Genomic DNA, 132,963 nt, shown 5'->3' on the forward strand with positions numbered 1-132,963 from the left:
ATCAAGACATTTTCAAGGCAGGGAGCACAAAAATTTACCTTAAATTATTAAGAAAAAACAACATACAAAATACCTTATACGATCAAAGAGCTAAAAGTATAGCCATAAGAAAAAACAACATACAAAATACCTTATACGATCAAAGAGCTAAAAGTATAGCCATAATTCTACAACAAAATGACCATAATTTTCAGCAACAATACACCAAAAACGACAAAATTCTGCACTGTTTCAGCACCATATACAATGTTTTAGTGAAAACGAGTTGTCCAATAACCAAAGATGCTAAAAAAAGACTAAAATTTTGAGGGACATTAGATCACTTTATAGGAGTTTGGGGGAAAACCATCTGTCAAGGGTCAACTAATAAGTTGTGGAACACTGAATTGGTAATTAATTGGATTGTGGCTTTTTGTCAAGGGTCTTGGGTTAAAAAGGTTGGGGCCTAGACCTTTAAAAAATCAATGCATTGGGTTTTGTTTTTGAGAGTGGGCCGTTCCCCAACCTGGCACCCTGCTATTACTCTACATCCGCTGCTTATATATACAGTATCTTAATATAAAGCAAATCTAATTTTGTTTCAATTTTAAATTTCAATATCCAACAATTCATCAAACGCCATTACCTCAATAATCTACACTACTCGCCGCCGCCGTCATCACCACTAATCGCCACCGCCACACCGTTGCCGCTATTGCCTCCCACCACCACCACCATATTGCGCATTCTAGTTTATAAAAACCACAGGATGTCATGCTTAATTATTATTATCTAATTTTACTAAAACATTTAACGTCTTCGACATAAATTCATAAATTTTCGATTTTGCGTTGAGCGAAGAAACTTTAATCTTCCGTAATATAAGGCTAAAGACGTACAATATAATCAGCACATAACATTCCCTACAACTAGAATAATTGCATAAGGTTAAGTTTATTTTCTTGCTTTACTTCTTCCTGTATAGAGCTTAACATATTAGACTACAAAAGTTAAGATTGTAAATGAAGTGTTTGATTATGATTTAAACAAAAAAAAAAAAAAAACCTTTAATTGTTGATTATCTTTTTGAAAAAGATAAATGAAAGAGCAGGGACAATATTAGGATACAAATATGATGAGCATATAAATAATTTTGAGTGTGATAGGACAACTGCTCATTAAGAAGACCTCCTTCCCACTCTCCGTTCACACAATTCCCAGAACAGAGGAGGAAGGGTATCATTTTAAAATTTTGCTTGTTATCTTTGATTTATTTCACATGATTTGCATTTTCAAAATATATCAACGTTTTTATTGAGAATATAAAGCATCACCAGGACATGTAAACACAACCAGGGTCCAGGGTGGGGAATGGGTCACAAGTCATACATACATAATGCATTCAAATGAATAAAACCGGAAGCATCGTGGATAAAATTCAGTTTATTATTGAAAAAAACAGATTTTTTATAATCATATCAAGACGTTAAACTTTTTAAAGAGTCACAAAAATGACTTTAAGTGTCTTTTCATGTTGGTCGAATACATCCAATACGTTCCAACCCATAACAAACTATTACTTGTTTTGACCCATTAACACGCCAATATTACACCCTGTAATGACTAAGCACCTAACCCGTTGATCTCGAACCTGGAACAAAAGATTGAATGTTAAAACAACAAAAACAAGTTGTGAAAATTCCCTTAAATCTGCCATTCTTTTGAATTAATGACAGTGATTTAGTATAGCTCGTATAATTCTTATTCGAGCCCACAAAAAGGATATAGGGAGATTTTCACCAACTTCAATTACAGCTAAAATACTTGTTTGGTAAAATTACATAATCGTGATGGTAGCATGAAAAATATATAGTGCTTGGTTTGGAGATCAGGAAAAGTTGAGTACCTCTTGATCCATTTGAAGTCTTGCAATGAGATTGCTACACCTTTATCCGGATCACAAATGAACCTGCGCAGATCTTGTTAGAATGGAAGTGAACAAGCACAAATACATAACATGTTATAGTCTATGCTAATAAATCACCAAAAATTATGATGTTCTATGATAATCTTTGCAAACAAGTACAAGTAACAAAGCAACAAGAATCTGTCGCAAGTAGACACGAGTTAAACTGGATTCTATTAGTCGTAGTCAATAATATGTTATAGATATTTAATATCATTCACAAGCAAGCTTTCATCCTTGATTAGGCTATAACTACTTCTGTTCAAAAGAAAAAAGGCTATAACTAAATACTTCCACTGTTCCATGAAATCAGCTATTGGGTTATATAACTATTTATCACATCAAATCACAAAGCACGCAACGGAAGACAAGATCTATGCAGTTTAATTAATTAACCAAAGTATAGAATATGTACCTTATAATGAAGAGATTGAAACAAGAACAAGGTTTAAATTAACCTCTCTACGATTGCACACTCAACGTTGGAACGTATGTATGCTAGTACTTGATCACGAACTCACAAACCTGTTGTGTTCCTCAATGTAGTCGAAACCGAAACCCATAAAACCTTTGTTGCCGTCGAACAAAAGTAATTACAAATCAAAACAAATCTATTGTATTTGTAATATTATAATATATAAGTTCCTAAGATGGAACAAATATATATATTTGTGTTTTCGTATGAATGAAACAAAAGTCAAACATATGATTTTGGTATTCCTTTTGTTTCGACCGAGAGAGAGAAAGAAGAGATATTTAGGGTTTTACAAATCTAATTGTCTTGTGTAATTGTGTGTTAAAAACAATTAGACTTAGCCCTCCTTATATAGGAGTAGGAAACTTGATGACCAAGTTTAGGGTTTTAAAACCCTCCATTCGGCCGGCCCCCCTAGACAATTCTAGAGGGTTTCCTAATTGTTTCCTAATTACAACTTTCCTTATTTAACATCCGTTAATTAATACCGTTAACTATTTAACATTTAACGGACAATCGTTAGTTCTTCGTGATCAAATTAATTAATAAATTACATTTAATATATTAATTAATTTATAGTTACATTCACGTTGAGGTGTGACCCCGTAGGCTTAAATACTTTCCGGACATACGTTCATTTTACGTGATCATATTCTAACAACTCCCACTTGAGCTCGTAACAAATGAAGGTAATAACATGGGTAAGCGTCTAGCAACACGCCAATGCTCCCGAAAACATTTAAGTATAGTTTTAAACGGTTAAGGCATTTATTATCCTTTTGTTCCGATACCTTTGTTAAATATGAATATGGATCGAGATCATTTCATAATTTAACGATTATGTTTCTCATTCTATAACTAATTAATGATTACCAAATATAATCGAGAACAATCTGGATTTATTTGGGCACGACCATGCAAACATCTTTAATTAGTCCTAATGAGGGCGCCAAACGGTATCATACTTCAATTTCAAATTGAAGGAACAAATCCTATATTGACTACACGTGTCAGTCATCACATTTCACGACGCTTTCTGAAAATAGCCCTTTATGTACCCCCTTATTCAGGTGAGTTAGAACTATATCTAGTATGTGCGATTCATATATGTTGACCTACTTGTATCTCAAGTCAAAGGATCAATAAATGTAACCATTTACGAATTTCACTTAATGACAATGATCCATAAAGTGATAATTCGTTAGTGGGGTAGTCCGATATGCATCCGCTATGGATATCATGTGAGTTTGGTGGGAACCATCCATTACATATTCCAAGAATATAACCAATCACTCACATTTGTCTTCGTTTAATTATATTCCCATATAATTAATCGACAATGGACAATTTAAAATATTTAATAATATATAAAATATTAAATGAAATATTCAAGGTTTAAACATGCAAATATAGGACACAATTTAATATTGAATGAAATCAAACATATCAAGTACTTTATTTCATTATGGAAAATATAAATTGTTTAACATCCCTTATCCAAATACCGAAACAATAGATTTACATGAAATAACTAGCTAATTTAAGTCCTATGCCCTCGGCATGCCTTTCAAGCTTAGGCCTAGACAAAGCTTTTGTGAAAGGATCAGCTAAGTTAAAATCTGTGTGAACTTTGAGTAATAATGTCTGGCACCTTTCTGAACTCCGGGTTTGTTGGCAATGATTAATGCACCAGTATTAACACAGTACATATCATTGGGTAAGTCACTTGAGGGGATCACATCAAGCACTCTAATGAGCTTCCTTATCCAGACTGCTTCCATTGCGGCTTCTGAGGCGGCAATGTACTCAGACTCTGTTGTAGGTACGACAACTGTGGTTTTTAGCTCATAGCATTCCACCGTGCCTTCATTTAAACAATGAAGACGTATCCCGACTGATATTTTGAATCACATTTATCAGTCTAAAATCCAACATCACAGTATCTATTCACTTTGAATTCTGGATCAGGATTTCTTCCACACACCAAGAATAATTCTTTAGTAGCACACATGTACTTAAGAATATTCTTTACAGCAATTCAATGATCCTTTACAGGATTTTGCTGATAGTGGCTAACTATATTTTGCGCGAACGCAATATCAGGTCTAGTGCATCTTATCGCATACATAATAGATCCCACAGCCGAAACATAAGGGATTTTTCGCATACGCTGCACCTCATTAGGTGTAGAAGCACTATTCTTGCTAGATAAGTTAAGTCCTTGCATGAGTGTAAACCCACACTTAGAATGCTTCAAGATTCTTATCAATATAAGCACTTTGACTTAAACTAAACAACCGCTTTAATCTATCTCGATAGATCTTGATTCCAAAAATAAATGTTGCTTTACCTAAATCTTTCATGGCAAAACACTTTCCAAGATGGGATTTAACATCTTGCAACATTGGAATGTGTTTTCCTATGATTAATATGTCATCGACATATAAGACAAGGAAAGTAACATTACTCCCACTAGCTTTGCGATATACACATGGCTCATCGGGATTTTGAACAAAACCAAACTTTTTGATTTCTTCATCAAACCGTTTATTCCAACTTCTTGATGCTTGCTTTAGTCCATAAATGGACCTTTGAAGCTTGCATACTTTGTTGGGATGTTTTGGATCAATAAAACCTTCCGGTTGATCCATATAGACTTCTTCATCCAAGTAACCATTTAAGAAGGCAGTCTTAACATCCATTTGTCATATCTCAAAGTCATAGTACGCTGCTATGGCTAAGAGAATCCTAATAGCTCTAATGTCCGCGACTGGAGAAAAGGTTTCATCATAATCAACACCGAAATGTTGAGTATAACCTTTCGCCACGAGACGAGCTTTATAGGTGTGTACATTTCCATCCATGTCAGTCTTCTTCTTGAAGATCCACTTACACCCAACAGTTTGAGCATTTTGTGGAAGATCAACCAAGCTCCAGACTTGATTGTCTTTCATGGATTTCATTTCCACCTTCGTAGCTTCAAGCCATTTGTCAGATTCCGGATCTGATAATGCAGCTTTGAAATTCGGAGGCTCATCGAGATCTCCAACAACGTCTTCTTCTACCATCAGACATAGTCTTTCGGTAGGACGTCTAGTCCTTTCGGACCTACGAAGTGGAATCGCTTCATTATCATCGACTTGAGGTTCATCACTTTGAACATTCCCCCCCCCCCCCCCCCCTCAAGTTGATGATTGCTAGTATCTTCACACATCTTCCTCTTGAGTCTCATCAAGTTCTACAATCCTCCCACTGTTCTCTTGAACTAATTTCTTTTCAAAGAATTCAGCATATCGAGCAACACGAACAGTGTTTTTGGCGGGATCATAGAAGTCGTAACCCATCGTTTCCTTAGGGTATCCGACAAAGATGCACTTAGTAGTTCTGGGTTCAAGTTTGTCAGGCGTATCGCGTTTCACAAGTGCCTCACATCCCCAGACTCTTAAGTAAGACAAATTAGGGACATCACCATGCCATAATTCGTACGGTGTCTTGTCAACCTTCTTGGTTGGAACCATATTGAGTATGCATACAACAATCTCTAGAGCATAATCCCAAAACGAAAATGGGAGAGTTGTACGGGTCATCTTTGTTCTTACCATGTCTAACAAGGTTCGATTTCTCCTTTCAGATACTCCATTATGCTGAGGAGTATATGGAGGAGTAAGCTGTTGGACAATTCCACATGCTTTAAGATAATCCTTAAACTCTTGGCTTAAGTATTCACCACCTCGATCCGAGTGAAGAATCTTGATGGTTTTACCGAGTTGATTTTCTACTTCATTTTTAAACTAATGTTTCAAAGACTTCATGTTTATGTTTAAGCAAGTAAACATAACCATAACGACTGAAATTATTCATAGAATAATGAAGTAGCTAGCATTTTTCCTTGACATATGTCTAAAAGGGCTACATACATCGATATGTATTAGTCCAAATAGTTCCTTAATCCTCTCCGGTTTTATGCGGAAAAGATATACTTGTCATCTTTCCGAAAATACAAGATATGCATTTGTCAAATGATTCATCATTTGATTGTAAGATCCCTTCACGTTGAAGTTTTTCAATGCTTTTCTTGCTAACGGTAATTCGTAAGACACGCATTTACCAAACGATTCATCATTTGATTTGTAAGATCTCTTCACATTGAAGACTTTTAATGCGTTTCTTGCTAATGATAATGCCAAAGACACGCATTTATCAAATGATTCATCATTTGATTAGTAAGATATCTTCACATGGAAGTCTTTAAATGCGTTTCTTGACAAAATTAAACATGATGACAATGTCAAAGAGATAGAGTCCAAGTTAACTTGACTCTTTTGCTATTGAATTATCATTTGAATCTCATCAACACTTATAATTCAGTTAAGAAGATACTTGAAGAACTGGTTAAACCAACTTGCTTCTTCTCTCTTATTCAACTCAGCTAGATACTTAGGACAATTCCTCTTCCAGTGTCTCACTATGTTATAGTGATGACAAGCCTGGTCTTTAGCCGTATGCTCCATTTTGCAAAGGGTCTTTTAAGGTTTTGAGACTAAACACTTTGTTTTCTCTTACCTAAGTTCTTGCCTTTAGCTTTACGGTTGTTTTGCTTTCTAAACCATTCCCCCCTTGATCATAAGAACTTGGGGTATCTCAGATTTCTTGAAAGATTTTCTTCATACTCAATCAACTTGATATGAAGTCCAACTATGCAAATATGCAATTATCTCTTATACCAATAAGAATTGACAGAAGATACGCATATTTTAATCCTTTCCATAATGCTCAAAGTGACTCTTCATCTTGAGTACATGAGCATTTACCGGTTTCCCATACTCGTGTTCAAGTTATGGAGTGACTCAATTAGCTAAAGTAATTTAACTCCAACTTGTTTTCCGTACATAGACTTGAGTTATTTGATCATATCACACGGATTTTGCAATCCGAATTGCCTTTTGAAGCTTAGGAGACATGCTTCTAGCATCAAATAAGCAACCTCAATATGTCTATTGTACCGAGTAGTTTATCCTTCCAACTGCAAAGCAGTGGCATTCGCATCAGGAATAGTGGTATCTCAGTTTCAAATGACATCGGTTTTCTTTTCAACTCTTAGAACAATTCTCTATTGACAAAAACAGTCATTGAAATTGGTTTCAGAAAGTTTTCTCTTTCTAGCATCGACCTGAAAGCCGATTGGTGTATGTTTTGTGAAGGATTTGTTGCCTTTTACAAAACAGATTCAAGTTCAATTATCGGTATTTTCGATAATAAATCCTTAAGAAATTAATTACCCAATGTTTATAAAATAAACAATTAATTTCATTAAGGCTAGGATCCAATTGACGTGCAACCATTTCATCAGTTGATCTGCTAGAAGTAATTGCATTCAAAAGGTAAGTGACGATCAGTAATTGCATTACAAGTGCAATTCCTAGAAAGTATGGGACCTACGTAAGACACTCGATTCATCAAGTGATCTTTTGTAGTCATGTTTTGTCCCATCTTTTGCCACGGGTCAAGGTCTCACCGCTTAACTCGCTTTAAGTCGTCCAACTAAGAACGTGCAAAAATGACCACTACTGTGTACCAGTGAATGGGTCTCGCCATGCAATCGCCATTTCACCACTGTGTACCAGTGAGTAAAACAACGACCCCATGTGTCCTTGACAAATTGGATGGCAAATGACTTAAGTTTATTGGGTCATTCAATTTGATATGTGATCAAAAGTTATGTTTCGAAGATTCATGCATATCTTCTAAACATAATATTTAATAAAATCATTTTTATAGTCTTAGCAACACAAGAGAGCTCGGTAGCTCCATTTGAACGCACAAAGAAGCGCAAGGGCAAAGGTTTGCGATGAACGCAATTAAAAACCCGCCCTTTTAGAAGGCTAGCGCACTCCGGCTTATACCTCTCTTAGAGTTTGTTCAAATGGGTGAGCCGGTGTATCTCAAGGTTGTAAGACTCCAATTTTATTAAAAAAATATCTATTTCGATATTGCTTAGTCAAGTTTATATTTTCTCAAAACAATTTTACATCACAATTTATATCACAATAAATATGTAAAATCATAAACTATAACTTTTAAGCATGCAACGAGTTATGGTAGGCCACCTAAACATATCACTATGGTTTATTCATGTCTAATACGGCTCCCCCTTCAAAGAAGAGGACCACATACATCAAGTCGCCTTGATTGCGTAAGCCTTAAACATATACATCACAAACAATTATCATATAATCACATAGTTTGCTCACTGGAAATTCCAGTAGCTTCACGACCTGTTTAGACCTGTTTCTGGTCCGATTCAGATTTCGACCAGAACTACAAAGTTTTAGCCCTATGTGTTGAGCATCTACAGTTCAAAGCACAACCTCTAACTCATTACGGATTAAAAGATATGAATTTTTTAGTAAAACTGTCGCAAAACAGAAAGTTTATACGAAAAATTCACATTGTCACACAATTAATTAAACAATTATCTAGCATAATTAACCCTAATGATCAAAATTTCATATCAATATATCTAAGTAAGAATCATGAATGATTTGCATGAAAAATTCATGATTTTTACTTCTTTTTAACAATTAAAATTAAAGGTACAACACATAAACATGCAATTTATCACATAAACATGTTTAATTAATCAAAACTTGGATTAGGAACCCTAAAAAAACAATTTTTTTTTTTTTTCTGGAAAATTTCGATCCATATATATATTTAAAACTTTTTTCATATTTAAATAATGTAATTAAATTACAAAATCAATTTAACAATATATATATATATAATCGAAATTATTTAAATCAAGAACCCTAACCCCCCTTCAAGTTTTGATCTTTGGTAATCAAAAAACATACATAGTAGGCTCTGATACCACTGTTGGGTTATATAACTATTTATCACATCAAATCACAAAGCATGCAACGGAAGACAAGATCTATGCAGTTTAATTAATTAACCAAAGTATAGAATATGTGCCTTATAATGGAGAGATTGAAACAAGAACAAGGTTTAAATTAACCTCTCTACGATTGCACACTCAACGTTGGAACGTATGTATGCTAGTACTTGATCACGAACTCACAAACCCGTTGTGTTCCTCAATGTAGTCGAAACCGAAACCCATAAAACCTTTGTTGCCGTCGAACAAAAGTAATTACAAATCAAAACAAATCTATTGTATTTGTAATATTATAATATATAAGTTCCTAAGATGGAACAAATATATATATTTGTGTTTTCGTATGAATGAAACAAAAGTCAAACATATGATTTTGGTATTCCTTTTGTTTCGACCGAGAGAGAGAAAGAAGAGATATTTAGGGTTTTACAAATCTAATTGTCTTGTGTAATTGTGTGTTAAAAACAATTAGACTTAGCCCTCCTTATATAGGAGTAGGAAACTTGATGACCAAGTTTAGGGTTTTAAAACCCTCCATTCGGTCGGCCCCCCTAGACAATTCTAGAGGGTTTCCTAATTGTTTCCTAATTACAACTCTCCTTATTTAACGTCCGTTAATTAATACCGTTAACTATTTAACATTTAACGGACAATCGTTAGTTCTTCGTGATCAAATTAATTAATAAATTACATTTAATATATTAATTAATTTATAGTTACATTCACGTTGAGGTGTGACCCCGTAAGCTTAAATACTTTCCGGACATACGTTCATTTTACGTGATCATATTCTAACATCAGCAACATCCTTGTTCTCCATAATATGTAAATTTCTTTAGGAAGTTTTTTTGCTGAAATTTAGATATGTTCACATGAACATAATTACAACCAAACTGATGGTAGTGATTTGGGTTCACAATTAGTTGAAATTATTTTAGATGTGCAACAGATAGCCTACACATGTTTGTTAAGACTTGTGTAAAGTCAAATATTGCACATTTATGGGATCTGAGATAGCAATTTCATCCCATTTAAATATTTAATGATAGATGGTGTATTTTAGATTGTGTTTTGTCTCATACAACTATACAAGTCAAAGGACAAAGGGTCAAATATAAAATTTATTACAACGGGTTAAAAGGGTGAAAGGAGATCTAGTGTATGGGTGCTAAAACTAAGTTGATGTATATGTATATGTATATGCTTATGATGAGTTGCAGATTGGATGCAGGTACTACTGCTGGAAGATAACTAATAGTAAGATTGCTGTATTGATAGTTGCAATGTCGGTGCATGATGATGAAGTTGGAGTGTTGATGTTTACATGGAACCCAATTTTGAAATTTATTTGATTGCCCGATCAAATAAAATGATGCTGCTGAATGAGTTTGATGCTGGTGAAGTGTATAATGATTTAGTGGTTGTTTTATGTCAGTTGTATAGGTTGGTATTGTTTATGTTTGTGGGTTAATTGCCAGTAGGGTGAGGGAAATGTCCTCTCCTGAAAGAATATTAACTATGTAACTTTTACTTTGGTCTTTGGTATTAAAAAAACTGAGGTAACAAACCTCTTTTCATAAAAAAAAAAAGGGGGGTGAAAGTTGCTCAAAGTGTATTTATAAGGGCATACAAGGAATAACAGGTGTTCGCTGACAACCCAACATGACCAGGCATGTTGCACCCTGTACTTAAAATGACTCATTTTAACTATTTACCTAGCACGCCCGACCTGACCATCTTGCCACCTCTAAGATAGTTAGAGTGTCTCCCGATAAAAACTGTTGAAAAACCACCACCCCCATGCCTATCATAATGTAATCTACACGCAAGCCTAGAATATTAGCTATTTCAAACTTCCTGCAATTAAGCTCTTTCCTACTAATAATTGACCTCAAACCTTCCCTTCCCTTTCCATTTCATTTGTTCTAAAGCTTTTCAGTGAGAAGGTCTCAGAAAACATACATGCAGGAAGCTGGGATGTATCAGCTGAAACAGCACATATAATGCCCAATGTTGAAAGTGCCCCCTTTATAATTCCACATGGAAATTTGAGATGCATGCTAGTTGCTTGAGCTGTTTTGTTTTCAGACACGGTTGAAATATCTACTGGTGAATCCACTGACATGTGCGACAGCCACCGGAATTTATTATCCTGCAATACAAATGTACCCTGCAAAAAATCATAATAAGTCACACAATCATCCTTCGCAATAAGCATACAGTATGGCGTCTGAAACTTACTTTATGGTTAGTCTTTAGATTGTCTATTTGTTTCTTGAAGAGCTCTGACCAGAACTCTTTGCAGATAAACTTGATTGCCTCTAGGTGATCATTAAACCGTGGCCGTTCCATGGTGTACCTAACCAGAACAAAAGCTGAGCGACTTTCGATCCGCAATGCCATAGAAAGTAAACTATAAAAGTATCTAGATGTTACGTTGTTGTGAAAAGAATTGTTATATGGGTCCACATTATGACAGAACAACATGTTAGCCAAAGTCTTGTTTCCAAATACAACAAGATACAAGAAGCCAATCATCATCGTGTTTGTAGCTCAAATTCCACATCCAGTAAATACGAAGTACAAACATTTGTAAGTGTTGTTTGGTCTATATAGAGATCTAGGTGTACTAACTCCTAATATACTAAAGAGTTGCCAATGAATAGCAAATTTCACAACGATATTAAACTTAAGTTAAAATTCTCTAAAATAATAATGTTCACTTTAGAGCATCTTGTATTTCATTGGGCAATTGGAATCTAACGGGAATATTAGAGCATCTTGTATGAAACTATGAATAACAATAAACTTAATGCAAAACAATTAAAAAAAACAAAAAAAGTAACATCAATTCACTACTTACGTTTGGTTTTAGCTAACCGGTAAATGTCAAATATTGTTAGTGACACAATGTAATGAAACTACACTTTTTTTAAACAGACAACCACGAACCACCCCATGCTCCGGTTGCCAACATATGGTTTGTGACAAAGTACTTAGTAGTTATGATTGATACAACCACCAAGATCATTCCATACAAAAACAGTACAATATACATATACATAGTTTATATAATATACCTCTAAACCTTCAATGATTCTTAAAACTCAAAAACAGAAACAAAAACTCAAAAACAGAAACACAGCAATCATAAAAACAAGACTAACCTCAAAATTCAATAACCAATGACAATAAAGTACAACAATGGCATGGTTGGATGTTAAATTTAATTGGAGACAAAATGGGTAGATGGCAGAATAGTGGTGGATTGTATTGTGCATGCTGTAAAACAGTTGCCGATAGCCATGAGCATCTCTTTTTTCAGTGTAAGTATACCAAAGATGTTTGGAATGCATTAGAAAATATGACTTACAAGCTGGGTAACAAATATAAGCTGCAGGACGTGGTGAATGTGATTGCTACACAAAAAGGGAAAAATAACATCGGTGTGGTGGTTAATAAACTACTTGTGGCTGCTGCAGTTTATTTCTTGCAGCAAGAAAGAAACTTGAAAATTTTCAAGAATCAAGAAAGAAATGAAGAGACCATATGCAGGACAATAAAAGACAGTGTGAGGAACAAAATGTCAAATTGCTATCTTTGAGTTAGGAAAACTACGAATGTAGTAGACATTGCAAGCAAATGGAACCTGAAACGGATAAATAATTCCTTATATTGTTACTTGAGTAGCATAGGCTCTGTTTTAAAAATTGCAGCTTGTTTTCATGAGTTATAGCGATAAAAGGATTAGATTGAGGGCGAATTGATACTTTTATGTTGGTAATATTGAGTTTTCGGCATGTCCATGACTCAACCTTTGTAACAATTTTCAAAGTTTTGAGATAATATATTCATTCACAGTGTTTTAATAAATAAATAAATTAAAAAAAAAAGTACAACAATGGCTTAATAATATCCTAGAATGCTAATTCTCCACAATCTTAACTTAATTATAGTCAAACTACCTAAAAACTCGTAAAAAAACACCTAACTTATACAACTATATAGAATTGATCAATGATTTTAATCATTATATATATAAATCACATATGTTAATTATAAAAAAATACATATATTTATAAAATAACATCAATTCCGTTTAAATATATATATTTTGTGCATGTAACGTATGTATTATGCAAAATTATATAGACATAGATATAGATACAGAGATAGATATACCTTTCGGCGAGCTGGTAACCGACTTGATAACCGATGGCTTCGATTCTGAGACTAGCAAGTTCTGGTTTATTTGCGTAAAATCGAGTGCAATAAGACGACACGATCTCCGTAATTAAGCTGTCCATACAGCTTTCCGATACTTCTCTTACCATCGTGTCTCTGTGTGTGTGTGTTTTTACTGTGTGTGTAATTGAGTACTGTGCCGTGTTTTTGACTGTGTGTGTGTGTGAAGGAGATGATCAATTGAGGGCAGCCCACTGGATATTGTGACTTTTTAATAAGTCCATTAAGGCCCAGTAGACTCTCATTATAAAGTTGAAGTTATAGTTTTTAGCCTTTTTGATAGTCTAAACAAAACAAAATAATAATAATAATAATAATAATAATAATAATAATAATAATAATAATAATAATAATAATAATAATAATAATAATAATAAATTTATAATAATAAAATATATATAGATACACATGTTTGAAAACATACAACTCGGAACATAAACAGATTTTAGAGAATCTCATGATTGATTAAGGACATAATTGATCAAGTAGATTCACTTAGTGTTGATAATATTAAGAAAATTGATAATTGTACCATAACTTTTGATAAATCCACCATCATGACGCATTATATACTTAGACTGTGTGTTATTTCAGTTGTACAATGCGATAAATTAATAAAAATTTGTGGTATAAATATGGACTCCCTAATTTTAATGTCTGGCTAGGATAGAGTAGTCGAGATAAATCATGTCCAAACCATTTAATTCTCATGATAATCTATCGGGTCGATACACCTTTTTTCAATATATATTTATTTATTATATACTAGCTAATCAACCCGGGTTGATTATAAATGTTTTGCAAATAAACCGAATGATACCCGGATAACTTAAAATAAGTTGTCATAATAACATCGTTAAATAAGTTGAACAATTGTGATAAGTTATTATGATAAAATCGAAAGTAAACGAAAACAAAAATTGTGTACACACGTTGAAATACATAATACGCTGAAAGAGGTTTTAATAAGTTATGTAAAAACAAAAGTAAAGGGAAACAAAAGTTGTTTAGTTGTGGACACATGTTAAAACACATACAGTTGGTAAAAACAAAAAAAAAGTAAAATCGTTATCTAGAAAAACACCATAGTTTTCGGCTTAAATAATAATAACGAAAAATTACGGTGATTAAAATTTTACATAATAACATGGACATTTAATGAAAATCTATATTAATGAGATATATTTTTAAAAAAATGATATTTTGATTTTTAAATTAACAAATGATGTCATAATTAAATTAAAAAGATATGTGATAGTATTACATAAGAGAATTCTAAAAAATTTTATCATCACAATTTTTTTTTATTAATTTATTTATATAATATAATATAATAATAGATATATACTAGAGTAGCCATATGAAAATGAAGGATCATTTATATTCTCATCAATTCAAACATGATTTTGGAGGCATTTTAAATAAACACGTACACTAGTATGCAAACAGACGAAAAAGAGTAGCATAGTTGTAACGGATATGCCCGGCAACCCCATAACCAAAACCCAAGGGGGCCATATGTGGATCTCAAAAACCACATGCCAATGCTTGAGTTTCAAACTTTCATATTTTCATTTTATTATTAATTACTCGTATTATAATACGAGTAATTGTTTATTTGTTATTTCGATTGGGAGATATGAGTGTGTGTAGACCACATGCTATGTTGATTTAGCCCATGAGGTTACATTACATTATTTCTATTTCTATAATATAATACTAATAGATGTGTGTTATATGTACATGTTGACCAAAATAAGATTGAACAATTACTTTTACTCTAAGATAAATAAACCATCGGTTCATATGCAATTGTGTTATAATGTACAAAATTGTTCAAACATAAAATGGTTGATGGGATATAAGATTAGGTTTGAATTTTCATTTCATACTTTAATGATGTCTTGTCTAAGATAAAAGACAATATATAGTTTCATTCTAAAATGGTACGTGTACGCCGTGTATATGTCTCTATCTCTACATTAACGTAGTAACTTACCCTCCTATAGCCTATATTATTATTGTTTGTCATTTCCTTCTACAAATTGTACTTGTTTTGTTGTTTCTTGGCCATTGGATCAAAGGACCATTCTCGGCCATATATCCCTTTCTTCGGGGCACCTTGAACACTAGTTACATCAAGCGTCGCTCATGATCTATCAATCAAGTTACTCCATTACCTTTTCATTTATAACCAATTGTTTAATTACTAGAATTTCACTTTTTATTACTCTTCTAGTTCACTTTTTTAAAGGTGAATTCGCTTAAAACTTCGTGTCACGATTCGACAAAGAGAAGTCTAGCATACGTTGTCTTAACCAGATCCCCTCTAGAAAGCTCACTCGAAGTAGAAATGCCTAATTTAAATATTCAATGAGGGAAAACCCTCTACAAATCTCTCGAATGCACAACGATTAATAAGGGTAAACTCTGACCCCTAATACTTGAACCTAGATATACCTAAGTCAAGTCTTTATAGAAGGATTACCTAGATCTCAAAGTTGACAAAATGGGAATTCGAACTCAAGATTGATAAGTCATTAGGGAAACTCTAAACCACTACCCCAACTTATATTAATTATTTCTAAGGCCGGTTAATTCATTCAGGCAAGACATTTTAAGATACATGTCATTATCTTCATAAGTCTCCCTTTAATCATGCTTTTGTTTTTGATATATCTAGATAATTAAGTTAATTACATAAATGAAAATTTTAACAAAATAAAATAAGTAATCACTAAAATATAAGTTTAGGACTATGATCGAGCACTGGGTATATCTTAATATTTAAACTTAAAACTAGAAAAAGAAATAACAATTACAATAATGAATATTTGCCATATTGGGATAGGCCAAAAAAAGATAGTAATATATATACACCCAAGAATTAATTAGAAGGTGAGAAGGAATGATGATAATGGTTTATTGGTTGGATGAATAGGCAAAGCAACATTCTCTCTTTCTAGCTGCCGTGAGATCTCGATTTTGTAGTAACTATATAAAAATACGGCATCAGATCCGAAGCATAAATTTTACGATCTCAAAACCCCACGACCCACGTGTATCCACTTCTTCTACCTTCTTTTGTCCCCTTTTCTCTCTTCACACTTTCTCTTCAAAATAAAACTACCCGTTATCAATCCCTTTATATTGCCACGACAAATTAAGTAGAGAAGTTTTTCTTCACTAAAAATAAATTTAAAAACTATAAAGGTAAAAAAATTTAAATAAAGTTGACTAGTTGGAAAATTGAAAGCTGAAAATTTATTTGTTAAAAACAAAAAGATTAGAATAAAAAAGTAAAAAATAAAAGACGTGCGCGTGGATGAATTGAGTTGACCGAAAAGTTAAAAAAAAAAAGAAAAGAATTGGCATAGCCTATATATTGTAGAGGGGGAGTGATATCCATATAACAAGTTTTAGCTATCTACAATAAAAGTACGAAACTTCGTGCGCAGTGTACAACTGTATTATACAGAAATTGTTGTAGATGGTTAAAATTTGTTGTAGAAATATAATATACACATTGGGTTATGCATAGATTTATATATTTTGTATAGTGTATATTTTGCAAAATAATACATGATATATAAAAACCATTATCTAGGATTTATGTACGTATTACATACATTACAAAAATAATATGAGAAACATTAATTATATAAAGTGAGATATACACATCATAATAATCAATAAATCTATCATAATTACTGTGTATCATATATTTGTACAGTACGCCGTACGTGAAGCAGGTATATTATGATACATTCATCATTTTTTTGGTACATTTATTGTTTCTTTTATATAAAAGATATTTACAAAAATTATTATATTATGGAAAATGGAAAGCCATTAGGACTTCACTTAACGTGTATAAAATGCTGTATATTTTCATATTAAATGTCATTTTCTGATTTTTATGGTAAGTGTACAACTAATTAATGTACCTTAATGAAAACCTTAGCAAAACCCTTATATTATTAACCAAACTAGATCAGTAGATGAACCGTGGATAAGATTTCCAAGATTAATAACGTTTAAATATTCATTTGCTTTTTAGAAGCACTTGGAATCCTAAGAGACCAAATGAATGAGTTGCTTCCACGATAACAGTTTCTAGATCGAATTTCATTGATATCAACAATACTTGTGCATCATCCTTTTAATTTGGATACATGTGGAGTTCCAAATATTAAATAGGTTTTAGATAAAATAAAACAGCTATTAAAGTAAAATAAATAAAACAATGGATTTTTCATCATAACATCACGAAAATCATTGTACATCAATTGCTTTATAAATCTTCGTGTATCAATTTAACCATAATTTAAGGATCAAAATCTTATCTTATTTGTTTTACCTTAATACTTGTTTTACAATATTCAACCCTTATTAACTATATATATTTATTTTATATAATTAGTGTGACCGGTATGAAACCCATGTGTACGAAGTAAAAAGGTACTGGTCTGTTGTAAAACTAAAAGAGAAAGCGAAGTAATTCAAAATGCAAAAGGTGTGATCCTGGATTTACAAAAAGCCCCCTTTAATTTTCACACACCAAGTGAGCAACTCCATATATATCTTTTGAACACAAAATATATACACATGCATCCAGTAGTTCAGTTCATCTTTAAGACAAAAAAAATAAACATGCTATATGTACAACTGTCACACTTTATACATACAACAAGCATGCATTCATCTTTAAGGGAAGAACACTAAAGATGTACAACAACATGCCCAATATATGATTAAAATCCAAGGGGCTATAAATGCAAGGACACTTCTTTAAAATGGAATAATTTGTTTTCATGTGGATAGTATGATCAAGATAAGACTTACCTTATATATATGAAAGCCAACTTAAATCATTAAATGAAATCAACAAAAGCAATGCATATATTCTAGCTAGAACCATATATATGATATGATATCGACACCGCGGTCTTTTGCATAATATATTATGTTAAAATATATCATCATCAAGAAACAAAAGTTTTTTGTTTGATGTCAATATATAAATATATATACTAATTAACTTATAGTGTGAAACACTCGTCGTACATAATGAATAATTGAAATTACTCGATCTGGCATGAGACATTGGTCATGAAATATCAATATATATATATATATATATATGATTGATTTACCAGATACAGGTTTAATTAAGACAGACGGATCAGTAACAACGTGAGATTGATATGGTGGTGGTAATGTGTCACGATCACCACTACTCCATGTGCGCTCTATTAAATGAATACACCATCACATATATGGGTAAAATGTTGTTGTCGACTTAAACTTTGATAATAATTAATTTGTGACAAAGAGTTCATATAAGGAGAGGGCAAATTCAGAACATCATAACAGTAAGCTTAAATGTCACACTACTTGTTGGTTGCAATGAATATAAAGACTGTGGGTTCAAATCCCCATGTTTATTTAGCATATATATGTAATATAATAGAAAGAAAAATACAAAGATACCCCACAAAAATTACTGACACTGGTGATGCAGCAGTAGTAGTGCAGGCCAGAGAAAATGTGGGACTAAAGATACATATACATTTATATGCAAAATAGCATATATAGTGATAGTTATATATTTTTTAGCAGCAGGCAGCAGAAGCTTCTTAAAGATAGCGGCAGTAGTAGCGCACAAATCAAGGAAAGGAAATTAAATTAAATGGTGATGCATGATCGATCTTTTTTACACATACATATAGTTAGAAATTATACTAAGTTTTTGATGGATTTGCTGCCTAGCTATACACGTACAAATTAATACTACTACCACTACTACAAGATTTCCATCTTCCATAATTATATAAATTTACCTACACAGATCGACTGACTGAAATCTTTTTGAAAATTATTGACAGTAAGTAGATAAATACTTGCAATTATTACGAACTTAAGTAGTAATTACTTGGCTAACGATTGAAGATCGAAACTTCAATTCATGTGGTCACCTTGTATTAATAACGACGTTCACTCTAGCTAGCTTTGATTTTGATCTCACACATTAAGGCTTCAATCTAACCCATTGGTACCTACCTTCTGTTGGCACATCTTTTACTATATCATAATTGTACCTGTTCAACATTCACACAATGCCATCCCATTACTATATACATCAAAACTTTACAAGTATAATTACGAGTATTTGCTAATAATGTTTTATAAATTATTTAGCAAGATACTAAAAATCAAAATTTTAATGTATGATTTAACAGACAATATTCGAATAATTAAAATGTGCTTGTTTTAATTTGAATGAACTCATTTTAATTTTGGACAACCTTATGAATTATGATGAGTAAAATTACAGCGTATAGTACTTTAAATTGTACCCCGCATGTTAATTATAACTTACTTGTCCGCGAATCGTTTTTGTTCTTTCCTTTCCGCTAGCGCAAAAAACTCATCGATCTCCGCGGCCAAACAATTTTCCGACACCGTTACGGGTTTACAAGTTGCCGGTGATGCTATTGGCTTCTTTTTTAACGTCGGAGGTGACTCCATTTCATCTGAATCTAAGCAAATTTCACTTGATGCACTCGTTTCTCTACTGTAAATCACAAATCAAAATTCATGAAATTATTATTATTACTATTAGTATTATATTACAGTATATGAAAATTATGTAGAGAGTAAGGTCCTTATATATAAAAGACAATTATGGTCTAGTTAATGACGATTAATTAAGAAATTGTTTATGTGATGTATTTAATTTACTTTTGTGTTTCGGTTTCAGAATTCAAATTGATCACAATTAATAAATTAACTAGTAAAAAAAATAGTAGACATTTAATTAGCTAACACGATAGTAATTAAATTTAACCTGAAACCGCCATTGCTTGAATCTGATGTTTCACTTTCCGTTTCCGTTTCAAAACGACGTCGTTCCGCCTGTAATAAACATTTTATTCACATTAATTAAAATTAATTTCTCATCAAATCATCATCATAATTAAGAAATTAATTATTATGAAAAAAGTCACCTTAAGATCTGATATGCTGAAATCATTTTTCGGATCACAATTCTCAGATTCGGGTGAGGAAACATTAATTTCCGGCGAAATTACGTCAAGGTCAGTCAGGCGAATACTTTGAGCAGCAACATTATTATTATCATGATCGAGTTTTATTCTCTTAACGGAATCGGAAGAAGTAGTACTATCCGTATCTCTGCACCGCCGTACGCCGCCTTGTGATTGTGAGCCATTCATTAATGAAATCTCATCGTTAGTGCTTTTGCTGCTATCCATCAGTTAGTGATCACAGACACAATGTACAGCAGTGGTAGTAGTTTTTTCTCTCTCTTTCTGAATAAGACTGTTGAAGAGAGAGAATAAGAGACTAAAATCTATATCTATATATATATATATATATAGATATTATATCTATATTATTATATGATTATATCTATATGGATGTATGTATGTAAAAAAAAAGGATGGAAAGGGCCAAAGGGGGTTGGAGTTTGTTAATTTTGTTAAGAATTTGCGCAGAGTATAAACCGATATTTCTGCCACTTTCTTTAAATTCCTTTCTTTACCGTTGTTATTAGTGTAGTTTTTTTTTTATCCAATATCTTTGTACGGTAAATAAAAAATGTTTATTCTAAAAGTCGTATATTTAAATTTTAACCAATCATAAATAAATGAATTGATATATGGTGAAGTCTGAGACTGAAAAGTTTAGGGTTCAAATCCTGATGTAAGCAAAATGTTCTTAGTATATGAACAGACATGTAGTTAAGCCTAAATTTATCGTTAATAAAAATATATTAAATTTTAAAATAACAATGTGGAAGTACTTACTAAACAAGATAAATGTCTTGAAGAATACACATACACTCATTAGTAGAACTCCATCCATATCATCAACTTGCAAGAAAACAAAAAAGAAAATTAATTAATTTCATTTCATTTAAAATGTCCATTCTAAGAAAGTACATAAGTTTGAAATTTTCTTTTTATTAAATCGTACAAATAGGCAGGTTAGATTTTTACACATTAATAACTTTGTAAAAAAATGATAAGATACAAAATTAGTTACATAAATTATATAACTTGGTTATAAAGAATTAGTTACATAAATCAAAAAGAATTAGGGTGCTAAAACTATTTTGATTATTGACATTTAGGTTCATTATGTATAGAATTTTGTCAATAACAACCTTTAGATCTATCAATAATATATAAAGTGTATCTTATTATGGATTATGGATGTAGATTAACTAGCAAATAATTAAGTCTATATACATATAGAGCGAAATTAAATGATGTTAAAAAAGATAAATATATATACGAGTTGATTTTAAAATAACTAATTATAATTATATTTGACCAGAGATGTTTAAATTCTAAAAGTTGTAACAAGTTGTACACGAGCAAGCTAGTTGAACTGGAATGTTTAATATGCTTTGGCTCAAATATTCTCGGATCAAACCGGCCGGCCGGCCTCAAAGATAGAATTGCCCGCCTGGTATTCGATCGATCTCTTTAGACTCCAATAACCACGCACCGAATTAAATTACTATTGTATATGAAAGGACAGGTCCGAATTATGGGTCGATCACTTGGGTTAATTAAAGGACCCTAAAAGGGCCCACCCATTTCGATGTGGTTATCCAAATTGTTTCATGGGTACGTAATCTAGAGAAATTAAACCAAAATTTGATCATTTGCGTTAAAAACAACAAATTAAAGTTGCATCTAGCTGGTATGTTTGACAAAAGTAGTTGTAGCTTGTAATTATAGCTTTTAGTTGAAGCTGTAAGTTGTAGCTTTTAGTTGGAGCTGTAACCTGTAGTTTTTATTTTAAAGTGTTTGGTATGATAGCTGTAGTTGCAACTTTAAGAGACATTTGTGTAACTTTTAAAGAGTAAAAGCTTCATCGAAAAGCTAAAGCTCCTGAAACGGTACTTCAAATAGCATTTCATTTTGGAGTTTTTTCTTTCAAATAAAAGCTAAAGCTAGTTGCATTCAAAAAAAGCTTTTAGTATTTTAGGAGCTTTTAGTTTAAAATGAAAAGCTAAAGCTCCTTAAAAGCTCTTGAAAAGCTTATGCCAAACATAACCAATGTTTCGATTATATATATTGTATGTTTGCATTCATCTAACTAGATATGTAATAGTAACAAACAAAAATGTAACTTAAGTTATAAGTTGATTAAATTTGGACCCCCAGGTATACTCCCTCTATCTCATTTCAAATGTCATATTTTAACTTTTAAAATTTTTTTCTTTTAATTTTGACTGTAATTATTTTGATTTGTATCATATAAATAGATTGAAGTTTTAATATATTTTTCGTTGCTATAGTACAAACAAATTTATACTTGTATATGGTCAAAATGAAATAAAAATGACTTTGAAAACAAAAGTAAGATAATTAAAATAGGATGGAGAGATATATTATTAGATGCATTTTTATTTAACACTGACAGAAAAAAAAAAGAATTATAATAAAAAATGATATTTCTCACATCAATATTGTACAGAGTTAACTACAAGAGCTTTTATAGATCGATGGTTCATATGTCCCTTTCTAATTTATTCTTTACACATAAACATGCATGTGATATTAGGTTTGACCTAACAACCATTTAATATATATTTGTAGTTAACTTTATTACTCATAATATTGTAATCAGTCACGTACCTATACGTTCATGCCAATATGCCCTTAATTATTAATCAAGGAAATTTCGGGCTATAAGGATTAATGTTTTAATTGTAGGGGCCATAAAATGTCAACTTTCAAAGAACTAATAGATTTGGAGCTAAAAACGGCCGGTTCATAATTAAAAGTTCGTATATAATCAATTTTTCGGGAAAAAAAATGCTAAGTCGATCGATACATATATTTGTCAAAAACCTCCACATATCATTTTGTGTATACAATTTCGATTCTAATCACTAATAAGTGTATCGTATATAGTATAATACACATATATACAATCACATGTAATGTGTTTGTTTTGTGATAGAGAGGGAGGGGACCTATGTAGAGAAGGACCATTCTCTTTAGGAAAAGGCACAGTGTTTTTAGGTACCTTTTGGTTACAAGATTCCTCCCGTTTCATTGATGGCCCTCAAATTGTTGTTGATTCATCAAAAAGTAATATATGTAAAAAAGTTGATGTGCAAAATAGATGGCCACCTTTGCTAAGATAATGTTTTTAATGTTTTATCTATTCGATTTTTTACAAACGTTAATTTCAAAGTCACTATAATTAAAAAACTATCAAAAGTATTTCGAGTCATCTCTCTAATTAATGAAAGATGACGAAACCTAAAAAACTATCTATCGGTCTATAATTAACTGTTCTTGAAATAAGATATTTTGAATGAATTAGATATTTAATTATTTTAGAACTAGAGGGAATAAGTTGTCCAGAATAATTCTTCAACTTTTTTTTTAAGGTTTCTCAAAATAACTCACCTTACATGGTTAAACATATATAATTAATGACATTTTATTTTTAATAATATTGTAAGTTAACAAAAGTAAATAAAAGATGTTGAAAAATGATAATGTTATTATTTCTATAATATTATATATATTATATACTTTTTTATTATTGTAGTCGTCATATACATATAAGCAATATTTTTTATTAAATATCATATGATTTTAATGATGTAAAAATTAAATTTTTATAACCATTATTTAAATTATTACTTAAAAATTAGATAGTCAATATAATGTATTCCACCTTTATTACAAAACAATTATTAACACCGTTATATAAAGCAACGATCGACGAAGGCAATAGCCCCCAACATTTTAGCCACGAAATCCATTGGTAAACAATTTGAAACGTTTGACTCACATATATTACACGAATACAAATTTCAAACCTACTATACATAGTCAAAGATGAAATGTCCTATAAGAAGAATATATATATATATATATATATATATATTACAATTCAAAAATAAAATAAAAAAACATTTTTCAAGGGAAAAATATAAATAGTAAAAAAATTAACATTGAAAACTTAATATTAACCATTTTAAGTTTTTTAATATATAAGCAATATATCAAAAGATAAAATTTCCTTTATGACATTATATGTTGATTCAAAGTTGATCCAAGTGTTAAATCCGTTATATGAAACTTATATCATAAATGAAGTTATTATTATTATAAACTTAAATCAGTCACCGTTGGAATGAATATGTTTTGGAAATTTCTGAAACTTATAAATCAAAAAGGTTTCGAGACACCAAGTCAAAATCCATTATAGTTTTATTAGAAGTCAATTTGCATATTATTATATTTTTTTGAAAAGTGAATTTTGGTTGAAACTTTGTGTCGCGATTCGACAATGAGATTTTTTAACATACGTTGTCTTAACCGGGTCCGCGCTAGAGAGCTCTCTCGAAGTAGAAATACCTATTTCAAATATCCAATGGGGGAAAACCCCCTACTAATCCGCATGAAGGCACGGCGATTAATAGTGGAACCCTTCCCCCTCAGATTTGAACCTGGGTGTATCCAAACCAAGTCCTCATTAAAGGACTACCTATATCTCAAAGTTGTTGAAATGAGAATTTGAAGTTGAGACCCATAGATCATCAGAGGAATTACAAACCACTGCACCAATGCATATTATTACATGATTTGGTATAAAAGAAGGAAGAAAAAAAAAACGAGAAAATTGCATCCTATTTCCACAACGCTCATTATTATAACAATCACTAACCTACCAACTTTTTATTACTTTCTTTAATGACAAACTATTTTATTTTGATGTTTGAACTTACACTAATGCCTAAAATAAAACGTAACTTTTTACGAAAGTACTCAAAAATAAAAAATGAAAAAAATCCCCCTAAAGCAATAACCATAAAATAAATGCAAAATCACCGATGGCAAAATTTGCTCATCATTTTGTATAGAAATTATATGCCGGTAATACTATATCAATTCGATAGTATATAAAATTTTCAAACACATTTTTTTTTTCCGTTAAAATTTTTTTTTTAAATATATATATATATATATATATATGGGGGAAGGGAATATGAAGCTATTAGGCACCCAAGTTGGGTGAAAAACCCCTCACATACCTTTTTTTAAAAGGTAAAAATCATGAGGGGCCATGTATTTATTTAAAATATTAGTATGTGAGGGGTTTTCACCCAAGTTGGGTGCATAATAGCCTCATACTCACTTTTCCCTATATATATATATATATATATATTTTTTTTTTTTCTTATTATTCATTTATAATGTAAAACACACGAATTTATGAAAAGTTAAACTTAAGCATGAATCAGAATATCAGATTCTTGAAGATTAAATCTTGATGGTTCTTAGCTCATTGACAATTTTGTCTAATAATCACTTCCATATCACAACTTTTTAAAAATTAAAGGGTTTAATGCGTCAAAATGAAACAAACTATGCCCAAAAAGTTATAATGTGCACGAATTAACGTTTTTTTAAATTGTATGCATAAACTTAGTAAAAATGTTTAAATCATGCAATGTGTATACGTGGCAACCCAAATGAGCTGTCACGTGGAAAAAAATTTTTTTTTAAACAAGTCACGTGTAAGGTTTGATTGGTCGGTCATAAAAAATTATATGATTTAAACTTTTTTATTAAATTTATGCATACAATAAAATAAAAAAAGGTCAATTCGTGTACACTAAAACTTTTTGGACATAGTTAATTATATTTCTATGCACTAAATCTAAAATTAAACAATGTAAACAAACATTGCCTCAACTTGTTTGTCTAGCAAGGGAATGGGAAAATTTTGTTGGAGGGAATCTTGCATGTGGAAGTCCATGATTACCACATATATTTATGGAAAGAAATTAATGGGTACTAAAAGAGAGCATAGGATTCCTCATGATTGATGATGAGTTTAAGCTTAATTATAACCCTTTTTAATGACCAAACTACCCTCTTTTTCTTTCACTGATTCAGTAATTAATGAACCTACCCCCTAAAATCAAGGCCATCCACCTATTTTCTTGCTTAACAATGTACAAATATCTACAAAATTTGTTCACTGGTACAGTACAATTTCAAAATTTAAATAATAGTGATGATGATGCAGCTAACTCAAAAGTGCTAGTGTACTTGTACTTGTGGGCATTCAGTTAACTTGCAATGACATACACACAATGTAATGATGATATGACCCTCTTTAAGAGCAAACAACACTGCCTCTTTACAGATCAGGATATTAGCCTCTACTAGTTTCTAACCGTTACTAGCCTAAGAGTTTATGCAAGACGTCTCCGCATAATTTCCCCACTTTCCAAGTGAGCATGACTTGGATCACCATATACCATTAGGACACCCTCAAATTAGGCGTTAAACCACCCTCTTTAGTTTCAATGATTCAAAGAACTGGAGTAAAAGATGACAGTTAGACATATTTACCATACGACTTTATTCTCATCTCTCGGAGAAGTAATAGATTCAACTAAGCCAGATCAAACAAGTTGATAGTTGCCCAAAGTATATTCTCATTGACTATTAAGTTGAGTAACCTCAAAAGACATTAATGATAATATATAAAAAGAATGAGAGAAAAATGGTTTAAGTATCAAAGCAATCTGATGTATGAACAAAGAATTGCTAGTTTACCCACCCTACTTGTTTTGTCACCTCTGCAATGAATGTATGAACCTAATCCCCTAAAAAATGAAGGCCACCTATCCATTTTTCTGCTAAACAATATCCCACTAAAAAGTTTTCTATATTTGTACCAACAAGCTTTGTGTACTTATACGGTACAATCACAAGATGCAGATAGTAAGTGATGTAAGAAACTACTTGTGGGGGGGTCAGTTCTGCAATAAGATACACAGGTAAATTATCAACTGGCATTAAAAAAGAAGGTATAAGATAAGGGGATGGACCAGAAAGTACACATACGAGCCAATTAGAAGCAAGGAGACTGCTCGTGTTGTACTCGTAAACCAATTGAGGTTAAAGAAGCCAAACTTCAAGGCTCTGACAGTACCAGTACCCTATAAATCTCTCATTTTATACTAAAGATAATTTACCTTTAAATATGTCTCTTCATTATCGCCTTCCCTACACTAGTTAATGATACCAGTAATGAAAGGATACGTCACATTCGTTTTGAAAAGAATTCGGTTTTTGACTTCAAAAATCATTTATATGTTCTGGGGATTAGGTAAACTAGACTACTAGAGATGTTGCTATCAACACGTTAGAATCATGAAAATTGTCGAGGAATGGGTCAAAATTTTGTCGAAATACATTAGAACTACGAATTATGAAAATATGTGTGCATGTTTCGGAAAATAACAGCACGGTAAAAATTATAAGTAAATGTCTAAATGAGCCAAGTCGGACATGTAACTGTTCATCTATTCATCCTAACTTGTCTAGAAAAAAAATATTGTTCTAATCTAAAAATATGATTCCTATAACGTACTCATGTCATAAATTCGGGCTTCTTAGAGGGCTTTCTTCACTTCAAAGAAATTTGATCGCTCTTTATTTGCAGCCTCAACATCATCAGGTGATGCCACAGCTACCACCACACCTTTATCCTTGATGGCATCAATTGCATTTGAAAACTCCTTGAAGTCATTTAAGCTTCGGAAGAAATAAAGAACAATAAAGAAGATAAATTAGTCCACTTATGGTATAGCCTGGCACTCTAATGGCCAACAGTATACATCTATTTGAAGGTTAGAGAAAGTTTACGGATTGTACCATGTTGATAGTATCTCCTCACGTCTTATTTGTCTTTCTTCTTCTGTAATCCCTAACAAGTATCGTAATAAGCTGCAAAAACCAATATATTTCATCAACACGCATCTCTCTGGTGATCCCAACACAAAAGATAAAAAGAGCTTTTAGTTGGCCATTTCTAACAATTTATATAGAAGTTGCTCACTTCGAGTTATGTTTATCTCCAAGGAGGGCAAGTGGGTAAAGAGGGTTAAATGACATACCATATGTATTTAGTTGTATAGAACCTTCAAAACTAATAATTTGAACACTTTATGGATTGTTACTATAATTATATAGCATTACAATCTAGTTAGCACATTAACTATAAACTATATAAAACTTAAAAAAAAAAACATAAGTAGTCTTTGTGGATCAGCCTAACCCAAGACAGACCATTTTAAGTGGTACTACAAGATTACCCACTTTGACCCGCCACTCAACCTGCCCATTTTGCTTTATATTTTTCCAAGAAAGGTATATCTAATAAAAATAAACGCTGCTTGCTTACCTACTATATCCTTTGGCATCAGGTAACTGGTATGAATCTACATCACCAATTGTCCCAATGATTGCCTTTGTAAGAGTATCATCATCCATTTCCATTTGTCTTAGGAAATCACTGGTTCCATCATATACATCCAATGTCTTCAACAAATTAGGGTCCCGATAAGATAGGAATGAAAAAACTCCTGTTCAAATAAATTGGTTAAAAACATACAAAGCATGCCTGGTTAAACAAAAATAATGTGTCAACATAACAAATTGTTCGATTTTTACCTGAATGAGTGTCAAAATCGCAAAAGCCTCCATAAGCCCCGCCACTTACTCGCACACGGTCCCACAACCAAGTGTTACTTATGTGTTTAGAGATAACATATGCACTCCCCTTAAGTTGGTAACCAGTGTCATACACATTTGCAGCTTTTCCTACATAATTTACCTGAAATTATGATTGATAAAGTTGGAGTTAATAACTTACGGAAAAAAAACCACAGAGATACCAACAACCATATAACCTATAATATAACCTGAGTAGGTATCACGATTGCTTCATTTGTTGATGGAATACGTGCATTCCAAGAAGCTGGTGTAATTGGTGAAGTACTTGGAAGCAGATCAAGAAACTTCCTGACATATTTTTCTGAATTTTTAAGGTTTTTCCCATCAGATGTTAGGTTTACGAGGCAACCTTGCTTGGAGAGCAAGGTTTTGCGGATCTCTTCAAGGGACGCAGAAATTCCACTCCAGTCCTGTTCAACTTTCTCTTCAAGATCCTTCAGAAACTCCATGTAACTGCAAATTTATACAACATCAACCAAATGGCATGTTTACAGACTCGAAACAAGATCATAATGGACTTGAAATGTGAAAGTTATTCAATTGAATGCCTCCTAAAAGATATCAATACCAAAAATAAAACTCAGTTTTTAAGTGACAAACTAGAGCCTGGGCAATGGATCAAATGGGTTAGGCTGATACTCTTCATTTTTGCCCGGGTACGGTTCTGATAGGCGAAGACCTTTTTGTCCCTTGTTTAAACAAATTGTCTTCCCGACTATAATCAACTTTATGCATGACTAATGATTTTAGCTAGTGGCCGGTGATTAACAACATGCTGTTCCAGAAATTTAAAATAAATAAAATAAGTGGTGATCCATAACATGAAATCCAACCTGACACCACCCATTTGTTCAGAGACCCATCCTGCACTATTTAACTTTGCATCCATCCTTGCAGCTGCAATTCCATGACCACTGCCCCTTAATCGATTCTACATAAAGAACGGAGAAATAATGATCTTATACTACATAGTAGAAACACCCATGAAGATTAGAAATGACCATCATGACTTCAATCAATACCTCCATTCTAGCTCTGCTTTGGGAGACAAACTGCTTGAAGCGCTTTTGATCTGCAAACTGGACATCTTGGAGAATACAGTTAACCTACAATAGCAGAGTTAGCTTATTAGAGAATATCTTTATAGACAAATAATTGAATGAAGAAACATACAGTATGAAGCTATAATTAAAACTATGATTTTAGCTTCAAGTGATATTCAATCTCCAACCCATGAATATGATGTGCATACCAGGTTAAAAAGATCTTCAGTGCGTGCTGACATGGCTTTGCCTCTAACAATAATATGACTTATTGGAGCTTCTGACCCACGCTTTGATGATGTGAAAGGGAATACAGATATGCCTCCAGTCTTCCTTCCAATTAACTGATTTAGCTGCACAAAGTCCAGGTCTTTCGTACCCATTTCCAGCAATGATTGACTGTTGACCAGTGAGTAACACAAGTATTAAGGTTAACATGATTGGACTTATAAAGGAAATAAATAAAAATGTCATATCCATTTTGTTTTCTTATTTCACCATCTGATTATCTGTTTTTTTCTTCTTCCTTTGTGAATAGCTATCACAGAACCAGATCCCAATTTTTTGATAAAATACATCTGTTGCACAAAATTAACCAAATACATACTCCATTTCTCAGGAGATAATGATTGTTTAAGATACTAAATTTGTCCTTTAATTGAAGAAAATTAGAACATATAAGTTTCCAGGAGGATAGGAAAAAAAAAACCCATCCAAAACATTTGCAAGCCAAACTAGATGATGAAATAACATGTACTATAAGATAATGATGAAAGAGATGTTTAAGACAATAGTAGCGGTAACATCACATTGACATAGATGACTGGCACAAAAATGCTTTATAGCTGAGTTAAGATGACTATTCGCCTTAAATGCAATTTCAAATTTTTTAGCATTAACTTATTTCATAATGTGGCCATCTAAAATGAATAACCCCCCCCCCCCCCCCCCCCCCCCCAATCCCAAAATACCCTTCATCAAAACCACACGAATAACTTAATAGATCTAACAGTGTTATGGTCAGGGCATATGCTTGTAACATCTTTGTCAAACAGACATATCCACAAAAGTTAGGCGGTAACCGTGAGATAGTTATCGTAAATCATTATGAAAACTATTTATAAAAACAATGATACCCATGATAAATATAACAAAATCAAAAGTAGAGTTGAGAATCCTTCTGCTTACAGCAGTATCTTACCAAAAGAGTGGAACCAGGGGAATGAGTTCTTGCTTCAGTGAGCTCATATCAAATACAATTTCAGAATATAGAACATCATTTGTGAAGAGATCATGCTGCAATACTTTTACCCCATTGATATCTCCAACCTATATGTGTCGAGATGTTCATTAAAAATCATCAAGCGTGAAGGTCAACACATACATCTCTGGAAACAACGGATTACAAGATAAAGTTACCTCGATAGGGATTTGAATGGGTTTTTTAGGGATGTCTTGCAAAGAGAGGCTTGGAACAGTTTTCAGAGCTTCTGGTGGGTCAGGAGTTTCTTGCTTCAGTTTTAGCTCATGGGTTAAACGGGCCAACTCTGCAAGATCTTCCTTTGTCATACTCCCTTTAACTTTCTCTAAAATTTCTCTCTCTACTGCTTCATCTTGGGATGCTTTCTCAGGATCAGGCTGTTTAACAGTGCATGTGCTTTAATTATCTAAGAAAAGAATGTTCATAAATATAAATATACAATTAATGTACCTGCATTTCAATCGTTACACGGTGAGGATTCCTTAATATATATTTCTCTATCAATGGAGCAAATACTGCCTTTGATCCTTCTTTTTCGATTCTAGCTTTCAATGCTGCCAATGGTTCTTGGTATTTCAATGGCTCAAATGGGTCCATATCATAGATCCACTTCCCCTGCAGATTGGAAATAATAAAATCACCATTGCAGATGTGACTCGAGTTCCAACAATCAACAGAAACTACTAGAGGTAGCCCTTCCAACCCATTTACATACATATGGGTAGATTTTGGCTATGTCTTATTTCTAAAAACCCAAATGGGATTGGCTTAATAATTTGAGTAAAACACAACAGTTTATTAGTCATCCAACATGTAGTTAACTGCATAAAACCTTTTAAAAGGTAAAATTCTAAAGGTAGCCATTTCAACCCAGTTATATACAGATGGGTAAATTTTGGCTATGTTATTATATCTCACAATCTAAATTGGATTGGCTCTATAATTTGAGTAAAACACAACAGCAGTCATCCAACATGTAGTTGACCGCATAAAACCTTTTAAAAGGTATAATTCTAAAGGTTCAGATTATTACTGTAATATAGTTTTGTAATTAGCACATTGAGTGTTTGTTCTACAGAAAAAGAGCAGAAATAATGTTTAAGGGTCGACCCGACCATTCTGTTTTCACTTTTCACTCATATTAAACATTTCCCATTTGACTGATTACCTAACCTCCCTTCTTGCTAACCCCCTTTTAAACTACTCATGTGATGAAGCTCAACTTACGACAGCCCGAAGCATCAAGGCAAGGCCACGGGGAAATGATCCAGTGTTATTTTCACGGAGAGAAAACTCGATTGTGTTCATGGAAGCCTCTACAGCCTCCATGTTGAAACCTTCATTTGCCAAATTTTCAAGGGTGTCCATGACTAAAGTTTCAACTTTTTGAATATTTTCTTCAGAAACACCCTTCAATCCAATGCTAAACTGAGGTTGAAGAAGCTCGTCTTCTATTCCACCGCCAACTATGGCATCTCCCAAACCACTTTCAAGCAAGATTTTCCTTAGAGGAGACGCAGGAGTGCCCAGTAATAAATGGTCAAGAAATCCAAGAGCAAGCTCTGTTTCCAAGTCCAGAGGCTCATCAGAGAGCAACCAATTAAGGCATACCATGTGATTTTTCTTCAAATCACCACCTTCAGCTGCGGGATATTTCTCAACGACTCTAACCGGCATAGAAAACAGTTTCTGTGTTTCTACTTTTGATTCATGACGAGCTGGACTTGCATCAAACATATCTAGATATTCTGTTTGGACACGAAGTTAAACTAGGGAATGTGAGTTAATTATATTTCAAAAGTTCATATTCACAGATATAAGTAAATCAAACACAAAAGTACCAAAAAAACAATCATTCAATGAGTGAAAAAGGCGTACCACTTAAGATTCTCAGGCGTTCATTTGCATCATCATCTCCATAAAACCAGATCCTTGCATTACTTGGATGATAATACTTGCGATGAAAATCCTGCGCATTATATATTTTAGTAACAAGAGCGTAATTCAAATGATGGAAAGGGAAACAAAGAAACGCAATATGTATTTTTCAAATATATTATCAGATCAATATGCCTGAAAGTAAACAAAAAAGATCAACAAGGATACAAGCGCTTGCAACAAAAGAACGTACTTCAAATGATAGGAAGTAAAATAAAGAAAAATATATGTATTTTTCAACTATATTATCAAATGAATCTGCTTGAAAGTTAACCAAAATAATCAACCAAGATACAAGCTCTTGCCCCAACCAGGCCTTATAATATCCCTTCAAGATAAAGAGATAAGTTAGTTAACATAAAGCATCCAGAAAAAAAATATACCTTGAACTCTTCAAATGTAAGTTTGGGTATAACTTGGGGATCACCACCACTGTCAACACCATAAGCATTGTCTGGGAAAACAGCCTGCACAATTTAGAATGTAGCATCAGCATAATATATGTGATTTATTATTTAACTTAAGATATAAGGTGTAAAAGCTACTCTAATGACATTAAGAATAAACATACAGGTGCAACAATATATTCAAACTGGTGCAGCTTTGATACGGAGAAAGCTTAAAATGAAATACTCATAACACGTCAACATAGGCCTCTACAAGAGAGAATGGTTACCGATTTTATATTTATTTCTTGATCTGTTAACCTTTTTCCTTTTTTTTGAAAAAAACAAGTGGTAATTAATGAATATATATATTTACCTGTTGCGATGTTCTGCCTAATATGTTATCAGGCTGGGAATAAACACCTTTCATCTCATTGAACACAACACCTGACAATAAAATTACAAAGTCAAGACCAAAAATATGCATGTCATTACCCTTCTCAATTAAGAAGGCAGAACACTGGTAAATTACAAAAACACTCCAATGCTAAGGATTGACAACTACAGATATAGTAGGCAACATGAAGAAAATACATTAATACATCACATGACCTGATAAAATAGAGAAGGAAAATTCATATTAACCTTTATAAGTTATTTCTTCTGAAGGATCGTTCAGCTCATAATGCCAACCCTCTTGTTGGAAAGTCTGTATGTCCTCCACACATTTAGGAAAGAAAACGGCATCTAGGTATACATCAACCAGATTATAAAAATCCTACACAGCAAATAAATGACCAAATCAAATCCTTCATTCTCAGACTCTCAGAGAAACACCACCCATGTCTATTTTCAGTAATCACCATATATTTCTTCTAACCTTTGTGTTTGTGGATGCAACCGGATAGCATGTCCTATCAGGATATGTGAATGCATTTAGAAACGTATGCAAGCTCCCCTTTAGTAGTTCAACAAATGGTTCTTTTAGAGGGTACTTTCTTGAACCACATAGTACACTGTGTTCCAATATATGAGGAATTCCGGTTGAATCTTTCCTGCATTATTAATAGTTAAATGGAAGGACAGTCAGTATAGGATACTAATACACTAATACCGCCAAAATTTAGTAATCATCTGCATCTTTGCTAACTGTTCAAAAATTTCAGGATTAAAATATATTTTCCCAAATTATGATTAACAAACTGCAACAGCATATATACTTATTGTTTGCTACAAATCTGATAAAAATGAGATGTATTATATATGTAGCCCATGCTCATAAATTTCAAGTCTGATACAAATCCATATCTCTTGCAACATCCATCCAAATCCTAATGTACAACCGAGCATCAGATATAAATTTGACAATGTTACTCTGCAATCAAAGTTTTTTCCCTCACTATGTCACTCAACAAACACACACCAAACAAAAGAGGTTACATCTCCATTGAAAAAGATCCAGATTTTCTCTCATCCTCTAGTACAAGAATCACCAATAAGAAAGGTGGAAGATTTTCGCTCACCCATACTCACAATTATATAATAATCTAAAATTGCTAGGGTACATACTAACGGGCTATGGATGATACATTTTCTTCAAGGACACACATAAACTCAGACACAATAGTTCCTACATCGGGCAAAGGATACTTACGGAGGAGTACGAAAAACTACTCCAAACACCTTATTCTCATCATCATTCAACACAGACATTACTTCACAACCGGTCTTCTTGTGTTTATACAGAACAGCAGTCGACTTACACTCCTCAATAAACTGCTCGGATACCTTCTCAAATCCAAGCTTCTCGGCAACATCCTCTTGAGCTCCAATAGCATCTGCAATTAGTTAATAAACCCTAATTTTAACATCACAAGTGAAAAAACTAACCAAAACAACCTAATCCACCAAAATTCTAAATAAGTTACATCATATACCCTCCGTACCAATAACTGGAAAACCTAAAACTTACTTTTAGAACTCAAACATAATTAATTTCAAATAACAATACAAATATACAATATCACATGATAATTAGAATATCCGGTTTCTACGTAGTCACTCAATAAGTCAATGATAAAATTGATACTGTTTCCCTAACGTCACTCGAACGTCATCAATAACGACTAGACTCACAATTCTGTTCTGTTTTTGTATAAGAACTTCATAACCGAGTGACCTAAATGTTACAGTTATCAGACTTGATTATCATCTGCAACCGAAACCTAACAGCTGTAACGATATAGCCTGAATTTAATCTAATTTTAATTAACTAAAACTGTTATTAACATTAATAATAATTTATTACAACTGAAATTAAGTAACTAAAAACAACTTAATCCACTAAACTAATCAACTTAATATCACCGAATAAAATAATTTTATTACAAACAAGCTAAACATATCAACTCCGAATTCAAACATATATATATATATATAGAGAGAGAGAGGTATATAGATATAGATATATGTATATGTGATTAAAATAGATTAGTACCTGAGAACTGTGGTGAGGTTGCGATAGCTCTAGGTGAAAGATGAGAGAAGCGAGTGGAGAAAGGGATACGTGAGGGAATACCGGTGGAGATTTGACGGAGGTGGTGGCGGAGAGGAGAACGGCGGGGAGAGTTAGGGATAAGACGGTGGCGAGTGGAAGAGGAAAGACGGCGAGTGAAGGTACGGAAACAGGCGCGTGAAGTAGAAGAAGAAATAGAACGAAGAAGAAGAGCTTTCTCCATTGGTTTCAATGGAGATTGTGGATGAGGGACTGCTGTGGAAGGGAAAATGATATTGTAGCTCATATCATAATATGTGTGTTGTATCTTGGAGAAGACGTTGCAAGATTTTTCTTTCTATTCTTTTCTTTGTTTTATTTAATGTATTTTTCTTTAGAAATTTTTTATGGTTTAGGTGATTTTTAGTTTTTTGGCCACGATAACCAAAATATCATCTATCATTCTAGTGGTATATCTCTTTTGGTTACGTGTTTATATTATAGATGATGTTTTTTTGTCACATTTTTGGATATATAAATTGATGATTTTGAATTTCTAATAGAGTCGTAGCCAAATTTGTTAATGTTTTGGATGTTTGTACAACCATTATAAATGAGGCTTTAAAATAGAAATAATAGTTAAAAGATTCAATCATAACTTTTTAATATGCCCAAAGTACCCAAAGTATATATATATATATATATTGGCATATATATCATTATTCATATTTGTTTTATAAAAGTTCGACTTAATGGTAACCTTATTTACGTGTCGTACTTTCATATGTTCTTTTTTTTAAAGAAAATGATATTCTCATGACACAATAATATATCATGTATATGCATTATTAATTTTTACGATATACTGTAAAGTTTATATATTATGATAGATTCATAAAAAAAGTATAAGTTTATCACTGTCGAATTTTTGAAAGAGGCTAATATTTGTTAGCATTGCCCCACAAGGCCTGGTCCGTTTATCTGGGCTTATGAAAAGAATGAGTATGACATATATATTATGGGCTAGATTACTATGGGCTAGATTAATGAATTCGTGATGTTCATCAAAATATACTTCATCAAAAGTTAACATTCTATCATGGAGAATTGTTTCAAGTGCTTATTTTACATGAATACCCAGGAAGGTCCAAACCTGAGACATTTTACCAGAACCTCAAGACCTCAAACCAAACCTAAGTTGGTATTTTACTAAATTTAACTTAGCATAGAATGTATGGCTGCTAAGGTATTAGGCTAACCACTTGACCAGCAACATTCTATGATCATAGCTAAGCTCAAAGTTGAGCATGACTCGATATGTATCTAAAGTTTTGAGTACTTGATAACTAAACTCGATCATTTCAAACAAAATGAACAAATTATAATAAATTGCTATCATTCATAAACAATGCAGATAAAGCGAATCCAACATTATCCAACGATAATAAATCCCTTACAAATTCGATTAGATATCTATGCAGACAATCTTATCTTATATATTACATATAAGGCTCGAAAAATAAAGAGCCCAGACTGAAAGCTAGGTTATCAGATCGAGTTTGACTCGTTATTATACATTTTGAGTTTTTTATGCTTGAATTTAAACTCGGCTTGAACGAGCTCAAATCACCAGATAAAACATTTAAGCGTTTAGAGACATGCTCTCAAGTTTTATTGATGAAAGTTGAGACTCTAGTTCGCAAAGAAATAGCATTTTTGGATGAAGGATTCTTAAGAAAAAACACATGCCCCTCCCCTTTGTCTTCAGCCACCTCCAATTTCCCTTTCCATTCACAATTTTCAATCACTTTCTTGTAATTCCGATCTCTTTCTCTCATGAAATCATCCCCTGCCACACAAACCAACATCTTGGAAACACCCATACCCGCTATTCTTGGATCCAAATCCGGGTTGATCAACGGGTCATCCATCCCTGGACTACCTTCCGGTTTTACCATATCCCATATGCTATCCAAATACGAGACCATTGTAGGTTCCATCCACTCGGATTCTGTCCCAACCCGTTCTTTTCCCCAAAAGTACGGGTGGAGCAAAATAGCACCCTGGAACCGCATTGCATCCAAAGTATTTGACCCAACCCGGATAGACATGTGGTGAGCTATGTTACCTCCTGCACTATCTCCTGCAAGAAACACCTTTTCAAAATCCACATAATCATTTAACCATGGCTCTGGCCCAGTCCCATTAACATGTTTCTCGACCCACTTGATCGCTTCCCACGAGTCTTCATAAGGTATAGGAAGTTGAAATTCGGGGGCGAGCCTATACTCCACAGACACAGCAACAATATTGGCTTCCGAAACAAGAAGATTGTGGAAGTTGTGGTAAAGAGATGAAGCCGCGGATTCTATTATAAACCCTCCCCCGTGAAAGAATATTAGAAGAGGCAGTTTGCGGGTTGGGGTTGCATTTTTTGGAATGTAAAGCCTAACAAACATGTTGGTTTCAGGCGAGTACACGACATCTTTCGAGTTTACCCCGGTAGAAGGGTCTATTCCGGTTGGAACGATATCAGGAACATAAAATTTCTCGAAATGCCCATCTTTGTATACACGAACCAGGTTAGGGATATCCATAGCGATTTCTTCCGCTGAAGTATCCATATTTATTAGAACCAGTGGCGGCGGATCCAGAAAATTACCCGCGGCCTACCAAACTTTGCTGGCCACAAAAAGCTGCCCAAAACAATTAATCTGTAGTCTGTAGATATAAACATCAAAAGAAGAACTTTTAAAACATTAAAATCAAAAAGCATTAATCTAAAAAAGAAAAAAAATATATTAGGAATTAGTCAGTTATTCCTCCTATCTTTCAAAATAAAAGATTTATATAAAAAAGTGCTGAGTAATACTGTAACTTTTTTTTGAAATAAAAAATTTAATCTAAGAAAAAAGCCTATAAACAACAACTAGTAAAACATTATAAAAGTGAGTAAGAGTAATCAGTCAACAACTTAAAAAGACAAGCTCTTAATCTAAGTAATAATTAACATACTAGAGCAAGTGAGCAACCATTTTAGTTAAGTCCATATACTACAGATTAGATTAGAGGTAACAACAAACATTATTTACGGTTCGTTATAATAAGTTTAGGAAGATGAGTTACCGTCAGTAAAAAAGGGGAGTATTGCAACAAGTGGATAGAAGAATACTGAGCCCTGCCGGTCAGAATATATATATAGCCGAAAATATATTTGTTGTCAAAGTCTCAAAGAGCAGATTGTCAAACAGATAACTGTAGTGCTACTAATTTGTGGTTCTCCTGCTGTTTCGGACAAATTTTTTGGAAGATAAAGACAAACATGGTGGAAATTAAAAATATAAAAATTGTGCGTAAATAATTGTTGAGAATGGTTAACCCCCGCCGTACACACACCATATAACAAAAACTACAATTAAACTACAATTATTTATGCACATTAATAACTTAAAAGAAATTCGTTTTTGGCAAATTCGTAAATTTTGGCAAGTTCAATGGCCAATAAAAAAACGCGTCATGCGTTCATATTTATGGCAATTTTTTCTGATTAAGTATTCATATTTAACAGTCTGAAAATTACTCAAGGCCTAAAAAACTTATCCCAGCCACAAAAAGCTGCCAAAGCGCCAAAACAATTAATCTGGGAATATAAACATCAAAAGAGCATCTTAAATCTAAAAACAAGTTTATAACTAAAAAACAAATAATAAAACATTAAGAAAGTGATCACCAAGAGTAATCAGTCAACAACTTTTAAAAGAAAGCTCTTAATCTTAGTAAACTAGTAAAGACTGTAAAGTACTAAGCAACCATTAATTTTAGATGAATCCATATATTACAGATTATATTCAGAGGTAACAACAAACATTATTTAAGGTTGGCTATAAAATTTAAGAAGATGAGTTACCGTCAGTAAAATGGGAGTGTTAAGCTCGGCCACAAGTAGTGGATCGACTACAGAGTACCGAGTGTTGCCGGTTGAAAATATACATAGCCGAGAATATATAATTTGTCAAAGAGTAAAGTGTCAAACAAATAATTCTAGTACGACTACTTTATGGTAGTCCCGTTACTTCGGACACATGATAAAAACGTTGGAAATTAAGAATATAAAATTCTGCGTATCTAATTGTTGATAATTGTTAACCGCCGTATATACGCCAGATAATAATAATAAACAACAAAAACCTATATAGTATCAACTTGTATAAAGAGATTTATATATTTCATATCAAATACCACTAACTTGAGCATGACTCGATATCCTTATCTTAATTAAACTCGATCAATTAGCAAGAATATAATAATTTGTCTCCGATCATAAACAATGTAGATAAAATTGATTTAACAGTAACCAACAATAATACATTCACAAATTCGATATAACTTATATACTACATAAGGCTCAGAAAATAAGAGCCCAGAAAGCTAGTACGCAGATCGATCGAGTTTGACTCGTTATTATAAATTTTGAGTTCATTTGTTATGCTTCAATTCAAACTCAAACTCGACAAAAGCCTGGCTTGAACGAGTTCAAATCACTATATTTAAGAGTTTAGAGACGTACTTTTAAGTTTTATTGATGAAAGCAGAAACTCTAGTTCGTAAAGCAATAGCGTTTTCAGATAAAAGGTTATTGTAAAAAAATACATGCCCCTCCCCTTTGTGTTCTACCACCTCCAATTTCCCTTTCCATCCACTTTCTTCAATCAGTTTTTTGTAATTTCGATCTCTTTCCCTCATAAAATCATCCCCTGCCACACAAACCAAAATCTCGGAGACACCCATACTCACTATTCTCGGATCCATACCCGGGTTGATCAACATGTCATCCAACCCAGGACTACCTTCCGGTTTCAACACATCCCATATGTTATCCAAATACCGGATCATTGTAGGTTCCATCCATTCAGATTCTGTCCCCACCCGTTCTTTTCCCCAAAAGTACGGGTGGAGCAAAATAGCACCCTGGAACCGCATACCATCCAGACTATTGGACCCAACCCGGATTGCCATTTGGTGAGCTATGTTAGCTCCTGCACTATCCCCTGCAAGAAACACCTTTTCAAAATCCACGTATTCATTTAACCATGGCTCTGGACCAATCCCATTAACATGTCTCTCGACCCACTTGATCGCCTCCCACGAGTCACCATAAGCTATATGAAGTTGAAATTCGGGGAAGAGCCTATACTCCACGGAGACAACAGCAACATTGGCTTCCGAAACAAGGAGATTGAGGAAGTTGTGATAAAGAGATGAAGCCGCGGTTCCGATTACAAACCCTCCCCCGTGGATGAATGTTAGAAGAGGCAGTTTGCGGGTTGGGGTTGCATTTTTTGGAATGTAAAGCCTAGCAAACATGTTGGTTTCAGGCGAGTACACAACGTCTTTCGAGTTTACACCGGTAGAAGGGTCTATTCCGGGTGGAACAATATCACTACCAGGAACATGAAATTTCTCGAAATGACCATCTTTGTATATACGAATAAGGTCAGGAATATCTACGGCAATTTCTTCTGCTGAAGTTTCCATATTTAACAATGATGGATCTAGAAAATAATCAGAAGGATAAAAATTAACCTTCCCTGGCCTCAAAAAGCTGCCCAAAACAATTAAGCTGGAGTTATAAATATCACAGGAATTGAAGAACTCTAAAAAGTAAAAACATTATATATTTATACATAAAAAAATGTGCCGAGTAATAACTCTTAATCTAAACAAGTTCATAAACAACGAATAGTAAAACGTTTTAAAAAAAAAAAGGACCAAAGAGCTGAGTACTATTACGGATCACTTGATTAAATTAGAGGTAGCAACAAACATTATTTAAGGTTTGTTATACTCGTAAAATTTAGAAGATAAGTTACCGTCATTAGTATTGAGCTCGGCCACGAGTGGATAGAATACTGAGCCCTGCCTGCCTGCCAGAATATATATAGCTGAAATATATATATATATCTTTTTTTGTCACAGAACATAGTATCGAATGGATAACTCTAGTACGACTACTTTGTGGTTCTCCTGTTGTCTGGGAAAAATCTTTTGGAAAGCAATGACAAACACGTTTTTTTTATGTTTGTCTATGTTCATTGGATCAAGAAGGTATTTAAAATGTATACGTACATTAATTAAAACTTTGCATATTCACACAGTCTAGCAACTATATATTTTCCAAGTTCTGTATAAGAAGTTTGAACTAATTTGAAGTTTGAAACATCAAATAAAGAGCTTATATAGCGAACTCCAATGAACGCACATACATTATAGACGTACATTTACATATAGCTCGATGATAAAAGATGAAATGTTTTATTGGCTTGAATTCGACACATTATACATTTTAAGCTCAATTTCTATGTTTGAGCTCGAACTCAAACTTGACTTAAAACAACTTTATTTAAGCTGCCAACCTTGAGTTTTCTATAAATAATCCACTTTTAAACCCATGCTCTCCAGTTAATTTTTCTCAATGGCCAACAAACTTTATATATTAATTAACGACATGTCCGACAAAACGTTTTGAAATGTAATTAAAACCATACAACAGTTCCAATGCTCTCAAGTTTCATTATTGATGAAAGTAGAGACCCTAGTCCGCAAAGCAATAGCATTTTCAGAAAAAGGGTTCTTGAGAAAAAACACATGCCCCTCCCCTTTGTCTTCAGCCACCTCCAATTTCCCTTTCCATCCGCTTTCTTCAATCAATTTCTTGTAATTCCAATCCCTTTCCCTCATAAAATCATCCCCTGCCACACAAACCAACATCTTGGACACACCCGTACTCGCTATTCTTGGATCCATAGCCGGGTTGATCAACGGGTCATCCATCCCAAGACTACCTTCTGGTTTCACCACATCCCATATGTTATCCAAATCCACAATCATATTAGGTTCTACCCGTTCTGATTCACTTCCAATCCGTTCTTTTCCCCAAAAGAACGGGTTGAGCAAAATAGCCCCATGTAAAGACATTCCATCTAGGCGACCCAACCCAGATTGGATCGCCATATGGTGCGTTATATTACCCCCGGCACTATCCCCACCAATAAACACTTTTTCAAAATCCACGTAGTCATTTAGCCATGACTCGGGACCATTCCCATTAACATGTTTCTCAACCCACTTGATTGAATTCCACGAATCTTCATAAGCTATAGGAAGTTTAAATTCGGGTGCAAGTCTATACTCTACGGAGACAACAACAATATTGGCTTCCGAAACCACGAGGTTATGGAAATTGTTGTAAAGAGACGAAGCTGCGGATTCTACAATAAATGCACCCCCGTGAAAAAAGATTAGAAGCGGCAGTTTACGGGTTTGGGTTGCGTTTTTTGGAATGTAAAGCCTAGCAAACATGTTGGTTTCGGGTGAATACACGACCTGTTTTGAGTTAACCCCGGTAGAAGGGTCTATTCCGGGTGGAACAACATCAAAAACGTATGATCTTTCAAAATGACCATCTTTGTATATACGAATAAAATTGGTTATATCTTTGGCTATATCACTTGCTGCTGATGATGAATCCATTTCATCTACAACTCAAAGAAGCATAATCATGAGTTGGTTTAGAACAACTTTAATTTATAAAGGATGTGTTGGAGGGTATAAAATATTAAAATTTGACTGGTTGTACGTATAGTAGATACGTACATATCACAGTTTTTGTGGGATGCATGTATCACTTCCTATTTATAGATATAATGTTTGTTTAATAATGTTAAAAAGGAAGATAAAACATATAAAAAGATAATGTTTATTTGGCTGTACGTAATATTTCATGAATTTGCTGAATTTAATACACATGCTTTTGGATTATCTTGTGATCCTGGAGCATCCGAATCTAATCTTCAAGACCGGTATGTCATGGCGTTTTATTTGTAAACTTTTATTGATGATATTCCCCTAAAAGTTTTAAATTGAAATTTGAACTTCTTTTTGAGTATTTATAAATTAAATTTTAGGTTTTTTATAATCGTCTTAATTAAAATTGAATTTTTAAGTTACATTTTTCTTTTTCTTTTCTTTTCTTTTTTTGGAAATAGTAATGGGAAGCATGCATAGTGCTCTATACTAATTGTTGGGGGCAGAGTGGCTGACCATCTTAATCCATGGCGGATTCAATATGTAAGATATGTTGGAACCACGTTAGTGTGACCGTCACTGATCATGTATCATTCCTGATATGATAATTGACGATAACTGAAATCCCTATGTCTAAGTAAATATATGATTGGCGTATTTACTCTTAGAGACGTAGTATAGGGTTTCCCATTAGGTGATTGTAACTAAGAAGAATAGTGGTACACACATTAAACACCAAAAGGGTTGTATGTGTAAATACTAAAGGGTTGAATGTGTAATTACTCTCATTATAAATAGAGGGTAATTAACCATAAGTTAAGGTGAATCCCTACACACATAATGCCCTAATTTTCGTGTGTGTATTCCTCTCTAATTCGTGCATCATGTTCTAGCCGAATTTATCATCTCATTATTACTCAATCACCTTGTTATGGGAACCCGAAATTATGCTTTATGCTCTTACAGGTTCCACAGGACGATTGGGGATGTTTTATCACTCGAATCGAATCATGTTTATTCCAACAAGATATGGGCCTGGGGGTAGTAGACCCCAGTCCATATTAGCCTAGCAAACGATAAATTTGAGATACTTTCAGTTGGACCCAACTCAAAAAAATATATGGCCCCATTAGCCCATCAAAATAGGAAAAACACACTAACAAAAAAGAATTACTATTGTGAAATGTAACTTATGAAGACATGATGCTGCATGGAATCACAATCACCCACACTTATTCGATTAGACAATTATAAAGATTACATGAATTTCAATTTTACATAAACTTATATAAACTATTAGTTTTCTTTCATGAAAAATGAATATAAATGATACAAGTTAGTTCAAATTTTTAAATTTATTTTTATTGTAAATTAAAACTCGTGATCATTTTTTTCACGGTTACCTCACACAAAATGTTTACTTGCTGTTACCTAATAGGCTAATATTATTACAAATGCTGTGATGTTAAATTTTTTATTGTAAATTTGAAAATGGAGAACCTCCACAACACTAGCTGATTTTTTTGTAATTTTTGTCAAATTTTCGTTACGATGTTGTTGTGTATGATCTATAATATCACAAGAAGGATTAAATGAAGTTTAAACTATTATTTGAGATTGAATTTTCATTCAAATAGTTACTACCTACTTGTGTTATTTGTCTGTTGTTGGGCCTGTTTACAATCTGTTTATGAGGTTGCTTGATTTCAAATTCTGATGTAAATACTTGTTATGGTTTGATATTGTTGGGTTCTATTTAGGAATTAAGTTTAAAGTGTTTTCTAGGCTGTTTAATTGATGTTTGCATGTATTTTATGTTATTAGGATTGATTTGTATAGATGTTAATTATTTTGTCAATTTTCATGATTTGATTTTCGCCCCATCGACAATTTGGATTCACCGCCGATCTTAATACACGTACACATAAAGAAATATGTCAAAGGCTAAGAACAACCTACTCAAGCCTCATTTTCAAGCGCTAGTTAAGAACTTAAAAGTCAAATTATCTCCTAATTACAAAAAGTGAAAAATTGCAATTACAATCTCCTTCACAATGGTGGAACATGAGTAAACAAAACAAAACAATAAAACTAGTAAATATTTATGAAAACGAGTGAGTAGCCGCGTTCACCGAAGGCATGCCGCTAATTTGTATCACATGCGACGTAGTGGTGCTAGACAGCCGCTATTTTGACCTTATTTATTGTTTATCATTTTCCTTATTTTATATAGCCACTTGATGTTTTATATCAACGGTCACGAATCCTGTTCAGAATTAATTTACTACTTTCCTTTTATTTATAGTATTTGGATCAAGATCTATGATACATAAACTAGTCCCACAACCAAGTAGCTGTCGGTTAATCAGACATAAGTCATTCTTCAATAGATTGCCACCATTCTGTCACATCTGACGGTTGTAAATAATCCTCGTGAAAAACAATGCACACACTAGGGCAAAGCAAAAGGGCAATTTCCCAGATCCAACAACCCCTTTTCTACTTACCTTAATTACACTTGCATCCCTTTTTGTTTACTAACGTTAACATATACTATTGTTCTTTCCTTTTCACAAAATCTGAATGACAAAACAGAGGAAAACAAATCGCGTTAGGGCATCTCCAATTACTACTCGATGAAAATCCTTCTTTTTTTTTTTTTAAATAAGCTTTTAGAAAAGATTGATACCATTTGAGTGAATGACTTATTTACGGATAGGTTGATAATCTTCAACCTTTTGAGCAAAATGTTTTTTCATTGTTTGGTTTGTTAAAAAGCTTTAGAAAAACCTTTTTCATTTGAGTAAAAGCTTTTTAATAACTTAAATTTAATGGATTAAATAGGTGGCAAAATAAAAAACTTTCAAAGACTTTTTTCTTATTATCGATGCTCTTATAAGAAAGTATAGATGACTAATTGGTTTGGTCAATAACTTTGAGTATAGTTTAAAAATTATTGCCAATGAGAATTGAAAAATGTTATATCCTATTAATAAATAGCTCAATAATATTTTTGAAAATCTTAAAATATGATTAGTATAATCTACCCATTCTCTTTCAAAATCTCATCATTTAATTATACCAAATATCATGATCACATAATTAGAACGATTGTTTATGAGGATTTATCATTTTCCTTTGTCTATACAATTTTAAACGGTTAGCCACAAATTTTTCTTATATATATATTTATAATACTTTACAACGTCCATTTTGAAATTGGTAAAGATTAGAGATGTTGATCAATTTTTTTTTCACCTTTCTTTCTTAAAATCTCATTAGTTATGTGACTACAAAATATATGTGATAGATTCCTGATTGCATTGCATATTACAATTAGGAATCATAATACTTAACACAATCTAAAATAGAGCCTAAATTCGATACAAAACTAGATTGGTTATGTTATGCTTTTTTGAACCATCAACCAACTAACTTGTCACACATATTATCTTTTTGGTGAGGGTGTAAGGCCATCTCCATTCACAACCCAATCCACCAATACTATTTATTATAAAATTATTTTCTCTCTCTTATATTCATCCAACCCAACTAAAACAAATTTTCACACTCCCATTAACAATCTAACCAAAATATATTTTTAATATATTATATCATCTATAATTAATTTTTTATTATTTCATATAAAAAATAAATTTTTTTTAAAAAGAAATACTTTTTATATGACAAAAAATTAATTTATCCATCAACACATATTTAGCAAAATAGATACTTCATTTTTATAATCTTAACATAAAATAAATTAAAAGAAATTTATACGAGTAGCATAAAATGAAAAGTGTTATAAAAAAACATGAATTTTCACTACGTAATATTCCAGTATGTAATATATTATGTACATAAGGAAACAATACAAATATATATATATATATATATATATATCATCCCATAAGATACAATACAAAATTAATAAACTAAATCCTACAAATGATGTGTCATCTTGAGCATTAACCACGTTCAAAAATTTATGACACAAACAATGTTGGGTGGATAGCCCGGGGCGGTTGGCTTTGAATTTGTTTAATATTATTAATTTACTTTATGTCCGACCGAACCATAGATTAAATCATCGATGGTGATGGTCTAATGACCATTTGGGTAAATACCTATTTTTGGAAACTATCTAATATACTCCGTATATCTATATAATTATTAAAAGAGTAGTTAACCAAGCCTTTTTAGACCCTCTACAAATTTAAAGTTATGCTAAAAAACTGCCACTTGGGATTTATCTTAGGTTTCATCTTCATATTTTATCTTATTTACTTTTATACTAAATAATAAAATAATAATAATAATTGGAAAAAAGGAAAAACACGCAGACCTAAATCCCACCCGATTATTTCAGGCGACCCGTCCCTTCTTCCTCATGTTTTTTACCATGTTCTTCCATGCCCTAATATATTTATTCCCCCTTTTTCCTCCTGTTAAGCCTTTTTTCTTTCCAACATGCCCTAATCTATTCATTACGGTAATAATCATCCTTAATCACTGTAAATATCTATTTCAAATTTGATTTTTTTCCATCTCTTGAGTTAGTTTGTTTTGATTTATTTGATTTTTTTTATTTGTTTAAGCTGATATGTTCCCACTATCTTTTTCCAATTTCTATACTTACAATTTGTGTATATATATATACATATTTATCATATACGTGTTATCAATTTAGATATTTATTTAGGGTCTGAAAATAAAAACCTATAAAAATTGAATTTTAATGCTCATTGAGTTGTAAAGTTTGAAACTTTATCGGTGTTTGTTGTAATTCAATTGATAGGTTTTTTTTTAATATGGATACATTAAATCAAAAAATATGTATACAGATGTATAGATGACGCGGGTCATAAAGTCACCTACGCTCAACTAAGAGGGTCAATAATTTTGAACGCTTATTGAACTTGGATTATTTGTTTTTACTTTTTGATAGTGATTACAGATGATGAAAAGAAGCCACTCAAGATGACAACATTTAAGGTATTTTGTTTTAAACCTAATTTTGCAGTATATTTTTGTTGGTGTATAAGCATCGTTTAACTACTTTCAAGATTTCGGGTTCATTATCATTGAGTTAACGACAAAATTTTGTTAATACAGTATCTATCAAAAAACTGGCGACTAGCTAGCTAAGTTGTTTTTTCATATTGTTTATGTAACTAAAACTTTCTCTAATTTATGTTAGTATATACACTGATACGTGTGGAAAATCTATAATTTAAATGTAGGACTAAAGTTAACTGCATTTTTGCACCTAATATAGAAGAGTAACACAATTCAGTTTAGTATTTTTAGTGTTTGTATAACCTGTGAGTGAATCATATAGTATTTTACTTTAACATGAATGGTGTCTTAATTACAAAGTGCAATGAAATTTGGAAAAATGTGAAGAAAAAAACATGTACTTATTTTCCAATAACAACTATCTTCAAGGTGACACAATTTTATAACTGTTATTTGCAGAGTTTAATATGTATTCCTTATATATGTAATTAAATGAGTGACCTGTTATAACGACGTTTTCCAACTTAACTGTATTTGTTATTTGGATAGGATTAGTTTGTAGGAATGCTGATTTTGTGCGAGAAAAGAAGGAACAGAAGTTGCTTAGCAACCATCTTGGAGTTTCCACTTGATATGATACAGATTTTTGTTTACGGGATTAGAGTTTATAACATGCACCCTTATTAGTTTTTGGAGACTAAAGGTGTGTGGTCTAATATTTTTTCCTTTTGATTTGCGTGTTTCAGTTTTTATGATAGATTTGTATCAAAACGTGGGATAATGAGAACTTAAAGTAAATAGCTGGCTTAATTTTATAACTGTTATTTGCAGAGTTTAATATGCATTCCTTATATATGTAAATGAGTGACCTGTTATAACGGCATTTTTCAACTTAACTGTATTTGTTATTTGGATAGGATTAGTTTATAGGAATGCTGATTTTGTGCAAGAAAAGAAGGAACAGAAGTTGCTTAGCAACCATCTTGGAGTTTCCACTTGATATGATACAGATTTTTGTTTACGGGATTAGAGTTTATAACCTGCACCCTTATTAGTTTTTGGAGACTAAAGGTGTGTGGTCTAATATTTTTTCCTTTTGATTTGTGTGTTTCAGTTTTTATGATAGATTTGTATCAAAATGTGGGATAATGAGAACTTAAAGTAAATAGTTGGCTTTTCTAAATATTTGATTACTCTCTTTATTTCCCAAAGATTTATATACTAGATTTATGTTTGATTGTTCATTGTTTACTTCTTTTCATATTAGTGAACTATGAGTGCATGACAGTTAAAATACTTCACAGGGACCAAGTTTTTTGGCAATAACAAGTGTTAGTACTCATGTGTTATCTGGTGTATGGGGAATTCTCAAACAACAATGTGAGGGTCTGATCTCTTTTCCGCTTGGTGATTCGGTTCATTTGGAACATTTCACAAAATTGTAATATTATATTTGAAGTTATCTGGCGACCTCTATCAGTCGTTAATGTTCTTTTTATTATGTTGATGACCAATAGGAATCTGAGCCGGTTTAACCCATTTGACCCATTTGTTTAGTCTAACAAATAGACTATTTATATTTAAAACATAAATATATTAGGGAAATTTTATCCATGACCATACACTCCTGAGACCAGCTTATTCTCTTACTTTATCTTTTTGATGTTCAAGATAAGACACTATCAAAGTTGACGGCTTTATAAAGAAATAGCTATTATGTATTATACATGTGCTCTTTTCCTTTTTGGTTACCAAGAATTGGTGGTGACTTTTTATTTGGAGAAGTACTCAAAATCAAGGGAAGAATCGATGGGCTCTTTGGATGCTTCATCTCTCATCAACCTAACAAGTGATCACTCTTTATACAAAGATGATAACCCTATAGCATATGTGTTTATACTTTCAGGTCTTTAGATTATAGGACTTTATAACCGTCTTTTGTATGAGGCACTTACATCATAGGTTCGTTTAGACGTTTAGTATCTAAAACTCAAGTTCTTGGTTTGATTTAACCTATTCAACAACTCTTCTTTTTGTTGATTTCATGTAATGGTGTATTGATAACACTTAACTCAACTGTATTTATAACAACCGCGCATTGCGCGGGTAAAAAGACCTAGTATTTGATAAAATTATAACATGTTGTTTGACATGAAACTAATACCTCAGGCTAGACACCCGCCTAAGATGTCAAACATTTTACTTGTTCAATCTGAAACCAATTTTTTTATTTATTTTACGAAAAACGATCCTCAAAAATGAGTCACTCTCCCAACCCATTTGACATTAAATCGACATAATTAACCTAAAATCACCCTCCCAATTATCATTCACTTGATATGTTCAATCCGAAATCAATCGTCAACCGGCTAACCTTTTACGTAAGTCGTAAGTCGACTTGACATATCATGTCTTTCTAACAAGTTACTGATACCACGTGGGGGTCGATTTGCGCGTTATTCAACCCTTTGACATGTCAACATGAATTTGCTAACCCAATCCTGACTTGATTGCAATCTCTACCAATAGTTATATTTTCTAATATGAACTAAGATATATTAGACAATAAATTGTGGCCTACTTTCAAACAAGTTCACCTTGATAATCCTACTAATTAGTTTAATGACTTAATCTATTGATAAATCAAATCTGATGCAATCTTATAATTCAAGTGTACGTATACGACAAGGTTAAACCACCACCAAAGTGTCCCAGTGACCCAGTGGTTAAATATGAGACTTTTGTTGTTCTATGTGCGTCATTATTTATGTGCGAAAGTAGTTAAATATTATATTTTACTTTCCTAATACATTATTGATCATGAAAGTCATCGAATGATATTTATTATTTACATCTTGCTATCAATTTGCTTTGTATGTTTTTTATTGCCTATATAATTCTCTTGCTTTAAAGTTTTGTTAGTCCATTTTGGAAATTTTCACGTAAATTTGCACACATTGAACTATTTTATCCGTACGAATTTAAAGGTTCTATTTTAACTCGTTAAGTCTTTCTTTAACAATTTTGATCGTAAATAATTTTGTTTGTGTTATATAATATTTAATGAAATTTATATCAATGTAAAATACATTTAAAGTCCTACTCATTCATATATTTTACATCAAGTATTATATAACACAAACAAAAATATTGATGGTAAGAATTAAACAAGAAAGTTTTAAAATATCAATCTATGACATTTAAATTGAGACGGGGATGGTATATTCTTTTCAACCTTGATGAGGACTTGAGGAGCATTCATATGAGTTTGTGATCTTCCAAGATGAGATTTGAGTCTAACAAATTTCCTCTTTATTAACGGATTCGTTAATTTTATACCAAGAATGCAAAAGTTATTGATTTAACAACCCTATTGCCACTGAACTTAAAAAGAGATCTCATTACAAAAATTAACAAATCATAAGGATCAACTTTACAGTTAACTCTTATTGATAAAAGACAATAAAATGAAGGGTTAAGTACTTTTTCCGTCCATGTGGTTTTTTGATTTTGCAGTTTTCATCTTCACTGTTAACTTTTGGTTGAAATCATCTTCGTGGTTTGCATTTCGTCTCTGTCGTTATAACTTTGTCGTTCACCCCCTCACATGCAAGTCACGCTATGGGCATTTTCGTCTTTTCACCCATTTTCATTCTCAAAAACAAGAAACCCATGAGTTTTATAGTGTTAAGTGCATAAATCGTCCCTGTGGTTTGTCATTTTTGCATTTTTTATCCTCGCCGTTAACAAATCCAGAAGAACTTTTCAAACAAAACAAAACAAATAAAAAGTACCGGCAAGAATTTAATTCAAACAAAACAAAAACCTATATATATACCTATATTTGAGGATCTAGTCAATAACCTTCAAATGCAAACACATACATACAATGTTTTAAATACAGGTATATACAGTATTACCTATAATACCAGTATCAGAGGGTATTCTAGTACAACTATTTCCGGTATTTTTTGGTATTACCGTTCTGGTATTTCAGATATTCTCATTTTTTATTTTTTTCATAATACTTTAATATTATTTTTTTGTAATTTGTGAACTTTAAAACTTATATTTTGTTATAAAGTATTTATTTGGTATTATTTTTAAGTGGATTGTAATTATATTTGAACTACTTTCGTTAAATTGTAATAAGTTTTATAATATTTTTTAAAAATAAAATAAAACAAATTAGTCATACTAGATGGTATTAAATTAGATCCTCATATGTAAGTATATATAAGTTTTTGTTTTGGTTATTGATTAAATTATTGTGATTGAATGTTTGTTAAAGAAAAGGGTGGAAATGCAAAAACGACAAATCATAAGGACGCATTTTGCACTTAACCATGGGGACAAACCATGAAGACGGGTAAAAAGACATAAATGTCCCTCACGTGCAAGGCGGGTGAGGAGTTAACGGATCCAAGGACGAAATGCAAACCACATGGATGATTTTGGCCAAAAGTTAACGGCGATGATGAAAACTGTAAAATCGAAAAACTACATAGACAAAAAAAAAGTACTTAACCCTAAAATGAAACTATTCATCAATCACCTACCGGCCCGATTCCACCACATCACATCTTGTATCTTTTGTTAAAACACAACAAAGTGAGTAGTACCACCGCCACGTACCAACCTGATTCCGTCATATCACATCTCGTACCATGGTATGGATTTTGTCACGTCCTAGCCTTTTTGAATTTTTTTTCCCTTTTGGCTTCCAATTAACTAATATACTAAAAATTTTCCTTCATGTCACACACCATATCACTATTTAAATTTTTTCAAGTTGTACCCCATTTTAGTTTTTTCTTCGTGATTTAATTTTGATTTCTTGCATATCTTTTTCCTTTTGACTTCTTTACGTATAATTACTTTTTTAGTCTTTTATTTTTGGTTTTCTTACAAAAACAAAATATATGTATTTCTATATTGGTTTGCTGCATTAATTTTTTCCTTTTTGCTTTCCAGTAATAATAATAACAAAAATAATTAGAATAATAATAGTATGTATTTCTATATTATTATTATTAAGAATAATAAATAATTCACCTCATAAATGTAAAAATTTAAACTCGAAACCTAGTAGAATAACCTAGTAAAAATTGGTTTAAACTTGTTGGCCATATATTGAAAATTTTTATTGTTATTTCTATTGGTCTTTGATTTGTTGTTTCCAAGCACTAAACAGATATATGTACTCCATACTCGAAACTTTTGAATATAGTTGTTGTTTCCAAGCGCTAAACAAATGTATAAACTCGATACTCCGAAACTTTTGAATATAGTTATGGTATTTCACTTAATTAAATATCTATTTGATATGCAAATGTTTTAGCAAAAGGGAAGTGATATTGCTACAACAAATTTTAGCCATCTACAACAAATCCTGCATAATACAGTTGTACACTATGTAATACAGTTTGTACTTTTGTTGTAGATGAATAAATTTTGTTGTATAAATATCACTCCCATTAGCAAAAATATATAGTGAGTTAATGACACAACATTAATAACAACACGTAATCAAAATAATTGAAACCGGGCAATACAAAATTGGAACTTGTTGTGATATTGCCTTTTAAAAAAGATATATTTAGCATGCCTAATTTTGAACAACCTATCTATAAGAGGCAAGGGTGTAGTGTCAAAACTTTGGCAAATTTGCAAGTTTTCGACCAATGACAAGCCGACACGTGTCGTTGCAAAAAACTAGCCAAAACTTGCCAAATTACATGGTGTAGCAAACAAAACTAGCCAAAACTTGCCAACTTACTAATGTCGGAAAACATATAAAAGGTAACCGGAAATTAAAAAAAGTTGTCGGAAAACATAAAAAGTGACCGTTTTTTTTATAAAATAGAAACTTGGGCTCATAATTCAGGGGTCGGGAATTTCGGAAGTCGGAGACGCCATGGCTGCTAACCCGAAGGTTTACCCCGCCAAGATACGCCTCGGATCATCCGAGTCCCATTTTTACGAACATTTGTATCATCATCGCCCATTTAACGTAACACCGACAACCTAACCGTTCAACGATACCATCATCGGCTAAAACTACTTTTTCCAGCTACCTATTGCTTTAATTGAACAAAATGCGGCAACACTACCAAGGAAAAATCTGACAACGCTACCGCTAAGTTAACACTACTAAGCTAATCACAAACATGCAATTAACGACAATGTAAAAAGATAAGTATACATATAAGCAGCAACAGCAGTTCACCGTAAAACCCAAGAAAGGGCTCGCCAGAAAATAGCTGCCGTAAGTTATGCAACATGCAACAACACCAGCAATTCACTGGAAATCCAAGAAAGGGCTAACCGGAAAACCGAACCAACAAAGCAACTGGACCCTAATGGATTAAACCGGAAACCCCAAAAAAGGGCTCGCCGGAAAACCGAACAAGTAGTCAAATAGCCAACTACACCCTTGCACAAGGCAAACAAAGTTTTGGCCGTTAAAAAAGTGAACGTTCTTAGCCGGCAACCACCGGAAAGCCCAAAGAGGGGTTTCCGATCTCACCAGAAAGGGTGCAATATAACGTTAGGAGAATCGGCAAGTTTTATCGGCACGTATTCCGACAATAGAAGCCAAGAAAAATATAGATCTAGCCTCAAAATCGAAAACCCCCAAATCATTTTTTTTTGGTTTTCGGTGATACTAATCATTTTGGCACAAGAACAAAAAAAAACGGTCATGAAGGCACGCTTTCAACGTTCACAAGGATCGATCAAAACATGCCGACATATATAGCCAAAGCTAGCCGATTAAACTTGTCAAAACTAGCCGATTCGCGTGCTATAGGGTTGCCAAAGAGCCGATGATAGACGATGCTTTTTGTCGATATAAATAGTTGACTATACCTTTGCCCTAACAGAACGACTTCTAATTAGATTAGTGGTTGCAACTTGCACATGTAACGTAAGTATAATATCATAACACATCAATATGAAAATTGAGGTCCCGGAGGTCCTAAAACCTAATGGTTATACATTAGAGTAACATATTTGACTTAGATATCGAACGAATTTTTCCAAAAGTTTAAGGCAATTGCTATAAGTTACGCAAGGAAAAAGGACTCGAAAAAAACCTACAACAAAACACAAAGGAAGTCATATGTAAATTTCAAACATTCTTTATAGTCTTCGTAAAATTAGCCGTCTTTCACTTCTCTTTTTCCCTTTATCCATCTTTCGTTCTCTCAAAACCCCGCGGCCGCCCTTCCACCGTCCTCCACTTCTCGCCGCCATAGCACCTTTATATTCGGCTAAAAAACAACTCACCGAAAAGCCAACCAAAATCCTTAAATCTTAAGATGCAACCACCGACACCCCCCGCCGGCGCCGGCAACGGAACACCCACAACCAATGATATAACAGCACAACAACAACAACAACAACAACAATGGTTGGCTATGCAACAATATCAACACCAACAATGGTTGGCTATGCAACAATATCCGGCAGCTATGCATCCAGCTGCCGCCGCCGCCATGATGTATCAACAGCCGCCGCCACACTATTTACCTTATTATCAACAACAACATTATCAACAACAACAACAACAACATAAAAGTAATCATAATAATAATGTTCAGAATTCAAGCGAAGATAATAAGACTCTTTGGGTTGGCGATTTACAACATTGGATGGATGAATCTTACCTTCAGTCCTGTTTTGGTCAAACCGGCGAGGTATTTTTTGACTTTTTTTTTAACCCTTTGACCACCACGGTTAGCTGAGGTAAAACATCTTGATCGTGGGTCGGGTTTGAATACCTGAGCCCCTGAGTATCTGTCTTAATATGGAAAAATCTCGTCTTTTTTACCTATTTGACCTTTTTGACTATTTATATGTTAGTTTCTATTTTTGTGTAAGATATTGATTGTTTATTTATGTGAATATGTATGTTTTTTTTTGTTAATTTGGTGTTAGTGCAAATGGAATATATATGTTTGGTGTGATTTGGAAATATAAGGTACAATTTTGGTGATTTTTAGGGATTATTCTAAAATTCCAAAAAGAGAAATATTCATCATGCCATAACTACTTGTGATACTAATCTGTGATTGAGATTGTGTTTATAAAATTTTTCTAAAGTACTTCAAAAAATATTAAGATGCTTATCAAAGAAAGAAAATTTGTTGTTTATTTGCATTACAAATAAGCCAAGACCAATAAGTACTTAAAATAAGCAATGAAAATACCAAATAACCCATTCATGTAAGGCTTTATGAGTTTATGTGTATTTAGTTGTTAGGTTAACCAAGATTCATTTATTTTTAGTTCATAGAATTTTGTATTAGTTTCAGAGAAAGGAAATTAATTTACACAAAAGATTAATTTTTCTACACATCAATGATACGACATTTGCATCGAATGTAGGTTATATGTGTACTAAGTAATTTTTCCGTGTGGAAATTGCGATGGTCATTGGTACTAGTTTAAGTACTATGATGTGAAATTGTGAATCACTCTTGTTTGATATGTATAAAAGCAGCATTTTGTTCATTTTTTTGCTGAAAATGCCATAGATGATTTATTGCTACTAAGTTCGTTGAATTTTAAAACTAGAATTTCATCTTTTTGTTCGGGTTATATATCTATGAAAGGTCTTTTGAAATCTTGCATGTCTATAATGGCTGTAGACTATTTTTGGGCTCAAATGTCTGAGTCTGATCTCATATGCTTTATTTGAAAGAGGTGGATGGTCCCTACATCTATTTTGGGTTGCTATATAGTATAGTAAATTGCATTAATGTTATCAAACTAAAGCAATAATGTGGAATTACATAATCAACAGGATGACTGGTATTACTAACTTTAAAGAAGCTTTTTTGTGCTCTTTGTGTAGATGCTCACATGTCAATTACTTGAGAGTTTTATTTGCTAAATTGAATCAAGATCTTATAGACTATGTTTTAAAAGGATTAGTTAATTATTTTATACAACTATGACTGGTGATACGACGTATGTTTGTCTGAGAATGGGAAGTCGCATTCTATTATCGGGAAATTATGATTTTTATGCTGTATGGGTTCCTGAAAATTTCAGGTAGTATCTATAAAGGTGATAAGAAACAAGCAGACTGGTCATTCAGAGAGATATGGATTCATCGAGTTTGCCTTTCACGAAGCTGCTGAGAAAGTTCTTCAGACTCACAACGGGAGTATGATGCCAAATACAGATCAAGTTTTTCGTTTGAACTGGGCAAGCTTTAGTACGGGTGAAAAACGCGCAGACACTGGTTCAGATCTATCCATATTTATAGGTGATTTGGCTCCAGATGTTAGTGATGCAATGTTGTATGAAACATTTGCTGGTCGATATTCATCTGTCAAAGGTGCAAAAGTAGTTGTTGATACAAATACCGGATGTTCCAAAGGTTATGGGTTCGTGAGATTTGGTGACGAGAATGAGAGAACAAGAGCTATGAATGAAATGAATGGCCAATATTGTTCAAGTAGGGCTATGCGCATTGGTGTTGCAACCCCTAAGAAACCACCTACTCAACAACAATATGGACAGAGTCAATTTCCATCTCAAGGTATGTCTTTCTAGGTTTTGTTTCTTTAGCCATGGCCCATGGATAGAGGTGACACTTGTAAACCACTTACTTCTGAATTAGTTGATTTGTTTATGTTTTATATCTAACAGATAGACAAGCTTTTAGAAATAAAAAGTTGATAAGGATATGCATCAAATGGCCGAAAGTTGCCCACCATGTACTTTGAATGCGTAAACCCTCTGAAGCGTTCTATTTAAAACCTTATATTTATTAAGATAATAGATAAATCTGTAGCCATACTTCATGCTGGTTAGCTTTCTGGATAATAGTTCTGTACCAACCTAACCTGGTTTTGACCCGTAGAAAATATTTTCTTCTTTAAAATGAACCTGTTTTGACCATTACTTTACCTGCGTTACCTGCCTCTTTTCATCCCTAGTTTTCTGTGGTTGAGCTTTTTACATTGGCTTGTTTCGTTTCAGATTTTTTGCATATTACCTTTTGATCTTTCATTGTTAAGGAGTCACTTGGTTGATAACAGGGTCTGAAGTCTGAACATAATAATTCCCTTAATAGCTTCTTTCTTTTTCGATATCTTCTTTCATGTTAATATCAATACTTCTGAATATGGACACACTATCTATTACTGACATATGTAATTGTTGTTTACGTCTAGCTGTTTTATTGACTGGCGGAAATGGTTCATTTGCACCTCAAAACTCCCAATCTGATGGAGATTCTTCAAACACAACTGTGAGTTACTTGATTTTCCCATATAAATCAGCTAGCAATGTCAATATTTACTTTATTAACATGGTAATTTTCGGCAGATTTTTGTGGGAGGACTCGACTCAGAAGTCACTGATGAGGACTTGAGGCAAACATTTTCTCAGTGTGGCGAGATTCTATCGGTTAAAATTCCCGTTGGAAAAGGATGTGGATTTGTGCAATTTGCCAGCAGGTAATCATCTGTGCAGGCCTCTGGGACCGGAAAATAATTTGGCCTTTTGTAGTACCACCTAAATTGTATCTGACAATTACACTGTCTGTGCACTCTGTTTTCTTGTTTGATTTGAAAGATGCTACAAGTTAGCTTTTTCTATCTATAAGATTGGTAATATTATCATATGTTTAAGTCTTGGATTTTTTAAGGAGTTGAAGTTCTTCTTCAAATTTATTTATACAGAAGCAGTGCTGAGGATGCAGTTCAGAACATGCATGGCACGGTGATCGGCAAGCAAACTGTTCGTATATCATGGGGTAAAACTCCTGCTAACAGACAGGTATGTAATCTCTGACTTCTTTTTGTCTACTCAAATTTCAACTTTTTAGTTGACTACAAGCATAAAAAACAATTAATCTTCATTTAGAATGTGTATTTGCAAGTATTTTATCTTATTCTTTCGGATAGGAATCTGTAAGGGGTTGTTTGGATTTGTGTTTTGAAACCGATAATTCTATTTAAAATAATTTGTAGATAAATTAGATAATCAATATTAATAGAATGGAACACCAGCGATAGTGTTTGCACGTAGTTAGTTGTTTGAAGTTGTAATGTACTTAAGTTTTTGAACGTTTGGTAATTTTGATTATTATAAGCAGTTGTCAAAAGAAAAATATTGTTATGAATATGATTTCTTTCATTTTGTGGATGTACAAGTTTAGAATACGCCGGTCTTTTCTATCAACTATAATATTCTCTTCTGACAAGTTACTTAGTAATACATCTAATCAAGTTATAATCTATTGTCTCAACAATTATCTATTCTTTTTTTTTCTTTCTATAAATGAATTTTTACTCTTCTCAATTATAGTACGAAGGAGAGATAAATAAATATGTATACTCTGAATTTGGTTGGAGCTATGTAGGATTGTAGGGCACTCCATATTTAATGTCTACATAATAGGAATCCCTGTATACAATCTAAAAATGATTATAATCTGTTTCATATTACACATCTTAAGTTTCGCTTTCTTGCGTCTTCAGTACTTTGACAAGAACTATAGGTATATATTTTGATAGCATCACATCCAAAATGTTAACTTCTTGAAATCGGATCAAGTTTCCTAGCTTTAGTTTTCCTTCTAACCAACTTGTTTAAATATTTATGCTGTTTCGTTTATTTCATTTTTCTACGTCCTCTTTTTTGATATCACTCATTCCTATCTGCTTCATTTAATATGCTTGCTTATTTGTTATGACAGAGAATGGGTGGTAACGGTGGTAACTACTACATGAAGCAAGGTTATGGGGGTGGCGGCTATGGTTATGGAGGACATCAGAATCAGGATGCGGGTATGTATGGCGCTCCAGATGGATCGGCTTATGGGTCAAATGGATACGACAACCATCAGCAACAGCCTGTTAGTTAGCTAATCTTCTTGGAATACACTGCCAGCTATTTGATTTGAATCTGAAAACCATATGATGAGATTTTAAAGACTTATTATATTCCTTTAATGGGATACAAATATCTATGAATGTAACTGGAATTTTGTGAGCTGAAAAAACCATTTTTTTTCCCTTTTCTTATATTACTGGTCGAGAGTCGAGACAGTTTAGGACATATGAAGTTTTGGTTCCAACTTCCAACCACTATATTTTTGATCGATTTTTTTTTTCTTTCTAAATTTCATGTTTTCATTTCAAATCATAGGTAACTCAAATTTCGGAATACCTACTTGAAAGACCTAATTCATTATTTCTAGACTCGTAGTCGAATTCAAATTTTGGTTTTTCTTGGTTTCTGCCAATATTGCAATTTCGATTCACGTTTCTTCCCTGTCATCAATTATGATTTTTTCTTGAGTTAGACTTGTTATGCTTATTTTGACAAGAGTCCTTGAGGGTGGTTGTTACGAGCACTCCATGTGCTTAAATTTATGTTTCTCTTTATCTAGATAACGTTATGAGTGGTTTGTGGATTGAAAGTAGAGATGGTCAAAAGGAGGAATAATAGGTTGATTAGCACTAATGTGAATTAAAAGAGCAACAATTGAGGACCGTTGCTTGAATACTAGGCTTTCTTTTTAGAACAATTAGATTGGTTAAAAGGCTTAAACTTGTGACCAAGACCGAAAGATATGTTTTGTAACATGTTTTTCTAAATAAGTAAACCAACAATATAATATTGTTTGTAGGCTCATCAATTCATCATATAGGCACATATCTAGTATTTTTATAAGATTAAATAACAACCCACAAGCACTCGAGTCAAAATAAGCATAACAGGTGTAACTCACATCTTCACCCATCTTAGCAACAAACACATGCAATTTGTCGCCAATCCTTTTCAGCCCTAATTTCATTGCCCAAATTAATATTTTGGTTCTAATTATATTGTCCACTTTCTCTGTTTAATTGTGAAGTTTTGCAAGCTTCTTAATTATACCATTAATAACAGCCTTTTGTTATATCTAATGTCGTATGTCAATTTACTGGGGACGGTTGTCAAAACATGCCAATAACATATACTCGTAACTTTGTATTAATATACTTTGGAAATTAGAATTGGGGTTTCGGGACAAAAGAAGATGCGAATAGGCAATGACTGCGAACACATACGTACACACACCTGCATACACATGTAGGCGTTTGCTAATGCCAAGATATGGCTTGAATTTTCAATAGTCCATTTCGTAACGATTATCACAATTGCACAATAATCAAATTATAGCAACTGACTATAAATAAATCACAGGCACCACGGTTTGTTTCCGTTAATACAACCAATCCATCTCCTAATCGGCACCTACAACATAGCCGCCAACAACTAATCCAACGAAACAAGATGAAATAGGTATAGCCAGAAAAAATAATTAAAAAAATTAAGGGTCAAAGAAAACATTCGCAATGTATCGTCCCTTTTTACTATGTCTCTTATAGTTTTTTTCTTTAACGGCCAACTAACATAATGGGTATTCCGTAAGCAACGTCCCAATGGCTAAAGGTATGGACAACCTAGACACTAGTCTAGAGCACAGAGCCACTAGCCCACTTAACTCTAAGATCCGAGAAAAATATATCACCCGTCCGCTCTAAAACATGATGCCGAATTAATGGTAAAATTTGATGCTTGTTAAAACTTGAACTCAAGAGTTAAAAACTATGATGACATTAATATATAAATTACTAAGCATTGCCTAAAATTCAGAAGGTGGAACTTTTACGTAGCTGACCAAATTAAAGAAATCATCATCATTCCTTCCCCATACTTGATTGAGGGCGACATCTTTCGAAATGTTTATCCAAAAACTTGGTAAAATCGATGCAAGAATATTCAAAAAATAACACTCCAATTGCTGGGAATGGACCACTTTTTCTTAACCGTGACAAATTTGGCACAGGCTTCTTTCCAAAAGTCACCATACAAAGCTTCCCACGTTAATCATGATTGTCACCCTTTTTAACCCCACCTGATAATAATATGCCCCATAACTATCACTTTTTAATAATAAAAAGAATTATACATTGTATATACTTTTCTATATTAAACAAGCTGGGATACCGATATCGAAACATGAATCATCATTCAAATAAACGTTCCATAGTATCCCCTTGTTTCGTGTTCCAAGGCATAGAAACACGAATCTTTTACTAAATAAAACGGTGAACTGATAATAAATAAATTAAAAGAAATTGGTTTTAATTAATTGGTTTGTCCAGTAATAATTTTTGAATTAGATGCATGTATGTAGTCTAATTTATAATGTGACGGTTTCTGAGACGTCTTAAGAATAATTTACAGCTTCTCGATCGATTCCGGATCTTCCATCATTTTTTAACCGTACAACACCAACCATGTTCTATATAATAATATGAAACATGTTTGGTGGTGTATACATGGTTAAGCATTGTATACCCTAGATTTTTATCAATCATATACCCGTGTAAGTTAACGAGCATGGTATCCGCGCAATGCGGCGGCGAACCATCGATGACAGTGGTGGCGGCATCTATTGGTGTAGGTAAAAAGTAAAAGTATCTTATTTAAAGGGGTTAGTAGAGATATTTTATAATATAATGGACTAATGGTGTAATTTGATATAAAAAGTTTATGGTGATTTAATTCATTAAGGGTATTATGGTCAATTCGCATGTCCCATTTATGTAAACTTTCAACATAGGGGTTATAATTTCAACATAGAAGTTATAATTTTTATATAGTAGTATAGAAGTATAGATATATTATGTTTTACTAACTTTTGTCTATAAATATGCTATATATATAGTGTTTAATATTTAGCCACTCAAGTCATAGGACATTGAGCAAATGGAGAGGAGACACTCTTTGTTTGTTACAAAACTCAAACTTCTTTTACTCCTTATTGTATCAATGACATTGTGCAAATGTGAAGCTCATGGTTCACGGATCAACCAAGCTGAAACCTTGATGTCCTTCCGGCGTTCAAAACACCGTGCTCAAGTCAACAACTTCGTCGAAAACTGGGTCAATGATCTGGGCTTCAATGACATGAAAACCAACAACAATGAGAAGAAAATGGAAGATGATTACATACAAGGAGGGCTTCCTGGTCAGCCATCATCAAAAGAGATGATGATGTTTAAGCAATATTCTGGATATATTAATGTTGATAGAATTAATGGTAGAAACCTTTTCTACTACTTTGTTGAAGCTCTTAATGAACCATCTTCTAAACCACTTGTTCTTTGGCTTAATGGAGGTACATTTGCTTTTTTCTTTAATATGTTCATGTGTTATATAGTACGTGTGTTTTTTTTGTTTCTTATACTCAACTAAAAACATAACAATAATGCAGTAATTGATATATTTTTTTAGACGGTAATATTTGAAACTCAAACTAAAAAAAGACTTATTGAGTTAGATTTTTGTGAGAAAATGACATGCTTGTTCCGAATTGTGGTGCAAATTTGGACTTATTATTAACATTATTTGGGTTTCATTTTTAGTTTTGCTAGTAATTTTGTTAGTATTTTCCAACATTTCATATAAGTTAAGTTCAAACATGCAAAAACACATTTTGTCACTTTCAATTGACAACTTATCATAACGATCACAGGGCCAGGATGTTCGTCACTCGGGGTTGGTGCCATGCTCGAGATTGGACCATTTGGTGTTAACCCTGATGGCAAAACACTCTACTCGCGAAGATTTTCATGGAACAAAGGTTCAATTCCCATCAATGAAGTTGTATATAAGGCTATCTCCAATGGGGTGCCCTTAGGTGCCCTTGGATATCCTTTGCCGTTGAAGCTTGTCCAAAACTAAGGATTTTTTGAAGGATGCCCTTACCTAAGGGCATGCCCTTGCTTGTTCTTACCTAATATATTTTTGTTTTTAGTGGAGGTAAAAGGATATATAAGGATATGTAAGGATGTTTGTATAAATGCAGATAAAATTATAAGATTTGAAGGATTTCTAAAGATGTATAAAGATTTGTAAGGATATGATGTGGCAGCTCAAGAACACCTCTAGCATTGAAGATAGCCTAAGATATAATTGTATGAGTTAAGGTTTACATATGTATGTTTTTGATGACATACTTTATATATAATTATGCAGTTGCAAATATATTGTTTTTGGAGTCACCAGCAGGGGTTGGATTTTCTTACTCCAACACAACAAGTGATTATGACTTATCTGGAGATAAAAGGACTGGTATGTCTCTCTTTCATCATTAGATACATATCCCCCTTTCTTGTATAAAGATATTGAAAGCAAGTTAACTATGACCCCAATGGGCCACTAACTATAGTTGACAAACCCATATATGTAGGGTAACTACCAGTCAATTATCAAAATAAGTTTGTGTGGAAGTGGAACCCAATAGCTTTGAACTTTTGGTTCCATTTAGATAGAAATTATAATTGACTAATGTGTGAAATTTGTTAAATTAACTGGTTTTGTTAGTATAATAACATGTTTTTTTCAACCTTTTGCTGGTTTGATTGTTTCACTTGTCAAAATATATAGTTGTTACATTGCACTTAACTCGTTAAAGATTTGATGTATGGTTATTGATGTATGGCTCTAAAAGATAAACAAAGTGTAATGGGAGATGCATTAAGTCATTAACAACACTTTATGACACATAAAGTTATAATTCATATGATTTGTATGTGTATAGAATATAGATATGTTTTGGGTCATCTAACTAACAGTGTTTTTGGTTCAAATTTATAACAGCTGAAGACTCGTATGTTTTCTTGATAAATTGGTTCAGAAGATTCCCACATTTCAAGAACAATGACTTTTACATAATCGGAGAAAGTTATGCAGGTATGGATACATATTCAATAATACAAGGTTAAATATAAATACGTGTCAATGCGTTTCAAAAATATATGAAGCATGTATGAATATGTGTTGTTACAGGGTTTTATATCCCGGAACTAGCTGATGTAATCACAAAGAAAAATGTGGAGGGCCACTCTTCTTCAATCAACTTCAAGGGTATTATGGTAAATACCTTACATCGTTGCGGTTCTATGATGTTAACAAATATATCCTACTTGGTATAACATTTATTCTTTTCCATTTTGGCACATTTTATAGATTGGCAATGGAATAATGAATACTGATACAGATGATAAAGGATTTAACGATTATCTATGGAGTCATGCCTTGATTTCGGATGAAACATATAGGAAATTGACACAAAATTGTAGTAATGCGAATACTAGTGACTATTGTACAAGCTTAGAGGAAGAGTTAGGAGAGGAAATTGGGAATATAGATTTTTACAACATATATGGCCCGACTTGTATGTCATTGCCTGATGGAGTAATGGTAAGGAACAAGGGTCGTCATAGAAGATCCAGTGGGCTGGATCCATGTGAAGGAGAGTATGTTGAAAACTATCTCAATCTTCCACATGTTCAGAAAGCTTTTCATGCTAATGTCACCAAATTATCTTATCCGTGGGAGACTTGCAGGTTAGATTTAATTTATGCTTCTTGGCAATGAATTTGTTCTGTAAAGACAATTTCAAAACTGAAACTAATTGAAACTCGACTAGTGACTATTGTAAAGACACTTTCCATTTTTACCCAACAAGCAACCCAACCCAACCCTTGCTAACTCCGGTTTGGGCCAAAAACCACTTAGCCGCAAGCGTTCAGATTAACTTGTTGTTTGGGCTAAATTAACCTATCTAGCTTTATCCAAAAGCGGGTTCATTTCTCTTTTTTGTTATTGATATGACGATCTATTTATCTTGTTGCAGCAAACTAATTGTCAAGTGGAAGGATAGCCCCTCAACTATGTTTCCCATATACAAAAGGCTAATTTCCTCAGGTCTTCAAATACTCCTTTACAGGTATGCTTTAGCTTATTTAGACAAATGACTTTTTTAAGAAATGATGTAATGGAGTGCAATCAGATAATCAATAACATGGAATATGTTTTACAGTGGCGATGTTGATGCTGTTGTTCCAGTCTCGGGCACACGCTATTCTATTGATGCCATGAATCTTAAAGTGATCAAACCATGGCGATTATGGACCGACGCTACCAAACAAGTAATGTTTCTTGTCAGGAAATATTTTATATCATTATAACAAGGCTTAAGTTTTATAAAAAAGAAGCATTCAGGATTATAGATATAAACCTCCCCTAATTTCGGTATGTTTAAATATATCAAGCAAACTAAACATCGGATTTTGTTTTAATACATGTATTTATAATATTATTATAGGTGGCTGGGTACAAAGTTGTATACGATGGATTAACGTTTGCAACAGTTCGCGGTGCTGGTCATGAAGTACCTCGTTTTCAACCACGCCAAGCCTTTGCTTTACTGAAGATGTTCTTGGCAAATCGCCATTAATTGAAAATACAACATTGAATAGCTGGCCCTCAAACTACATGATCGATTTGAACATCAACATAGAGAATTCAATGTTGTTACCTATTTGTTGTTGATCCCATTTTCATTCCAAGAATTAAAAGTGATATTCAATTCCCTCATATAATTTGTATCGCAATTACTATTCTTTCTTATGAACGACCAACAAATTAATGTTAAAGCCCACGATTGTCTGGGGTGACCCAATGGCAAAAAGCCCAACCCGACCCAGTTGTACTAAATTACATGAAAATCCCTTTAAAGGCCCAGTTAAGATCCAAACCTCTGCTCTCACCTAGAGGTGCACAAACAAACCGGTTAACCAAACCAATTCGAAAGTTAACCATAATCGTAACCGGTTAGTAACCGATACAGTACAAACCGATTATAGGTTAGGAAAAACCGCCGGTTAGTAATCGATTTGCACCTTTCAAAACCAAAAACCGATTCCTAATCAGTTAACCGATAATCGGTTTTTATTTTTAGTTTTAACCGGTTAATCGATTAATTATATATAATTGGGATTGTTTTCTATTTTATACTTACCACTCACCACTTACTGGGTGATATATATATATATACATCGAGATATAAAAAGAAAAATGAAGTCACATACATCTGGAAAGAAATAAAAAAACATCAGAGACCAGAGAAAGAAAACCCCTAGTCATATATGTATATATATACATCGATGTATGTGGCGGCCATGAGGGGTAGATGATGATGAAGGGAAATGGTGTTATCAGTGGTGTTTGTGGGTAGATCCGGACGGAACAACTTGTTTTATGTTGAAAAAGAAAACCCCTTTTGGCTTATATATTATTGATAGTGGGCGGTTAAAAAATAACCTATTAGGTTAACCGGTATCGGTTAACCGGTTATTATTAACCGAAACTGATTACACCGGTTATAGTTTTTAAAACCCAAACCGGTTATTAACCGGTACCAGTTAACCGTAATCGGTTTTTTTTTTTTTTTTTTATAAAAGTAACCGGAATCGGTTACTAAAAAAAATAACTGGAACCGGTTAACTTGTATTTGCACCTCTACAAGTCATGGATAATGTGCTCTTTTCGGTTTGTCTCTTATTATCAAAAGTCAAAACAATTTAAATAAAAATGAAATATATCACCATAACATATAAATTAGACATGTAAATTTTCTTAAAAATCATTACATCAATAATATTGGTGTATTTGGGCTTTGCTTGAAGTATTCTATAAATGGGCCTTTATTTTTGTAATGCATGTTAAGGCTATTTCCAATGGAGGCGCCTTTAGGTACCTTTGGATATTCTTTGCCGTTGAAGCTTGTCCAAAACTAAGGATTTTTTGAAGGATGTCATTACCTAAGGACATGCCCTTACTTGTTTTTACTTAATATATTTTTGTTTTTAGTTGGAAGTAAAAGGATATGTAAGGATGTCTGTATGGTTGGTGATAAAATTATAGGATTTGAAGGATTTATAAGGATGTATAAGGAGAGGAATGATCATAGTTGTCGACTCGTATATCTCGACTCGAAATCTGATTTTTCGACTCGTGACTCGAAACGTGACTCGAATCGTAAGAGTTAGGATATTTGAAAATATGGAATTTTTATAATTATGTGCAAGTATTTATTGTAGACATATTGTAATGTGTTAATGTATTAAGCTAAAAATAAAAAATACTATTAAAAAAATTATAAAAATTATTTTGTGACTCGTGACTCGGAACATGACTCGGACCGACTCGCACCACAAAACATAAGTCATGTTACGAGTCTGGATTAAAGCGAGTCATCCCATCGAGTCACCTCGTTTACCCTTTGTTTTGACTCGACTCGTGACTCGTACGAGTTTGACAACTATGGGAATGATATTTAAGAACCCACAAATAAAAAATAACTTAAGAACCATTCTGGACTACACATTTTTTTTCTCTTTCTCTCTTTTCAATTAAATGATAAAATTCACCAAAATCATTCAAAATGCTTTATCTCACAAACCGTCAATCGTTATACGAAACAAAAAGCATGGGTTGTCTTAAAATTTCGTCCTCTTTCATTAGAGATCTAATTCGATATACTTTTGACGACTTTTTAATTTTCGTTTTTCTTCCTCTTGTACTTGTGTACCTACACATGTGTAGGATCATTGTTTTCACATGTAGCTTAGTAATTGAACATATGTACACAATAATGAAGGTTAAGGGTGGAGCCCGTCAATCCATGGCGGAACCCGTCAGTCCATGGCAGAGCCATAACGGCTAAGGGCAGAGTCTGTTAGGTAGATTGTCCATTACCGGTTACCCCCTATGACCTATCACCCCCACCAGCTTTGGTTTATGAATATCCTTTAGGGCGAAGCCCGCTCCGAATCATAATTTTTGTTCAACCTACACATGTGTAAGTTATGTGTAAGTACCAAAAAGGAAAAACGAAATTAAAAAGTCGTCAAAAGTATATCGAATTGGATCTCTGATAAAAAAGGACGAAATTTTAAGACTACCCATGTTTTTTATTTCGTCTAACGATTTACGGTTTGTGAGATAAAACATTTTGAATGATTTGAGTGAGTTTTATTATTTAATTGAAGAGAGAGAAACAGAGAAAGAATGTGTGTTCTAAAATGGTTCTTGAGTTTTTTTTTTTTTTATGAGTTCTCAAAATAACTCACCTATGTATAAAAATTTGTAAGGATATAATTTGGTAGCTAAAGGACGTCTAAGGACGTCTTTAGGATTGGAGATAGTCTAAATAATAAAAAAACGTCTGTTAGTATTGCCGTTGTAAAAAATTATAGTCACATGATACGTCAAGCTGGTCAAAATTGGTCATGCTTTTTCTCATTTGGAACCAAAATGATATCAGCAATTACAAACAAAGACAAAAGCAAAGGTGGCAACAAGGCCTAAAATGTACTATAAAAATGAGTTTGCCAGTTTACAATGTTGATCGGTTTAGCATTTAGCAAGAGCTTTTAGTTTAACAAATCGAGTTTATAGGCATATCAATCACTATGAAGGCCACTTATATGATTACGGTTCAAGTTTGTCTCTTAATCTTCATTCATTGTGTTAGTTCTCAATATGATCCTCTTTCAAAATTCCTAGAGGTTCAAAGTTATAAGATGATGAGTGCCAATCAAGATTTGATTGTCGATGATTTTCCTGTTCTTATAGGCTCTCAACCTGGGTTGAAGAAGGCTGACAAGATATCAAGCTTACCAGGACAACCAAAAACCTCAAAATTTAATCACTATTCAGGTTATGTGACAGTTGACCCATATCATGGCAGAGCTCTATTTTATTATTTGGCAGAGTCTATACATACGCCGTCTAAAAAACCTCTTGTATTGTGGCTTAATGGAGGTATGCAAGTCTCAAAATTGAAATCACTATGGATTTTTTATTTTGTTTTTAATTGCTGAATTTGTCATAGGACCTGGATGTTCTTCGATTGGAGGTGGAATGATGATGGAACATGGTCCATTTCGAGTCAATAAAGATGGCAAAACGTTAACCGAAAACAAATATTCTTGGAATGGAGGTAAACCATTACTGATTCTGGTTTAAAAACTTGATTTTGTCAAAAGAGTTGTAGTTTTGTTTTGGAGGAAACATCAAAAACATCAAGGCAATGTTAAACATTTGATGGTCGGTCTTTGCAAAAACATTAAAAAAGTGTACATTCACAAAGACATATATGTGGTGTTGTATCATATTAATTAATAACGTGATTTGTGATGTACATGCATGACACTTTTGTGATGTATATATCACCTAATACACTATTTGACTGTTTGTACATGTTTTGTGAGCAAAAAAGGATAGCAATGGAAAACTTTTAAGTTAAAATAATGTCTATTAATTAGTGTCCCTTTTTCTTTCTTCCCTAATAGCCACTTTAAATAATACCAGATAAAAAGTATAAATGATGATAATAATAATAATAGTAAGTGCCATTTGTATCGTACGACTTATGTTTTCTTACCGTAATAAACGACTGACCTAATAGAATTCAGACTTCTACAATACATAATAATGTTTCACGTTTTCTCTTGGAAGAAAAACATGTTTATGACATTTTGGACCACTACGTGGTATAATTCACATGTAGGCTGTTAATTCAAGATTTAATGAATTTATTAAGTCAAATAAAAAATTGTTTAATTTTTTTTTTAATTAACAAAACATTATTCATCCATTTAGACATGTTAATTATCAATTAAACTTTCATTGTTAAAAAAGATAAAGGGAATTTTATCATATCCATTGGTGAAATTTGTTAACACCCATATATATTGTAATGTATGCTAAACGTTTTAGAAAATTGTCTATCTAGTTATTACATATTTACATTTATCGTTTATGAAAGCTCATGTAGAGGTTTTATTGTTGTATATATATTAACTTACACCATGACTGAAATTAATTTATCTAGTTGCTAATATGCTCTTCTTGGAATCGCCTGCCGGAGTTGGATTTTCATACTCCAACACATCCTCCGACTTGAAGACTACCGGAGATACAAAAACCGCAAAAGATTCATATACATTTCTAGTCAATTGGCTAGAAAGGTTCCCGGAATACAAGACTAGAGATTTCTACATCACGGGAGAGAGTTACGCCGGCCATTACATACCTCAACTAGCCGAATTGATCCTTAGAAGTAACAAGAATGGTAATCAAACCGTTATAAACCTCAAAGGGGTCGCGGTAAGTTTGATAACACATTTAACTTTTGAAAACCGAGTGTGTTTTTAGCTCTTTATTTTTCTAACATGATGAAATTGATTATCATGGTATATTTTTAGATAGGAAATGCATATATCGATATTGAAACCCAAAGAAAGGGAAGACATGACTTTTTATGGTCACATTCGATGGTTTCTGACGAAATCCATGATGGAATAGTCACAAATTGTGATTTTTCATCAAGATCGGGTTTATCTGATATTTGTAAAGGTTATATTGATCAAGAGAAGAGTTTTGTCAAGAGCATATATCCTTACGATATCTATGCTCCTTTATGTTTGAATGGAACATCTAGCGAGGTAACGTTTATTATATTTTCATATTTTAAAATATAGTCCAATTTTAAGCCCAAGTTATATACTTATTGTGTATAGACATTTTTTAAAAAGTTGTGTGTGTAAATATGAACTTTCCTCTAATCGAACATTTACTATTGTATGCAGTCATTCGGTTTTGATCCGTGCTCGTTAGACCATATTGAAAGTTACTTGAACATCCCTCAAGTCCAAAGGGCGCTTCATGCTAATCTCACCGGTCTTCCTGGATACTGGCAAGATTGCAAGTAAGAAAGTTAATTGTACAGCTAAAAATTGTCGTTTTAAAGTTTGTTTTTAGATTTAGCTGAATTGGGTTTTTACGGTTGTTCTGTTTTGTTCGGGTTTATATATATAGTGACAATTTGTTTGAACATTGGCACGATCAACCGTTTAGTATGTTACCATCCATCCAGCGGCTCATGGGTAGCGGCATTCGTTTTTGGTTGTACAGGTAACATCGACCAAATACCATTTTCGTATATATATAACACTATTACAGTATTACATTATTCTACGACTGATAAATAGCCAAATTGGATCACGACACCATGTTACAAATTGATATAAACTGAAAGTACATTTAGTCAGGCTTTCACTTTTTACAATTAACTAATTAAATTTATACTAGTTTATACTTTTTAAATCATAAATATGAATATAACAAACATGTCTTATGAAAAATAAATAAACTTTTTTTATACTTAAAAACATACATAAAGACATTATCCACTTATTATATGTTAGGTTATCCAGTAAAAAAAGCATACTTATCAATATTATTCAATATCTATTAAAATATTTTCCTTAAGAAAATGTAAAAATACGATATTTTTGTCATTATTAAACCATGTGCCACAATCACCAAAAAAAAAATCATTAATATTGGAAATAAATTTACTCGTCATTCATAAGTTATACCACTGGCGTTAGTCTTGTACTCTTGTAAATGTTTATATTTAGTTCTGGTTATGTTTTGTGACTTTGTCCAACTCTTTATTAAGAGTGCATATTTTACGGCCCTAAAGTCCGTTGGGCCAGTCATTGGGCTTATATATATATATCTATCAGACTATCACTGGTAGAAAAGTAGTATAATATATTTTCTGCCTTTTAAGTTTTAATATAAAAGACATAATCGATAATGTACAATCATTCTTTAATTGCAGTGGAGATACCGATAGCTCGGTACCAATTACAACAACCGAATACGCGATTAAGAAACTTAATACAACGATAAAGACACCATGGTACCCGTGGTACTTAAAAGGAGAGGTTAGAAACCGGCAACTACAACTTCAACTAGTACCAAATTAGTCGTGTTTGTTTTGTGTGATTGTGCACTTATAATATTTTTTGGGCTGTTTATTATAGGTTGGTGGGTACGTGGTTGGATATGAAAACTTGACGTTTGTGACGATTAGAGGGGCTGGGCACTTCGTACCAAGCTATCAACCAGCTCGTGCACTTGCACTTTTCTCGTCTTTTTTGCTTGGAAAGCCTTTACCTTCTATGTAGTTCTGTTTTGACTTTTGATATAATACAATGGTGCTTTTGGTGGTAGTTCCTGATGTATTCATGAGATTAATTTCCTTATTTATAAAAAAAGGTTAGTGTCTCTTAATTCGATGCATCCTTCTTGTTATTTGGTGCATTATTGTGTGTATTTCATAAATCACTATCATTAGACAATCTATAACAAAATTGTGGGTCAATAATGCCATGGGCTATTACTAATGGGCTCATATCACCAACACTCGTGACAAAAAACAAAAAAATCGTCAAATTTAATTAGATGGTAACATGAAAAAAAATCAAGTTTATTTTTAATGATATATAAATTTAATTGGCCAAAGAATTAACAAGGCACTTTCAAAAAGTTAAAAATAAAATGTAAGTGAGATAGGTGATTGAAAGCATGAGCATGAGGCATAATCACAAAGGAGAATGAGTACATTCATTAGGTAAAGTTGTAAAGGTAATTCAAAAGCACTAAAAAGGCCTTTCTTGTGACCATGTCTTATGGATCTTGCTTCATCGATCCTTGTAACACCTAAATGAATCCAATGATACAACTCAAAAATCACATTTTCCATCAAAGCTTTCTGTTATTTGTTTATATAATCCAAGAAAAAAAAAATCACCTTTTGCCATTCAGCTCTTCTTGTTTTCTACAATGTTTTAGCACAATCGATCAGAAGTAACTCAAGAATTTCATATCATGTTAGTAAAAAACAAAAATGAAATAGAATTTTACAAATGAATTACTACTATAATTTTACTACCAAAGACAAATAATTTTTTTTTAAACCTTCATTACATGATACTACCCGACAGATGTTTGGGTTTGGTTAATCAACATTTTTTGGGGGATAAATTTATAGTAATTCGTTATTTCAAATTCATACTCCTATATACCAAATCTTTTGAACTTCATGAGTTATAGTTTTGGCCCGCCATTTGCTCAAAATCTTTATTACTCGTATCATATATAGATCAAATGGACTTCAATTTTTCATTTATCATCAACCAAACTTGAATCCAGTCTAGTTGTTGGCTTGCATTCAATTCCGAAATTAAGATCATATATTCAAAAATTCAAATAGTATTACACACATACATACATACACATATTACATGTAAATACAAATGTCTTGACTTGGCTTGGCTAACTTGTTGTGAAGAACTTGGGGTCCACTTTCTTTCAACTCACAATATTCAAATCCTTTATGTAACATATTTACTTTGATAAATTTAGTAACATTTTCTCCAAACAACAAACACATACACAACTTCAATTCCTTTCTATATTACCTATGGAAGTACAAGTACTCTCGCCTTCACCGGCCGTCGACTTTAACTACGACAGCACGTCAACCTCTCCGTACGCCACCGCACCATCAAGCCCCCAGTCTAGCATCCCATTCACTTGGGAAGAAAAACCAGGCATTCCAAAACAAGATAATAATAATAATTATAATTATCTTGCTGACGAAGACGAATCATCAGTTGACACTGAATTCGCCTTCGGGTACTTGGAACGCCATTCGATATCCGCCGCCGACGAGTTATTCGACGGCGGTAAAATCAAACCACTAAAACCTCCCCCACGTTTACATTTCTCAAATACTAACAACGACTCACCCGTGTCCCCAAAATCGCCAAAATTGCGTTTTAAAGAACTTTCTTTATCTCCAAGAAATAAAAAAAACGATTTTGACCCTTTCTCAGAAGCATTAAAACAAACACAAAATGATCATATTCATACACTACAAAAACGTGGGCGAGAAAAAACGGTTGAAACGACGAAAAGGCGAAATACGAAAGTATCGCGATCTTTATCACCGTTAAATTATTATTCTAGAAAAAACAACAACAATAACACAACAACAATGGAACAGACGTCATCATCATCGTCACCAACGTGGTACAATAAATGGAATTTAAAGAACTTGTTATTGTTTCGAAGTGCGTCGGAAGGAAGTGTGACGTCAGCAAGAAAGCAGGGGGATTCTAAAAAATACACATTGTTGAAAAAGAATAATAATAATAATAATGATCAAACCACATCGTTTAGTTTTAGAAGTACGGATAGTAGTGGTTCTTCTTCGGTTCAAGTTTCCGCAGATAATGACGATTTTAGTACGACGAATGAGGGGACGAAAAATAAGAAGACGAGTACTGGTAGTACTAATTTGTCTTATAAATCTGCAGGGTTAATGGGTTGTTTAAGGTTCAATCAAAATGCAGGGAGTGTTCATGAGATCTCACGAGGTATTAATTCTGTTATGAAAGGATGAAGTATTATTCGATATATATGATATATATGATTCATGGTCATGTGCTATATATATCACAAAAAAAAAAACAGATTTGTTTTTTGAATCTTTGTATATCACATACATATATACAATTTTTTTGTAATGTACGTGTATGTTGTTAATGTTAACTAATATGTTGGTGTAATGTGTAATTTATGATGATTGATTGTTGTATTTTTAAGTTCAACGATCAAGATTTGTGAAATAATAAACATGTATAAAGTTCTTGTAGATTTATAAAATGCATATGCTTCATGAGTTTTTTTTTTTTTTAGCTTTGTCCTCTCAAATAAATATACACTACAAAAAAAAAAATGCATTTATTCATACTTCCTCCAAAAAAATGTGAAAAAATTTCTTAATTTATTCATGCTTAAAAATGTTTAAAAAGTATACACACATAAAAGTGTGAAAAATTTTAAAAAATTATAATTTTTTCACACTTATGTATGTGTAAAGAAAAAATTCACACCTAAAAGTGTGAACAAATGTCAAATATATTCACACTTAAAAGTGTGAAAGTCAAATTGTAACACCTAATTTCTCCACACATTCCTTGTGTGAAGAAATTTGGTGTTACAAGTTATTCCTTACACTTCTAAGTGTGAACAATTGATATAGTTTTACACACTTGGAAGTGTGAACTTTTTTTTCTCACATATATAAGTGTGAAAGATTTATGATTTTTCAAATTTCTTCACATTTTTAAATATGAATACCTTTTAAATATTTTTAAGTGCGAACAAATTAAGAAATTTCTTCACACTTTTTTAAAGTAAGTGTAAATAAATGACATTTTTGTTGTAGTGATATCGTCACGAATCACCTTTTACATGTTATGATGATAAATCATCACATACTTCTAATGAATTACACAAAAGAATCTTGCGACAATGTTTTGCCTTTTTCTAATTAACTTAATTAAAACATTAATATCCTTTTAATTCAATGAAGTTTTATGAGTCATGTTCGATTCATGAACACTCTAAACTCGTGTGGTACTTCGGGCGTCGTCCAGGATCCGAGGTCGTTTGTGTTTTACTGTTGAGGTTTCTAAAAAGTCATTGCAATCTTAATTTGTACCCAAAGTTAAAGACTGATCAAAAATGACGTTTATATATATATATAAAAGAAATTGTTGGGTTTTCCACTTTTTTCCTTCGCCATTACATGAAGTTATGTTTGCAAGCAATTAAATTCATTGAATACGTAAAAAATCCTTAGAAGCAAACTTAATATGCACATACTTTATGGCAACTTTCAACTTCTATATGGTTTTTGCACCCCAAGTTTATAAATGATGTAAATTTACACATAGATAAGATGTTGCTAATCAAGATTTACTCGTAATTAAGACGTACTATATGGTACAGTATTAATTAATTGCCGTGACACTAAATAATTAAAAATAAAGAATGACAAAATGTTCTCTCATGATTGCACCAAGTAATGTTTGTGTGTAAACACATCATTTACCAATAACCCGGCCACCTTCTTTTATTTTGTTTTTTATTCATTGGACTTGAGTAGTCAATGTTTATTCCATATCATCCATCACATAAAAACGATTTAATTATTATATAAATGTAGGTACGTACGTAGTCAAATTTGTTCATGTTGAATATATATGGAAGTGCTACAAAACCATCTTCCATGTCCTTGGCTTTATGTATTCGGCAAAAGAATATATATCATATATTCTTTTCATATGAAATATTCCTTATGATATACAAGCTAGCTATTAACATATAATTATTAAAGCATTAAAATTTAACATGATGTATATATATATATAATATACCTTTAACAATAAAGGGTCTGTATTGATTAATTCCTTTCATTCACGCATTGAAAATAACTTATTGTAAGTGAAATGTAAAGAAATTAGACAATGAAACTTAGATCAACTTGGAGTCATCACCGGTTTAATCTTAAGTTACGGTTTTAATTTTCAGAGTGATGCGTCTTGGTGGTTTTAATTTCTTTTGAACCACATGTGGTTTGATGGTCTACATTAGGTAGTCTAAAACAAGTGCAAGGCAAGACTTTATAAACACTGTATGGTGAAGTGTCTTTTGATATTGTATGGAATACCGACTGACTACTAAAAGAAATGTGAATTAAGAATGAATTAAGTTGGGGGCCCTCAATGCGACACTAGGAGGGGGTCCTTTCCCCGTCAACTCTAGTCCAACACTATTGGCCATCGACTGATTAACACCGACAGTCATCAAAATCATACCTACATTCCTAAACCAAACATCTAAGATGGTTTTGCTTCAATCCTGTCGACCATATAGTCTTAATTTGCTTATTTCAGTCAACTCTAGCAAATTCATTTCGCACTCTTGGCGTCATTAATTGATGTCTACTACTCCTATATCTAAAACTATATATATTGTAGTTTTCACATCGAAAGATCTTCGTAACCCTTCTATCGAAGTCACAAATGGGCCAATACTAAACGTTGAGTCAAATATAAATTTATAATTAGAATTTCAAAAGTTTTATACTCTCTCCGTCCCATTTTAGTTGGCATGTTGACTAACTTTGACCGTAAATAACTTTGTTTGTACTATATAGTAGTTGATGAAACTTATATGAACGAAAAGTACATTAAAACCCAATTCATTTATATATTTTATATCAGATGTTACATGACACATATAAAGTTATTTACGGTCAAAGTTAGTTAACATGACAACTAAAATGGGATGGAGAGTTTCTAGCAAACGTAATACTTGAGTTCGATCATACCCCACATCTATCTTAATTAACCAATGACATGATGTTCATGTGACGCATATAATTAATCATTTGAAAGTGTTAACTACTTTAATACGTTACGAGAGAAAGTATATATGTGCGCGTTGCGGCGGTGAGATGGTGAGGGTGATAAGTTATAGAGTGTGATAGGTCATATATAAGTCATAAAGTGTGATAGCCAAATTTCTTAGCCGTATAAGCTCCCCAACCTCGGATATAAAAATTCGTCGAAAATATATTGAACGAAATCTCTAATGAAAGAGCATGAATTTTTAAGAATACACATATAACTTTTATAATTTATCGATGTACGGTTTTTGAGATAACAGATTTTGAATGAATTAAATGAATAAAATTATTTATGGTGAAGAAAAAAAAAAATAAACCGTTGAGATTTGAGGAGAGAGATGTAATCATGTAATTGAGTGGTTGAAAAGTTGAAAGTTGAAAAAATTTGATAGGAACAAATGTTTTATAATGTAGTAGAGATAGAGATAGAGATAGAGATAAAATCCAAAACTTGAAGCCTTCTACGAACTTCGACTAATTAAGATCCATTCGTTCTCAAAAATTATGTGTAATTCTTTTTTAGTAGATCCTAATAGATTGGATAATAAAAAAAAAAAAGAAGCAAAGGTGCTCAATTCGTGTCCATTGCTTTGCTAAGCAGACCCACTCGAAATATTATGTCCATTATCGTGGTTGCTTTTAAATTTGTGTTGTATTTATTTTTCCCCACTACCTTTTTCTTTAAGCAAAGTATTGTCAATAATGTTTCATATCAGTCAACAGTAATAATTTATTCAACAACACCCATCATGTGTTCTGAGTAATTTTTCAAGAATTACTCTGATATTAATTACCATCTCTTTAGTGGGTGGGTGTACGTTATATAGAATTTTCAAAATCTTGAAGCCCAATTTCTTCTCGATATATATTGTGTATATATGTATTTGCTATTGAGAAACGAGTAATTAAGTAAAACGTACCAGTGGTTGTACCTGTTTAAAATAAATTTATAATTAATGGGTTTTGCTAAACGAAGCCCTTAAGGGCTTTCGTTAAAGTGCATTAAAAAGTTGTACACTTACCGTAAAAATCAGGGGGTGCGCTCTTGATATAGAAACGTACGTACAACCTTTTTATGCACCTTAAGTGAAGTCCTAACAACTTTATTTAGCATTTTTCATTAATTAATTACTAAAGATTTACATCATACATTGTTTTAATTTCTAAAGCAATTACTTTCTTTTTCTTTGAGAAAAGCTGAGAATACTTGCATCATAATTAAACGATTTCCAAGTAGGGAGAAAAGATACAAGCTTCCAATAATATCACTAAACCAAATTAAAGCTCCTAAATATCTCTTGGGAAGTAATAATAGCTTTACACAATTATTCCACATATGCAAGAATGTATAATTATTTTAGCATAAGTATATATATAAATATATTGTGTATAAACTAGTGAAGACTGAAGTTGTAACTTTATGATATGAAGAAAACATCACGATCTTACAAAATAGAAGTATGACCGGAATTAGGAAAGCTAAGAAGCATGTATAACCAATTTATCCTATACTTCATCTTATCTATACTCCTGTATAAAGATTATCACCCCTTTCATTTTTAGAAATAGTTACTCAAATGTCACAGGGGAATTTACCAAATTGCCCCTTAATAAAAACTCACTATGGAAAGTGTTTTATAAATTACAAACTTTGCTCTTAATTAATTAATTTACATCATAAACCCTTATTTTAATACTTAACACTTTAAACGAGTTAATTTCAAAAATCGTCCTTTTGGTTTTACCAAAAAATCATGTTTCATCCTTTAAACTTTAAAATGACAATGGTAGTCCTTTATACGCGGATAATGGTCACGTTTCGTCATTTAGTCGATCGTATAAAGGACGAAATGTGACCATCATCTGTTAGATTAAAGGACGAAACGTGACCATCATCCGTTGGATTAAAGGGCTACCAGTGTCATTTTGAAGTTTAAAGGATGAAACGTGATTTTTTGGTAAAACCACAAGGACGATTTGTGAAATTAACTCCACTTTAAACCTTTATCTTCTAAAACTTTTCACTATCACAATTACATCAACCTACACCACTTGACACCGCCACCACTACCAACAATACCATCACCGCCACCACTAGACCGTTTTCTACACTACCGCCGCCGCATTACGCGGATACCATGCTCGTCTATTTAATATGTTAATGAGTATTTCTTATCATCCTATTCACTATTAGTTATAATCTGTTCCTTCTGTCATGGTCAATAGTTAGGCTTAGCTCGATCTGTAAGCAGGTCAATGATAACAGATCTTTTCTCTTAGAAATCTAGGTTCGATCATTATCGTAGTGCTTACGAGTTACGAGAGAGCAGGTTAATTATTGGATTTATATTGGTCTATTGGATTTGGAGTAACTAAAGACGCCTAACGGCTTTATGCTCCAAAAGATAAGTATTTCTAGACTAATTAGGTAAGATACCGTATTTTTATATGTACATGTGTAAAGTATTTAGTATATGAACAAATACCACTCAATTTCCTTTTATGTAAAATAAAATCACTAGACTGACACTGATTTCCTTCTCTTATAATAACAAAATAAGAACTCAAGAAACATGCATAATACACACTTTAAAGTATCAGCCAAACATTCAACTTACCAATTAACAATGATTACAAAGTCTTTTAGTATCGGATCCGTTAGAATATTATTTTTAATTGTTTTATTAAGGTAGCAAACTCTGTTAAGTTTTTTTTATAGTCATTAGTAACAATTAAGTTAAGCATGGATTGAATAAATGGATAACGGATCTATCATATGTACTCCTTAAACTGGTTGGCTTTACAGTCAACATAATGGCAGTAAATCACTTAATATTATGATTAAAAGGATTTGAGGTGGAATTTGAATTCCTCAAAGAGTAGGTACATAAATATAAATATTTCTAACTTTTCCAAAATAACTAGCATGGTACCTGATTACCTGTAGTAAACTAGTAGTTTCTATTGTTATTCCGCATTCTTTTATTTTCAGCAGTATGAATAATATCCCGTGATGTCCGAAAAAAGAAAAAAGGTGAAACAAAAGTTTTTAAGCTTTAAATTAGAATTAATTTTTTTTTTTGTAATAGTATGAAACTATGAATGGCCAAAAGAGACTTTTGGTGAAACCGTGAAATTAAATTTTTAGATAACCAAAAATTTCTTTATTGTGATGATAGTGTATACTTGGGTCTACACATGGGTCTGCCACTTATTTGCTTGTCAAGTCAATCCAACCTTTTTTTCCATTTTTTGTTTTTGTAAGTATAGATATGGACATTTTATATGTACACTAGATTAAATTATTATTAGAAATGAAATCATTTGCACCGTCGGCAAGCAGGGGTGAAATGTGCAAAGATGCTTGGAGATAAAGAGGGGGTCCGGGGAAATTTAAAATCTTTGGTTAGTAGCCGATTAATCTGACCAAAACAAAAGTCTTTAAAAGTCAACGAAATGGACTCTCATAGTCAGCATGACCCAAACCACCAAACACAGGCCCCTACCGCCCACTTTTTGAACCTGATGGATCCTTCTGCCAGTACTGCAAGATCCGGGTGTAAATGCACACGGATAGTGTGTGATCAATTAGTCTCTTTAATGTGATCATTTATGAAAAATATATATAAAAAAAGATATGATTGCATAATACCGAAAACGATGTGTACTAATGAAATGAACGCATTTTAAAACAAATTCATTTTAGGTGATTCTTCTACAATTGTAGTTTCATGATTCAAAAGATGGCCGACGACCGAATAGCATTGTCAGTTCCACGTTTGTAAAGCCTGTCATTTCTCTACGTAATTCCCTGTCGGCATTCTCTGTATATAAAACAAAAGTTACAAAACTAGTAAAATCATTATCGGTAAAAAATTAGAGGTGAGTATTAGAACATAGGTTATGCTTTCGCGTAACTAGCCAAATGAGTAAGCAGAAATGATTTAACTAAGTCTTTACAGGTCAACACAACTGAACCTAACGCATTTAAACTAGCAAAATTGCACTAACTATTACCCAACTTGACCCAAACCTGTTTGACCTGTTATATGACTCCACCCATTTATGTGAAGTCCATAATTTCTACAATGTTTATTGTCATTGTTAAAGTAGATAACCGTTTATAGCCTACTTATAGAGACAGTTTGACTTAACGGTTTAATTAAGTGCAAGGACATCGCTACAATTAGGAAGTCAGATTTTGTAAATGCGATTAAGAGTTTAATTGAGTGCAGTTTGTAAAGGACATTCATACGATTAGCAGGAGTTTAGAAAGTTTAGGGGAGTGTTTGGATTAGTTAGCAACAGTTTGTGAAATTTCAAAAGCCAATAATCTCATTTTTCAGGCTTATGAGCTCATGTGTTTATAAAGCAATAAGCTTAGGTGGATAATCTTATAAGCCAATAAAATTGGGCTTCATGGCTATATAAAAATTCAAAAAGCAGATGAGCCCAAAAGGTAAGCTCGATTTTCAATAAGAGTCAATGCAATGGTGTAGCCGCTCCTATGAAACCAAGCAGTTTCTCTAAGGTAGTTATGCCTGCATCCAACAGTATTGGGCCTCTGGCACAAGGTGATGATAATAAGCTTATGGCTAGTGTGGACCATGCTACTTCAGATGGATGATCTCTGCAGTTGGATGGGAAGAACGGAAGGGAGGATGCTGCTACTTCTAAGTAAGAGTCTCTCCCCCATCACATTCCGATCGCCAAGGTATTTGAATTATGAGACCCTTTATTATGATAATTAATGGATGATTGGAAGGCAAAAAAGTAAGAAAGATATGATTGCAGAATACTGAAAACAATGTGAACTAACAATACAAATTCATTACATGTTTCTTCAATTATGGTTTCAAAAATTTAAAGATAGATCGACGACGAAAACTTGAAGCTTCATCAGGCTCCTCATCTGCAAAGCCCCTTAATTCTCCCCCACAATTTCCACTTTTGGCTTTGTAATTCTGTATCATAAGCAACATAAATTTGTGAGTGTATGTTTGGGTTGACTATTCCAAACCAATTAATATATGAATTTGTTTGATCTGGTTAATGTTCTAATTTATCTAAATGGCAAAATGGATAAAGCTAAAAGATTCAGCTATAAAAAACATGGTACAACTGTCGGGAATCATGTGAACTGGTATCCAAATGCAGAAAAGTCTCTAATACCTCCTTACCAAAAAATCAGTAAAAAAGAAGTTAAATTAGCTGTGACACTAGTTTAGAAAGAACTGGGCATATATGTGTTGTGGCCATACGGGTCAGCCCAACCAAACTGGACACATTCAGACCAGCACTAAAAATAACTCAACTGTCAGACTCACAGTTACACAACCCAGCCCATTTATGAAACCTACAAGTCCACAATTGTTTGTATTGTAACAAAAATGAAGACCCATTTCACCAGAAAAGTGCAGTGAGGAACAAGGTATGCCACTACCTCTACCTTTAGAGGTCAAACTTGTCAATTCATATTCAAAATGAAAAAAATAAAGGCTTTACATACTTAAAACCAACATACGTCTCGGTACATTACATTTCTCGGCCTTACAGACTGCTTATTAAGTCTGTCATTTATTCAGGTTCTTGTGTCAAATCTGATTTCAGTGTGTTCATTACTCATTGCTGTTATTTTCATAAAACGTTTGTAGTTGATATAAGCCATCAAACCTATTTAGGACAACATGGGTGGGACACATTAAACATATATGTGAAAATGCCAAGTAGCTCTAACCATGTCTATTCTTCCAACCTTCATGACTGTCTAATCATGAAACGTGAGTAGTTGGTATAAAGCCATCAAACTTTTTTAGGACAAAATGGGTGGGTCGCATAATATGTAAAAATGCTGAGTAGCTTGAACCATGTCTAGTCTTTCAACCTATTTGACTGTCTAACCATGAAACTTGAATAGTTGGGGTGTAAAGCCATCAATCCTTTTTAAGACAAAACGGGTGGTTTGCAACTTTGCATAACATGTGAAAATATTGAGCAGCTCTAACCATGTCTATTAGGTTGACCCATTAATTCTTTCAACCTACTTGACTATCTAACCATTTGAGTAGCATCAGCATTGGTGAGCATACATCCTGAATCTGGAGCCAAGATAATCAAGAAACTTTGGTGATTGCTAGAGCCTTTCAAGCAGAGCTTGACTTTGGGGAAACAATGACCTATCCATGTGTCTCTAAATTCTTTATCCTAATTTTTTTCTTAAGCTAGAATGACTATTGTTAATTATCCTGAAGAATATACTCCCTATTTATATCTTGTAGCGTTAAACAATATTTGTGGAAAAACAGTCATCGTCGCATCTCCACACTTAATGGCCGAATCATCAAAACAGTCAAACACAAGGGTATTACAACTTGGCAACTTGCTTTCATTTTTACATATCCCTCACTTTCTCTATCAATGCCAGTCTCCTAAGTGAGCAATACAACCTATTCAAAGAATTGATACCCACTAAGCTAATCAAGGTCAATCACTGATGCCTCTTAGATCAAGGTGACAAGACTTACAACTAGTCCCTTCTGGAATCTGAAAACCAAATACGTCTACTTTGATCTAATCAACATATGTACATATATGTGTGATATGTTAACAAAACATGAGATTAATCTCAATTAAAACAAGAGCATCAATTTATATGTCATCCATCTGAATTAATATTACTTGAACTAATCTGCACCGATATGAAAAGAAAAAAAACAATGCAAAAACTCATAAGCATTTGCAAATGATTGCGAATAATGAAATCAGCTAAACAAAACAAAGTAAACATTTCACCTTAGATGCAAGTCGATCAGGTCCCTCCCTTATGATGTAGCAGATTAGTTATGGATTCACCCAAAGCTTTTAACGCGCTCATCCATTTTTGATTGTTTACACTATTTCCCTTCTGGATTGTTGTTGACTCAACATTAGAATATATATAACCATCAGATTGATCAACCAGAAGTAGCATTTCCATATACGGACAAATTTGGAAAGTATACCTTTTCCCAACAATCCCAAGATCATCAATGCACTCACTGTTCAGATTGTACAATTCAACTTTGGCAGTTTTACATCCTTCGTCGTGTTTTGTTACCAAAATAAGTTCACCCGTCTTCCTAAATCCTAGCAGGTGGTAAATTGTGACATCTGGCAGCAAGTTGATGTTGTATAGCTTTGTGAACGACCTATTACTGCCGTCATGCTGCTCATCTATCATCATATATAAAGAACAAAGTGTTTCGCCTTCGCCAGCCTCTCCATGGTATGTAAGCAAAACAAGAGACAGGTTTAGGAACAGGCGAAACACCATAAAAATTAATGTTGAGGACAAGTTTGCAACTTTTTAGTCAAAATACCATAAAAATTAATAAAAACACCATTTTAGTAAATATTGTTACTAAAAACACCATTTTAGTAAATACTTTTTAAACTACACCATTTTGGTAAATATTTTTTTCAACTACACCATTATAGGTATTAACTCAAATTCAGAGTAGCTCTAACCATGTCTATTCTTTCAACTTTCATGACTGTGTAATCATGAAACGTGAGTAGTTGGTATGAAGTCATCAAAACTTTTTAGGACAAAATGGGTGGGTAGCATAATATGTAAAAAGGCTGAGTAGCTCGAACCATCCCAATTGTTTCAACCTATCTCTATAACCATGAAATGCCAGTAGAACTACAACTACTAGCTCCATCCCCAAATTCCCAATCGAGCAGTTGAAAGCTACAACCCCAACTTAGAGTTTTTTTATTTTATTTTTCCAAAATAGTCGTAGTCTCCACGCAAATAATGTCTCTCAAACGAATCATATTGTGTTTTTTGTCTTGTATTGTTTAGTTTCCAACTAATATTGTTTTTATTAAAATGTTGATGTCGTTAAAAAAAACTATAATACATTGGCTAGTCGGTTTAAGGGGTTGAGATGAAGCACCCATTGACTTTATACATATTAATAAAGTAAAATCATTTGTACCACCAGATAACTCGAAGGACACGTCTAAAGATGGTTTAACGGAAAAGGGGGTCTGGGGGAATTTACACCTTCTTGTCAGCGGGCGAGAAAACTAACCAAAACAAGTTTTCAAGAGCCATGAAATTGGCTCCACAGTCAGCATGACCGAAACACCAAACCCAGGCCGCTACCACTCACTTATTGAACCTTGGTTACCTATCAGTACTGCATGATATGGATGTAATTGTACATGGACTAGCACGGTACCAACGCAATGCGGCGGTGGCCGTTATGACGGTTGGTGATTTCGGCGACGGGGTGTCATGATGGTGACTATTAGTGGTGGTGAGAATTTCAAATGGTACATGTTGATGTACATGTAAAGGTGGTGGTGGAGATATTTAGAAGATAAAGGAACTATGATATAAATTAATTCATTAAAGGTAAAATGGTCATTTCGCAACTCTTCTTTTCAACAAAGGATGTATCTTTATATAGTAGTATTGATAGTCTGTGATTATGATCATTTATGGAAAGAGAAAAAAAAAAGAGAGGAAGAAATGATTGCAGATTACTGAAACAGTGTGAACTAATGATACAAATTCATTATACATGTCTCATCTTCAATTATAGTTTCAAGATTTTGAATGAATCTATGACTAACACTTCTGCTTCATCAGGTTCCACGTCTGCAAACCCTCTAAATTCTCACCACAATTCCCAGTTCTGTAATATAACAACATAAACTTGTGAGTATATGTTTCTATATATAAATTTATCGATCTGGCTAATGTTTTATTATATCTGATTGGCCAAACGGATAGAGTAAAAGATATAACTATAAAGGAAGTCAATTGTTGGGAATTATCTGAACTGTAAATGCAGAAAATAAAAAATATATGATAGGAGTTAGAGATTTGAAACAACATAGTTTACAAAGAATTAGACATAAATGTGTTGCGAGTCAGGCCAGCCCAACAGGACCCATTCAAACCTGCACTAAAAATTACTCAATTTGACCTTTTACACAAACCTGCTCATTTATGCAAACCTACAAGTCCATAATTGTTATACCAAACTTGTATTGTAACAAGAATGAAAACCCTACGTTTATGCTTGATTTATCCTTGCAAAATGCAAACAAACTATTGTGTTTTGCAAAAACACCAAAAATGGATAAATTATGAACAAAAGTTTCAGGTCTAATGGTTGCTTTTTACAATTAAGTTTCCACACAAGGTTTGAAATAGCATATTTTGAAAAAATAATGTTTGTTGTCGTTAAAGCAAATACATCTATAGCTTATGATTATAGAGAAAAGAAGCCAAATATGATCCATTAAAAAGTACTCGTAGTAAATTGTAAATAGACAAGAAACTTCTTGATACCACTAACTTATTACCATAAATGCTTACCAACATATCAGTGCTTATAAAGACCCAGTGAAGATTTCTCTCGCTCCTCGACTCTCTTTCTTGCCGCCTCCCTTGCCTTGAGTGCAGCTGCTTCCTCATCAGACACAGCCTTTGGCTTGGTATCTTGTCGTTTTCTTTTGTTTATAGCAATAGATGATGGCTTGTTAACAGATCGTGTGGGATTTACAGCTGACTTTTTAGTCGTAGAGTCAGCTTGACCTTTTGAAGTCAAAGACGCTGTAGCAAAAATGGGTTTCTTTTGTATTAGCCCAGAAGGAACTTTGGCTGCAGCAGCAAACGCCTCTTCCTGTGTCACCCACTTACCTGTTTCAATCTCGGTAATCAGAAAATAAAAGAAAAGAAATCATGATCAACAATTAATATAATGGTGATAATGTACCTAATGCATCAGTGTAGTAGAATCCAGAGTTTGGATCATGGTAACAACCGTTACTCTTATTATAGTAATAACCTGACGCGGTGTCATGCTCCCATTCTGTCATAAATATGATAGTTTATCAATTTGATAAGATAAGATAATCATACTAGCAAAAACAACAATCACATGGGTATAAAGACTATACTAGACCTGCCGATTTCACCTTATTAACATATTGAATGGGTCGAGTCAAGTATGTTTTATCTGTATATATTCAATTGGGTAAAATTGAAAGATAAACTAAAACAGAACAGGTCGATAACTTCTATTGTATAGTGTACTTCTAATGCATCAAATGGCATATTTTCATACGAAAACAACTTATTGTTGTTACTCGTGGTCATATTTGACACACTAACTGTTTATAATAGATAAAAGATTTAGAAAAGTGTTTAGGGCCAACCCGGATCAACGCATTTCAACCATACCAAAAAAATACCTAAATCTATTTTTCCAGAATCTCGCCCAATGAGATTGAATTATTGTATGGACTATATTTGCGACATTAAGCGGTACAAAAACTTCTTTTTGAAAGGCATCCAGAGGTCAACATTGATATTAACTATAACCATCACAAGAGCAACACAGCTAACTGTAACCTATACAGTCCCTACATTCTCCCAGATATCAGTTTTTTCTATTGTAGTCTCCTCACACATCCACTTCATTATTGAAATTTCTGATAAACTCAATTTGCATACACTATCTTTTGATGGCGTGACATTACGATCCACTAACTGTAACAAGTTCAGGCATCCCGCATCCATTTAGTACTTAGATTTTACATTATTATATTTTATATCCACCCTACTATTGATGTTTATATGTATTATTGTGCATTTCATATACATTGTTGTCCTATGTATCTATAATCACTATCAGCTTCTGAATCAGCACTTGGCTAATATCACAAACCAAACCATATCACAGGCAAAAAATATACAACCTGGTGTCATTTGTCCCTAATACAAAGGGATGATGACTTAGTGTTAGCATTTGATGCAATTTTATAGTTACAGCATAACATATGTCACGTTTCCACACACGTTCCTATGCGATTACATTATATCCTAATCACATTATCAGTGTTTTTCTCAAAACCTCACAGGCCTCTCCTTGGTACCCCATCACATGCCCGTCTTACCTAATCACCATCCATTTACACAAAATGGTCCGTTCGGTTACTTGTATGATCTTTAAAGTTCATATTTGAATGGAGAAAAAAAGTATATTGTCAGTTAGTGTACCATGAGATCGTGTTCTTGATGAAAGCAATGACCCGCTCCTTCAACTTTGAGTTTTCGTACACAGGTATAAAAAGTTTAATCCCAATACATGCACTAAACGATTAAGAACAGATCATGATTAATATGCATTTAAGATGTCATATATGAAAAGAAGAAGTTAAAGCTTAGGAGACAACTAGACAAATAATGGTTGCTAACTATTCTGCAAAAGACTGCATACAAGTTATATTTTGAAAAGAATTTTCTACACAAGAGAAAATTAACATCTTAACTAACTGCATGCAATTTGATCCACCACCAGGATATTTAAATGTAACACCGTAAGCCCGCACATGCAATGATCACCAAAGAATGGGACTGGGGATACCATACCCACAGCCACAAGTTTATAAATGGCAACACATTTTTTCTAATAACAATATGAAGAGATAAGATATCTACTAACCTCCTGATGTAGAGCCTATCCCTTCCCCATTTGCATTGGAATCCCTAGTCTTCTGAAAAGTTGATACGTCCTTCTGATAACTACGACTTGCTTTCTGCCACCAATTTGGAAAGGAACTATATAAGAGTAATGACATTGTAATTAACACACTGCTTCAAAAGTATAATGAAAGAGAATTTTGTAACACGAGAAACAAATGGTTTAAGGTTAATGACGAAGTATTAAGTTATCTTAAGGGATAAAGATATCAAAATAAGACATTTTTCACTCTGTTTTGATAAAGTAGCTACGTAGATTATCAGAAGATTCAAAAGAAATCTGAATGAACATTCGTGAAAATGGCTGTGTGGGTGATAAAGATACTGAAATTTGAAATTTATAAATGAAGTATATTCTTAAGAATAATCCGAAAAACATCAACATAAGGCAGACTAAAATGATAAAAATAGAGTATAACTACTCAAGTACCTCTTCAATTTGTAATAAAACACGGGTTGTTTCCTTTTCCTTTTTATCTTTGGCAAGTTTTTCTTCTCTCATGTTAGAGAGTCTCTTGGTAACATTATCTTTGTGCTTTTGGCCAAGCTCATGGTTCTTGATACTGGAAGGATTACTCGATATGTAGATTTTGCACAAGTCACACCACTTTTTAGCCTGACTAACCCAATACTGAAATGAAAAAGTATGTCAGTGAGATAGTAAAGCCTTGTATTGTATGAATGAAATGCATAGAAAAACTAGTGATCACCGAAACTCCTACATGAAATCAATATAACGTGCAAATCATAAATTTTTCAGAAATGCTTAGAAACCTAAATTGTACATGATGCAATGAATAGGAGGTTGTCTAATGATCTGATATGCAGAACGAAGCAAGAGTATGTGTATGCAAATTATGCAATGCAGAGTTTAATTAAGCATAAAGCCGGGATGTCCGTTTATCCAATTAGCGGAATTCACGCCCGAACTAAGTTTATGGGGTATTTGAATTAGCTTGCTTATCTACTTATTCAAATTTCAAAACGCTAATAAGCTCGTTTTTCCGGCATATGAGCTTATCAATTTGAGCTTATGTATTTGGAATAAGCTCAATTGGATAATCTTGTAGGCTGGCAAAAAAAAAAGATTGACTTTATGAAAATTCATAAGGCCCCCATCATAAAAAAGCAAGCTCGTGTTCGATAAACGTCATATAATCGCATATCCAGAATTCAGCAAATAGTCTATCAAACATTAGGTACCCGGAAAAAAAGTCGAAAGACAATAAAGTTTGTCAACAATGAACTGCTAAACTTAATTACACATGGTAACTAATATATAGATACAGATAGATACAATTATACTTCTAATTGAGTGTAGTTTCGAGAAAGACACAACACATAAATAGGGTTATGATGGATACCTCAGTCATAGTTGCAGGATGAGTTTAGAGATGTCGTCCGTACAGAAAGAAATAATTTTTCAGATTATAAAATTGGTCCCTTGATTTTCTCCACACTTTGTGTTGATTTTGATTGAGAGATTAGGAATTTTTTAGGGCTTGGGATTTGGGTCAAAAAGAAATCAGATTCTTCTTTCAATCAAGATTCAATAAACAGAGTCGCGGTTGAAAATTATGGTATGTTAGATATGTGGCCCTCTAACTTTTTATTTATGTATCATTCTTTCCTTTCCTAATTTCTTTACATAGTCAGCGACTTGTTGAAGCAAATAGAGGGTTGAACATGGACCGGAGCGAGACTCGATTTGTTTGAATTCATAGGATCGTGCACCGGACCAGGGTCCTTGGTTAGGTTCAGTTTCGGTCCAAATTCCAGTTTCTCATTTTTTTTTTGTGGACCGCAACTTTAAAACCCCTATACATTTTTCACCCTTAAGTCCTTAACATCAAGTTTAGTTTGTTCTTATTTTACAGGTGATATTTTCTGGTTCTTTTTGTTTATACATTTTTGAAAATGAAGTAGTTGAAACTTGTTACTATTTAAATGAGACTGGTATTTTCTCAAACAATACTAATACTATACTTTGAATTGTATAAAGACATTATAGAGTATCAAGGCAAACTAAGGGGGTGTTTGGTTGAAGGTTTTTAAGGGTAAAGAATTATAATGATAATCTTTGAAAATATGATGTAGATAATCATAATAAAGTATGGGGTAATGGAGCATTCCCCACTAACTTAGGGGTTATGAGAATCATTATATGGTTGAGCTAATCCCTATATTGGGCTAATCCCTACATTGGGCTAATAAAACATAACTCTTGATAATGTCTTTTTCATATCTCAATCTAATAATCATATACAGAAAAAGTTGATGTGCCCTTTTTAACGCAATTGCAGATGGAGATTCTCAGATGGGGAAAAGCGGCAGAGCAATATCATGTTATATTGCGGAATGTGCGAGAAATCTGGGGAAAATGAACGAAAAGGCTAGCGCGCAAGGGCTGATGAAAAGCCAACAACTTGTTATTGAAAGGTCTTCATTCCTACGGCGGTTTTGTCAATGGCTTCTTTCCGGGAGCTTTCCTTCTTTCTTTCTTCCTTTGAAAATAAGATTCCTAAAGAGTAAATCCTTAACATCACCAAACCAAAATTAGACATAACATTGGATAGTTAAAGCACAATCCATAATTTCCATGGACCAAAAACAAAAACCCACAAAACCTAGAGGACTTGATCACTACTTCACTTAAACAAACTTCCCATCCACCATCATTCTCAACCACCGTCGCACCCCACATTCTCCGACCAAATTAGGGTTAATGGACCAATCATTCTTAATCATGCTTTCCAACCTTCTCCACCTCCAAAATCAGCTAGACCCAACCACCACAACCACCACCACCACCACCTCACCATCCTCTCTCCTAACCACCACCACCTCCGCCGCCCCTCTCTTATTCTTCACAATCGCCTCCGTCTTATCCTACATTTCCACTCGCCGGAAACCACCATCATCTCCCCCTCTTTCTCCCTCCACCACTTCCCAGTTCTCCGTTTCCGCTTTTCGCGCTTTGTCCACTGAACGCATCTGGGCCATGGAAGCCCCTCTCCGTGACGCCCAATGGCGGTCCCTTTACGGCCTTTCGTACCCGGTCTTCACCACCGTTGTCGATAAACTTAAACCGTTTATCGCCTTATCGAATTTGTCGTTACCGTCCGACTATGCAGTCGCTATGGTTTTGTCGCGCCTTTCGTTAGGTCTGTCTGCGAAAACCGTTGCTAAAAGGTATGCCTTGGAGCCTTACCTTGTTTCTAAAATAACTAATATGGTTACTAGGTTGTTAGCTACTAAGTTGTATCCTGAGTTTATTAAGATTCCTGCTGGACGTCGTCGTCTGCAGGAGACTACGGCGTCTTTTGCAGAGATTACGTCTTTGCCTAATATATGTGGGGCCATTGATAATACTCATGTTAGGTTGCATAGCTTGCCTGATCATTTGTTGAATCCTAGTGTTTATGTGAATCAGTTTGGGTATAACTCGGTGGAGTTACAAGTAGTGGCGGATCATAAGAAGATATTTTGGGATGTTTGTGTGAAAGCACCGGGTGCGTTTGATGATGCTAGTCATTTTAGGGAAAGTTTGTTGTATAATAGGTTGATTTCCGGGGATATTGTATGGGAAAAAGTTGTCAATGTGAAAGGGCATGCGGTTAGGCCGTTTATTGTTGGAGATTGGTGCTATCCGTTGTTGTCGTTTTTGTTGACGCCTTTTTCGGGGAACAGGACGGGGAATCCTGCGCAGAATACGTTTGATGAAGGGTTGATGAAAGGACGGAAAGTAGTTATGGACGCGATTGGGTTGTTGAAAGGAAGGTGGAGGATATTGCAGGATATGAATGTGGGATTGAATCACGCACCACAGACGATTGTGGCTTGTTGTGTGTTGCATAATTTGTGTCAGATTGCTAGGGAGCCGGAACCCGAGCTGTGGAAGGAGCCGGAGGAGAATGGGGCGGTTCCAAGGTTATTGGAGAGTGAGAAGTCTTATTATTATTTTGGTGAAAGTTTGAGACAGGTGTTGGCTGATGATCTCTATCAAAGACTTTCTTCAAGATGATTTACGGGTTCTTCTGTAAGGTTTTCTTCTTGTATTTTGGTTTTACGCTTGTTGTAAGTTTGGTCTAGGATCAATGAGTTTAATAACTGTGTTTAACCTTTTGCGAATAAGTAGTGTGTAATCTTGTATGTAAACAGGTATTAGTTCATGTAGTTAATTGAGACAAGCTAACTCAAGCATGGGAAAATTAATACCATGAAGTAGATTTCCATTCTGTTAAAAGTTTGGTTTTTATGCATATGTATTTGTAGCTTATTTAAAGTTATGCTTGCATGCTATTAATTGAGTATACGATTTTATATATAGCCTACAATGTGGCATCCCATAATATGCAACTTGGGCATCTATTATAGTGTTATGTACTTATGTCATTGGATTATATTTAATTATGACTAATTTAATGAAATTGCTTTAATATGATATGATGCCTTTTCACTGCTTTCACTAAAAGAAATAGATGAGTGAATTTGTTCAAGGTGTTTTAATGGCCTTAATTGGTTCTCCGTGTGTTTATGTTTGTGTTAAATATGTTCTAAAACGCCGAATTTTACTCACTGTGCCTCAGACAAGGTTTTCCTAATAGTGTGCAAGTGAAAATTAATTTAAGCATTTGATTATTTGCTTGTTCCCGAATGAGGGGATGAACACAAGGTTGCAGACCATATGAACTTTTGCCAAAGGTCAGATACTAATGTTTAGTTGCATTTTTAGGAAAAAGACATGATACCTGGATTATACTAATGTAGTAATGTTTAGTTGCATTTTTAGGAAAAAGACTTGATTCCTGGGTTACCAAGAAACCACTAGCAAATCTTTAATCTAGCTATACTAAATTTGTTGTTTCAGAATCTTTTTGTTAATTGCATGTTTGTATATTTATAACACTAGTGACCATTGTCTCTGTCTGTTCCTAGCCTGTTCAATTTTGTAGGTTCACTTCGTGTTATTTCTTCTATACATAAATTACTTCTTTTTTTTTGAATAATCTTTTAAGATTATTCTCGTCTTTTACCTTTGTTAAAACTTTGTTCTAAAAATATTACTCTGTTATAGCTTTTCAGTAATAAGCAATGTGTAATTGAGTAGGTAACTGTTGGTTCTTGACTCTTATAGTCTATTAAGACGAGCCTTCTGAAAGATTTTAAAAGTCAGATAGGTTCCCTGCATAAGGTCTATTAAGTACTAACTGTTTATATTGCCTTGAGGATTGAATCGGTAAACAAATAGCCTGCCGAAGGAGTTTCCCCAGCCTTAAATTGATTCTCTTTCTGTTTGTATTTAGTAGGCTTTCAAACACCCTGCTTTTATTTTTTTTCTGCATCAAAAGGTAGTTGTGAAAATTCTTTCGCTTGCTCGAATACAATGATAGTGCATGCATGAGAAGAAAATTATGTTTAAAGGGCAAGGTATATCATATTTGCTCGTATCCAAGTGCATACGTCAGTGGACTAGATGACATATGAACTTACGTGGTCAAATGTCGATTCCATTGTTACCAAGAAAAATACTACATATACCACAATGTACAACTTTTAAAGCAACGTTTTGGTATATGACATTACTTATGTAGTGTACACATTACCTTCTTTTTTTAATATAGCAGCAAGATGACAATACTTGACCAAAGAATGTGCAATATCGTCTTGGATTTTGTTGTCAGCGGGCCAAATCCATCCTCTTGATTTTGTTATAGTAAACATCTTTGCTGTTTGGTGGATGGGGTGATTTAGCAGTTAATTAAGAAACTGCAAGGGTATTCTCTTTTTTTTTTTAATGCAAAGCTTTTCGTTAAGTAGAACACGTATACAAACAAAAGAGTGTACAAGGCTACAAGATGAAGCATTAGCAGCAAAATAAAAGCAAATATGAGTTTTAAACAGAGTCTATGCCATTGGGATTCTGTATCCAAGCACCCACAATTTAGTGACACATTGTGGCTTCTATATGATACAAATAACAAAGAAAGGTTTTGAATTGAAGGGAATGGGAGGCAAGGTTTTGAAGTGAAGGGCACGGGTATTCCTTTATAGGTCGCCTCCCATTTTGCATCCTCTGCGTAATGTATCCTTTTGTGCTATCTCCATAATATCCAGATGGTCACAAGTTTGACCCCATAAAAAGCCTTTTGAGTCCCAACTTGATTACATTCTGCATAGGTTGCTCCTCCAATAGGCCTAACAGGTTGCTTAAGAGTGTTTCCTCCCACCAAGCATAAACTTTTCTCCATAGAGAAGGTTATTTGTATTTAAGTATGTGACGTCCCATACCAGCAATGAGACCAGAAACTCTTAAAGAAAAAAGAGGCTGCTACCTCAATTTTATTAATCAGATCAAAATCATTACATCTTTTGAATTTTTACAGAAATGGACATGCCCATCCTGTTCAAACTTCATACATCTCAATGTCCTAAATCAATTGATTCTAACTACATGACAGCCTATCTATACTCAAACAATACAAGCAGTGACTATACATACACAACTAAATAACCAATATATCAAATACAAAAACATGTTCCTTGAGGCCGCATATCAACTGCCATCATTGGCATCCTTCATTAAATCCATATAGCATCCATAATCATCAATAATCACCTGCAAAGCTTCCTGCACTAATTTCGGACAATTGCTTCCTGCTCAGCCCAAACATAGAACGATCATCTATTCTAAAAAATATCCGACCTGAAACTTGTCTGTCCCCACAATCCACATATTTATAGACAGCCTCATGATGTCGGATTTCAAACTTTTCAAGTGACTTGCAGGCTTTGGTTATTGAGGCCCATACACCTGATCCTTGAGAAAACTGTTGCGGGTCCCGAGCCCACCTTCTTGCCCATAGAACTGTTTTAAATGTGATTAATCTGTATTATGTTCTTACCATTTGTTAGTTTCGTTTCATCTATATCATGTGAATTTCAAATTCACATTCTTGTCATTTTCTTACAGAAAGATTCATTAGTTTCATCCATATCATGTGATTTTTTGGAGTATACATATCACCTCCGAATTACCCTTGATGGGATGTTTTTTGGTCATTGACGATTGGGAGGTGATATGTACGCAACAAAAATCTTCAGATCCAACAGGTACAAGTCAATGATCTTTGGTTGACTGTTTCAGCATCGTTCTAGTCTAGGCAAATCTTTTTTCCGCAAGACCGATATGACCAAACATGATGAAAAAAAAATGTGATAGAGACTGGTGACTTGCATTGGTGCAAAAAAGTTGTACATGAATTTGGATCTCATTTTTCATATTAGTTGTTTATTAAACACTGAAAACAATTGTTTCGAAACAACTTTCATATAATGACCAGATATTGGTTCCAAACATTTGATGTTGGATACTGAAAATAACGGGTTATAAGGTGAAAAGGGCTGATGGTCAGATGTTAAAATGGCTATCTGGTCGTACATATCACAAGCTAAGGGTTACCTATACTTTAAACCAGGCATAAGAAAAGGGTTAACAAGATGTCAAGAGACTAGGAGACAAAATCTATAGCCAATTGGAACCTATATTTTGCCAGTGTAAATAGATAACTAAGGCGAATCTACCCTAAATAAAACAGAGCATATTTCGAGCTAGATTCTCTGCATTCGACAGATGTCACCAGTCACCCACCATGTTAAGGTTGAATAGAAATCCACTTCCGATATAAGCAGCTTAAGTTTAGATAACATAGGTATGTGAATTGTAAATGAATAACATGAAACTAAACAGATTGTCAAGAAGGATTGAAATCATTAGTTTTATGGCTACTTTAGTATGTCTAAACCTTGTCCCTATATTATTTAGTTATCGTAATTAATTTGATTACAAATGGATGAAATAACACAATTGATAGAAAAAGTTATTATGATTCGTAACTGAAAAGAGATGTCAAACATATAGTGATAATTTTTCCTAGAATAACCAAAACTATCTAAAAAAGGTGTTATCTTTCAGATTTTCAAACTGAGGATACCCATTTCATTAAACGACTTTGTCTAACTTCTCAAATCTCACCCACTCTCATTTTAACCATGCCTCTATGGTAAGTGGTAAGACACCAACATATAAACTCAGACACTCTAAATCTTTTTATAGACCTCTTTTAGTATCATTAAACAACACAGCATATTGCAATTCTAGATAAACGTAACCAACAAAATAAACACGGATATTAAAAGGTAAACTTAGATATATAAACAAAAATTAATGGCTATACATAGATGCTCAATATTTTGTATATCCTAACATAAGAAAACCTTAGATGTAACTGTACATAAGCGAATTGCAGGTCCTACAATGGGAAAAACTATGACTTAAAATGCATTATAGATCTTACATTAAGCATTCTGTATTAGAAAAGATGGTTCATGATCATTGAGCGTAAGCAGTTCTCCCACTATTTGGAAGAAGCCCATCCTTAGCCATTTCCGAAAGAATCTTGAACACTGCATCCATGTTTCCCTGTTTATGGTTTATCTCAACAAGAGCTTTTGCAAGCTCAGCATCAGTAAGCTTACAACTTCTTAATACATTTTCTATGACTTCACTCGACTCTGCGGTCATTTCACCTCTTATAAGTTCTTTTACTAGAGCAATAATTGTTGCCGTGTGAGGAATAAATCCATGATTTAACATCTTTTTATAAAAGTTAAAAGATTTCCTCAAGTTCCCACCTTTACAATGGCCATGAATCATAACATTATAAACAGCTTCGGTAGGAGCTTGCCTTCGTTGAAGCATTTTATCAAAAACTTTATCTGCTTCGTTCATTAAACCTTTCATACAGAAGCCTTTTATAAGAGCTACCACACTTTTCATTTCCATGTTGCTACAGTTCTCTATTAACGTATTATAAGTGACGTCATCTGGAACCGCATTGTCATAATACAACTTGAAAAGAATCTGCTTTGCTTCATGGGTTCGTGCTTGTTTGCTAAGCCCATTAATCAATACACTGTATGTGACAACATCAGGGAGCAAGCCTTTATTCAGCATTTCGTCATGCAAATCTAATGCACTTTTTGTATCTCCTTCTACACAATAAGCATTTATCAATGCCGTGTATGTGCATTCATCAGGCAGTAAACCTATTCTTAACATTTCTTGGAAAACATCACAAGCTTCGGTCAGGTTCCTTTGATCACAAAGACCTTTAATCAGTGATGAATATGTAACAGCATCAGGGAAAACGCCTTTTTTGACCATTTGGCGTTTCACTTCAAAGGCCTTATCTAGATCTTGATTTCTACAAAAACCAGTGACGATAGTACTATAACTGACAACATCTGGAGCTAACCCAGCTTCACTAATTTGATCAAAGACTACCAAAGCATTGTCTATATCTCCGTCTACAAAGTGTCCATGAATCAAAGCATTATAAGTCACAATAGATGGAGAAAAACCGTTCTTTTTCATTTCATCCAACAACTTATAAGCTTCATCCATGAATCCCTGTTGTGAAAATCCATCAATCAACGTCGTATACGTTCTAGCATTTGGAAACAACTTTCTTACACGCATCTGATTTAATAATTCCATCGCCCGGTTTAAATTCCGAGCTTTACACATGCTATTAATCAAAGAAGTATAAGTAATAACATTTGGAGACAACCCATTACTCGTCATTTCATCGTGCAAAACAAGCGCTTGATGAAAGTTCCCTTCTTTACAATACCCATTCACAAGCGTATTATAAGTCACCTCATCTGGAACTATTCTCTTACGTTTCATATCTTCAAGAATCTCACTCGTTTCTTTCATCCTCCCTTCTCGACCCAACCCATTAAGTATAACATTATAAGTAATCACATTCGGCTCCAAAGCCTTCACACTCATCGTCTTAAACACTTTAAACGCATCATCAAGCCTCCTCGACTTACAATAAGCATCTATTAACGTATTATAAGTAACAACATTCGGCAAGCAACCATTTTTCTGCATCTCATCAAAAAATCCCAACCCCTTTTTCAAATCCCCAACCCCGAAAAATCCACGCATCAAAATATTAAAAGTAAACACATTCGGAGAAACCCCACATTTAATCATATCAAAATACATTTTCTCGGCTAATTTCATTGGTTCATTCAACCTAATTATCGCATCAAGAACTGAATTATACGACAATACACCAGGCATAAAACCATGAGACTGAGCTAAATGAATAGTATTTAAACCCCTTTTAACTAACTTCAAACTAGAATAAGACTTTATCAACAAATCAATAACCGCAGAGCTCGAATGACAACCCGAATACGTATCTTTAACTAACCCGAAAACCAAGATTCCATCTTTATCATCTGGGGTGTTGAGTGCTACATCTTCTGCAACAATTTGAGCATCTTTGTAAAGTTTGAACCTTGTGAGGATATGAATTGATATGCATTTGCATCGGATATCGAAGAAATGTCGGTTTCGAGCCCAATTGATGAAAGATGTAACAAGGGGTTTATCAAATTGGGATTGTTGGAGTAAATAAGAAGCTGATTGAGGTGTAAATTGGGAAGATAAGGGGTTTAGGTTGTGTAAGTGGTGGCGTTTTAAAATTGCGGTGGCTTTTCCGATGAGGTGGAGATCCGGTGGTGGTAAGGTGGTGAGTGTGGAGAATTTAAGACTTTTCCGGTAGGGTTTAAGGAGGTTCATTTTGGAGAAAAAATTTGAACAAAGGTTGGTTCAAGTTGTCAACATACACACTATTTAGTTTTACACATCTTGTTTCTAGACATTTTTTAATTATAAAAAGTTAAATATTTGTTGATTAGGGGATGTATCTTAGAAAAAATTTATGAAGCCAGATTTTCATATGTTTGGAAGAACTTAATAATGAAAAGTAAGTAAGCACTCACTCTTATATGAATTTTGATTCTTAATAACTCTACAATATATGAGAAAAATAGTGTAAAAAAATATTTGTAAATTTTATTTAAGATAAAAAAAAAAAAACTCCAATCTTACAAAGTCTTAAGAATAAAATTTTTAACCTCTGATTTCAAAAAATAAATATTAGTTAATTATCTAACCTTGTTGTTTCGAACTTAATAATGAAAAGTGATTAGTAGAAAAATAATATCTCACTAAATATGTCTTAGTTTGAATTTTTAAAATTTTCTTTTATAAACTTTAACCTTAAATATTTTGATTTGTGTTATATAATATTTTATGAGAATTATACCAATAAAAATATATTTAAAGTTTAATCAATTAATATAACTTTCATCAAATATTATATAACACAAATCAAAATATTTCATGTCAAAGTTTATAAAGGAAGACTTTGAATATTCAAAATATGACACATTTAGTAGGACGGATGGAGTACAATATATAAACACATTGGGCCCGAGTTTAAAAATAAAAAATGATAAGGGCTCGTTTAGTTATAAAAAATGTTTTCTAGTTTTCCATTTATAATTTTCTAAAAAATGAAATAAGTTTTTCATCTCTAGAAAACAAAACTTTTTTTTAAAACGCATTCAAAACTAAACAAATATTATTTTTATTTTTCTTATTAAAAAAGATGTTATGTAATACTTGGTTAAGTCGGAGGTTTAGGGTCGGGGTGGGGACAGGGGGGTGACGGGGTGGGGGCGAGGGATGACGTAGGCATGGACGGAGACGTAGGTGAGAATTAATATAATTTGAGGTTTTTCAAAATTTTAGAAAATAGAAAATGAAAAGTATAAAACAATTATATATAAGAAAAAGTGTATTCTAATTCCCATAGAAAAATGAAAAACCATGTTTTATGTTTTCTTGGAAAACAGTTTTGGAATACTATGATTTGAACGTGTTTTCTGTTTTTCATGTTTTCTTAAAAAATAAAAATAAAAAATAAGAGTTGTTTTCTACGTAACATTTCCATATCTTTAAGGTTCTATACTTCCACTGCTTTACTTGTATTTGGTTCCGGTTATTATACCAACATTTTTTATGTTAACACACTTAACTGGATACCCCTAATCTAATTACAGTGTCGTTAACCACTGGCTTAAACCACAGTGGCCAGTGTATCTTCTAAATCCTCTATGTGGGCCTCGGAGTGAGTTTACCTAAGGTATCAGGTTTGAATCTTGGAGTTCTCATCTCAAAAGAATTTTCCATGAAGAAGGGGTTAAAAGTCCAGAAAATCTCTAACTAAACATCAACACATCTGAATCGAAAGTCACTTTTTAAAAAAATAATAAAATAAAAATTACCGTGACGTTCAAAAAGATAAATAAAAATATCCAATTACAGTGCCAATTTGTCATAATTCAATTACTAGAAATTGATAAACCCCAGCTTCATACCTCAAACATCATCATGCTCATTCTCATACCATCTCATTATCCCAACACAAAAAACCCAAGAAATGCACCACTTAACAATCACCCTTGATCAAAATCTTGCATCTCCATTCATCATTTTTCCTATATATTCTCTTCATAAACACTACAAAGACCCACCCATGCGCACAGCCTTATCCCTCTTCCGTACACTCACCACCGCCGTCCCCCACTACCGCCGCCGCCGTCTCCTGACCCCCATCTTCTCACCACAAAACCCAATTCGAATTAGCCTTTTTTGCTCCCAATCTTCAGTCAGTAATTTTGTCGAACATTTGGTGAGCCAAGATGAAAGTTTGGATTTTGATAATGATAATGAGAGTTTTAAGTTTGAACCTTGTTTTGGGTCGAATCTTGATGATTCAAAGAACTTAAATTCGCCTGCTTTAGATGTTAAGGAACTTGATGAGTTGCCTGAACAGTGGAGAAGGTCTAAATTGGCTTGGCTGTGTAAAGAGCTTCCCTCACATAAGGCGCCTACTCTTGTTAGAATATTGAATGCGCAACGAAAATGGGTTAATCAAGATGACATGACTTATCTTGCTGTTCATTGTATGCGAATTCGCGAAAATGAAACTGGAGTTCGGGTAAAAATTTCATCTTTTTTGCTTAAAAATTTAAGTGCTGGCAGGTGCTTTGATGCACAAGTTTGTGTGTGTGCATGCGTAGTTTGTAAAATGTTGTGCATCATGACACCCACCAGAATGCTTGTTTACACTATATTCCTTTAAGGAACCTTTCTTTAATCGCTTATGTTTGTATTTTGTGTTTATTTAGTTGAATTATTTTGCTTCGAGTGTGATGTCTAGTTGTTTGTTAATTTTAGGTTTACAAATGGATGATGCAGCAACATTGGTTTCGGTTTGATTTTGCTCTTGCTACTAGGCTAGCGGATTACATGGGGAAGGAGAGAAAGTATTTAAAATGTAGGGAGATATTTGATGACATAATTAATCATGGTTTAGTCCCTACAGAATATACTTTTCATGTTTTGATAGTTTCCTACCTTAGTTCATCAAACCGTGGTTGTTTAGATGAAGCGTGTGCTATCTACAATCAAATGATTCAATTAGGAAATTATAGTCCCCGACTTAGCCTACATAATTCTCTCTTCAAAGCTATTCTGACTGCACCCAATGACACTTCAAAACGATATGTTAATCAAGCGGAGTTCATATTTCATCAAATGGTAACATCTGGATTCAAGGTTCATAAGGATATTTACAGTGGTCTTATTTGGCTTCATAGCCATCAAGATAAGATAGATAAAGAAAGAATTGCATCATTAAGAGCTGAAATGCAATTATCCGGATTTGAAGAGAGTAAAGATGTGCTTGTGTCTGCTTTGAGAGCTTGCTCAAAAGAAGGGGATATTGAAGAAGCTGAAGAGATATGGAAAAGGCTTCTTAGCTCAACTCACAACATTCCTTCACAAGCTTTTGTATATAAAATGGAAACTTATGCCAGAATTGGAGAACATATGAGATCGTTGGAGGTATTTAAGAGTATGCAGGAACAATTAGGTTCAGTGAGCGCTGGGGGATTTCATAAAATGATTGAAGTATTGTGTAAAGCACATGCTGCAGAACTCGCGGAGTCTATCATGAAAGAATTTATTGAAAGTGGTAAGAAGCCACTAATGCCCTCATTTATTGATTTAATGGACATGTATTTTACACTAGGCATGCATAACAAGCTGGAGTATACCTTTCTCCAGTCCCTGGAGAAATGTTCTCCCAGTCGTACAATCTTCAATTTATATCTGAAATCACTTGTACGTACTGGCAAACTTGAAAAAGCTGAAGATATATTACGCCAAATGCAGAATCTTGAGGGTGTTGGTATTGATACCGAATCTTGCAACAGTATTTTAAGAGGGTATTTAGATAGCAGAGAGTATCTTAAGGCAAAAAAGATGTATGCTTTAATGAATGAGAAAAAGTATCATATTGAGTCTGAACTGATTGAAAATCTTGAACGTGTTTTGAGGTCAAATGAAGAAGCCCTTAAGAACCCCTCACGTTTAAAGCTTAGCAAAGAACAACGAGAAGCTCTTGTGGGGTTACTGTTAGGTGGTTTACAGATTGAATCAGATGAAAAAAGAAAGAGTCATATGCTCATTTTCAAGTTTAATGAGAACTCAGGTGTACATAAGGTTCTGAAGAGGCATATATGCAACGAATATAATGAGTGGTTGGATCTATCTAATAAACAAGATGACCAATTTACTACAATTTCGCACTCTTATTTTGGATTTTATGCAGACCAATTTTGGCCACAAGGTCAGCCAGTTATTCCAAAGTTAGTCCATCGATGGTTATCGCCACGGGTTCTTGCATATTGGTATATGTATGGGGGACATAAAACATCATCAGGGGATATTTTGTTGAAGATTAGGGGAAGTAAAGATGGGGTTGAAAGAATTGTCAAAACATTACAGAAAAAGTCATTGACTTGTAAAGTCAAACAAAAGGGGAGAGTGTATTGGATAGGTTTACTTGGAAGCAACTCGGCGTGGTTTTGGAAACTGGTGGACCCATACATTGTAATGGATTTAAAAAATCTTTTAAAGCCAGGGCATGTATCCTCTGATCTGAAGGAAGAGTCCCAAACCGTTGACTTCGATAGAAGTGATTCTGATTATTGTGAGGATGATAATTGATGCATCATAGGACTTCTTTTTGTCATTTTTGTGATGTTATGACTTAACTGCGCAAAAGGCAAGAAGAAGGTTTCTTTTCTTTTCTTGCTGCACTGAAACTAAGGTATGTATATGTTTGTACCGTTGAAAATATAAAGTGGTAATACATAAATATTTGATTTTACAAGGCATTCTAGGTTCATGTTTGCACTTCGGTTCTTTTATCCATAAAATAGTTGGATCCTATGGCATCTTTACTTAACTTTAATCTATGTTTTTCTTTATTCTGGATGTGAAAACGCAGACCACCAGGGCACACACTTTTTAATTGGATTTACTTGGTATATCTAACTAATATTTGAGATTTGGCATGTGTAAAATCCATCACTTGCTAAGAATCATTTTGTGTTGGTCCTAAATTAGAAAGTGAAGGATGATTAAGATTTAACTAGTTTATGAATAGAGGGTTAAGGAAATGTTTTGTATATACTAATTATTATTATCGATAAAAATTATATGAGTGAGCAACTGAGCATCTAGGGTCTTAGGGATAATTGGTCTACCATTCAAATGTAGTCCGTTACCTTTAGGAGTTAGTCTATTTTTAAATACAAGCTTGTTTGCTTGTTATTTAACTAATTCTGCTCCTCTTGTGATATCTGTATAGTGTTGGCCAATCTTTGTGACTTGGATCTTGGAATGAGCGAGTTCTACCATAGTCACCCAAGACTTCTTTCAATCTTATTATGATGGTGGACATTACCATTAGATACAAGACTGTCCTAAACTTTCCCAAGAACTTGGCTCCAGTAGAGTTCAAGGAAGGCGTACAAGGTTTATTGATGTATTTCTGTAGGTCTCAGTCGAGTCTAACATGGCTTGTGGGTGGCAATTCGTTTGTTATCATTGGTAGATGCATCAGACTTTGGATGAGTTGGGAAAGATTTTTAAGAATCTTTGCCCAACACCAACCATTTGGCATTATCACTACAACAATCACGAACGCAACATCTGCATTTCTTACAATCACGAAGCCATATCATCGTTTATTTCACCATGTAAAACCAACTCAACTCCTGTTGTCACTCATCTTTCTCTCTAACAATTGTAGATCTCCTTAATGTCATGTGTGTGTGGGGAAAAACCTCTCCACGTTGAACGGCGAATAATGTCATCCCATTCTCAACACCCCGATGCTGAGCACACCTAGGCTCACTGTCATATGCCGAACCCATTTCGTTTGCTCTAATGCATAATGGTAAGAAACCACAAGTTCTTTCATATTAAAGCAACCCCAAGCCCCAAGGGGAGTTTTTTCTTTCTTTTTTTTTTTCTTGTCATGAGCCGCCTATCACTTAAATGTATTCGTTGTAACTTGTGAGCCATCGGAGATGGGGATGATTTTTAGTGTGATGGAAGCAGCGTGACCGTGGTCACAATGTGGAGCTTTGTATGATATTTTATGTATTAGGATCTAGTTTTGTCAATATGATCATTGAAGTGAAAAATAGTCAAATGTGTGTTGATATGGAATTATTGTTTTTCTTTCAATATCTAAAAATATAATTAAAAGAAATCTATAATGTTTGTATATAATCCACAAAATAAAGAAAATAAAATATTATATCATTCCTAACATCATGTCTTATCTCTAAGTATGTGTGAAAAGAATCTAAAGTACATACAAATAATTCATGTACATCATTGATCACAATTTAACAAAATCTCTTAACAACTTTTAATCATAGGTAACATTACATGTTTTATGTAGTTGCATTAAAAACTTGTATTTTTAAACTCATCTTAAAATTTTTATGATAAAGTTACAACTAATTGTGTATGTTAATGATAACGTCAAGAACTGTTATAAGCAAAACTCTTCTTATAAGTAATTTAACTTTTAAAAATCATCGTAAAATCCTCCTAAAACTTTCAAGACATGACATGTGGCCGTAATCTCTAACTCTTGATTATGTTAGGTTATCTCCAATGCTAAGGACTCCTATAGGCGTTTTTGAGCTGTCACATCATATCCTTACAAATCCTTTAAATCTTATAATTTTATCTCCAACCAAAGGCGGATCTAGGAATTCAATGTAATGGGGGCAAAATCTTTTTTTTGTTACGGTCAAAAGTCACCGACAGCTAAACAAAATGTTAATGGCGAGAAAAACAGACGCGAAGTGGCTACACTAAAAGAAATGCGACAAAAATAACGAAAAACAACTTATTATTTATGTGTTATTAATAGAAAACGCAGCAAGTGAAACTAAGACAAGTAATCGATAATTCGAAATTATAAACTACATAGATTATATAATCAATAAATACTATTAACGAACTCATAACGGGCAATTGATAGCAAAAAATTTATATACTCGTAACAAATTTTTAGTAGGAAAAAAAAAGTACATGACAATAATAATACCAGAGATTCATAGTAGTATAGCAGTTTATATAATATAATTGTCCTTTACTAAAGATAAATTTAAAATAATATAAATTAAAAGTTAACTTTTTTAGCCCGTTATTTATGTATAAATTGAGATGAGGCCGGTTCATTAGAGGAGCAATTTAGTAGTCAAATTTCCTGTAGGTTAATCTCATGAGAATAAGAGAATTCAATCATAGTAGTATTATGTAATAATAGAAATAAAACAACACAAAACTTAAAATTTCACTAATATTTATAAAAAGATTGTTACTTTATCAGTGCTTTTTAGACTTAGTTGGGCAAAAAATTAAGTTGGGTCAAGTTTACGAGGGCATCAAAAATTTAAAGGAAGGCATCTTATATAATGTCTCAATTTTATATATTAAAATCTCCACTATATGTTGTATAAATTTAGCATGCATAGGGGGCATTAACCCCCACTCAAAGCATAGTACATCCGTCCCTGTCTCTAACCATACAAATATCCTTACATATCATTTTATTTTTACTAAAAATAAAAATACATTAAGTAAGGACAAGTAAAGACATGCTACATCCTTAAAAAAATCTTTAATTTTAGACAAATTTCAACGGTACATGATATCCAAGGGCACCCACATTGGAGATAGCCTTACGGCTTACATATGATAGCAAATTTTAGAAAATTTTTTTAACTTGTAACAGAAAAAGGATAAAATTGTTAGAATAGGGTTAAGTAGAGAGTTAGAAGAAAAGAATATATTGTCCCCACTTAACCTAAGTTTCCAATTCATACAATACAAAACGCCCCAATCCATCCATTCCTTACCTTCTTCATTTGCATGCCCCCAAAAACAATTGATTTAATTAAAGGCCCACAATTTGTAATCCAAAAATGTTGACAGATTCTGAGCTTTTGGAACATCTTCATGATGTTTTGAAAACATCTGACCTTGATACTACAACTCCAGCCAGTGTTCGCCACAAACTTGAACAAGATTTGGGTGTCGATTTATCTGACAGGAAATCCTTTATTCGTAAACAAATTGATTTGTATTTGCAGTCACATTATAATCCTGGTAATGGGGATGTTGAGAATGGCAGTGAGAATGGCAGTGAGAATGGTGAGGGTCAAGCACAACAACAAGACGACGACAAAGAAGAAGAAGATGATAATGATACCCAGGAGTCGAATACGTGAGTACATATATATCTATTATATGCATGTGTGTGTGTGTGTGTTATATTGTCCAAGCTTATTTAGTATAGAGCGTTGCTAGTTATGCATCTGTTTGATTCGGATATGATTAAGAATGTCGAATTAGAGATATTGTGCAATAGGTGAAAATGTTGATTGTGGTTTGATAATAATCTGTAGTGTAGCCTCATTGGTTTTCGAAATGGGGCATTTTGATGTATCCTGTGTTCAACCCTCAATAAAGTCACCAAGGAACCTGAGTTTTTTTAAAAAAAAAAAACTTTCTTGAAGATGGATTAATTAGTTTGGCGGCCATTTGAGTGGGGCGTTGGGTGAGCTTAATTGATTTGCCTTTCATTGGGTCCCGAGTGATGAGCTCTTAGGGTGGTCTGACACGGCCTGTTGGGGTTGCTAAGAAACGAAATCTAACCTGTTGTGTAGGATATCATCTTCTCTTGTTCATGAGCAGATGAAATGCTGAGTAACTAATAAAGCAATGAGCTTTTAGTTTTTTTTTTTTATAGCAGGAGTTTGTTACTTTGTTATTAGGTTTATAGTAGAGTTATATAGAATTTACGTCGATATTGAACTCTATCATTCTTATAAGATAGGTAGCAATATAAGAATCGATCATCGAGTAATAAAAATAGGTCATTTAAGCATACAGAGATAGTCGAGCATGATACAAGATTACAAGGCTCATAGTTCTCTTAGATCTTTATCTAATTCACGAAAAATATATCTTTTTGCTTATATAAATTCCAGCTAAATGCTAAGCCCATTGATTTCAATGTTGTGTAAAAAAAACTGATCCGATGTGTAGCATTTCTGGAGGTTCCTTTGCCTGACCATGTTTCACCTGGTTGTCACGTATCTTCACTATTTATGACACTATGCCTGACAAAAACCGGTATCGTGCATAAATGGTCAATTTTATACACTTACACATATGAATCAATGACTCATGTGATACCCATTAATTTCGAGGGAAATGCACTGATAACAAATCTTCAATACATGCCTATGTTTGAAAAGAAGTAGAAATATGAATACTCAGTATAGAATGACCTTGATGATCATGATGTCATATTATTGTTTCATACTTGAGGCAATGTTACTTAAATAGAAAACTAATTTAGATACTTATTGTATTTATCATTGGAAAGTTTCATTAAAATTAGTTACCCACTCTATGTGGAAGGATTGTGTCTATTCGAGAGGAATATTAGATTTGCAAGACACGTGTACTACAATTATATGCAATTCAGCATTATATTTAGATACTTCGGTAAATATGTTCATCATTGCTTTCCAATAATAAGTTATGATAGATAGATAAATAAAATAAAACCCGCATCTGGATAATCTAATATCAGAGGCTAAAATACCTTAGTCTTATGGATTGATAAGTTAGCTCAATGCCTGCCTATACTATTTTAGAAAAAGAATTTACTCGTGTACCATCATTTTTGTTCATCAAAAGGGCTGATGGTTGATAGCATGTTTCACCTTTTGCTAATCTTTTCTTATTAGTTTCTTGCCAATGGTTATTTTTCTCGACTAGTTTCAAATATTAGTACAATATGAACTAGTTGCCCCTTTGGATCATGTTCAAGTTGTGCAGTTACGTTTTTTTGTGGTACTCATTAATAATGGACCATAAGTAACTGAAAAGGATTAATAATAAATTCCGGAACATGGAAGTAAGTGCACTTATTAGAGCATGTCTCAAACAATCACCGCTAAGACTGTCTTTTTTATTGATTTCTTGTGCGCAAAGTGTATAAAAAGTATCACATACCTAGTGATTCATGAATTTGACAATGATTGTAGTACAATTAATTCCAAAAGGATATAGTTTGGGGGAATCAATAGATTGAACATGGTTAAGGGAATAAAAAAAACACATTGTCAATTTGTCAGATTCATTCCCAAGATAAACACTTTATTCTCAATGAACGCTTTAATTAAAATGCTCAAATTCATATCATTTTCCTGACATGGGATTACAAGTCCTTAAGTATTGAATGTAAACCTTTGAGAGTAAGGGAGCATCTGTGAACCAAAATATGGCTTATAATCAGATATAACCACTAATCCGACTCTTGAGTTCTCTAAGATGATGAAGTCTGATACTCTGGTTATTAGCGAGTACTACAATGATATGCATATATGACAACAGGAACTATTTTACTTAATCGTAATCTCATCATTATTATGTACCATTTAATCAATATGCTAAAACAGAAAAGAGAATGCAAAACTAACCCTCTACTTTAGATAATTAGTCCACGATAAAGGCTTATAACATACCTTGTTTTGTGTAACCTTGATTGGTTATACTAAGTGTTATTTTATCAATGAGTAACTAACACTCTACTTTAGCAGACTAGTATCCATGAATGCACACTAACATTATTTGGGTAAAGGGTTAACACACTAACATTATTTACGTTCTATGTAACTTCAGCTGGCTGCTTTTATCTCATAGTAACTCAATTGATCGAGTGAAGTTAATATTCACATGTTTTTGATTAATAGTCCTAATTTAGCTTAACTGTGTTATCAAGTAAGGACAACAAGACAGCTACAAATAAAAAGAAAAAGGGAGGGGGTTTTAGCAAACCATGTGCACTTTCTCCCCAACTTCAAAAGCTTGTTGGAGAGCCGCAAATGGCCCGAACAGAGGTATATTACAATATGCCTGTGTAAGTATATAGTCTTAATATAACTTCAACTCAGGTTCTCCGTGTTTGGTGGTTCAGGTTGTCAAGAAATTATGGGCCTATATCAAAGAGAAAGATTTGCAAAATCCACAGAACAAGCGAAAGATTCTATGTGATGAAATGCTACATGAAGTTTTTCGCGTCAAGTCCATTGATATGTTTCAAATGAATAAAGCACTTAACAAACATATATGGTCATCAGATGAAGAATACGGTACTAATTTTATTTGCTTTCTTTATGGTTATATGCCAAAATGTAGAAGTGGCAAAATGGACAGGCTCAGTAATGTGCCAAGAGAGGGTTGGGTCATAATCATTGATTCTTGTATGGGTTCGGATTAGTTTTGGGCGTTGGGCTGACCTAAACCCTTTGGATTCAAGTTTATGAATATTTTTATATATAATTACTTGATTAGTGCTCAGAAGTTATCATTTGAAGAACATAAATTGATTAGGGTTTTATCTGTGCTGGAAAAATGACACTTTGAGAGGCTTTCAACCCGTTTGACTCATTTCGCATCAAGCCCAGGTTTTGTCTAGACCCATTAGAAACAAGAAGAATCCGCAATTGTCCAGTCAAAAGTGCATAGGTCAATATTCCCACATGTAGTTATATCATCTAAATTCCCCTGATACTAACAAGTATTAAAAGCTTAGTCGCGTAATTATAGCAGCAACTGAGAAGACTGTGATTATACTTTATCAGAAAATTACATTAGAAACTCAAGTTTGCGGAAACCTTACTTATCGTAATTAACTTGCAGTATGCATGTATGTTGAATGCAAAAGCATATTCTGGTAAGATGAACAAAAGTTATTTTTTTCTCAAACTGCAGCTAGGGTCAAGCCTTCCAAAAAGAAGAAGCAAAATGAGAGAGACGAAGAAGGTATAGTCAACTGTTAAATGTAATGCAATTTTGGTTGTTATTTCAAGAATCTAAATCAGCTTTTTATAAATGCTAGTAACCTTTATAGACTTCTTTTTTTCAGATGAGCCAGAGACAAAGGCTAAACGGCAAAAAGCAAAGGGTTCGGGATTTGTTGCTCCACATCCAATATCAGATGAGTTGATGCATTTCTTTGGTACCGATGAAAATGAACTGTCTCGTGCAGAAGTTGTGAAGAGAATTTGGCAATATATCAGGCAAAATAATCTTCAGGTTTATTTTTACTGTTCTTCCAAGTTTATTTTGGGTATACATATGGGATTATTGCATGAAAATGTAATGAGTTTTACACCAATTGTCTTTGTGTGTTATGAACTTCAAAACTTACCGTTTAATTTAGCAAACTATAAATCATTGCCGTTTATAGCAAATGTCCACTTGAAAAGTTGAAACTATCTGAGGCCATGGAATTTAAACTATTATTTTTTCTCCGATTTGTGCACCTTTGGATCTTTATCATAGTCTGAGGCTATATAAATATTTCCATATCATTTTTCCCATGGAATTTAAAGTATTAAATGTCTTTTAGTTTCAATTGGTATTAAACCAAAAGAACCATTTTTTTATGGAAGATTCTTAACATCACCTTTATAAACAAAGTAATAATCATCAATTATGTCAAACACTAGATCGACCACCACCATAGCTGTGCCCTATTAGACCATAGTCTATTGTAAAAACCGACTAATCTGTTACACATCAGATAGTATGTAATTAACTATTACAGAAAATAGTAACTAAAAGTCTGTAACATCAAAAAAAATTAAATCTCATTACATACAATGAAAATTTGTTTAAAGTTCACTACATTTTCAGCGATAAACCTATACATATATACAAAGGGTTGACTAAATTGTTGATTGGGGGTATACACCTTATACACATATTTCTAATGATATAGTTTGATCACTTTTTTGTGACTTGTTTTACTGTCAAATATGTAAGTTCAACAAAAAGGCATGAGATTAAAATTATGTTGTTGGTACAACTATTGTGTTTTGAACAAGTTCCATAAGTTGTTTTTTGTTTGATAATATTTACACAGGATCCATCCGATAAACGAAGGATTATTTGTGATGATAAGCTAAGAGAGCTATTTAAAGTTGACACGTTTGTTGGTTTTACGGTTACAAAGCTTTTGACAGCTCATTTCATCAAAGAAGAAAAAGAATAGTGGTATGGTTAATTGACAGGGTAAGTCAAGTTTAGCAGGATTTGTGCTCATTATGTTTCAAAAAGTGTATAGGTGTGATCAAAGAATGCTAACCAGTTGGTCAATGGTGTATTCTACTTTTTTGTTTACATCATTGACAAAAGTTACCACTTTCACTTGCTACTAAAACCATTACTTCAAGATTCTTGGTTCCTGCGTGTTTTAGCATGTCACGGAATCATGATTATACTTTACTCTTATTCTACGTCACACACACACACACACCATAAAACACATATTACGGTTTTTGGCTATACATTAGATAATGAGTGGTTAAAGAACCGAAAGGAGACTGCCTTTATCTTGTAATTTTGAGCATGGTTGTGCTCCTCAAGCATGAGAGTCATTAGACCTTTTTCTGGGTATGCTTTCTTCCAGTCAAAGAAATGGTCAAATATTGGTAAGGAAGTAAGGAACAACTTCCATTGCATGATGTACAAGTCTCTAGAAGTATGACTCCCATTTGGGCTTCTGATCAAGAGGGGTTTGGCCTTTTGTTGCCCTTCATGCTTTCTGGAAAGCATGTAGAAAAGAGTCCATGCTTTAGTTATCCTCCTGTTGCATAATCATTTGCTTACTTTTTCTGTTTTCTGAACATTATGTGTGTGTGTTTTTTTTATTAGGCTTGTGAATAGATTTTAGCCTGTGGGAATGTATTTTAAAGACGTGCGATTCTGATGGTCCAAATTTGTGTGAAGTGACCAAATTGCAATTTGGATTATTCACGAGGAACCATTTCTTTTACGATTCCTTCTATGCAAATCCAAGATTCAAAAGCGCATCGGTCCTTCTAGTTATCTTGATTCAAAAGCATATTGGTCCTCTAGGTAACTTGTTCTAATAGGTTACATAACGAATCAGATCGAGTCTTTTCTGATATCTATCAAAGGTTTAGAAAACATAAAAGTGTGTAGTCAAAAAGTGCAAGTTTCATGTATAATGTTTTTGGTTGGCAACGATTATAAAAGTATATATTAGTCTGTTGATATCAGTAACCAAACAATAATTTATATGAAAAATTATGATAACAGAACATACAAGTTTGTATATCTATCAAAATTTATGGTAAGGTCAGATAATGTAAGCACAAAGGTAGTATATTAACTTAGTAAATTACATTAATGACCTTCACAACTTCTAATCTGTACTAACTGCAATAATGTTATTTCGAAGGTATTTGGTGAGGTAGTGTTGTGAATGAATTGAATGTTTGACGAATTATTCACCTAACAAGTTTTTAAACGAATGAACATGAACAAAAAGATTTTTTCATTTATAGCTTCCTTTCGTTCATTCATGTTCGTGAATATTTGATAGTTTACTAGATTTGGACCCGCGTTAAATACACGAATTATTTATAACATACTAAAAATAAAATTTAAATATGTGTAATCCAATAAAAGCTGTGAAAGAAGAAACCAATAAATTCAAATATAAAGAATGTAATTAAAATTATGAAGATTCAAACCGATAAATTCAAATATCAATAATGTAATGAAAATCAAAGTAACAGATGTAATACTAGAACATTGACCAAAGCATTTAACTTGTTCGTCTATCAATATCATATCAAGGTTTATTGTTGTAACTCTTTTCTTAACCATACAATTAAAGAAACTATTCGTAGTTTTTGTTGAGGTATTTCTTTTTCATAAAGTTTTAGATTATATAGTCGTTATCAGTTAGATATATATATATTTTTTTAGATATAATCATTGATAGTTTGATAAGTTATAATTAAAAATAGAGTAAATTATACTTTCGTCCTTAGTTGATACATTTTTCATTTTTGATCCCTAAAGTGAATAAATTACAACTTTGACCTTAAACTTGGCCAATTCTTTCAATCGTGGTCCTTTGGCCAGACGGAGTTAACTTTTGGCCATTAACGTTACACCCGAGGGACTAAAAGTGAAAACGTGTCAACTTTAGGAACGGAAAATGTAATTCATTCTTCTATTTATCTTCTCCAACAAGATTCCGGCCTCCGGCCATCTTCTCCGATGGACTCACAAACTTATTATTTAAACCCAATAACCAACTCCATTTCTAGCTAGCCATTCATCTATCAATCAAGGATGACCGGAGGCCGGAAATCTTGTTGGAAAAGATGAATGGAAGAATGAATTACATTTTTCGTCCCTAAAGTTGGCACGTTTTTCACTTATAGTCCCTTGGGTGTAACGTTAACGGCCAAAATTTAACTTCATCTGGCCAAAGGACCACGATTGAAAAAATTGGTCAAGTTTAAGGTCAAAATTGTAATTTTTTCACTATAGGAATAAAAAGTAAAAAACGTGTCAACTTTAAGGACGAAAAGTGTAATTTACCCTTAAAAATAACATAAATAAGTTATAATTATAGTTGGATGAAAACTAATTGAAGCTAGTTGGTTTTTTGTATTATTAAAAAGATATATTTTTTAAATTATTTAATTTGTTAGATATTTGAGATAGACATGAGTTATATATTTTATGTATTTTATTTCAATAAAATTATTATTTTAAGATTAAGGTTCAAAAGTGTAAATTGATAATTGAAAACAAAAAAAATATAAATTATTATTTTAAGAAAAAAAGTTTAAAAGTGTAAATTGATGATGGAAACAAAAAAGTGTAAATTATATTATGACATGTGTTAATTTAATTAAATTAGAGAAAATGAGAGTGATGATTGGTTAATTGAAATTAAATCAGTGGCCTTTTAATATGTATAAAGATTTGTCAATGTTTGTTTTTATATGTTCATGCATTTATATTCGTATTACATTTTGACTTTATTTTTTGAAGTATTTATAACTTTTTGTATAAATTTTGCTAAGTAGGATGTTGAATGTACATCGTAATAGTTCTAGTTATATATTAGTTTTTTTTTTAACAGGTGCGGATCGAACGTCACAATGTGAGGTCTAAATTATGTTGTCTTAACCGAGTTCACGTAGAGATCGAGCCCTCCCACTTAATACCTTATGGAGGAAAAACTCTCTATTAATCTGTCTGAAGGCACAACGATTAATGAACATAAAACACTTGCATTTTCCGGTCTAGAACCTCTGCCTCCCATGAACAAGCCTTCATTGAAGGGCTTCCTGTGCCACTGAACTATCTACTCAATGAGATTTGTTTTTCTTCGTTCAAAAACACAAACTAATGAAAGTAAACATAATCCTGTTTTTGAATAAATATAAAGAAGATCTCATTTTGTATACGTATTTTGTATCTGTATAGTTCGTTTACAGCCGTAGATAATTGATGGATTTATATTCTTGAGTTTTAGCTCAATGGTTGAATGATCATCCTCCTTGCATGAGGTCTTGTATTTAAGCCTTGGGGAGGACATAAAAATTACGTCCCTTTATGAGGACTTGGTTTGGGTATACTGTGGTTCAAGTCTTAGAGGACAAAGTTTACCTCTATTAATCGTCGTGCATTTGGGCAGATTAGTAGGGGGTTTCCCCCATCGGGTATTTGAAATAGACAATTTTACTTCGAGAGAGCTCTCTAACACGGACTCGGTTTAAAATAATGTATGTTAGAGCTCCTATTGTCAAATTACCATACGAATTTTCATGCAAAATTAACCTTTAAGAAAAAAAGGATAATTGATGGATTTAAGGGATAGTGAGTGGACGGTTGGATAAAAATTTGGAAAGACAGACTTTGGCTTTTTAATTCATATATATAGAAAGTGGAATCTTTAAGTGGGACCTCACCTCACCAATATAACAAAAGGGAAGGGAAACCACAACCGTTGGTATGTGGCGAACCGATTCCCCCGGCCGACACACTCCAAGATTCCCTCTTTTTTCTTACCACTTTCTTTCTTTCTTTCTTTCTTTCTTTCTTTCTACCTAATTTTCTTTTGGTAAAACACACCACAATACACACACAGGTACGAGTACCATTTTTTTAAAACGCCCCACACAAGTACCATATGAGATATGTTAATGTTACTCTATTATATATACGAAAAAAAATTAGAATGTAAATAACTTTACAAGAATTATCATCATAGTGTTAATGAAACTTCATTTTTGTGGATAGTATATAATGAACTTTCAAATCATGTGCATTTATGAATCCGTGTATATGTGACAACCATATAAGCTGTCATTTGTAAATTTTCAGTTGGTTAGACACATACAATGCGCAAGATTTAAATGTTCATTACATAGAATGCATAAAATTAAAGTTCGATACACACTATGACAATTCATGTAAAATTTTGAAGTACTAATCCCATATGAAAAATGTATAACATAATAGTATATGTTCTTTCATAAATTATATAATAAACTTTATTTAATTGATCATAATAGGCGTTTAATCCTGTTTAGGTCACCATGGACAGAGCCAGATAAATGATTAAGTGGGTTCATAAGACGTCAAAAGATTACCACTAGTTCTGTCTGAATTAGACTCCGAACCCGTAACTGCGAGTCACTGGTGGGAAAACTTTTTAGATAATGCTCGTGGTAAATGTGACGTGCATGATTTGTATAGTGAAAGATGATCTTTTATAGATAAGATGAATAATGGAGCAATTAAAAATTGTTTGACTATATAAACTTTTTCGGACATCCTTTTTATTGACAATACACACGCTTTTATGTTTTGATAATACATTCTATTTCTATTAATGCCCACTTTGATATTTTTCAATTATTTTTGTGTAACTTTAACAGGTCAATATATCTTAAACAATATATATATATTTATATATATATATATATATATATATATATCGTATAAATATATAAGCTGATTAAAGTCTATGTTTATCACAAAATAACTTTTGGTTTTACTTGTAATATTTCAATTGGATTTAGGGTTTCTTGTTTGTAAAAAATAACTTGGTGGTGGATTTAATTAATTTTTCAGTAGTACTAATGGTTAATCGAATCAATGGGTTAATTTCATTTGAGAGGACTCCTTATTCTTCATTACACATGCCACTAAGTTTGTTTACGTGTGAAGAACTTTAAATATTTAAATAAAACTAAAAAGGTACCCGTACAATATGAGGCGGTAATGGCAGTGTAGGTGACGGCTGGTGATGGATGATTGTTGGTGGGCAACGCCAACTGATGCAGGTAATTAATCTTAAAGGTATTTGATGTAAAAGGGTTAATGAATATTAATTATTAAAGATTAGTGATGTAATTAAGTTAATTCATTAAGAATAATTTAGTCTATTTGGGTATTATTTTTTAAAAAGTTTTTAACATGCGGTGAAATATTTTATATTAACTAGGTAGTATAGACTCTTGAACTTGTTTACATGTGGACTTTTTAGACTACTCATTTATGAATTAAATCGGAGAAATCTTTTAAACCCATTATATATATGAGTTTTATAGGTGGGTTTTTCTCAAGTTCTCGAGTTTGAGACTTGGTTTTTTCATCTCAAGGTATTTTCCATGAGGATAAGGTTGGAAGTCCAATAAATCGCTGGTTAAAATTGTCTCCGACACACCTGAGTCAAAACTAATTTTACAAGGAAAAAAATCAGAAAAATAAATGTATTTTTAAATAAATTGGGCTTTAATTTATTTACTTTCTCATAAACCTCCGTTACTCAAGATATATATGAATGAACTAGTCCTAATACCGTACGATGTACGGTAGCTATACAGATTGTATCGTAAAGAAATTCTAATATGCCTCATACATGATTCGTGAGTATAAAATAAATTGTGCCTAAGTAAACCGATGATCGAAACTAAGTTATAATAAACAGTAATAATAAATATAATATATGTTTAGTAAAGTTTTGGATTTCCATTAAATTTTTGTAATCACATCAAAATTGGAACTTATAAACATAGTGGATGACGATAAATAACCTTGTGATTCCGGATCGTAAACTCAAATTTTTGAAGTTTTTATGTTAATATAAGTAATATATTTAGTAATATGAGTTGAATAAAAATCAATCAATCAAATATAATGTGTTTTGTATTTATAACACAATATTTATAGTTTAATTTTAAGTTTCATAAGGAAATTGAATATATATACAATTAAAAAGCTAATTTAATAAAATAAATAAATTAAAAAAAACACACGCCGATCAAAAAATACGTCACGCGTCGTTTCAATAACATTTCAATCTTATTTTAGTTTATTGATAAATGTAATCACACGTGTTATAACACATGGTGATGTTATTAAATTCAGATAAACCTGGAAAGTCACACCAAATTAATAGTGATAATGAGGTTTTTCTGTACCACTTAGTTCACATTAACCACATAAATTAAATCGTCTAGATTGTAATACGAGTAATAATTTTCTCCCAAGGATAACATGATAAACTAATATGAATTTTACTAAAATCAACATATATAACCTATAGTAGCTGCTAATATCATACGGAAATACGGAATCTACAAAGTTCAGAAAGCATGAAAAAGGTAACAAATAACAAGTGAGAGTGGAGTTTTTTTTTTGTTTTGTTTGACAGGTAAGTGAGAGTGGAGTTAATTGGACTCAAACTACAGTACTACACCATGAATTGTGCTACCCAATTATGGAATAAGTCTGACAAAAATGCACACTAACAAGTAACAACCTACCTATACTACATTATGCAAAACACAATTACATTACAATAAAAAAACGGGTGGTGTATCCCAACCACACTTTTTGGTATCCCAACCAAAATAGTGTGGGTCCCTATGTCTATAATGGTATATATGGTAGAGTAAAAAGCGAGTCCCATATCATTAATAATCTGGTCGGATTACTAAAATCATGGTCGGGATACCAGGCGCCTAAAAAAAATAATAATAATAATAAAAAGAATTACTTTACTATTTGTAACATTCGCGGAGATATCAATCACTGTACTGTTAGAATCTTGCATATACAGATCACTCACATACGAGTCTTTGGTACTAATCTGAACACATAAAACATATATAATCAATCGAGCAAATATCTGGTTTCCAAAGGACTTAAATTTTGAAGCATATATATATATATATACACATTAATACATATAAGTAGTACATTATGGGCAGCCCAACTAAAGCATTCTTGATTTTATCGAATGTCTTGAGTTTGATTACAAGGGATGACAAGGTTTGGGATTTTCCTTCCGAATACTTATAACGGCTCATGTGCCTTTACTTTTATCCTTCAATTCCGCTATATATCATCACGCCTCTGCTAGACAGCGTATGGAATGGCCGAGAGCAGACCTTATTGGTCAACATTTCATTGTCTAGAGTATGTGTAAGGTTATTCTCATGTCGTATCTCGACTTAATGTTAAAAAAAATACATATGAATTAGACAAAGATATATACATACTTCTAAAACAAATAACACAATGATTAACAAAACTGTGAAATGACATATATATTAAAGTGACCAACTCTCATGATCAATTTGTCTAGGAATTAATTAGGAGACATGCAATTGTCTACTCTAGCTAGCTAGTGACTTGATTGTATAACATTGTATATTACGTGCTTCTAATCTCAAAGATAATCAATAGATTCGGATAAAAATAGCACGCATATGCATATGAGATGATTCAATGGATCTATATATACATGTTCTTTTTTCGTTTTATATATATTCTCTTGATGCAATTGGAATTCTTCGATAATTCCAAGTATTCATGGTCCCGTGTAAATTCCCCTTACGATGTATATATGTTGTCGTTTTCCAATGCTCGTGATAATCTTCAATTGTTGCTAAAACAAACAAAAAGAAATTAAACATCATTTTATTATATCGATATATGTTTAATTATATATATATATTATATATTTCACCATATAAGATCAACAACACATATATGATCATGCTTTGACACACTTGACAAACTTATGATAACATTGTTTAGACTTTTTAGGAATTGCGCATTTCGAACAACAAATACTATGACGTAGCTAGACACGAAAGTCTTTAAGACTTTAACTATATGCCCCTGTTACTACATAGTAGCATTTTTTAGACTAACTCAATAGTAGTCAAATGTCTCTACATTTTGAAAGAGGAAATGATTAACCCTCCTAACATATTAGTCTAAAAATCCTTTTAACTTTTAGACGAAGACATGTGGAAAAATCAGGGGGTGAGATTAGGAAAGAGAACTAGTGGTATCCACATGTTACCATTTAAAGCTATTAGGAGGATTTTTAGGCTAATTAGTTAGGAGGATAAATTATTTTCCTTTTGAAAGACATCACCATATAATTGAAACCTTCAATGTAATTTTAAAAGATGGTTTTGTAACATCTTTGTCAATGAATTTGAATGGTAAACTAACATATCTTTTCCCTTAAAAAAGAGACGATATTTAATAGTTTTATGCTTAATTACCTTTTAAATAGTTTATTTCACTATTTGCAACTTTGATAGCATGTCTATCAAATAATGTACTCCCTTCATCACGCTTTAAATACTAGTTTGATTTGTTGAGTTTTTTATTTTTAATTTTAATCATAAATAATTTTAATTGTCTTATATAATACTTGATATAAAATATATTAGTTAATTATTAGTTAATTGGATTTAAATATATTTTCATTGATATAATTTCATCAAATTTTATGTACATATTTATAATATTTATAATTAAAATTAAATAAAAATTGACTCAAAAAAGTCAAAATAAAAAAATAGGGATAAAGGCATGAGAATGTACCCAATTATGGCAAAAAGACAATGTAATGTACCTTACTATTCGACTTGCTATCTAGTATAACCAACTATGTTTTTTGGATTATGCAATATAAGCAACCGGTTAGTCATCAAGTTACCGGTTACCACTTTAATTTTTATTTTTATTTTTATTAAAAAAATTGCCACCTAAGCTACAATCATCTTCGTTGTTAACCTATATCCATTAACAAACTAAAAAATCCCCCCAGCTTTATATCTATTATAAATAAGAAAAAGAATAATAATAATAATAGTTAGTAAATACATCAGAAAATTTACCAACATATAAGAACATCAACTGAATTGGATACTTTCACATTCACCTGCAACTATCTTTTCACATATCAACCGCCTAACAATCAATGTAAAATGATCTCAAAGTATAAAACTGCAACTATCTTCAATGCCAAAGCATACTCTCCCAGAAACAAAATGTCTCGAAACAAGTCTCCAAACAAGGATCTTTATCTTGATCTTTCAACGTCCGTCCGAATAATTAGCTTTCTCAACTTCCCGTCTATCCCATTCCAATGCCGCCTTTTGTTTTGATCTAAACAAACAATACTTATGCGGATTCTCAGGCATTGCATCATGAACCTTCCACCATCGTTCATGTGCAACGTCACAAGCAAACTCTTGGATTTAATTTTTTTCCGACGAATCACTATTTTTCCGGCGAATGTTGGATTCAAAAACTTATGGTCAAGGTTTGTGCGGGATCAATTTTTGAGTCGATTGGTGGTAGTTTCAAGTCTTAATTCGAAAGAACAACAAAGTTATCGCGATTTTAATTTTTTCGGCGAGTGTTGGACTAGTGAGGATGATGATGATGATGGAAACCGGATGAAAATCTATTGTAGCAGGTTGCTTGCATTGGATAACCCAAAAAATGTAATTGGTTACACTGAATAACAAGTCGAATAATAAGGTACATTATATAGACTTTTTGCCACACATTCACATGCTTTTATCCCTAAAAAAATACTACAAATCCTAAATTATAACGGGGGTGTTAATTAATAATTTTAAAGAAGATTCCCGGGAGAGAGAAAAGGGGAATATGGGAATAGTACAAAAGATACTAGCAGAGGTCATGAATGATAACACCCCCATTATCCATTCCATTCACATGTTACATGAGAAGATCGATAAGGATTGTTTTGTCTCCTTCTCCTCCTCTTTAAAAAGATACAAAAGTTAATATTCTTCCTTTCAAAATAAATATCTTGATAACAAAAAAAAAAAGTTCTAAGAGATGTATTCATTTGCAAAGTTTAATTATATATGTACAAATTGATAAAGAAAAATAATTAATCTTCCTAGTTATATGATCATGACATTTGGTAAAATAAAAAATAAATTAAGAGAGAAAATACAGTTGTCTTGATTTAAGGTTTTTAAGAAAAATATCAAGCTATTTATTAGAAGAATTTATCATTTCCTAATTAATAATAATAACTTTAGATTCTACATGTCATATTTATTACTCGCTTTATTTAATATGAACCATATGGTTATGGTTATCTCTAGATGTCTATATGTTATTGGTGAAATTTTTTTCAATGAAAATGTGCTTGAAAAATAAAAATGAGTATATGTTATGTTGAACACTATAGAAGATTCGAAATGACTGTAGATTTCATAATCGATCACCATCCTTCAGGTTCGCGGTCAAAGAAATCAAATCCATTAGCTTTCTCTGGATAACCAACCGATCGTCTTATCACATGGAGTGGGCTAATTGGCAAAGTTTCAATTTCAATCTCTAATTATGTTTCTAATTTGTACTTGTACTCCTTTTGGTGACCCCGATTGTACTCCTAGCTTTTCGCTAGTTTTATAATAATAAAAGTTTTTTTGAATGTTAAAAAAAAAAACAAAAAAAATAGTATTCTTGAATTATCATGATGATCGAATTTTTAGTGTGTAACAAAGTGTTGCAACAGAACTGATTTATTGGATTGATTGAGGTCTGGCCGGTCTGGTGTGTCAACTAAAAGTCTAAAAGTCCAACATTAATTCGTTGAATAACATTAAATATTTAAATCGAGTATGAGTGTTCCATGGGGCAGTAGGATCACTGTATATCGACATGACACGTGTGTCATAAGGGTCCCACTTTCCTTCTATAGAAGAAAAGGTAATGTCCTGTACGTCAACTTTTGTATATGCTTGATAACATGATCAACATGACAACATCAATGTGTTTAACCGAAGAGGAAAAATAATGTATGTAATTATAAATTCACATCAATACCATAGTAGTTATTAGTCGATATTATTTTGATTTTAGAAAAATAGCGTATGATCATGACTTGTTATTTATTTTATTTTAATTTTTTCAGTAATAATGTGACATTGACATGCGAATTTAACAGTTACCTTGGAACTCTTGGTTAATTAGGAGGTGAAACATGAGAGTTGATCCTGAACAAATGGTAGGTCTACCTTGTGATCCGGGTTATGTATATCTTAATTTATCAAACTTTATCTCTTATTTTAGTTTAGCCCATTATATTTTATTGGCAAAATGTTTGAACACATTATTTGACCTTTCTTCATATTCGGATCCTTTTTTATTTTATTCTTCATATTCGAATCTTATTTATAAGAGCCATTGGGGACTTCGGGTGTTAATTTAGTGGTCCGAGGGTTTTTCACAATGTGGTTTTTTTTTGAAGACTCTCATGTTCGAGTCGTGTTACATGCAAATAAATTAAATTAAATTATATATATACCTATAATACCCTTAATAACTTACAAAATAGATCTTCCAAACCTTAAATAAACATATTAATCCTTCTTACATCAATTAACTTTACATTCACCACCACTTGCATCAATTATATATATACATCGCCGTCCCTACCACAATCGTCGCTGCATCGCGCAGGTATACATTTAGTATAAATATGTATGTAAATAACGTATATGACTATCTTTATTTCATATACGACATCGGAAACCATATAACGGTTAAGCCTTATACGTACCCTAGACAATGAGATATTTGGAGGAAAAAACCCGAAAGTTTGTCATCCCTAAAGATCGAACTCAAGACATTGGGTAAAACCGGAAATACCCTTTGACCAGCTAAGCTAGACATCATTAGCTTTTTCAAATATCTAAAATAATCTTCTTGTATAATATACCATTTATCCCAAATCTCATAAGATACCTATTATAAATTTTCAATAGCAAACTCGATCTTATTCCTAAACAACAAACTATTCTCATATCTGGTTGCTGCCTCTATCACCACCGCCGCCACCACACTGTCGGTCGCCCGATTGTTGCCGATACCATCACTCCGTTTCATTGCGCGAGCGACTTGTTTATATAACTAAATGATCAAAACTTATTAAAAAAACTATAATAAAATTTCAAAAGTAATATAATAACTAAATTTATGAATCTTGTGTTATAGACTTATAGGTCAGTTAGCATAATTAAGGAATCATAAACTCGTGTCTAAATAATTTAGGTACCAACAAAGGAAAGTATAAACAAATTAACCAAGATGACGAGGATGAGGGGGATTACTTGGAAATAAGCAATGTTCTAAAAAAAACTTGGAAATAACTCAATAAGTACGAGATTCTCATACCCGACAAAAGCAACGGGTACGAGTTGCTTAAAATGAATCTAGAACGGGAACCCATTAATCTAACAGATTCTTTAAAATTACAGTAAATGATTTTTTATTTTATTTTTAAAAAACAGCTAAATGATCTTATTTTATTCTCTTGTAATGGAATCTAAAGGTTATCTCTCAATATATATTTTAATAAAAATAAAAACTAGAGGTGCCTCACAATGCAACGATAATAGCAAATGACTAGAGCCGTTTAAAAAAAATAAATTAAAAAAAATGGCAAACGACTGATGATGGCGACATTGGAGTAAGTGGGTAGATTATTGATGTAAAACAAATAATTGATTCAAAAGATTTAATATTTGTATTTTACGAGTTAATAGATAGATAGATATGCAACGATAATAGCAAACGACTAGAGCCGTTCAAAAAAAAATTAAAAAAAATGGCAAATGATTGATGATGGCGACATTGGAGTAAGTGGGTAGACTATTGATGTAAAACTAATAATTGATTCAAAAGATTAAATATTTGTATTTTATGAGTTAATAGATAGATATATAGATAAGTAAAATTTACATATTGATCATTATTTTGCATTATCCAAAAATTATGTCTTTTAACCGGATTCTTAAATTATTACGGAGTATTAATTAAGTATTATAGATAATTTTTTCCTTTAAAGAAATATAAAAAAAGAACAATAAGTACATTTCAAAAGCAAACACATAAGATTTACATGAAATTTTTTTATTTAAAACTTAAATCTACAACCTTTACATTGGATTAATTAACCATTTCAATATTAATATTCTCTATATTTCTTCCACTAATCTACTTGTTCTACTTTCTTTTAATCAAAGCGAAGGAACATGATCAACACTTGGGTTTCTTCCTGGTTTTATTACAATTTTATCAAGTTCATTATACACAATATCAATTTAAATAACTGTTTTTTGTTTAACGGTAAATTTTGTCTTATCAGTGTGTCTTAAATTTCAGAGTAAACCCATATAAGAAAATCTTTATCTTTTAAAATTTTTTTAGTTTGTTCGCATAAAAATTTAAACTCCTATAGCCCATAGCCATACACAAATTAATAAAAACTTTTTTATCATGCACAAAGATTCCAAATTTACCCTATCCAAAATTATTTGGGCACGTTCCTTGGTCATGAGTGTCCATCTTAGTGCACCATATCTAGGTGGTGTTTGTTAATGACTTAATAAAAAAAGTTATGACTTAATTAAAAATACATGATCCATTAAGTTATAAAAAGTGTTAGTTTTTATGACTTAATAAACAAAAAATAATTATGTTTACTTAATCCATATAAACATATTTTATCAATTTAGTTAATTTATCAATTCAGTCACTTGATAATTAAAAAAAAAAAAAAACCTTAATGTACCCCTTTCTTCAAACATTTGTCTCTATTCGTTTTCTTGTATATACCACTTTTATTTCCCACAGTTACTTATGTCAATGTTATGGCGAAAATAGCTATCAAGATCGAGTAGTGATTTGTTAATCGAAATTTAAAATTGGATGTTTGTTAGCCATTATAAAAAAAGCTACCGTGTTTTTTAATCACTTTGGAGGTTGCAGGGATAAAAATATGCGAACTAATAATGACTTTCATGATGAAGATTTGTTTCCCTTGGCTCTATAAATCGTTATCAAACAGGTGTAACATGACGAGTTTCGACAAATCAATATGAATGACAACTATCGGGGAATCAATGTTGACAACTGAACCCTCGACTTTGTTTCAAATTTGATACTTTATGCTAGTTTTTCTTTATATTTTGTTTCTTAATTAGTACTCTATCTTGGAGACCCCTGTGACGTAGCGTCACTTTTCTTGCTTATTAATTGGCTTGGAATTCGGCTAGTAAAGGTATGTTGTGGTGATATTTGCTACATGAAAACAAAATTTTACCAGCTATATCCGATTAATTGTTAAATAGAAATATAAAATTTGATGAAACCTTTTTTCGAACAATTGCAAGAAAACCTAATTAATGATCATGGATTAATAATGAACTAGGGAATTTCTAGTCCCGCGTATCAGTTGTCGTGTTGAATTAACAAACATTTTGTCATAAATAGGTTTATTTAAAAGTTTATCATATCAAATATATATTTATTTAAAGGCAAACACAATAGTTTCCACCTGCCCGTTGCGCAGTTTCAATTAGTTTGATTACTTTTTGTTATTAATGATTTATGTTTGTTAAAAACTTTGACATATAAAATATGAAAAATTATTTATCCTCCTATAAATTAGCCTAAAAATCCTTCTAATAACTTTAGATGATGACATGTGTATACCACTAATTCTCTTTTATAATCGCATCCCCTGATATTTTTTTACATGTCCTAATCTAAAAATTAAGAAGATTTGTAGGTTTTTATATTATGAGGATTAATTAATTCTAAAACAATACCACAAAAAAACTAATAAAAATTTTTAAGTATATTGTTTGGAAACCTGGAAACGATATGTTTTGTTATTGATGATGTGTCGCTATATATGTTTGTTAAAATCTTTGACATATGAAATAGATATTTATTCAAAGGCAATAAAAAAAATAGTTTTAAATAATATATTATTTGAAAACCCAAAAGACAATTTTTTTTAAAACCAAGAAGTAAACCAGGAATTTTACACCTGGAAGGGATCCAATGTGGTAAAATCTGAATATTGTTACAAAAAAAAAGAATAAATGTTTTCAATATAATTATTTGAAAACCCGAAGGGAAAAACATATAGAAAAAACCAAGAAGCAACTCGTACGAACAGGATGAAATTTGATAAAATCGATACAAGTTATAGCATGGACGAAAGGAGTTAATATTCACAATCTATTCTATTAGTATAGTATATAATGTGTGTTAATAATATGCTTTATTTATTAGTCTACTTTCTTAATTACAGTAAAAAAAAATGTTGTAGTTATTATTATTTTTTTTATTTCTATTTAAAGTTTGAACTTTACAATATGTCCTATTTTAAAGACATAATTACATATATGTCCAAAACATGCTTTAAAAACATTGTATTTATCCATTAAAAACTTGCACTTAAGGCATATATGTAATTATGTCTTTAAAATATGATATATATGAAATTTTCCCAAATATTAATGTGTATGTATGACTCGTATGAGTAATCGATAAAAAATTTCACAGAGATTTTCTATTTTAATTAAAAAAATATTCTATTTTAAAGAAGTTTTTTCAAGAAAAGTTTCAATAAAAATGTGTGTTATAGAATTAAGTGCTATGCAAGTGTTTAAACCAAAGAATTGTGAGGTGTCGTTTGTAAATAGTTCAATGTATGACTCGTATGAGTAACCGAGTAAAAGAAATAGGGGGTACTGTATATGCATGTAAATTATACAGTAATAATGTATTTAAACCAAAGAATTGTGAGGTGTCGTTTGTAAATAGTTCAAAATGAAAGGGATGGTGGAAATACTCTTCAACTTTAACGATAAAAAGCACTTTAGAATCTTATATTTGGTCCCTAGAAATTGACGGTATGACATTACATTCCTTAACATGGACATCAACATGTTGAAAGAAGATTCTTACACATCCGGATGAGAATTAGGTTCCATTCACTTGATTCATTTCTCTTTTTCGACTTTTTATAGTTACAATAACTTTAGTGTTTATGTTCTATTTAAGAATTCTCTCTTTTTTTTTTGCCAGGCTATGGTTGAGATCTATACGCAGGGTAAGATTTTTTTTTTCTAAACCCGTAAAGATTTAAAACAAAAAGAACTTTTTAAATTATAGGGTAAATTACAAAAATCATATCTGAGGTTTGTTTGAAACTACACTGATCATACCTACAATTTAAAAATTACGCGAGTCATATCACTTTTGTCAAAAACTTACACTAACCATACCTATCGTTGACGGTCGTCTATTTAACCGTTAAGTCAAGTCACGTGTCATGCATGTGTGATATCAAAACTGTAATTCCGTGCATACTTCAGGTACCATCCTTGTAATTCACTATAAAAATAATTATTAAGAATTTTAAAGTTTTATTTATACTTCATTTATTAAGTTGGGTAGATATGACATTTATTATGAAACAATAATTTTTATAATGAAAAGTATATTAAAAAAATAGTTGATACAATAATGCATTATTATTAAACATGTCATTATTATTTTGTTATATGTGTATAGTGAATATAACAAGAATGAGAACCATCAAAACCACTAAAATTTTCACTTTTATATTATTATTATTATTATTAATGTATGATTTATTCTTTTTAATAAAAACCTATTTAAAAAAATATAATTTTAAAAAGCAATATAATTTTTTCGTATGGTTTGCTGACATCCCCCTCAAATTAGAGGGGTAAAACAATATCGAATACTCATTACGGTTTTAGAATATATCTCAAAGTTAGCAATTTGTAGTATTTTGTGTTTAAAGTTCTAGGGTTAATCGTTAGTCTAATCTTAAAATTTCTAAGCCTAAACTTGTATCGTATGAATGACATGCTTTTATAATTTTTTTAATTTTTATTTTGAAATAGATTTTTTTTTAAATATATATATATATATATATATTTGTGTGTGTGTGAATTTGAATATAGAATATCTACTAACTTTAATAAATGAAATATAACTACAATTATCTTAATAATTTTTATTAGGGTGAATTACACAAATGATACCTGAAGTATACACGAAATTACGGTTTTGATACCTCACATGCACAACACGTGACTTGACTTAACGGCCAAATTGACGGTCGTCAGTGATAGATATGATCAGTGTAAGTTTTTGACAACGATGGGTATGGCTCGTGTAATTTTTAAATTGTAGGTATGATCAATGTAATTTTGAACAAACCTCATATATGATTTTTGTAATTTACCCTAAATTATATGTGAAATTGTGAATATATATTCTAAATTCTATACTTTTAATTCCTTTTTATTTAAAATACGAAGATTTATGACTTTTCACATAATTGGCGTAAAATATATGTAATCTAACACTTAAAAATTATATGTTGGCACCCTATATATATACACTTAAAATATATGTAATCGAAAAAATCATGTTTTTTGTTGGATGCATCATTTTGATGAATATGCATCCAAGATGGATGCACAAAACAAAAAACATGATTATTTCAATTTTGACGGATGAATGTGTTGTTAAACACTTAAATAAATATAATTAGTTATGCACTATGTTAGTTTTATGGACTTTTAATGCATCAAAATGATGTTTTTAAGTTGTTCTCACCGTTCTTATTTTAAAAGTGTTCTCACCGGAGTGTTACCCTATATATATATATATATATATATATATATAGGGGTGAGATATTTTGAGACCACCTCTTATTTTAGGACCAACTAGGACCATTGATTTTTGTACACCATCATCATCTATTACGATATACAAGACTTTTTTGTAAAAACACTAAGACTTTCCGGCGACGGGCCCACCAGAAAATCACGTGTAAGGATGTGTAACCTACACATGTGTAAGTTAACTTACACATGATTTTTCAGTGGGCCCGTCGCTGAAAAGTCTTAGTGTTTTTACAAAAAAGTCTTGTATATCGTAGTAAATGATGATGGTGGTGTGTAAGTTACGAAAATTAATGGTCCTTTTTTGGACTTTTTTTAGTTGGTTTCAAATTATCATTCCCATATATATATATATATATATAACATTATACCTTAGCTCATTGTTTTAACGTCACAATTAAAATTTTGACTTTCTTTTGACGATACTTAATAAGATGTAGATATGTATATTGGGTAAACTTTATATTAATTGTCCATACATAGTTTTACACTTTTACCGATAATCATATATTGTAACGTAGTAACAGTTATCTGCATAACTCATACGTTAACTTTTTCAATATTGTCACATACCAACATAAGATATGACAATCATTTGAGGTTTTGAGCTATATATACGGATGAGATATGTTAAATTAAAATAAACATAACCCAAAAGATAAAGTTAAATTACAAAATCAAAACAAAAACAATGCCTCCAGGACTAGAGTTTCTAGTTGCAGACCCACTTATTGCAGTTTCAGTCCCTTTACCTTACCACCTGTCCACCTCAGTGGTACAACTCGAAGAGACAGAAGATTAGAGAAGGACAAATAAGATGACACTCAATGCATTAAACATAATAAACCAAGTTGACCGGTATTGCATATTTAAAACATATTATTTAAGCTTTTGTTAATTTTTCATACATATTCTCATATTTCAACATTAAATATAACAATGATTGAAATAATAATTATCTATACTATTTATATAAACAAACCACCCCCATAAAATTTAACACTCTATTTTTAAAATCTCTAATTTACCCTTTTAATTAATCTATACTACCATCAAACACTTTATTCTTAAAATTCCAAAAATACCTTTTAAAAAAATCTTACGAGTGTCCCTTCCCTTTCCTAAAGTTGCTCACATAGTATACTAAAGAAACACACATGCGTTACCGAATTTAATAATCAATCAACATAAAAAACGCTCACTCTAAAACAACAATGACGTTTTGCACTTTCAGCCGGACTAAGAAACACTTGAGTTGAATCATATATTCATGTAATAACACGGTAGTACGGTACAACTACTTAACCATCATGTTTTTGTTAGTAGTTAAAAAATGAAAAGCAATATTTTTAGACTGTTAATGATAGAAA

At 32.7% G+C, this 132,963-nt stretch overlaps 14 protein-coding genes across 16 annotated transcripts; 6 read left to right on the top strand and 8 right to left on the bottom strand.

The window, feature by feature from the left end:
- Positions 1-1,407: 1,407 nt before the first annotated feature.
- Positions 1,408-13,741, bottom strand: LOC122595123 (trafficking protein particle complex subunit 6B-like). The gene is made up of 5 exons (XM_043767439.1): positions 13,501-13,741; positions 11,560-11,677; positions 11,281-11,488; positions 1,886-1,948; positions 1,408-1,630 (listed from the first exon to the last, which is right to left on the bottom strand). Exons 1-4 carry the CDS (start codon positions 13,650-13,652, stop codon positions 1,920-1,922), a joined length of 507 nt encoding a protein of 168 aa, XP_043623374.1. The 5' UTR covers positions 13,653-13,741; the 3' UTR covers positions 1,408-1,630; positions 1,886-1,919.
- Positions 13,742-19,232: 5,491 nt separating this feature from the next.
- Positions 19,233-20,936, bottom strand: LOC122596143 (cyclin-dependent kinase inhibitor 7-like). Of its 2 annotated transcripts, none has more exons than XM_043768673.1 (4): positions 20,574-20,936; positions 20,414-20,481; positions 19,946-20,137; positions 19,233-19,664 (listed from the first exon to the last, which is right to left on the bottom strand). In XM_043768673.1, the coding sequence occupies exons 1-4, from the start codon at positions 20,838-20,840 to the stop codon at positions 19,595-19,597; spliced, it is 597 nt and encodes a 198-aa protein (XP_043624608.1). In that variant the 5' UTR covers positions 20,841-20,936; the 3' UTR covers positions 19,233-19,594. The 2 variants fall into 2 exon arrangements, with proteins under 2 accessions (XP_043624608.1, XP_043624607.1); XM_043768672.1 differs by having other exon boundaries at positions 19,946-20,140.
- Positions 20,937-27,815: 6,879 nt separating this feature from the next.
- LOC122594913 (presequence protease 1, chloroplastic/mitochondrial-like) lies at positions 27,816-36,635 on the bottom strand. The gene is made up of 19 exons (XM_043767201.1): positions 36,288-36,635; positions 35,445-35,628; positions 34,671-34,845; positions 34,436-34,568; positions 34,167-34,237; positions 33,788-33,871; positions 33,345-33,435; positions 32,694-33,214; positions 31,917-32,081; positions 31,625-31,843; positions 31,407-31,534; positions 30,415-30,604; positions 30,185-30,268; positions 29,996-30,093; positions 29,351-29,615; positions 29,100-29,262; positions 28,831-29,011; positions 28,302-28,373; positions 27,816-28,181 (listed from the first exon to the last, which is right to left on the bottom strand). The coding sequence occupies exons 1-19, from the start codon at positions 36,589-36,591 to the stop codon at positions 28,040-28,042; spliced, it is 3,270 nt and encodes a 1,089-aa protein (XP_043623136.1). The 5' UTR covers positions 36,592-36,635; the 3' UTR covers positions 27,816-28,039.
- Positions 36,636-37,643: 1,008 nt separating this feature from the next.
- LOC122598379 (probable carboxylesterase 7) lies at positions 37,644-39,765 on the bottom strand. Its single transcript, XM_043770972.1, has 2 exons — positions 39,411-39,765; positions 37,644-39,005 (listed from the first exon to the last, which is right to left on the bottom strand). Exon 2 carries the CDS (start codon positions 38,906-38,908, stop codon positions 37,949-37,951), a length of 960 nt encoding a protein of 319 aa, XP_043626907.1. The 5' UTR covers positions 38,909-39,005; positions 39,411-39,765; the 3' UTR covers positions 37,644-37,948.
- Positions 39,766-40,605: 840 nt separating this feature from the next.
- On the bottom strand, positions 40,606-42,225 carry LOC122598378 (probable carboxylesterase 7). The gene is made up of 2 exons (XM_043770971.1): positions 42,155-42,225; positions 40,606-41,836 (listed from the first exon to the last, which is right to left on the bottom strand). The coding sequence occupies exon 2, from the start codon at positions 41,817-41,819 to the stop codon at positions 40,854-40,856; it is 966 nt and encodes a 321-aa protein (XP_043626906.1). The 5' UTR covers positions 41,820-41,836; positions 42,155-42,225; the 3' UTR covers positions 40,606-40,853.
- A 969-nt stretch (positions 42,226-43,194) lies between these two features.
- Positions 43,195-43,814, bottom strand: LOC122597472 (probable carboxylesterase 5). Its single transcript, XM_043770062.1, has 2 exons — positions 43,258-43,814; positions 43,195-43,210 (listed from the first exon to the last, which is right to left on the bottom strand). Exons 1-2 carry the CDS (start codon positions 43,812-43,814, stop codon positions 43,195-43,197), a joined length of 573 nt encoding a protein of 190 aa, XP_043625997.1.
- Positions 43,815-56,044: 12,230 nt separating this feature from the next.
- On the top strand, positions 56,045-60,934 carry LOC122595249 (polyadenylate-binding protein RBP47-like). Its single transcript, XM_043767584.1, has 6 exons — positions 56,045-56,587; positions 57,948-58,440; positions 59,078-59,154; positions 59,232-59,362; positions 59,588-59,684; positions 60,607-60,934. The coding sequence occupies exons 1-6, from the start codon at positions 56,210-56,212 to the stop codon at positions 60,772-60,774; spliced, it is 1,344 nt and encodes a 447-aa protein (XP_043623519.1). The 5' UTR covers positions 56,045-56,209; the 3' UTR covers positions 60,775-60,934.
- A 2,728-nt stretch (positions 60,935-63,662) lies between these two features.
- On the top strand, positions 63,663-73,816 carry LOC122597474. The gene is made up of 17 exons (XM_043770063.1): positions 63,663-64,086; positions 64,444-64,551; positions 64,947-65,042; positions 65,571-65,663; positions 65,760-65,845; positions 65,940-66,319; positions 66,610-66,702; positions 66,796-66,904; positions 67,081-67,211; positions 70,294-70,583; positions 70,654-70,761; positions 71,656-71,930; positions 72,029-72,268; positions 72,413-72,531; positions 72,642-72,737; positions 73,453-73,558; positions 73,658-73,816. Exons 1-17 carry the CDS (start codon positions 63,675-63,677, stop codon positions 73,799-73,801), a joined length of 2,886 nt encoding a protein of 961 aa, XP_043625998.1. The 5' UTR covers positions 63,663-63,674; the 3' UTR covers positions 73,802-73,816.
- A 1,178-nt stretch (positions 73,817-74,994) lies between these two features.
- LOC122596693 (putative uncharacterized protein DDB_G0290989) lies at positions 74,995-76,249 on the top strand. Its single transcript, XM_043769313.1, has one exon. The coding sequence runs from the start codon at positions 75,100-75,102 to the stop codon at positions 76,081-76,083; it is 984 nt and encodes a 327-aa protein (XP_043625248.1). The 5' UTR covers positions 74,995-75,099; the 3' UTR covers positions 76,084-76,249.
- Positions 76,250-87,449: 11,200 nt separating this feature from the next.
- On the bottom strand, positions 87,450-92,053 carry LOC122596121 (zinc finger protein ZOP1). The gene is made up of 6 exons (XM_043768642.1): positions 91,849-92,053; positions 90,915-91,115; positions 90,447-90,540; positions 88,716-88,811; positions 88,316-88,639; positions 87,450-87,626 (listed from the first exon to the last, which is right to left on the bottom strand). The coding sequence occupies exons 1-5, from the start codon at positions 91,855-91,857 to the stop codon at positions 88,323-88,325; spliced, it is 717 nt and encodes a 238-aa protein (XP_043624577.1). The 5' UTR covers positions 91,858-92,053; the 3' UTR covers positions 87,450-87,626; positions 88,316-88,322.
- Positions 92,054-93,151: 1,098 nt separating this feature from the next.
- LOC122596090 (protein ALP1-like) lies at positions 93,152-94,773 on the top strand. Its single transcript, XM_043768608.1, has one exon. It carries the CDS (start codon positions 93,210-93,212, stop codon positions 94,506-94,508), a length of 1,299 nt encoding a protein of 432 aa, XP_043624543.1. The 5' UTR covers positions 93,152-93,209; the 3' UTR covers positions 94,509-94,773.
- Positions 94,774-98,672: 3,899 nt separating this feature from the next.
- Positions 98,673-101,178, bottom strand: LOC122598249 (pentatricopeptide repeat-containing protein At5g39710). Its single transcript, XM_043770852.1, has one exon. It carries the CDS (start codon positions 101,142-101,144, stop codon positions 98,877-98,879), a length of 2,268 nt encoding a protein of 755 aa, XP_043626787.1. The 5' UTR covers positions 101,145-101,178; the 3' UTR covers positions 98,673-98,876.
- A 1,633-nt stretch (positions 101,179-102,811) lies between these two features.
- LOC122598397 (pentatricopeptide repeat-containing protein At2g15820, chloroplastic) lies at positions 102,812-107,000 on the top strand. Of its 2 annotated transcripts, XR_006323606.1 has the most exons (3): positions 102,812-103,413; positions 103,653-105,591; positions 106,135-107,000. XR_006323606.1 is itself a non-coding variant. In XM_043770995.1 (2 exons), the coding sequence occupies exons 1-2, from the start codon at positions 102,853-102,855 to the stop codon at positions 105,486-105,488; spliced, it is 2,397 nt and encodes a 798-aa protein (XP_043626930.1). In that variant the 5' UTR covers positions 102,812-102,852; the 3' UTR covers positions 105,489-105,651. The 2 variants fall into 2 exon arrangements, 1 of the variants encoding a protein (XP_043626930.1); XM_043770995.1 differs by lacking the exon at positions 106,135-107,000 and having other exon boundaries at positions 103,653-105,651.
- Positions 107,001-108,669: 1,669 nt separating this feature from the next.
- On the top strand, positions 108,670-114,689 carry LOC122596237 (upstream activation factor subunit spp27-like). Its single transcript, XM_043768784.1, has 6 exons — positions 108,670-109,077; positions 111,649-111,766; positions 111,844-112,018; positions 112,641-112,691; positions 112,795-112,964; positions 113,797-114,689. The coding sequence occupies exons 1-6, from the start codon at positions 108,776-108,778 to the stop codon at positions 113,923-113,925; spliced, it is 945 nt and encodes a 314-aa protein (XP_043624719.1). The 5' UTR covers positions 108,670-108,775; the 3' UTR covers positions 113,926-114,689.
- The last annotated feature ends 18,274 nt before the right edge of the window (positions 114,690-132,963 follow it).

The sequence above is a fragment of the Erigeron canadensis genome, chromosome 4 (genome assembly GCF_010389155.1).
Source record: "Erigeron canadensis isolate Cc75 chromosome 4, C_canadensis_v1, whole genome shotgun sequence".
NCBI classification, from domain to species: domain Eukaryota; kingdom Viridiplantae; phylum Streptophyta; class Magnoliopsida; order Asterales; family Asteraceae; genus Erigeron; species Erigeron canadensis.

Coding starts and splice junctions, on each gene's coding strand:
- LOC122595249 (XM_043767584.1), top strand. CDS start 56,210: ATGCAACCACCGACACCCCCCGCCGGCGCCGGCAACGGAACACCCACA. Junction 58,441..59,077: donor GAGTCAATTTCCATCTCAAG/GTATGTCTTTCT, acceptor GTTTACGTCTAG/CTGTTTTATTGACTGGCGGA. Junction 59,685..60,606: donor AAACTCCTGCTAACAGACAG/GTATGTAATCTC, acceptor TTGTTATGACAG/AGAATGGGTGGTAACGGTGG.
- LOC122596693 (XM_043769313.1), top strand. CDS start 75,100: ATGGAAGTACAAGTACTCTCGCCTTCACCGGCCGTCGACTTTAACTAC.
- LOC122598379 (XM_043770972.1), bottom strand. CDS start 38,908: ATGGATACTTCAGCGGAAGAAATCGCTATGGATATCCCTAACCTGGTT.
- LOC122594913 (XM_043767201.1), bottom strand. CDS start 36,591: ATGAGCTACAATATCATTTTCCCTTCCACAGCAGTCCCTCATCCACAA. Junction 34,238..34,435: donor AGAAGAAATAACTTATAAAG/GTTAATATGAAT, acceptor TTTTATTGTCAG/GTGTTGTGTTCAATGAGATG. Junction 30,605..31,406: donor CCCCTGGTTCCACTCTTTTG/GTAAGATACTGC, acceptor ACTGGTCAACAG/TCAATCATTGCTGGAAATGG.
- LOC122596143 (XM_043768672.1), bottom strand. CDS start 20,840: ATGGATAGCAGCAAAAGCACTAACGATGAGATTTCATTAATGAATGGC. Junction 20,482..20,573: donor TCAGCATATCAGATCTTAAG/GTGACTTTTTTC, acceptor TGTTTATTACAG/GCGGAACGACGTCGTTTTGA. Junction 19,665..19,945: donor CAAAAACGATTCGCGGACAA/GTAAGTTATAAT, acceptor AATGTTGAACAG/GTACAATTATGATATAGTAA.
- LOC122596121 (XM_043768642.1), bottom strand. Junction 88,812..90,446: donor GATAGGCTCTACATCAGGAG/GTTAGTAGATAT, acceptor TATTTATGACAG/AATGGGAGCATGACACCGCG. Junction 88,640..88,715: donor CTACTACACTGATGCATTAG/GTACATTATCAC, acceptor AGATTGAAACAG/GTAAGTGGGTGACACAGGAA.
- LOC122598378 (XM_043770971.1), bottom strand. CDS start 41,819: ATGGAAACTTCAGCAGAAGAAATTGCCGTAGATATTCCTGACCTTATT.
- LOC122595123 (XM_043767439.1), bottom strand. CDS start 13,652: ATGGTAAGAGAAGTATCGGAAAGCTGTATGGACAGCTTAATTACGGAG. Junction 11,489..11,559: donor ATCTAAAGACTAACCATAAA/GTAAGTTTCAGA, acceptor GATTTTTTGCAG/GGTACATTTGTATTGCAGGA. Junction 1,949..11,280: donor TACATCCCAGCTTCCTGCAT/GTATGTTTTCTG, acceptor AGATCTGCGCAG/GTTCATTTGTGATCCGGATA.
- LOC122598249 (XM_043770852.1), bottom strand. CDS start 101,144: ATGAACCTCCTTAAACCCTACCGGAAAAGTCTTAAATTCTCCACACTC.
- LOC122596090 (XM_043768608.1), top strand. CDS start 93,210: ATGGACCAATCATTCTTAATCATGCTTTCCAACCTTCTCCACCTCCAA.
- LOC122597474 (XM_043770063.1), top strand. CDS start 63,675: ATGGAGAGGAGACACTCTTTGTTTGTTACAAAACTCAAACTTCTTTTA. Junction 66,320..66,609: donor TATCCGTGGGAGACTTGCAG/GTTAGATTTAAT, acceptor ATCTTGTTGCAG/CAAACTAATTGTCAAGTGGA. Junction 70,762..71,655: donor CAAATATTCTTGGAATGGAG/GTAAACCATTAC, acceptor TAATTTATCTAG/TTGCTAATATGCTCTTCTTG.
- LOC122598397 (XM_043770995.1), top strand. CDS start 102,853: ATGCACCACTTAACAATCACCCTTGATCAAAATCTTGCATCTCCATTC. Junction 103,414..103,652: donor AAAATGAAACTGGAGTTCGG/GTAAAAATTTCA, acceptor TGTTAATTTTAG/GTTTACAAATGGATGATGCA.
- LOC122597472 (XM_043770062.1), bottom strand. CDS start 43,814: ATGGATTCATCATCAGCAGCAAGTGATATAGCCAAAGATATAACCAAT.
- LOC122596237 (XM_043768784.1), top strand. CDS start 108,776: ATGTTGACAGATTCTGAGCTTTTGGAACATCTTCATGATGTTTTGAAA. Junction 112,019..112,640: donor GTCATCAGATGAAGAATACG/GTACTAATTTTA, acceptor CTCAAACTGCAG/CTAGGGTCAAGCCTTCCAAA. Junction 112,692..112,794: donor AAATGAGAGAGACGAAGAAG/GTATAGTCAACT, acceptor TCTTTTTTTCAG/ATGAGCCAGAGACAAAGGCT.